At 37.7% G+C, this 144,179-nt stretch overlaps 1 protein-coding gene across 1 annotated transcript; it reads left to right on the forward strand.

Annotated features, from left to right (window-relative positions):
* Window positions 1-32,314: 32,314 nt before the first annotated feature.
* LOC149166579 (E3 ubiquitin-protein ligase At1g63170-like) lies at window positions 32,315-110,653 on the forward strand. The gene is made up of 4 exons (XM_089432683.1): window positions 32,315-34,235; window positions 108,711-108,836; window positions 109,008-109,314; window positions 109,424-110,653. The coding sequence occupies exons 1-4, from the start codon at window positions 33,562-33,564 to the stop codon at window positions 109,631-109,633; spliced, it is 1,317 nt and encodes a 438-aa protein (XP_089288809.1). The 5' UTR covers window positions 32,315-33,561; the 3' UTR covers window positions 109,634-110,653.
* Window positions 110,654-144,179: the final 33,526 nt, after the last annotated feature.

Genomic DNA, 144,179 nt, shown 5'->3' on the forward strand with positions numbered 1-144,179 from the left:
CTCCTTCCCCAGAATGTAATGTTTCTATTGTTGACATGCATGCATGATAAAATACATCTCTTTATCATAGTTTGGGTATTTTGGAATTGTATTGAAAAGTGTCTCATTGTGATAGGCCACCGAATTCCCCTGCTAGGTGAGAACTGCACCAATAGCATAATCAGAGGTGTCTGTATCAATTTCAAATGGTTGTTGCAGGTCTAGCAATGTGATTATTGATGCAGAGTAGAGGTATTACTTCAGCTCAACGAATACCTTTTGTTGGGACTCGAACCAGGAAAACTTTGCTTTTGCTTTGCCCTCGGTAACCTCACTAAAAGACCAAGTGACATGAGAGAATCCCAACATGAACCTCCGATAAAAAATGGCAATGCCCAAAAAGATGTGAAGCTCTATTAGAGTGGTCGGGGCTAGCCAATCCTGAATGACTTGGATCTTATCCAGAACCACATGCACACCTTGCTCATCAATGATGTAGCCCAAATATTGGACCTGGCTCATGCCAAAGGTACATTTCTCCAAGTTGGCACATAGTTTTTGTTGTCGCAGGGTTTGAAGGACCTGCCAAATGTGTTGTAAGTGCTCTTACCAACTCTTGCTGAAGATGAGGATGTTGTCCAGATATACAACCACAAATGAGTTGGTGAAGGGCCATAATATTTCATCCATCAACCTCATAAAGTTGCAGGGGAATTTGTCAACCTGAAAGGCATGACCAACCACTCGAAAAGGCCCTTATTGGATTTGAAGGTTGTCTTCTATACATTTGTGGGTTCTATTGGAACCTGGCGATAGCCAGACTTCAAATCAATCTTATTGAAATACTTCCCCCCCTTTAGATGGTCAAGAAGGTCACTAATCTATGGGATTGGATACATGATCTTGACAGTGATTTTGTTTAGTGCCCGATAATCAATGCAAAGCCTCCAAGTTCCACCATTCTTTTGTACAAGTACAATCAAGCTCCCACAAGGTGAGGAACTTGGTTAGATGTGCCCTTTTTGCATTTTCTAGAATGGAGCGATGATATATCAGCTCATTGGGTAGTGGTGCCTCGAAAGTTAAATCGATCAGATGAATGACCTGACAGTGCAAAGGTACCCCTGTGTGTGAGGAGAAGATGTCCCTATATTCTTCCATGACCTTATCCACCTGATTTTGATGCATGGGGAAGCCCTTCCCAACAACCATTGATGTGGCCACTATCTTCCCCTTATTTTGAGATTGAATAAAAATAAAAATAAATAAATAAATAAAAATAAAAAATAAAAAATAAAATCTCAGTCTCGGAGATGATCATACTACATTGCATAGCAGAAATCAAAGAGATAGCGATAGGTGGGGCTAACTCTAGTATCCTATACAACTTATTTCCCAAAGTAATAATAACAGTGTGATCCTGGACTCATACACAACATGACACTTCCACAAGTATGGTTGGCCTAATAACACATCACAAACTTCAAGAGGAGCAACATCACAAAGCACCTCACTAGTGAAGGGCTTGATGTTGTAGGGAAGGCAACACTACTGGCTGAGGCAGAGATCTCGTTCTTAGTGGAGCCACCTTATCGTGTAGGGCTACAGGTGTGGTGTGGTTGGTAGGCCCATTCGCTTGATGACATATATTGAAATTAGGTTATTTTGGCTCCCACTATCGACAATGAACTACATCGGAGAACCCTTCACCCACATCTATGAGTGGAAGAGACACTCCATCTCCTCTGGATATTTTGGCTCGATATTCTGGATCTTCAGGCTTGGACTTCTAGACCTTAGTGGTGGAAATGGTGGCACTGGGTTCTACATCAATAATTTTCTTCCCCTTATCATTCCCCTCATTGGGTTTTGGCTCAGAATCAGAACATGCATCAGACTCTGAAGCTTTTAGCTCAACCACCAATGACTGCTTGGCATGGCACTCATTTGTGTTATGAGTGGGGCTCCTCCATAAATCACACCACTTTCTTGTGTCCTTCTTCATCTTCATGGTGCCATTCTTTGCTTGTGGATTTGATGGGTTGTCCTGGGCTGCTCCACCTTGGCTTTGTCCTTTGTTCTATGGTTTGGGGGTGCTCTTGCCCTGCTTCTGATTTGCAGATCCAAAGTCACGCTTCTTTTGTTTAATTTTTTTTTTAATCTTGGCAGCATATCAGTATTCTGCACCAAGTGAGGAGATGTCCAGGAACTCCATTTCTTCCTGAATGTATTTGTGCAGATAACCATGGTACTTGAGCACCATATGTTGCTTAGAGTCTTTCATACCCAACTTTGTGCGTAGAGTATGAAAAATATTTGTGAAATCATGCACATCTTCGTCCCTTTGCTACCGTAGTGTGGTACATTGTATGTAGTTGTCCTCATAGATCCCCATAGGGTAATATTGTTCCTTGAAACTCTCTCAAAAAGAGTTCCAAGGGGACACGACTATAAATAGAGAGGGTTCCTCGGCCCTTTTCTCATAGTAAGTTTCCCACCACATCCATAGTTTCTTCGATATGGATGTGGGGCCCGTGTGTCTACATAACAGGTTCCTGAGCGAAGCGACTAAGAGAAGCTCTAATATGTAAGAATTCATTGTGAATTGTATGAGACAATGTGCAGAAGAGATATAGATCGGGCATCATGATGATAAATTTTATGTTTTCATGGCTATGGAAGAAAAAGGAAGAACTCTCCATATATCAAGGTTTTTTATATGGAATGTTTTCTTATGAAAATAATTAAATAAAATTGAAGGTAAATGTAGAATTTTTTCCCATGGCGTTATTTCTTTTCGCAAAAACAAGACACAACAATAATTTTGAAAGGTGGATTAGTCGAAAGCATTGGTAATGACAATTGTCAAAGAAAAAGGTAAATGTGGATCTTCAAAGAAGGATTTTGGTTTGGTCATGTCAGTGAGATACATTGTTATATGTCTGCGAAAAAAGTTGTTATTGTAGTGACATTTAGTCTGGCCAAATATTGACAAATTTGAGTTTTTGTTGGAATTGGACATTCTAGCAATAAACCAATGCTATTTTCAGAAATGATTAAGTACCCGGTGATATGAAGACATTATGAGTTGAAATGAACATTGTACTTGAGTTAAAATATTGTAATTTTGTTGTAGGGGGTGCATGATCAGTGGTACCCTACATTCCTAGTCTTTGGTTGAGGTTTCCCAAGTGTTTTTTAAGATCGAGCAATTCATAAATCCATGTGTGATAAATTAAATTGACGAACCACGTACTTGAAAAGAACTCCTAGAAGATTGACGGTTACAATGACTAGCGACCCGTGTAATTGTTGAATTGTGTAGCTTGGGAGGTATTCCACAAGCTTAGATATGAGGTTTGTGTGAAGTTTTGTCACAAAAGGAATTCGTGGGCAAAGAACCCAAGTGAAGGGGTTTTAGACCCAAATGGGGTTTAAAATTCTAGAAAGAAATTAAGAAGAAAATGAAAAGAAAAAGTAAAACCTAATTTTAAGAGGACTAAAACCGTAAAGTTCTAGTGGGTTCCTAAAAGGCTTAGGAGAAGCTATTTAAAGGAGGCCTAGGAGAGGCTTAAGGAATCAAGTGAGATGGAGATTGTTAGTTCCCTATAATACTAGTGATTCCCCCATTACTATTGTAGTTGTATCCCTTATTAATATTGTTGTGCCCCTATTATCCCCATCTTGTTATTATTGCGCCCCATAGAATCCCTTTATTGTTATTTTTGTGCCTTTATATTATTATTGTTAGGTCGGCTTGGTTATATTGTGACCCCTTAGACTCCTGTATATAGAAAGGAGGTTTTGTCATTTGTATCATCCAAGAATTGTTCATTTGTGTAATGTAAAGGAGGTTTCCCCCTTGAAGAGGCTGAATTGTAAGGCATTCATCTATCTTTTCTATCTTTTTGTGAGCTGGTTTCATAACATTTGGTATCAGAGCTTTGGATTCTAGGGTTTCGCTACTCCAAACAGGTCATCGTGGCATTTGCACTATAACTTTTTTCTGCGACGTTTCAGATGCTAAACAAAAAACCCATTTGGGCTGAAATCATTCTGAACCTCGGGTATGAATTTCAAAACTTTTCACGCTATATTTGCGGAGATATGATCTGAGGAAGTTTGCCTTTTTGCAGACTCCCGAATTACATTCCAAACAGGTGACCTAGGGAAAATCTTCATAACTTTTGTTCTGAGCATCAGATTAAAATTTCGTAAGAAGTTACAAAAAGAGGACGAACTGTAGTTTCTTGTGTATATTTTTTAGATCCGAAGGTCAAAAAAGTGACACGTGGCACTTCATACAATTTTGCTCTTCTGAAAAGGTATATAATCAGGTCATCTTGGGAGATTGTGCATAACTCTTTCTTGGAGAATCTAAATTTGATCAGACTGGTGGCATTGGAAAGAGGACACAGAGGGCTATTGCAGGTCGCAATTTTAGAACTGGATGATCTGAAATTACAGAGATACATCAGATTCAATATCGAGCTCCTACAAAGTGAAAAAAAAACTGTGTAGTTTTTTTTAATTTTTTCATAAGTTGGGTTTGAAAAATTAGTTTGAAGGAATTCAAAGGGCATAGTAAAGAATTATTATCGGTAATTAATGCCCCGAGGAAAGAAAATGCAAACACCTAGTAAGCAACCTGAAAGCTCTAGCATGACTCATGAAGAAGAGGAAGAAATGCAACATGATATATCAAAATTACGAGACCAAGTGCAACAAATGTCACTCGCACAAAAAGTAACAGAATCTAAGATGGATGGTTTAAAGAAAGATGTAGAAGCTAAGATGTATGGCGTGGAAGCTAAGATGAATGACGTGGAAGCTAAGATGGATGATTTGAAGACAGGCATGGAAGATTTGAAGACAGATTTGACAAAGTTTTGACAAGAAATGCTTACTAATGGTGAAAGGGTAGTAAAGGAAACTCATGATGAGAAAAAAATAAATGTTAATCATGATTTCATAGACTCTAACATTGGATCGAAGAACCACCATATTCCAAAAATCGATATGAGGAATTTTGATGGCAAGGATCTCGCAACATGGATACTACAAATGGAGTAGTTTTTCGATCTCCATAACATGCAAAACACACAAAAGGTACGTATTGCAACTTTATATTTGGAACCAAATTAGTTTGTATGGTATCGATGGCTTTGCTCTCGTAAACAAATTGTCATTTGGGCAATTTTTACGGAAGAAATGACAGCACATTATGAGGATACAAAAAGCAACACCTTTTTTAGCCAATTGATAAGTCTCAAACAAAAGGGTTCAATGATGGAGCACATTGAGGACTTCCAAAAATTGAACATAAGAGTAAAAGATATTCTAGAGGAGCATAGGATTGATGTGTTCATAGGGACTTTAAAGGATAATATCCAACATGAGGTTCGCCTTTGGGAACCTGATTCATTGGAGAAGACATTCAGGTTAGCAAGAAAAATGTTATGAAACCAGCTCAAGAAAAGATAGAAAAGATAGATCAACGCCTTAGAATTCAGCCTCTTCGAGGGGGCAACCTCCTTTACATTACATAAATGAACAATTCTTGGATGATACAAATGACAAAACCTCCTTTCTATATATAGGAGTCTAAGGAGTCACAATATAATCCAGCCGACCTAACAATAATAATATAAAGCCACAAAAATAACAATAGAGGGATTCTATGGGGCACAGAAATAACAATATGGGGGTAATAGGGGCACAACAATATAAATAAGGGGTATAACTACAATAGTAATGGGGTAATCACTAGTATTATAGGGACCCAACATGCCCCTCTCCTTCAAAAAAGTGTTGTCCTCAACGCTTGAGTAGTTCTGGATACTTCTGCATAAAATTCTCATCCTCCCATGTGGAATCTTCAGCGGATAAGTTCTTCCACTTGATAAGATACTCTGAAATTGATCGATTTCGTAGCTGTCGAGTTCTTGTTTCTGTGACTGCTTCCGTTCCAATATAATTTTTCCTTCCTCGTCAAGTTCTGGCAATATTGTTTGAATTGGGAGCTTGTCGCCTATAACCTTCTTTAAACATGAAACATGGAAAACTGGGTGCAATCGAGAAGCTGCAGGAAGCTCCAATTTGTATGCCATAGTACCAATCTTTTGCAACACCTTGTACGGACCATAATACTTTGGTGATAATTTATTATCCTTCTTAGCTTGCTTTAGGGACATTTGCTTATATGGTTGTAGCCGTAGGAATACCCAATCACCTACATCAAAACTTCTTTCACTGCGATGTTGATCTGCCTGTTGTTTCATTCTATTTTGTGCCAACACGAGGTTATCCTTTAAGAGTTGGAGGACTTGTTGTTGATGTTCGATGTGATGTTCCACTGCCTGAACCTTAGAATTTTCTCTTAAATATGATGTGATGGATGGTGGTTGATACCCATAAAGTGCCATAAATGGGGTCATTTTTGTTGCTGTATGGAAGGAAGTGTTATACCACCATTCAGCCAGAGGCAACCATTTGACCCATTGTGTCTGTTTATCAGATACAAAGCAACGAAGATATCCTTCCAAACATTTGTTTACTATCTCAGTTTGCCCATCAGATTGAGGATGATAAGATGAGCTATGAGCTAACTGAGTACCAAGACAAGAAAATAATTCTGTCCAAAAATTTCCAGTGAAAATGGGATCTCTGTCACTTACAATAATCTTTGGGTTTCCATGTAGCTTTTGAACTGTTTCCATAAATGCAGTAGAAACTGTACTGGCTTTAAATGGATGTGATAATGCACAAAAGTGTGCATACTTGGTAAGTCTGTCAACTACCACCATGATGACACTCTTTCCCTCAGACTTGGGTAAACCTGTGATAAAATCCATTGAAACCTCCTCCCAACGTTGGCTTGGAATGGATAAAGGTTGTAATAGACCCGGTGTCTTAATTGTTTCAACTTTATTTTGTTGGCAAACCAAACATTCCGCCACAAACTTTTGAATATCTGATTTAAGGCCATCCCAAAAAAATTCCTTCTTAACCCTGTGGTAAGTTTTTAAAAATCCTGAGTGCCCTCCTAAGGGAGAAGTGTGCAATTCCATAAGAATCTTTTGTTTTAGCTGGGAATTCTTACAGAGGTATAAGCGATCTTTGTACCATAACGAATCATTTTGCCAGCTAAATGTATCAGAAGTACTGGAATCTTGTTGTAGCTTTCGAATAAGTGCCCACACTTCTTCGTCATTCTTCCATTCCTCCCTTGCTTCGTTTATCCAATCTGGTTGGATAATAGAAATGGCACACAACAATGCTTCCACATCCTCATCCTTTCTTGAGAGTGCATCTGCCACCACATTTTGCTTCCCTTTTTTGTAGATGATTTCAAAGTCATAACCCAACATCTTTGTGACCCACTTTTGTTGCTCTTCAGAGGATAATCTTTGTTCTAAAAAGTATTTAAGGCTATCATGATCCGTTTTTACCTTGAAGTGTCTTCCCATTAGGTAGGGTCGCCATTTCTTAAGTGCATGGAGTATTGCCAACATTTCCTTCTCATAAATAGCTTTGCTTAAAAACTTTCCCTTGATTGGACGACTTTCAAAAGCAATGGGTCTTTCATCTTGCATTAGAACAACACCAATTCCATTTCCTGAAGCATCACATTCCACAATAAAGGTTTTTGTGAAGTCCGGTGTAGCTAAGACCGGTGCTTGGCACATTGCCTCTTTAAGATGTTCAAAGGCCTTTGTTGCTTCCGGAGTCCATGAAAATGAATCTTTCTTCAATAATGTTGTTAGAGGTGCTGCTATTCTCCCATAATTCTTAACAAACTTGCGATAATACCCTGTCAACCCAAGAAATCCTCGCAGATGCTTTATGGATGTGGGGATTTTCCATTCCTTAATGGCTTTAATTTTGCTAGGGTCTACCTTAACTCCTTCATGAGATACAATATGACCCAAATATTCCACCTCCTGGACTCCAAAGAAACATTTGGATCTTTTTGCATATAATTGTTTCTCCTCCAATAGTTGTAGCACCCTGTCAACATGTTCAACATGATCCTTCCAAGACTTGCTGTAGATTAGTATATCATCAAAAAATACTAACACAAATTTTCTAAGGAATGGTTTGAAAATTGAATTCATCAAACCTTGAAATGTTGAAGGTGCATTGGTAAGGCCAAAAGGCATGACCAAAAATTCATAATGACCCTCATGAGTTCTAAATGCCGTTTTCGGAATGTCTTCAATCTTCATTCTGATTTGATGATATCCCGAACGAAGATCCAACTTGGTGAAGTAAATTGATCCATGCAATTCATCCAGTAATTCATCAATGACAGGAATGGGGAACTTATCTTTAATAGTGAGCTTGTTGAGCTCCCTATAATCTGGACACATGCGCCATGATCCATCCTTCTTGTGCACCAATACTACTGGAGCTGAGAAAGAACTTTGACTCGGTTGAATTATACCAGCCTCTAGCATTTCTGCAACCATACGTTCAATTTCACTTTTTTGGACATAGGGATATCTGTACGGCCTGATGTTTGGAGGAACACTTCCTGGAATCAGATGAATAGCATGATCATGATCACGCATAGGTGGGAGACCTTTGGGAGTCTCAAATACCTTGGAATGATTGTCCAGGACTTTTTGGAGATCTGGAGAAATAGATGATTCCAATGTGGAAACATCTAGCGAACATAATTGTGCAATTACACCTCTTTGCTCCTTTTTTAGAAGCTTTGTCATGCCATTAGAGCTGATTATCTTTCCTGGTTTCCCTGCAATACCCCTTAATTCAACTTCCTTTCCTTCCACAGAAAATTTCATGAAAAGTTCTTGAAAATTAAAAGCTATTGTACCCAAGGATTGTAGCCATTGGACTCCTAGTACAACATCAGCACCTCCCATTGGAATGGAAAGCATTGGGCTAGTCAATACATATTCTCCCATGGATAGCTTGATATTATGGCACTTTCCAGAACAATTTATTGTTCCTCCATTTGCAATCATCACTTGACACTCTGGTGCTGGATATAGGAAGCAATTCAATTCTTTTGCTACCCTACAATGAATAAAATTGTGGGTGCTTCCTGAATCAATCAACACTATTACCTTTTTCTTCTTGATTTGTCCTTCTATCTTGATGGTTTGAGGAGTGGTAATTCCCGCCAATGCATTACAAGATATGGTCGGATTTATTTGTTCTTCATCTAGGCTTTGTTCCTGGAATATATCCTCTTCTTTTGACCTTTCTTGCTCCTTTTCTTCTTCCTCTTCACAATCTATGTAGAATAATTTCTTCTCAGCACACTTATGACCTTTTGTGTATTTGCTATCACAATTGTAACAAAGCCCTTTTGCTCTTTTTTCTTCCAATTGTTGTGGTGTCAACCTTGTAGGTTGTGGAAGACTATGGGCAACAACACTTCCGTCTTTATAGTTGTGAGTGGTATGCTTCCTAGTTGCCATAATTTTGCTTTCCATTTTTCTTGCTAACCTGAATGCCTTCTCTAATGAATCAGGTTCCCAAAGGCGCACATCATGTTGGATATTATCCTTTAAAGACCCTATGAACACATCAATCCTATGCTCCTCTGGAATATCTTTTACCCTTATGTTCAATTTTTGGAACTCCTCAATGTGCTCCATTATTGAACCCTTTTGTTTGAGACTTATCAATTGGCTAAAAAAAGTGTTGCTTTTTGTATCCTCATAATGTGCTATCAATTCTTCCGTAAAAATTGCCCAAGTGATAAATTGTTTACGAGAACAAAGCCATTGATACCATACAAACTGATTTGGTTCCAAATATAAAGTTGCCATACGTACCTTTTGTGTGTTTTGCACATTATTGAGATCGAAGAATTGCTCCATCTGTAATATCCATGTGGCGGGATCCTTGCCATCAAACTTCCTCATATCGATTTTTGGAATATGGTGAGTCTTCGATCCAACATTAGAGTCTATGGAATCATGATTAACATTTCTTTTGTTCTCATCATGAGTTTCCTTTACTACTCTTTCACCTTAGTGACCATTTCTTGTAGCAACTTATTCATATTTATCTTCAATTCTTCCATCTTATCATCCATGCCATCAATTTTAGCATCCATGCCATTCACCTTAGCTTCCATGCCATCCATCTTAGCTTCTACGCCTTTATTTAAACATCCATCTTAGCTTCTACACCTTTCTTTAAACCATCCATCTTAGCTTCTACAACTTTCTTTAAACCATCCATCTTAGATTCTGTTCCTTTTTGTGCAAGGGACATTTGTTGCACTTGTTCTTGTAATTTTGATATATCATGTAGCATTTCTTCCTCTTCTTCATGAGTCATGCTAGAGCTTTCAGGTTCCTTACTAGGTGTTTGCATTTTCTTTCCTCGGGGCATCAGTTACCGATAATAATGCTCTACTATGCCCTTTGAATTCCTTCAAAATAAATTTTCAAACCAAGCTTAAGCAAAAATTTTAAAAAATCTACACACCTTTTTTCACTTTGTAGGAGCTTGATATTGCCTCTGATGTATCTCTGTACTTTCCAATCATCTAGTTCTGAAATTGTGACCTGTAGTAGCTCTCTGTGTCCTCTTTCCAATGCCACTAGTCTGATCCAAATTGGATTCTCCAAGAAAGAGTTATGCAAATCTCCCAAGTGACCTGATTATAGACTTTCAGTAGAGCGAACTTGTATGAAGTGCCACGTGTCACTTTTCGACCTTTGGTTCTGAAAACGATATACAAGAAACTACAGTCCGTCCTCTTTCTGTACCTTCTTACGAAATTTCAATCCGATCCACAGAGAGAAAGTTATGACGATTTTCCCCAGGTCACCTGTTTTGAATGTAATTCAGGAGTCTGCAAAAAGACCAACTTCCTCAGATCATATCTCCGCAAATATCGCGCGAAAAGCTCTGAAATTCGGACCCAAGGTTCAGCGCGATTTCTTCTCAAATGGGTTTTTTTTGCGACTTCTGAAACGTCACAGAAAAAAAGTTATAGCGAAAATGCCACGATGACCTGTTTGGAGCAGCGAAACCCTAGAATCCAAAGCTCTGATACCAAATGTTATGAAACCAGCTCAAGAAAAGATAGAAAAGATAGATCAACGCCTTAGAATTCAGCCTCTTCGAGGGGGCAACCTCCTTTACATTACATAAATGAACAATTCTTGGATGATACAAATGACAAAACCTCCTTTCTATATATAGGAGTCTAAGGAGTCACAATATAATCCAGCCGACCTAACAATAATAATATAAAGCCACAAAAATAACAATAGAGGGATTCTATGGGGCACATAAATAACAATATGGGGGTAATAGGGGCACAACAATATAAATAAGGGGTATAACTACAATAGTAATGGGGTAATCACTAGTATTATAGGGACCGAACAAAAAATGGAAAGCAAAATTATGGCAACCAGGAAGCCTACCACTCACAACTATAAAGATGGAAGTGTTGTTGCCCCTAGCCTTCCACAACCTATAAGGTTGACACCACACAATTGGAAGAAAAAAGAGCAAAAAAGCTTTGTTATAGTTGTGATAGCAAATACACTAAAGGTCATAAGTGTGCTAAGAAGAAATTATTCTACATAGATTGTGAAGAGGAGGAAGAAAAGGAACAAGAAATGTCAAAAAAAGAAGATATACTCCAAGAACAAACCCTGGATAAAGAAGTAATGAATCCAACCATATCTTGTAATGCATTGGCTGGAATTACCACTCCTCAAACTATCAAGATAGAAGGACATATCAAGAAGAAAAAGTAATAGTGTTGATTGATTCAGGAAGTACCCACAATTTTATTCATTGTAAGATAGCAAAAGAATTGAATTGCTTCCTATATCCAACACCAGAGTGTCAAGTGATGGTTGCAAGTGGAGAAACCATAAATTGCTTTGGAAAGTGCCATAATATCAAGCTATCCATGGGAGAATATGTATTGAATAGCCCAATGCTTTCCATTCCAATGGGAGGTGTTGATGTTGTACTAGGAGTCCAATGGCTACAATCCTTAGGTACAATAGCTTTTTATTTTCAAAAACTTTTCATGAAATTTTTTGCGGAAGGAAAGGAAGTTGAATTAAGGGGTATTGCAGGGAAACTGGGAAAGACAATCAGCTCTAATGGTATGACAAAGCTTCTAAAAAAGGAACAATGAGGTGTAATTGCACAAGTATATTCGCTAGATGTTTCCACATCGAAATCATCTATTTCTCCAGATCTCCAAAAAGTCTTGGACAATCATTCCAAGGTATTTGAGACTCCCAAAGGTCTCCCACCTATTTGTGATCATGATCATACTATTCATTTGATTCCAGGAAGTGTTCCTCCAAACATCAGGCCGTACAGATATCCCTATGCCCAAAAGAGTGAAATTGAACGCATGGTTGCAGAAATGCTAGAGGTTGGTATAATTCAACCTAGTCAAAGTTCTTTCTCTGATCTAGTAGTATTGGTGCACAAGAAGGATGGATCATGGCACATGTGTCCGGATTATAGGGAGCTCGACAAGCTCACTATTAAAAATAAGTTTCCCATTCCTGCAATTGATGAATTATTGGATGAATTGCATGGATCAATTTACTTCACCAAGTTGGATCTTCATTCAAGATATCATCAAATCAGAATGAAGACTGAAGACATTCCAAAAACAACATTTAGAACTCATGAGGGTCATTATGAATTTGTGGTCATGCCTTTTGGCCTTACCAATGCACCTTCTACATTTCAAGGTTTGATGAATTCCATTTTCAAACCCTTCCTTAGAAAATTTGTGTTAGTATTTTTTGATGATATACTAATCTACAACAAGTCTTGGAAGGATCATGTTGAACATGTTGACAGGGTGCTATAGCTATTGGAGGAGAAACAATTATATGCAAAAAGATCCAAATGTTTCTTTGAAGTACAAGAGGTGGAATATCTAGGTCATATTGTATCTCATGAAGGAGTTAAGGTAGACCCTAGCAAAATTAAAGCCATTAAGGAATGGAAAATCCCCACAGCCATAAAGCATCTGCAAGAATTTCTCGGGTTGATAGCGTATTATCGCAAGTTTGTTAAGAATTATGGGAGAATAACAACACCTTTAACAACATTGTTGAAGAAAGATGCATTTTCATGGACTCTAGAAGCAACAAAGGCCTTCGAACATCTTAAAGAGGCAATGAGCCAAGCACTGGTCTTAGCTACACCGGACTTCACGAAAACCTTTTTGTGGAATGTGATGCTTCAGGAAATGGAATTGGTGCTGTTTTAATGCAAGATGAAAGACCCATTGCTTTCGAAAGTCGTCCAATCAAGGGAAAGTATTTACACAAAGCTATTTATGAGAAGGAAATGTTGGCAATACTACATGCACTTAAGAAATGGCGACCCTACCTAATGGGAAGAAACTTTAAGGTAAAAACGGATCATGATAGCCTTAAATGCTTTTTAGAACAATGATTATCCTCTGAAGAGCAACAAAAATGGGTCACAAAGATGTTGGGTTATGACTTTGAAATCATCTACAAAAAGGGAAGCAAAATGTTGTGGCAGATGCACTCTCAAGAAAGGATGAGGATGTGGAAGCATTGTTGTGCGCCATTTCTATTATCCAACCAGATTGGATAAACGAAGCAAGGGAGGAATAGAAGAATGATGAAGAAGTGTGGGCACTTATTCAAACGTTACAACAAGATTCCAGTACATCTGACACATTTTGCTGGAAAAATGATTCGTTATGGTACAAAGATCACTTATACCTCTGTAAGAATTCCCAACTCAAACAAAAGATTCTTATGGAATTGCACACTTCTCCCTTAGGAGGGCACTCATGATTTTTAAAAACTTACCACAGGGTTAAGAAGGAATTTTTTTTGGGATGGCCTTAAATCGGATATTGAAAAGTTTGTGGCGGAATGTTTGGTTTGCTAACAAAATAAAGTTGAAACAATTAAGACCCCAGGTCCATTACAACCTTTATCCATTCCAAGCCAACGTTGCGAGGAGGTTTCAATGGATTTTATCACAGGTTTACCCAAGTATGAGGGAAAGACTATCATCATGGTGGTAGTTGACAGACTTACCAAGTATGCACGCTTTTGTGCATTATCACATCCATTTAAAGCCAGTACAGTTTCTACTGCATTTATGGAAACAATTCAAAAGCTACATGGAAACCCAAAGATTATTGTAAGTGACAAAGATCCCATTATCACTGGAAATTTTTGGACAGAATTATTTTCTTGTCTTGGTACTCAGTTAGCTCATAGCTCATCTTATCATCCTCAATTTGATGGGCAAACTGAGATAGTAAACAAATGTGTGGAAGGATATCTTTGTTGCTTTGTATCTGATAAATAGACACAATGGGTCAAATGGTTGCCTCTGGCTGAATGGTGGTATAACACTTCCTTCCATACTGCAACAAAAATGACCCCATATGGGACTTTATGGATATCAGCCACCATCCATCACATCATATTTAAGAGAAAATTCTAAGGTTCAAGCAGTGGAACATCACATCGAGCATCAACAACAAGTTCTCCAACTCTTAAAGGATAACCTTGTGCTAGCGCAGAATAGAATGAAACAACAGGCAGATCAACATCACAGCGAAAGAAGTTTTGATGTAGGTGACTAGGTATTCCTACGACTACAACCATATAAACAAATGTCCCTCAAGCAAACTAAGAAGGATAATAAATTATCACCAAAGTATTATGGTCAGTACAAGGTGTTGCAAAAGATTGGTACTATGGCATACAAATTGGAGCTTCCTACAGCTTCTCGAGTGCACCCAGTTTTCCATGTTTCATGTTTAAAGAAGGTTATAGGCGACAGGCTCCCAGTTTAAACAATATTGCCAGAACTTGACGAGGTAGGAAAAATTATATTGGAACCGGAAGCAGTCACAGAAACAAGAACTCGACAACTACGAAATCGATCAATTTAAGAGTATCTCATCAAGTGGAAGAACTTATCCACTGAAGATTCCACATGGGAGGATGATAATTTTAAACAGAAGCATCCAGAACTACTCAAGCGTTGAGGACAACAATTTTTTGAAGGAGAGGGGCATGTTAGGTCCCTATAATACTAGTGATTCCCCCATTACTATTTTAGTTGTATCCCTTATTAATATTGTTGTGCCCCTACTATCCCCATATTGTTATTACTGTGCCCCATAGAATCCCTCTATTATTATTTTTGTGCCTTTATATTATTATTGTTAGGTCAGATTGGTTATATTGTGACCCCTTAGACTCCTATATATAGAAAGGAGGTTTTGTCATTTGTATCATCCAAGAATTGTTCATTTGTGTAATGTAAAGGAGGTTGCCCCCTCGAAGACGCTGAATTGTAAGGCGTTCATCTATCTTTTCTATCTTTTTGTGAGCTGGTTTCATACCAAAGATTGCTTGATCAAGGAGGAGGTCAATATGTAACCTAGAGGATACCCTAGTTTGATGGTTGAGAAGGCTATAAGGGAGGCCAGATCTGATCCACATGCAACCTCATGTGATAGTATATTTTGGACAACCAACAAGCTGAGGAAGGTAGGGCCAAGACCATGTTCTACAAGAGGAGAAGGGACATAGTTATGTGGAGAGGAAAGATCCTTAGAAGAGGAGGCCATAAGGTCTATTTTTCTCATAGAAAGGATACCCAAGATGCCTCAAGATACAACGCAGGTGGATATGGGATTATTAGGCTGAGTTAAGGGTTGTTTAATCAAGCCTAATATCGACAGTCACAGACCTATAGTTAACGTTGAGTCCTTTGTGTAGGTTACAGTGACAAAAAGCATGACCAAATTTGAGATCAATTTTGTGGCAGGGTTACAAAGAATTTTGATTCCTAGGAGAGTTCTTGCTAGCGTGGAGATGGTTGTCCTCAAGGATAGGAAAATAAATCTAACAAGCCCTAAGTTCTATTCTTGTTGAGAATCAACAGATGGATAAATGGTCAATATAATAAGCCGTAGTAGGGCTACCTTCAATGAAGATTGAGTCCCTTAAAGATAGTACAAGATGTCAAGAAATAACTGCTTAAATCAGTGAGTATGGACAGAGCCCAAACCCTAGAAAGGGAAGTATTTTCTTTCTATTGAACAGACAAAAATAACTTTAGTTCTAGGCATAATTGTGAGGAGGAAGGGCAATGAGAAATAAGGGCTAGCATGAGAAAGGAAGACGAGGTCTATTTTAGGGATGGAACAATAGTAAAGATAGACCCTAAGAACAATGATGAGGAGACAACTTTATCATTGTTAGAGGATAATAGTTTATGCCCTAGATAGGGAAACTATCCATGCACGAGATTACCCTCAGACTTGGTCCCTGAGTTTTGGCATTGTGCTGATGTACAAGTGATACAACAAGATGCAATAACAATAGGAAGATGACATAATGGAGGTTTGACTGTGCTAGGAGGAAAGTACTAGTTTGGAGGATTGTTCATAGGCATGAATAGTAGATCTTAAGAGGCCTAGATAAGGGTAGTTTTGAAACTTAGATATGTGCATTTTGAGGGGTAAACTGTAGTACAAAAGGCAGAATATTAGTGGCCCTAGATTAGTCAAGATGGGATTATAAGTGGGCAGATTTGAAGAGTCCAGATTGGACAGATGTATGGAATCCTAAGTACAGAGTGGAGGACTATTAGAAGGTTGACCATTGTGACATAAGTGCAGGCATTATGAAGTGCCACAAGCCTGCTGAGAGAGGCAGAGAAGTTCAGCTCAGGGACTGTATCCATGAGAGCAAGATTGATAACCCCAAGTTGATTGTTGGAGAAGGAATTTCGACATTCATAGTGGGAAACCTCCATGCCCCAAGTTTGTCTCCATAGGAACATCAAAGGAAAGAAACATAGGGTCCCTAAGTGTTTAGAAGTAACGTTGGGCAGTTTAGGAGTTTTTCACAAACAAAGTTGTGAACAACTCATAGAAGTCCCTATGAGTTGATTAGTTAATGGAATGATGATTAGCTAGAGGCCATATTGATGAGTCATGTTTAGTGACCTAAAGGAGCAAGATTCATTGATAAAGGCAAAGATTGGCGTTGCTACAAATTGGGAGCAGATGGACCAGTAGATGTGTTTAGGACACGTGGAATAAAAGGGTTGTGTGGCCACCATCTGCAAGTAGGTCAAGTATTGTCTTGTTCAACGTAGATTGGTAGTCAAAGTGATTGACTCCAAACCCTAGTTTGTATTCTTGTATCAATGATTGTATGAGGGCCATGATCCTTGGCATGAGATTCCTAGACCATTGTATTATAGATTGTTAATATAATGAAGAAGGGTTGAATTTTAAAAAAAATGTCATTTGCGCTAGTTGATTCACTGATGTGTATTTTTCTGTTGTGCAAAGTAGGATGGTTGAATAATTGAGTGTGTTTGTGTCAGATATTCTATGACCAAACCTAGATTCTCACGTGCCATGGAAAATTAACATGGTATCATAGATACTTTGAAGAGCCAATGGATCAAAGTGTGCATGTGGAAGTGTGTGAGTCAGTGGAAATCATATAGACTCAAAGGGATTTGAGCTTCATAAGGAGTATTCCTATGGAAGGTTGATATTTTTAGGTTCAGATAAGGCAGAGACACTACAAAGACAATGATCTATTCTACAGGGTATGTTACAGTGATGGATGCCAAAAGGGTTAGTGTCGTTGGTGAAGGTTACTTCCAAGAAGTAGAAGTACCTCCCTAGCTAAGAGGGAGTGTTGAATTGTGTAGCTTGAGAGGTATTCCACAAGCCCAAATATGAGGTTTGTGTGAAGTTTGGTCACAAAATGAGTTTTTGGGAAAATAACCCAAGTGAAGGGGTTTTAGACCCAAATGGGGTTTAAAATTCTAAAATGAAATTAAAAATTAAATTAAAACCTAAGTCTAAGAGGAGTAAAACCCTAAAGTTCTAGTGGGTTCCTAAAAGGCTTAGGAGAAGCTATTTAAAGGAGGCCAAACAGAGGCTAAATACATCAAGTGAGAGGGATCTTGCTTGATCAAGGAGGAGGTCAATATGTAGCCGAGAGGATGCTCTAGTTTGAGGCCCGAGAAGGCTACAAGGGATTCGCTAGATATGATCCACAAGCAAACTCAAGTGGAAATTGAGTTTGGACTGTTGAGAAGCTCACGGAGGTAGGGTCGAGACCTCTGTTCTGCAATAGAAGGGACGTAGTTCTATGTAGAGGAATGAGCCTCAAAAGAGGAGACTACAAGGTATATTTTGTTGATGGAAAGGATACCCATGATGCCTCAAGATAAAAATAGGTGATTAGGCCGAGTTAAGGTCTATTTCAAGCCTATTCCGGATAGCCACATACATGTAGCTAAGGTTGAGTCCTTGTTGTAGGTTGCAATGACAAAAACGATGGTGGAAGTTGAGATGAAGTCCGTGGCAGGGTTACCAAGATGTCTGATGCCTAAGAGAGTTGTTGCTAGTGTGGTAAAGGTTGTCCTAAAGGACTTATGACAACAATTCTAACAAGCCCTAAATTTTTTTCTAGTCAGCATCAACATATGGATATAGAGAAATTATAATAAGCCCTAGTAGGGTTACTTTCCTTGCAGATTGAGTCCCTTATAGACAATCCACGGCCACAAGAAACTGACGACCTAAATCAGTGAGTATGGACAGAGCCAAGACCCTAGAAAGAGAAGTATTGTCTCTCTGTTGAAGATACAAAAATACTTTCAATGCTCATAAAAAGGAAGAGGAGGAAGGATAGTGAGAAATAAGGGCTAGCATGAGAAAGGAAGACAAGGTATGTTTCAGGGATGGAAAAACAATAAGGATAGAGCTTAAGAACAATGAAGAAGAGATTAGAGGACAGTAGTTGATGCGCTAGATAGGGAAACTTTCCATGCACGAGATCACCCTCATATTTTGTCCCTAAGGCCTGACATTGTGTTGATGTACAAGCGATACAACGAGACATAATAACAATTAGGAAAATGAAAAAATGGAGGGTTGACTGTGTTAGGAGGAAAGTACTAGTTTGGAGGACTATTCATAGGCATGAAAAATAGTTTTGAAGAGCCCTAGATAAAGGCAAATCTAAAGCTTGGATCTATACAATTTGAGGGACAAATTGTAGTACAAAAGGAAAAATATTAGTGGCCATAGATCATTCTAGATGGGAATGTAAGTGGGAAGATATGAAGAGTCCAAATTTGATAGATGTATGGCAGCTTAAGTATTGAATGGAGGATTGTTAAAAGGTTGACCGCTATGCCCTAAGTGCAGGCCTTGTGAAGGGCCATAAGCTTGCTAGGAGAGGCAAAGAAGTTGAGCTCAGGGACTGCAACCAAGAGAGCCAGACTGACAACCCTAATTTGACTGTTGGAGAAGGACTTTCAATAGTCATAGTGGGAAAAATCCATGCCCTAAGTTTGTCTTCATAGGAGCAACACATGAAGGCAATAGAGGGAATAATTCCCTAAGTGTTGAGGATTAACAGTGGGAAATTTGGAGTTGTTCAAAAAGAGAGTTCTGAACAATTCACATAAATCCCTATGAGTTGATTATTTGATGGACTAATGATCAACTAGAGGGAAGATTGACGAGCCGTGTTTAGTGAACTAAAGGATAAAGATTCATTGATAGATGTGAATTTGTCTTGTTGCATATCGGGAGTAGATGGACCAGTAGACGTGTTTAGGACATGTGGATTGAAAGGGTTGTGTGTGGCCACCATCAACAAGTAGGTCAATTGTTGTCTTGTTCAAGGTAGTTTGGTAGTCAAAGTTATTGAATCCAAGCCCTAGTTTGTATTCTTATATCACTGATTCTATGAGGGCCATGATCCCCGGTATGAGATCCCTAAACAATTGTATTATATCGTTTGTTAATATAATGAAGAAGGGTTGTGAAATTGAAAAGTTGTCATGTGCGTGAGTTGATTCACTAATGTGTATTTTTCCGCTGTGAAAAGTAGGATGGTTGAGGCATTTGAGTGTGTTTGTGTCATAGATTCTAATACCAAACCCAGATTCTGAGGTGCAATGGAAAATCAACATGGTATCACAGGTACTTTGAAGTTCCAGTGGATCAGAGTGTGCACATGGAAGTGTGTGAGCCAGTGGAGATCGTATAGACTCAGAGGGAGTCTAGCTTTAAAGGGAGTAACCCTATGGAAAGTTGAGATCTTCAGGTTTAGATAAGGTAGAGACACTACATAGACAATGGCCTATTCTACAAGGTATGCTACAGTGATGGATGCCAAAAGGGCTAGTGTCATTAGGGAAGGTTACTAACAAGTAGTGGAAGTACCTCCCTCGCTAAGAGGGAGTGTTGAATTTTGTAGCTTAGGAGGTATTCCACAAGCCTAGATATGACGTTTGTGTGAAGTTTGGTAACAAAAGAATTTTTTGGGAAAATAACCCAAGTGAAAGTGTTTTAGAAGATGGGGTTTAAAATTCTAAAAGGAAGTTAAAAGTAAAATTAAAATTAAAATTAAATCCTAAGTCAAAGAGGACTAAAACCCTAAATTTCTAGTGGGTTCCTAAAAGGCTTAGGAGAAGCCACTTAAAGGAGGCCTAGGAGAGGCTAAATGCATAAAGTGAGAGGGAGAATTATTGATCAAGGAAGAGGTCAATATGTAGCATAGGGGATGACCTAGTTTGAGGGCTGAGAAGGATATAAGGGAGGACAGATATGATCCACAAGAAACCTCAAGTGGCAGCCGATTTTGGACAATAGAGAAGCTCAAGAAGGTAGGGTAGAGACCCCTTTTCTACAAGAGGAGAAGAGACATAGCTCTATGGAGAGAACCGAACCTCAGAAGAGGAGGCCATAAGGTCTATTTTTCTCATGGAAAGGATACCCAAGATGCCTCAAATTACAACACAGGTGGAGATGGGATGATTGGGCTGAGATAAGGGATGTTTCAAGCCTAATATGGATAGTCGTAGACCTGTAGCTAAGGCCTAGTCTTTGGTGTAGGTTACAGTGACAGAAAGGATGATCGAAGTTGAGATCAAGTCAGTGAAAGGGTTACAAAGAAGTCCAATGCCTAGGAAAGTTGTTGCTAACCTGGAGAAGGTTGTCCCAAAGGACATAATATAAAAGATCTAACAAGCCTTAAGCTCTGTTATGGTTGAGCATCAACAAATGGATAGAAGGTAGATATAATAACCCTAATAAGGATACTTTCCGTGCAGATTGAGTCGCTTAAAGACAGTCCAAGACCTCAAGAAAATGATGACCTAAATCAGTGAGTATGGATAGAGTCGAGACCCTAGAAAAGGGAAGTATTTTTTCTATGTTGAAGAGACAAAAATAACTTCAGTTCTAGGCATAATTATGACGAGGAAGGACAATGAGAAATAAGGGCTAGCATGAGAAAGGAAGACGAGGTATGTTTCAGGGATGGAACAATGGCAAGGATAATGGCCTAAGAATAGTGATGAGGAGGCAACTTTATCACTGTTAGAGGAAAATAGTTGATGCTATATATTGGGCAGCTTTCCGTGCACGAGATTACCCTAAGATATGGTCCTATTGTAGTTGCTACAAGCACCCTCCAAATTGTTGGACACCTAATCCTCTAAGGGTTGGTGTGAAAGTTGAATAGTCAAAGGGAGTTCAAGAGATCACTTGGAATATGAAACCAAGGGTCACTCCAATGTATTATAAATATGTATCATTGCGAATGATATATGCAATTCAATGCTTATCCTTCACACTCTTGTCTTCACCATGGTTATGTTTAACATGGTATTAGAGCTGGATGGTCAGACCTAGCCCTTTGCCACTTATATTTTCCATTCTAAAACCTTTGTCAGCTATATTTGAGTTGGGTTCTCTCCTTACAACCTGCCATCTCTGCCCATTCTCCCGAAATAACAAAAAAATGGGCGTTCTCCCTCATATTCAGATCTGTCACCTATCTCTGCACCTCATTATAACCTGTTAGTGAGCAGAGCAATGGTTATTTCTCAGATTCTGAGTCGCATCACCTGAACACTCTGCTAGAATTGTGAATTCTTTTGTGAAGTCATTAAGGTATGCCTGTTCATGTGGAGCCCGAATATCAAAAGAATGCTTCTATATGAGGATTTATGGACCTTGCCATCAAGTTGTGCCACATGAAAAGATAGAATTTTTGCCCTTATGCCTATTGAGGTACCATTCACTTCTGAATTTTAGTATGTGTTATGATTATTCAAGAATCCTTTTTTATGGGTGTGGAATTTAGTCGAAACTGTTGAGATAGTTTGTGAATTCAATCGAAACTGCTAAGATAGTCTGAGATAGGTGTGGAATTCAGTTAAGAATCCTCGATTGCGCTCCTCACATCGATTTCTCCTTCCGACTGTGCTCTGGTACCTCCCCTCATAGGCGACTCCTCACCGCACTCCCAAAACACCGTTCGAGTCGCTTCATCAGACTCCCACAACATCGTTCGAGTCACTTCACTGCACTCCCACAACACCGTTCGAGTCACTACTGTGAGCCATACCACCGTCGGTTGGCCTCCCGCAGCGAGTCATATAACGCTGCTCTTGAACATTGTATCGTTATCCTCCCTACCACTGGTTCACAATGTACTCCTTCTAAACGTTGTATCCATATCCGCGTTGATCCAACTACACAACACACTCCTCCCTACCATCAGTTCACATCTCCCACCAACACCTCCCACCGCTTACCATGCTGCGCAACACTCCACTTGCGCAGGGAATGTTTTCGGAGCAACACTGTTTTTGTCACTTGCGATTACATTCTATTACGTGGTAAGAAGGAGTTCTACATAGGAGTTCTTAGGCATCCCATATGTGGCAACCCTCTTAAACTAGCTTTTGTACTGTTGGTATGACCTGCCCTTCATAACATATGATAATATTCTGGTCATTGTTTCTAATGGATCGAGAGTCATTCTAGAGATAATATATGTGTGCCTCTACTTGGCATATTCTCCTCCAAAGTACAGGTCGAAGGTTCACGTCCGTGGAAGGTTCATGCCTTTTATATTATTCTTGATAATTGACAGGTTCTCTCCAACGTGGGGTTATCAATCTCCAATTAATGGTTATGATCCATATGCTCAACCTGGTGCAGAAGATGAAGGTGTTGAACAGTCAGAAAGTGGATGGAAAGGAATTTTTAGCATTGCAACTTACAAGCCTTATTTCAACATAGATACACTTGATGTCATAGACAAAAGTATGTAGACATTATATCCCCACCGTGGAATTGTATTTCGCTCGGGATTGTCGTAGCCACAGACATGAACAAGCCAGGTGAGGTTCAAGTGTTCCAATCTCATGGTGAGGCTGAATAAAGAGACAAAACAGGTCATAAGGATAACTTTAAACAATAATTGAAGGGTATTGCGGTTTCAAGGTGAGATAATGTGGACCCTTGGTTTAAAGATTCAAGCAAGAGACTTTGGAAGTCTCAAACAAGGCATCGAACACCGAATCCATCTATTAGAGAACTTGATGAGTGTAGCTCACCCATCATCCAGGAATGTAGAAAGTTTCAAAGGAAAAGTGGAGATTACAGTTCTTCTCAAGGAAGCCATTTAAGCGAAAAGCAAGAAGGTTTGCAGTTGGAAAGTCGGTAGTGACCATAGCTTGAGTGCAGGGATGATTCATAGATACAATTGTCATAAACTACTACCATCCTTTGGAGTTAAAAGATAATCAAACAACTTGAAGTCTTCAGTATTAGAAACGGTGAATTCACTATTGGTTGCCACTTCAATTTGTCTAAGTTTAGTAAAACACAACACTTTATCAGCGCCATGCATGTAAGATGTGATTGTATTGGTCTAATTTGAAGCACTGGTTGTAAGTTCATGGTCTTTTCCAGGTGTTAATATGTCCCTCTCACATCTTTTTTGAATGGAATTATACAACTAAAACTGTTTACTGGTGTCATTTCCTATCTTTGAGGCCATAAATTTTTACTTGCATTTATTCTTTGAGTTTGATAAAATGGCCACAACTACTAAATTATTAGAATGGCTAAATACTTTAATACACTCCACTATTCATGATACAATCAAAATTGGGGAGGGCACTCCCTTTGACATTTAGACCTGTCTACATAATGCAGAAGAAAAGATAGAATTTTTGCAGGTTGAATCACACCTATAACAAGTGGATTTACAATAGAAAAGGCATCATTCTGAACTTGTTTTTGTTCAAAACAATCCTTTGTTTGAGATTGGGACAAATTCCCATCAACAACAATAAATTGCAGATGCAATAACCATTTCAGAAGCAGATGTGTAGAAAGATGCAAAAATTTAGCATACACTTCCCAAGCCCATCATCAGACCTTGGGAAGAGCTTGTCAGTGACAAGCACAAAACAAGTCTTGGATATGATAAGGAGGTGTCCTTTCATATTCCAGATTACTCAAAGCCCATCCAATTTCAGAGTGTTGGGTTTCTTCATGGCAGTTCACCTTCACTTGTTCTAGATTCTACTCCTGCACATTTGCAACCAAAAGTTGTTAAATGGAAACACTGTGACTGAGTTGGCCATATGAAATTTCGTTGTTTGGATCTTCATCCATGCAAGCATTGTGGTCAACATACTCATTATTCACACAAATGCTTCAAAAACAAGCCTCCTGCAAGAACAAAGATTCACCTTGGATGGATCACTTCTTGGTAATGGGCTTCAACAACCAAGAAGATATTTAACTCATACAACAAGATTCGTTCTTGAATATTGAAAAGCCTTGCGGTTGACTTTTTGTCATCTTCTCGCCTTTTACCTGACAGGGGGGGAAATGATGGTCGTCTATGGTGGACGTTTCAAAGCCACAACTTGCCATACCAGATTCAGAGTTGTAGCCCGAGACAAAGATGCCCCTGAGCATGTCTTTAGTTGGTGGTCAACCTTAAACCATCTATGTAAGGTTGAGACCTCCCTTTTTAGGTTCAACTTCTCCGTATTCAAAGAATTGGCGACACTTCCTCTAGCAGAAGACTTCAACTTATTTCCAGTTCTAGAAGAGTTCCAAGAATTGCATTAAGCATTCCAGAGTTGGTGGTCATCCTTAAACCACCGCAGGTTGAGACCTCCCTTTTCAGTTTGAGGTTCTCCCTTTTTATGTGGGGTGAGACCTCCCTTTCCAGGTTGAAGGTCTCCCTCTTCAAAACATTAGGAGCACTTCCTCTAGTAGAATACTCAACTTCATGCTAGATTTGGAAGAGTTATGTGAATTGCACTAAGCATTGCAGTGTTGATGGTCATTCTTAAACCATCACCTTATGCCAACACTTAAGAGAGCACATTCAACCTAGTGCTTCCATGCATTTTTGCACATTTTGTGTTACAGCTCTCTTCTCAGACTCACACATACGCCTTCGGATTTGGGGGGGAATGTTGGACACCTAATCCTCTAAGGGTTGGTGTGGAAGCTGAATAGTCAAAGGGAGTCCAAGAGACCACTTGGAATATGAAACCAAGGGTCACTCCAATGTATTATACATATGTATCATTGTGAATAATATATGCAATTCAATGCTTATCCTTCACACTCTTGTCTTTGCCATGGTTATGTTTAACACAAATTTTTTCCCATGCTTTGATTTTCGAGTCTCCCTTTTGTCCACAAGAGCTTATCATTCATTGTCGTCAAGCATTCATGCTATGTTAAAGACTTATCATTCCATGCAATGGTTGTAATGTTTTGTTTTGATCGTGATTTGATACTTTTAGACAAAAGCTATCTCTTGCCTTGACTTTGCGACTTTGCCAGTATTCCCTTCAGAAATTACGCAACCTTGGAAGGAAGGCTAGCCTTGAGGATACGAATTGCGCGATACAGAGAAGCAAGTCAACCTTGAGTTCATAAACTGAGGAATCCTCAGAGGCAGGCTAACCTTGAGCTTATAAATTGCACAAAAGCTTCCCTTGCCCTCAGAAACTATGAAATTCACTGAGTCAAGGAGTTTTCGAGTCCCTTGTGGTTGGGAATTGTGCAATCCTTCTTAGTAGTGTGAATGTTTGGTTTCCCAAAAAAGAAAATATCAAAAAGTGAAAAAGCAATCCCTAGAAAATAGGGAGTGGATAATTAGTTTCCCGAAGAGTGGCACAAGTTACTATTTTTTACTTTCCGCCAAGTGTCACTTTTTCCTTGATTTTAGGTATGCACGTCATAAACCCTAACCAACCTAGATCTATATAATAGATGCCCCTAGATCTCATTTTCACATTCGATCTTGGATCTATAACCTTCCCAAGGAGATCAAGTAGCTTTCAATGGAGTTTGTGGTGCTTTTTCGGGTGAGTTTTGCTTTTGTCGTATTTTGTCACTTTTTGTCATTTCACTTATGTGAGTGTTGTTTTGCTTATTTCTTCTCATAGCTGCTAGAGTTTTAACTTATATTATTTGTACAAGTGTTGGTTCGGCTCGTCATTCGCTTTTTACAAGTGTCGCATCAAATTCTTGTTTTTATCCATTAGTGGTCATCATTTGGGTTACTCCCCGTACATGTTTGTTTTTCCTCTTGCATGTTGATCTTTTGCACTTGAGTCTCATTGATCTTGATGTGATTATAGCCGAAAATCTGTATTAAAAATCTTAGTATGGAACACAAAAGCCTTAATTCCATAATATAAATAAATGGTAATTTTTTTTTGGTAAAAAACAAATTAACACAGAATCAAAACAACACTGAATACGTAATACCATACATGTAGCGAGTATAATAAGATGTTTAACAAAATCAAAATTAAAATCTTCCTCTACCCGTTCGAGGGCACGCTAGTTATTCTAACTATTTCCAAAGTCAACGTTGATCACGTGCATTGTAATATTCTTCCTTGAAACAGGATATACTTCCGTAATGTAAAAACAAGTTAATTTCTATCTTTATATATTACGTATCATTTACAAATAATCTGGTTCCGATAATGGTGGTGGGGTAACCGTTTTCTTCTTGCCATCAGCGATTGAACAGTTTAAAGTATAGTGTTTAAACGAGATAAAAAAGCATATTTGCCTTTTTGAAAAACGTAAGTTATTATTAAAAAAATGTATATATTCCAAAAAGACGACAGAAGCCATACAAAACTTCGTTATATAGAACTTAACTTTTACAATTTAATTAGTGATTAAGATTATAATTTAACTAATTATTTTAACCTACTTTATTGAAAATTAAAGTTACATTTGTTACATGTATTTTACTCTTTTAAAATTCCTTATCCCAAACGTTCATTTGATGTATTCTCCGGCGAACTTATCGTGTTTTCATCGAAAGGAGGTTCATTATTATATTAATATAATTACATAAATGGTAATAATTTATAAATGTAGGATTATTATTTTATTTTATTTTGTATTTGGAGAAAAAAAATATAACTATGTTTTCTTAATAAATAAGAAAACAATTTTCCATATAATATTTTCAAACCACATGATTAAAATATCTCGAATCAAAATGGTTACAAATATCCTTTAATTAGATGAAGGCCTTTGATTGTTTAAAGATGTTTTAATTAACAATGTAAAGAAAGTAGCTATTTAATGATTTGGGGTTATTCTCAATGGGGTTATTTAGGGTTGTGAATGTCTTTGATATTCGTAGTTTTCAATGATATTTGGGATTTTTTTATGAGTTTTTGTGGGAGCGGCAGATGTAATCAAGAATTGAATTATTATTCATGTTTTTTTTATGTAACTAAAAATTTAGTGAAAAGTTATTTATTTTGATTGATATTTTTCTTTACGTAAGAAAAATTTATATCGAAAAATTCAATGAAAAGTTATTAATTAGATAAAGTGTTTATTTTTTTACAATTTAAATTAGTCTAATTTAAAATATTTAATTAGCATAATTATAAAATATAGTTTAAATTTCATGATAAGTTTTTTTGAACAAAAATAGTTACCCTATATCTACTAAAAATAAATTCCTATTATTCTATCTTATAGTTATTTTATATTATTCAATATATTGTAGTGATTTTTACACTTTAATCATTAAAATAATTTTATTTTTATATTTATATAGAAGTAGTTTAATTTATAAATGAAATGTTATTTTTTTTAAGATAATTGAATTTAAGTTTTATATATAGAATATTCAATAGTTATTTCACTTAGAGGTGCTCTCCAAACCTAGTATAGTAGAGATGTTGTAATGTAATGTTTAATATTTTGATTAAGCCAAGCTATATAAAAATAAATAAAAAATAAAATTAACTAAAAAGATTAGATTATCTAATATAATGTAAGAAGGATCAAATCTCTTTATATGCAAATCTCTTTTAGAATAAAAAAAGATTTGATCCCTCTAAACCCTAGGTAAATTAAGAATTAAGAGAAATATATACTAATATTATCTTCTTTAATATGAAATTATAAATAATTTAAAAACTTATTTAACTTATATTTTTTTACAATGTTTTTCGCTATTCTTTACTATGTCTTCCGTTATTTAATAGAAGATTATAAACAATTTAAAAAATTATTTAACTTATATTTTCCTTTACAATATTTTTAGTTATTCTTTATTACGATTTCTAGTTATTGAAAGTATATAATTCAATATATTAAAAAGATTTAAGTAAGTTTTCAATAATTTTTGAAAGTGTATTATAGGTTATATCTTTTTTTTAATATATTTTTAATAATCAAAATTATTGGGTTGAGAGCACTTTTTAGCCTATTACACTAGAAATGTTGTAGTATAATGCATTGTTCAAAATAAAAATAAAATATAATAAAATAAAAATTAAATTAAATAAAAAGATTAATGTAATGTAAATGGTTTAATTTCCAAATAAAATAAAGTAAAATAACTCTATAAAATAATAATAAAAATAAAAATGATCTATTGAGAACTTATGGTATTCATGTGAAATATAGGCTGTTTAAAAAAGGAAATTAAACTAGCCTAAATCCATCTTAACTGGATCTACCAAGTGCCATGGATCAAATATCTTATAATTTTATGAAAAAAATCTCTCTTTCTCTATATATATGATATTTTTAATAATCAAAATTGTGGAGTTTATAAAATATTAATAATATATCAAACGTTAAAATAAATTTTGGTGTGGAGAGGTGCTCTCTAGCCCATTATGGTAGAGATGTTGTAACATAACATAATGTAAACATTTTAACTGAGTGAAAATAGAATATAAATAACAAATAAAAGTAACAATATAAAAATAAAACCAACATAGCTCCATCTTAACTCCAGATCTACCAAGCCCAAGAGGAATCAAATCTCTTTATATGCAAATCTCTTCCCTCCCACCTTAAATACGTTGCAATCCACATGAATACCATGGGTCAATACCATGGACCATTTTTTTTTAGGGTTATTTTTATTTTTATTTGGTCAATACCATGGGTTCTCAATAGCATGAGACATTTTTATTTTTATAGAGTTTTTTTTTTTTAATGTTTACATTATATTACATTATTATTATTATGTAATTTGACTTAGTCAAAATATTAAACATTACATTACAACATCTTTACCATACTCTATTGGAAAGGGCCTCTCAATAAAAATAAAATTAAAAATGACTCATGGTAGTGAGAACCCATGGTATTCATGTGAAATATAGCCTATTTAAAGGGGGAAATTAAACTAGTCCAGATCCATCTTAGCTAACTCCGGATCTACAAGAGGAATCAAATTTCTTGACATGCAAACTTCTTTTAGAGTGGAAAAATGTTTGATACCTCTTGAAGATTGGTAGATACTAACTTAAAATGATGTATACAAATATTTTAAAATTATGTTATTTTTATTTTAATAATATATGTGTGTTTTGATGCATATATAATAACACTCCATTCATGAATGAAAAATTCATACATTGATGACGTTAAACATTGCATCATAGCTTTGTGCTTTGAAATTTTTGCAAAAGTAAAAGCTATCACATGTTAAGATGAAAATCGATTTAAATTACATATGTTAATAATTATTTTCATTATATTATTAAAAATATTTCAATTTATTTTAGTTATAATAAAATTTAATGGAGGGTAGACTTATTTAGAAATTTGTCTTCCAAATCAATCACATGAATCATTTAAATAACTTATGTGATCAATTTAGAAAGAGACAAATCTCTTTATAATAAAATTATTTTGAAAAGATAAAATTTATTTATAAATTACTTTTCCATATATTTAAAGAAAAAACATTTTTATCTTTTTATTAATCTAAATTCCTTCAAATTTATATAATATATATAAATTTGATATCTTTATAAAAAAATTATCCATACATATTGTAAAATGATTATAAATTTTAATTAAAAAATAAAGTTAAATGAAAAATAAAATAATAAATAGATAACTAAGTTTCTCACACATATACTATACTAAGTTATACTCTACTTTTTACAAAAACCATTCAAATCATACTCCAAATATATTATATATTGAATTTTTTTCTCTGCAAAAAATTAATAATCTAAATTTAAAATCCACAATATAGATAAGATAAGATAAGATAATTATATTTATGTTCAACCAATGACCACAAAGTAGGTTAAAGGGACTGTTGAGTACATTAATGTATATACAAAGCGGGAGAACCAAACGGTCTCCTATAAAAGATACAATGCATGAAGTAAATCAACATCTGGCCCTAGCGGAGAAGATCCAAAAGCTAATAGGTCTGAGGATCAAACCCATCTCTCCTAACATCTGAGGCTGAATGAATAACACTGAAGAAAATCAACAAAGTCTGTTGGCCCGATGAAGAGCCGATGACAAGTGCAAATTGTCCACTAAATCGTTTCCTAGGGGGTTCACACGTTGCTGAACGATGGAGGACCTAGTCCATCTCCTAGGAACGACTTTGAGACGGAATTGCTGCTGAGATCTCGTGTGGCAGGGTGAGGTCCCACAGATCCTCACTAATCTGGAGTCTAGATACGTACTGGTATCAATCGATCTCTTGGTGCCCTTGTTTGAAGGTAGTACCCTGAAAAATGTTGTGATCCTTTGTGTGGGGTCTGGTCTGATGGGAGGCTGAAGAATATGCGAATCTAAGAGCCTCCTCCATATATAGGGCCAAACATCTCTGATCGGGGTACCTGAAAAAACCGGCGAGGGTCCAAGAATATCTGAACAAGCAATGAAACCTTCCTCTGATCTTGTAGTAGACAGGGTATCAAAGGATGAAATGCACCTCGGCCTCCACTTCCTGTAAATGACATACCTAGCAGAGTCTATCTAGTCTATCCCGCTGGTGGTCTGTCTCTACCCGAAGTCTATGAGAACCTACTTTGAACTGGCCTAGAGGAATGCGAAGAGCATGCATCTAGTGGTGAAACGTATACTGGGGTCGAACAATGAGCCTGTCTCTCAACTCCATGAAGTGCTCAGCGTAGAAGGCCATCTTTAGGCGCAACCCTCTTGGAGGATTGACCCAAGTGACCTAGACAAACTGCTTGTAGATGTCCTCCATGATGATCTTGTTTAACTCCTGTCTAGTAGGTAAAAGGTGACCATGAGCATTTAAGGAATATGGGAAAGGAGGGAGACGATCCAACTGAATTCCACTAACTCTAGGAGGCTTGAAACTCCTGTAAACCAACATGTAGTTCGACCCGAGGGAGTAGAATGCACAATATGTCAAGTAAGGATATTGGTCCCTACTCTTTATCGAGCCTACCAAACCCTGGACATGATGCAAGAATGAAACCAATCTGAGTCTCAAGCCAAAAAGACTGAGCTCCAAACTTTGCAAGAATGATGTGCTACAACGCTTTCAATTTACACCACACAATTTTCAATCAACAATAATAGAAAAAATCAATAATTTTCAAATCTTATAATAATAATTTTAAATTAATAAAATTTCAATTATTAAAACACCACACAATTTAGTTGTAATAGAACTATACTGCATTTTTTATATTATAAACACCAACCCATCGTTATTATATTTTAAATTCACATTTAATTTTTTTTAAGTAATGAAATTGAAATTCTATATTTTATTTTAAAATAAAATTTCCAAAATTTAATAAAAACTTAAATTCCCTATATCATGGCAAGAAATATTTTTACCTTATATTTTTAATGTTTTACTGTTTGGATCTTAATACATTGTTAAAAAATAATGGCATCACAGATCCCTGCTCATGTAACTTGTGAAATAGTGATATTCAAACCCCAAATTAACGGCCAAGATAAAACTTAAATGTCGGTATGCCATTAAAAAAAAAAACAAAACTACTGCTCATGTAACTTGTGAAATAGTGATATTCAAACCCCAAATTAACGGGCAAGATAAAACTTAAATGTCGGTACGGGGGACTGCTGTCATCACTGACAGCTGTCGGATCTAAAATGATTCGGCTGTTTAGGCAGGTTTACCGGAGGCCTTTGATTTTGTATTTTTATTTTGGGTTGAATTCATTGTTTTGATTTTATTTTTTCCCTCAGTCCGCCTTTAACCCTGCGAGGACGATGAACGGCAAAAACGGAAAGCAGAAGTGGCTGTCGTGGAATGCTTGAAACCCTGGAAAATCTTGTTCGTGACCGTCTTCATTCGGAGGCCGTATACGCGACTTTCGGAGCCAATTCCTCAATAATAAGGTATGCTGTAACATCCGCATCCTTTTTTACGGCGAAAAGTGTCGGATATTGAGCTATATTTTGCTGGTAGTGTCCCGAGATTGTGAATTCCCGAGTATGTTAAAGTCTAGGTATATGGAATTTGAGCTATATTTGGTCGGAGGGGCGAAGCAGATTCGGACTTGGTACGGTTGCTTTGAAATATGGCCAGAATTAGTGTAGTTCAAGTATTATTTTTCGCTTTTCTGCGGCCACAAGCGGTGCATTTGACGGGAATTAGGGTAAAAACCCAGTGAAAATTGTCTCGTTTTGCCTTTCAAGGATGCGACAACGTTTAGCAGGCCGCAGCAGCCTTTGTGCGCCGTATTCTTCTGTATTCGGAGGTGCTGTGTGGTGAATAATCTCTGGATTTTGAGTTCCATGCGTTCAGAGTTAAAAAGACTCTGTTCGGAATTATTCTCGAACGGGAATTCTATTGAAATTTCAGAGTTGACGCTGCGAAAATTGGTAAATTATGAGCTATCTTCCTTTCACAACTACAATAGGAATGAAATTTGCAGTTTCATTGCCTCTTGATCTGATATCCTCAGCTTTTAGCAGTCTGCACGTTTGATTTGGTCGGCATCTTCACTGCTTTGTGCTTTGTACAGTTACAATCGACGACTTAACCGCTATTTTCTGCTTAGCAAGTCTTAAAAAAGGGTCTTTTCCATTGGGATATGATCCAGATTCGAAAATTCGCAAGGGATGCCAATAGGAGGGTTTGACTTGTATGCAAGATGAACACGTGGTGATTTTGGGCCGAGATTTTGTTATTTTCATAAAGGTTTTCTTTGTGAGGAATCCGTGAGAAAAATTTCCTGCATAGGAAAGTTCACCATTCGCGGATGTTGTTGCCTCGGTCTAGGGAATGCTTGCGACGACAAGACACAGTAATTGAATTTGTTGCTTGCTTAGAAGTCAACACATTTGAAAAATACTTCAAATAAAGCATAGAAGCTTTGAGAAGCGGAGCACATCCGCTATTTCTGGCTTCTGTATGTCTTTAAAGGCATCGAACAACTTCCATGGCTGCTGGTCCCACAGACGGAGATTCTGAAAGCTTTAGTGACAGGCGTCCTTTACTCATGGAGCATATGTCTAGTTTATCAGGTCAAGAGCATGTTGTTATAGATGTAAATTCAGGTAGCTCCGCGGTTTCAGTGACTCCTCAAGGTGAAGTGGCAACTGCCGTGGATGCACAGGAAGGGGTACCATCGACAAGCAGACAAGCAACATCTCGACTGCCTCCTTCATCTTCGTCATTGAGAAGCAGCTCCTTTTCCAGACCTGCTGACTTACGAAACTATGGCCGCCAGCAACGAGCGAGCCCATTGAATTCAGGACTTTGGATTTCAATTGAACTTACCATAACAGTTAGTCAGATAGTGGCTTCCATTATTGTTTTATCACTCTCAAGAAATGAGAATCCTCGGGCCCCATTATTTGTTTGGGTCGTGGGTTATGCTACAGGGTGTCTTGCCACACTTCCTCTTTTGTATTGGCGATACACACACCGATATATTCATGTGCCGGAGCAAGATCCTGTATCTTCATCCATTGCTTCCCATTCTAGTCCTCCTCCTCCTCAAACTACCTCTTACACTGCAATGTCAGTTCCTCAAGATTCACGAGAGGAAGAAGGCCCAAGTACATCTCAGGCTTCAAGGAGCCGTCAGCATACGGCAGGAAGGAATCCCAGGTAATGAAAAGTTTTATTTTCTGCAAGTAAAATTTTGTAGAAGGTAATTCTACTCCTTAGGCTACAAAAATGTTGAACGTTAGGTTGAAACTCCTGATTTTTTACATAAAATTTACGTCCTTGCATCATTCGGGGACTTAATTAATGTTCATTAGCAGCCCTATGAATATCACTAGTACAATGAATATGTCTAGTTATATGTTTTCATGTTAAATGGTTGACATGTCATATCGCAGAGAGTTATAGATATGTGGGGTTTTGATGTGTTGTTTGAACACACACACACATATATATATATTTTGATCGAAATACTTCCAACATTAAACTAGTGAGCGACAACCATTCATTGTGAGAAGTATCATGAGGTAGAAGCATATCCCATGTGCTGTGGAGCATCCCTTTGCTCTTAGCCTAGGAGGCTGTGACTGGTGGATATCTATTTTGCCAGTCTCCCAAGACTTGTCCATGGCCTAATGTGTCTTCTGCAGGCACTGGTGCAGACACAGCAGAAGTAGGAATGTGTCGTCGGAGACATTGGAACACTGGTGGTGGTGACAATGGTGTCCCACTTTAAGTGGCCCGGCAAACTACCATTGACAGAGGATTATATATTTGAGATGCCTACAGTATGTTAAAATTGTTATGGCTCTCCAAACTTTGCCAAATGACATTGGAATGGATAGGCCTATTGAATATGTAGTGTTGGAGAATACATGATTGGGTAGTTTCTAATTTCTCTATTGTTGTATGTTTTTTGAGTGTTTTCTTATTGTTTTGTTATGCATTAAGCACTCATGATTCTTCCTTTAAATTTTATTCCCAAAGGAAAAGTTCATAACTTCATGTTAATGAGGTGAAAACAAAGTCACATTCTGTATTTGTGTAAGCAGTAGCACTAGAAACTAAAATTGTAGATCAGAACTATTTTAAACAGTCTTTGTAGTCTGTCTTTTAAATCCAATCTCTCTCTGATATTGTTCATAATACAAGGAAACATATTATTGCATAATGCCTTACATCATTTTTCTAAAATATTATCCTTGGAAACTGAAAAACATCAAGGGTATCTCAAAATTGAAACAGCTTCTATCTAATCTGATTTGAAATAGAAACTTTGAATGAGTTAAAATCAAAAAATTGATAAACTGTTGATTCTGAGGGTTATCATCTTCATGAAATGTGGAGGGATTGAACCCTTGCTTTGGACTTGTTCACCTGCAAGAGACCTAGTTGATCTGAGATTGGTTCTCTGGACAATTAATCAGCTTCATAATTGTGTTGTTGTTAACATGATTCAAGCTTATTACCTCAAAGTGCTGTGCTTAATTGAGGATTTGATTGAGTAGAAGCATGAGAGTAGGGTTTTGGAGTCTGAAAGTCTCATGGACCCATTCAGTGATCAACTTGGAATCACCCATGACTTGAAGAATCTTTATATTTTTGCCATAAGAAGTTTTAGCAGGTTGAAGATTGCTTGCATCTTGGTTCAATTATTGGTTCCATGCTCTAGTGATAAGTTGAAAGAAAAATTGGAGGCATTTGATAAGCATACGATGCCTCCAGTACCACATGGACCTGGCTTATACCTTGGCTGGCACCACGGATAAGACCTAAGTTTTTAAAAGTGGTCCGAGTCAGCTTGGATTTGGTCGACTCAGCCACCTGCTTGGTTTGGAGGGCTGGTTTGATACAGAAGCAGCGGTGCCCCAGCATGACTCGGCCAAGTCCATACCTACTTGGCCAAATAGGCACTGGACCCCACTGTAGTGCTCTCAGCCTGCAAAATTCAAATTTTTTATTAAAAAAGTTCAAAAGCCTAACTTCTAAACCCCACGAAAATGCTATAAAGTGACCCTCCACCAACTTAAATTTGCTTCACACCTCTCTCATTGAGCATTTGGAGTTTTGGAGCAGCGCTGAAGATTAGTGATATGAATACTGTCCCAACCAGGTATAACGATTGCTAACAGTTAAATGATAAATATACCCCTACGTTTCCCTCTCATTAAATTGCAGATTTGTCTTCAAATATTTTAGTTCAGCTTTCTACTAGCTTGAAGTTTGAAGTTTGAAGTATGAACTTTGCATATTAAGAACTAGATAGGGTTTGCTGCTTGCAATGTTGCATATTTTAGTTTGCAAATTTTAATTTTACCATGGTTGCTGCCCCAGCAGTTAAAGACCCCGCATGGATATTGTTGATGAGCAGATTTATTGCGTGTATTGCATGAAATGGATTTTCTTTGGTGGGGGGGGGGGTTGGAATCACAAGTTGAAAGATCACTTGGATGGTATAAGAGGGCAAGTTGCCCCTTACATAGCCATATTAGGTTGGAATTGCAAAATTAGCTTGCAAAATTTGAAGAAGACAAGGCTAGGCAAAAGGAGATGTTTGTAACATGTTTTTCAGTCTCTAAACCATAGAGTTCATTTAAAGCTTCATTGATTATGTATTTTGTTGCTAATATTCATTGCACTTGGTGCCATTTTGAAAAAACATGATATATTCACCCTTACATGGTATATGCATGAACAAAATTTGCATATTTTGACTTTAATGGGTGTCTTTATTACAATTTAAATATTTTAGATATTTATGCTGATAGGCATGTCTATTTCAGAATAGGCCTTCTAGAATTTTAATTTAATTATCGGTAATTATTAAGTGGATGGTAGAGATTTAACCTTCATAGAATATGTTGGAATATTCATAATAGCATTCAAAGATCAAGGGTTAATATTAATTTCCAAGTTAGTTAAGCTTTTCTAATGAATTTATTTCAAATTAATTAATTTAAGAAAATGTCATACTGACATGTGCCATATTGGGCACGTGGTATTGATAAGTGTTAATTTTAGATAACAATGGTATGTTCTATGCTTGAGGGCAATTTACTTCAATTTTTCTTATTAGCCCAATATAAATTTCCAGATTAGCAATCACATTAACATGACAGTAAATGCAGATGGAACATAAAGAAAAAGCAGAAGACAAGCCAAGACAAGAAGACACAATATTTGGCAAATGCCAGGGAAAGCCCCACCCTTTGATAATTTCTTCTTATTATTCTTCAAAAGTTCAGCAGAGAGAGAGAGTACAATATACAAAATTCACTTGCCCAAACACAGTGAAATCTGTCTAGTCAAATAGGATGCCCTAACCAGAAAGTCAATGCTGGTCAAATCAGCAGAAATCCTCCTCCATATCAGCGCGGTCAAACCCAGTGAAACCTGCGGCGAAACTTGCTATGGTCAATGCTTGTCAAACAACACAAAAATTCTTAGTTTCTGTGCCAAAGAATGCGGTCCAAGTCAAACAAGGTCAAACAAGGTCAAACACTAGTCAAACTTGCTACAACTTGGGCAACGCAGAAATCAGAAAACCATAGTCAAAGTTTCGCACGTGTGGAGGAGAATAAGGCTGCCTTGCGATCCATACAACCCAATTAGATGAGGAGAGAGAGAGATATGTGTGAGATGATGAGTGTCCAAATGACGTAGATGCTCCTTCTATTTATATGCAACGTTGAGGGTGAAGAGACATGTCTTTTGGGCTTCTAAGCCTACATTATATTGCTGTCCGACCTTGACAATTTGTCCATAGAAGAAATAAATCCATAATTCCATTTATACTTGTCAGAATGAGATGATCTTTAGATCAATCCTACACCTCTCGGAAAAAGGAATCCAACAAAAATATCATCTCCATCATATGAGCTGTCCAAGGTGGAGTTTGGCCCTAGTTGCCACATTTAACACTCCCTTTCAACTAGGAAGAACACCTGCCAAACCATCTGATAATCTGTCCATCCCTGTCATCCTTGCTCTGTTGAACTATGAAGAAATAATGAAGAAGAAGTGATCTCAGATCAATATCAACATCCTAGCATAGGGAGTACGGTAGTACACGATGCGTCCATCGGTAGTACTATGGTTTGTATCCTCATTTCCCTACTCATTGGCCAGATGAGAGGTACTTCCCATGAGTCTTGGACTACATGGGTAGGATGTATCGGTAGGAGAAGGTGAACTACTCATCCTGCTCATATGCCATAGGAGAAGGTGAACCACTCATCCTATGCATATATCAACCATCATGGGGTATCACAGGGGAAGGTGAACCACTCACCCTGTACACAACACACCACTAGGGGAAGGTGAACCACTCACCCTATGGTCGCTCATAGCTCCAAGAAGTACCCCAATCCCCCGGAGCTCCCAGAGCTCAATATCCAACTCAAACGGGACCCTCATAAGAGGGTCTCTCCACGACTCCAAGTCGTTCACAAAAGGTTAAGAATTTGACCTTCCCTAGGGGCTTCGTAAGAATATCTGCGACCTGATCATCAGTTCCAATGTGATGGAGCCTTATTGCTCCCCGTTGTACCATATCCCAGATAATGTGGTACCTGATATCAATATGCTTTGAGCGGTCATGAAACACAAGATTCTCATAAAGACGAATCCCACTTTGGTTGTCATAGAAGATCATGGTGGTATCCAACACATGTCCAAGCTTCCTCAACCAAACAACTTCACAGGAGGCCATACTAGCAACAATATATTCGGCCTTGACGGTGCTCAAAGCAATTGATTTCTGCTTCCTGCTCATCCAGGATATCAAATCACAACCTAGAGAGAAGCTACATCCCGATGTGCTCTTACAATCCACCACACTGCCAACCCAGTCAACATCAAAATAACCATGGAGCCTCACATTCCTGACAGTGTATCTCAGTCCATAGGTGATTGTGCCCGAAGATATCTCAAGAGATTCTTGGCAGCAGTCCAATGTATGTGATGAGGCTTGACCATAAACCGACTCAATGTATTCACTGCAAAGCATATGTCTGGACGGGAGTTCACTAAGAACATCGGGGCCCCCACGAGTTGACGATACTTAGAAGGATTTCCCAAATCGAGCCCAACAACACTTCCACATAACTTCTTGAAGTTAAGTTTCCATCGGAGTAGTCACGGACTTACAATCCACCATCCCAAATCTTTCAAGTAGCTTCACCCGATTTTTGCCAAAATTCCAACCTTAGGAAATAATGCATCAGTCCTAGGTCCTTCATCTCAAATTCGGAAGCCAACTCCCTCTTTCATTGATGAATGAGAGGGTCTGCACCTGTCAGAAAGAGATCGTCCACATAAAGTAAAGGTTCAGATCAACTTCACTACTTGTAAATCCTAGCTTCATCAGATAGCTGCCAATTCCCTCTCATACCAAGCCTGGGGAGCTTGCTTCAACCCATAGAGGGCTTTCTTCAACTTGCATACATGTGTTTTTCGATCTTGGACTTCGAACCCCTTGGGTTGTTCTACATATACTTCCTCCTTAATTGAACCATGCAATAAGGCGGTTTTGACATCCATCTGGTGTAGGTTTCATCCTTGTGAGGCAACAAGGGCTATAATCGAATGGATGGTGGTATATCAGGCAACTGGTGCAAATATCTCATCATAGTCCACACCTTCCTTTTAAGAGAAGCCTCAAGCAACAAACTTGGCCTTGAACTTTTCAACACTCCCATCAACTCCATGCTTGATCTTGTAGAGCCATTTCGAGGTGACAACGAATTTGTCCTTGGGTCTAGGGACCACATCCCAGACATCATTCTTTGATTGAACAATGGTGCTCATGGTAGCTAAGTACCCTTGATACCTATTCGGCTTCTTGCTTTCACGAAAAGTTCCCTTTGGAGCAATATGATTCTTGGCATCTTTGAGAGTTTCCTTGAGCCATGAGGGTCTCCTTTTTGAGGAGGAGGGCTCATGAGGAGGTGGATCAATTGGATCCATTGATCCTTAAACATCGGGCATCGGCTCATCCTGCGGTTCTCCATGGTTTCCTATATCTACTTCTTTGACCTTCCTTGGAATAGGAAGGTTCCTAATCTTCCCAAGGGCAACATCATGACTTATCTCCACTTCCCTTTGATCAGGGACATATATTCTATATGCCTTAGAAGTTTCACTATAGCCCACAAATGTTCATTTCTTCCTATATGCATCTAATTTTCTTCTCTTTTCTTTTGGCACATGAAAATACATGGAGCTACCAACAATTATAAAGTGAGAAACATCAGGTTTCTTACCAGTGAAAACTTTTTCGGGAGTTTTGGAGTCCAAGGCTTGATGAGGGTATCTATTTTGAACATACACAACAATGTTGCCAGCTTCTCCACATAGGAACTTCGAAAGGCTTTGATCATGAAGCATGGCACGAGTGGCTTCTATAATGGAACGATTCTTCCTTTTGGCAACACCATTTTGCTCAGGAGTATATGCGGTAGTAGTCTCCCTCTTAATGCCAGCTTCTCTACAATAGTCATTGAACTCATTTGATTCATATTTGGTTCCATTATCAGTCCTCAATATTTTGATCTTCTTCCCTGTTTGATTTTTGACCAAGGCTTTGAAAGAACGAAACCATGTGAACACTTCGTCCTTCTTCTTCAAGAAATAAATCCAAGTCTTGAATAACATAATATAAATATCCTCCCAAAGATGTCACGGGCAACATACCAGATAGATCAGAATGAACCAATTGCAAAATGTCGGTAGTCTTGCTATCACTTGAGGGGAATGGTCCCCTTGTATGTTTTCCTTCGGCACATCCTTGACAAACACCTTCATGTTCTACTTTAAATTCGGGCATACCTGTCACCATCTTCCTTACATCGGGTAGAGCCTTATAATGTAGATGAGCAAACCTCCAGTGCCATAATTCGGATTGAAGAGATGTATCGCAAGACATAGCTCCCAATGGGCTTCTTCCAACTTGATATAGGCTATCAACCCTGAATCCAAGAGTAAATACTTCTTTGAAATTTCTTTTCCAAACACGTACCTTTCCATCGATGAATGTAAATTGAGTCATTAAAATTTGGTTTGAGTCAATCCAAGTTTGAGTTCAAGTTGACTCTCGATCGATACTTTGTTCCAATTTGCATTTAAAAACATTGGAGAAACCTATTGCTATGGAAGACTTCTAATGGTGTGATGTATTAACCCATAAGTATGAATTTCAAGTTATCCATATTGGCCATGCCACAACACAAGGAAGGGCTTTATGTTTTGCCAATGTTGAATCATTCCGCTATTTCCATAAGATTTCATCCAAAGTGTTCTTAGAATACTGATCCATTTCTCTAGTTAAATTAAATACATTTTCCCATCGTTCTTTTGAAAATGGACAAGTCGTGAGAATATGTTGAATGGCCTCTTCATTCCCTTGACATAGATAGCATAAACTTGGACCATGCCAAGAGCTCTTTTGGAAATTATCCGAAGTTAAAACATTGTTTCTCATAGCTAGCCATAGGAAAAGCCTCGATTTTAATGGGGCTTTCTTTTTCCATGATTATTTCTACCAGCAACATTTACTTATTTCTTTAACACATAACATGGATTTATAGCCCATACTAGTAGTGTATTCACTTGTTGGGTCCCAAGACCAAACTAGTGTTCCTATCAAAGTGTTTCGTTGGTCAGTCTACTCACCTTCCATTCCCTTATCTTTAGCTTCCTATTATCCATGTTGCCATATAGTGCATCTGTCCATATCTATAACATTTGCAAGATGGGTGATACCTTGTTGGCTCTACTTTCTTTAATACCTTAGAAAGAATTTGTTAGTTTCATACCCTATTTAAGGGTTCGTTGAAAATTTGTCGATGTGGTTAGTATTTTCATTGTCAAATTCAATGGAGAAATGATTTGTTTTCTAACTATCCAAGTCGGCCTCAACTGGACAAGATGGCCCCACCACTTGAAGGGGTTTGACCCTAAGGTCAAAACCCACCTCTTGACACTCATAGTTGCATTCGTTGGACCTCATTTGGCATCACTTCAACTCATCCATTTGACCTACGATAAGGAGTTCTGTTCAGACGTACGAAGGAGGAAGAAGACAAAAGTTTCCAGCAAAGTTCGACCTCTCTTATCTCTGCTTTGACTAGCATTGACTTGGATATTCTTGATGTTATTTGACCATTTTTTTTTGGTATCCTAGAGGAACCTAACATCCTGCCTAACACGTAACTACTAGTAAGCCTTTGGGGGTTTACGCCCTGTCCTCCTCTCCATAAATCGGGTCACAATTGGCGCGATTTGAACCTTGGATCTCTCAGTTTTTATAGATTTCACGTTACTTTGATCACCAATTGCGCTGGCCCCCTAGGATTGTTTAACCGAATTATTGACTGGACTTGCAGGCCGAATATTCTTTATTCGTTGATTGAGATTCTATTCTTGTTTTTGGGCGTTGATCGCAGGTCAAACCTTGCAGTTTGACCGAAGTTTGACTGAGGAATTACATGACCAAATTTCAGCCCTTTGATCGAGCTATTGCAAGCTGAAATTTGGCCCTTTTGACTAGACATTGACTTGTATCAAATTTCTCTCTCCTTTGACTTTGAAATTAATGTGGTCAATGGTTGACCTTTGACAAGAATATTTTGATGTAAAATTGATGAATTGAACTCTCTCTGTCTCTCATAAGGAAAGATTATCAGGTTTTCCCCCTTGTGGGTTTTGTCCCAAGAAATTTTGGTGTCTCTTGTTTCATTGTTTTTACTGTGATCTCTATTGCTCTACTAAAGTTAATGGTTGAAATTTTCAAGTGTAACTGCTTAATGATTGGAATGCTCTAAAGAAGTCAAAATTGTATCATTGGAAGTAGTTATTAGTTTGAAAATTGTTCTAGTCTTGTCTGCTACTAGAAAATCAACATGGTATTAGAGCTTTGGTGAAGGAGAAGAGCATTGAGATCACTTTGAAGAGACCCTATCGTACATATTTTGTCTTGTTTATCATCTTCATCATGAATTCATTCATGAAGACAAAAAACAAACTTAGGGCAGCTACAAACTTTAGACCATGGAAGACTAGAATTGACCTTGTTCTTGCAAGGAATAAGGTCTTGGATATTGTGAAAGGAAAAGTTGATCAAGCAAGAAAAAACAAGTCAAGGAAGATGACATCTTGGCCATGAGCATCATTGTGGAATCTATTAGAGATCATCTAATTCCTTATATTGTTGATCATGAATCTTCCAAGCAAATGTATGATGCTTTCACTGGATTATATACCATCAACAACATTAGTCAATCCATAAGTCTAAGAAATTAGCTTCATGATGTTAAGATGACAAAGAATGATATTTTGGCATCATACTTCGTAAGAATATCTCAATTAAGAGATCAACTCAAAGCTATTGATGAAGTTGTACCCGATAAAGAATTAGTAGTTGTAGACTCAATGGTTTGCCTAATTCTTGGGATTTTTTTGCATCAAGTATTAGTGGCAGAGAAAATGCACCTTTGAAAATCTATGGATTGCTAGCGTTTTAGGCCAGAGATGAGGGTAGTGAAGGGATGAAGGCCTAACAGGCCTACGCTAGGGCAAAATAAGGCCTTAGAGGCCACGACAACCCTCCTGGAGGCTGCGACCAAGGGAAAGAGGGTTGCCAAGCCCCATGAAAAGCCTTAGAAAGGCTTCCAAGGCTCACAACAGGGATCACAAAGAGGGCTGAGGGCAAGAAAGCCTTGAGGTTGCTTTATGTACACCTCCTCCTCAATCACACCGTTGAGGAAAACAATCGTCACATCCATCCGATGCAATTTCCATCCCAACGAAGTAACAAGAGAAATGATGGATCTAATAAAGGTGTACCTGACAACTAGAGTAAAGGTCTCATCATCAATTAGAGCAAAGGTCTCATCATCGTCTTCTCCCTCTTTTTGGGAGAATCCTCTAGCCACGAACCATGCCTTGTATTTGTCAATACTACCATTTGCAACATGCTTGGTTTTGTATATCCACTTGGAAGTCACTACTCACTTCCCTTCAGGCCTTGTCACAATCTCCCAAACATCATTCTTCGTGATCGATTGATACTCTTCATTCATTGCTTCCTTCCATACTTGCTGACTAGCTGCTTCTTCGTATGTGGAAGGTTCCGCGTCAATGAGTTTTGTCATGAGAGTTGCATAGCTAGAAAACCTCTTGGGTTTCTTAACTACTCTAGATGTGCCATTAGGCGATGCATGTCCTTCTGCCTCTTCCAATGTAGATCGAAGCCATGCTAGTCTCTTACTGATCTTTGGAACTATGACTGGTTCTACTGGATCTTAAGGTTCTTTTGTCCTTCTGGTACATTTTGTAGAACTCGAATGCTCCTACCTTGAGGCCTCCTGCTTCACTTCATCCAAGGAATCTATGGAGACTTCCTTAGACTTCCAACATGCCACTTTTTCATTAAAGGTGACGTCTCGGCTGACCTCAGTTCGTCGCTGTTCTGCAATATATATTCTGTAGGCCTTAGATGATTTGTTGTAACCAACAAACTTGAAGGCTCAAGCTTGTTCCTTTTATCCTTAGGAACATGGATATATACAGGACAACCAAAGATTCTCATATGTCCAACCTTTGGTTTCCTTTTAGAGAATGCTTCTTTAGGAGTCATACCTTCCAGAACTTTATGAGGACTTCTATTTTGAATGTACACAACTGTCTGTGATGCCTCCCCCCATAAGAACAATGGCAAGTCCAAATCATGCATCATGGCCTTGACAAATTCTTCAATGGTCCTATTCTTTGATTCAACTACCCCATTCTGTTGTGGATTATAGGGGATAATTCGCTCCCCCTTAATCCCAACCTGCTTGTAGAAAGCAACAAGCTCCTTTGAGATGTATTCTCCTGCATTGTCAGATCTCAATATCTTGATCTTTTTGCCTGTCAAGTTTTCCTCTTCAACTTTGAATTCCTGGAACTTGTCGAATACCTCATCCTCAGACATCAAGAGATATATCCAAGTCTTACGGGAGAAGTCATCAATAAATGTCACATAGTACAACGAGCCACCAAGCGATTTTACAAGCATTAGACCACACACATCAGAATGAATCAAGTTCAAAGCTTCCTTATATCATCACTGTTTGGAAATGGTTTCCTCATGTTCTTCCCAAGAGCACAACCATTGCATACACCATCGTTCTTTATCTGCATTTCAAGAACCCTTAACACTATTTGACTCAACTCAAGCAATTCTTTGAAATGAAGATGTCCCTACCCTCTGTGCGATAGCTCACTTGGATTTATGTTAGCATCTACTAGTGCTCGATCTGGTTGACTCACAAGTCTATACAACCTTCCATCATGAATCCCAATAACCCTAGCATCATCTATACTAGAGCCCTTGGACCAAACAAGTACTTTGCCATTCACAAAAGCTACTCTATCTCAATTATCTTCCAAACAAGAAACAACGACAATATTCTTTTTCAAACCTGGTACATAAAGAACATTGTTGAGATGTACATTGTTACCAGATTCCAACTCTATGGATGCCTTTCCAACTCCTTTGATTGCATAGCTGTTATTGTCTCCTAGTTCAACCCTTTGAGACAACTTCTTTTCTGTCATGCTTGAAATATTCCCATGCTCTCCTATCATCTGTCTTTATGCTCCACTATCTACCAGCCGCATGTCTTCATCATCTGCAAAGGAACCTATCAAAGCAGAGAAGTAAAAGAAATCCTTATCACCTTTGGTCTTCTTTGGTTTTTCATCTTCAACATCTGCTGAGGAAGCATATTGTTTACCTTTTCTCTTCTTATTATTAGCCATATTAGGACAATCTCACTTGAAATGTCCATATTCTTGACAACCATAACATTGGATCTTTGATAAGTCTTTCTTCTTCTAGAGGAAGAAGACCCATTTCTCGATTTCTTGTGTTGAGGTCCAAACTTCTTCTTTCCCTTGTTCTTGAAGCGAGCTGCAAGGGCTTGAACCACTTCATCTTGATGATCTCTAGTCATCAATCTTGATTCTTCTTGAGCACAAGATGTCCATAGTTGTTCAAATGTTGGGGGTTACTTCCAGCTAGTTATACCTGTTGCAAACACATCCCATGATCTAGGAAGACCATTGAGTGTTGTAATCACGAGTTCTTGATCAAGGATGAATTCACCAATTGCTTGTATCTGATCTCTTATTTGTGAAATCCTTACGAAGTAAGAAGCCATGGTGTCACCATTAGTCATATTTGTATTATAAAGTTCATTCTTCAAGCTCATTGATTGACCAACATTCTTGATAGTGTAGAGATTCATTAGGGCATCATACATCTTCGTTGAAGTATCAAGTTTTGAAATGCAAGAGGTCAAATGATCCCTAATGGAGTCCACTATAAGACTCATTGTAGTGATGTCATCTTCCTTGAACTTTTCTTTTCCTGTATCATCTATTGGTTCAACAATATTTCCTTTCACAATGTCCAAAACCTTGTTCTTGGCAAGAAGAATATCTATTCTAACTTTCCAAGATTTGAAGTTTGATGCTTCCTCTAGCTTGTTTTCAGATTTCATAGAAGAAGCCATAGAAATCAATTTGTAAGGACATGAATAAAATGCTCTCTTGGGTTTTGTCAAGGTGATCTCAATGTTCTTTTCTTCCTTTACTGAATCTCAATAGTTGATTTTCTTTGTGCAATTAGGGTTAACACAATATTTATGAAATTTTGATAATTACTTTTGATGTAGATCTTTTTTTAACTTATTCCAATATATCACTCAACAATTATACTTCAGAAATTCAACCTTAAAGAATAGTAGAACAATAGAGATCACAATACACAAAAAAAGATAAGATTTGCCCTGGGAAAACTCACCAAGGGGAAAAACCAATCAACCTTTTTCAATAGAGAAATTTTTCTTGTTCAATGAGAGACACACCTAGACCTATGGTCAAACGTGGCCTTCTCCTCCGAGTCAAGTCACCCAATTTGGTCAAGCAATTCGCTCTACCTGTTGATCCAAATTTCAGGGTTCAGCCCTCTTGCAATTGTCAGTTTCCCCATAAATTTCTTCCCTGCAATAGTTGCTCTAGTTACCTAGAAAATTTCATCCTTACAATAGTTGCCCTAGAAGAACTGTGAATCACAAAGAGTGAGAGAGAGACTAGTCCACACGTGCGAGTTGCAAGAGAGAGAAGAGAGAGAGAATTTGTCCTATTCATCTTTTTTGTCCTTCGCTTGCTTGCCCAAACATTGTTTGTGTGAGAGAAATCGAATGCCCAAGTGGAGGAGGAGGTGCTGCCTTTATATAGTGATCTGTCTAGGTCGAATGGGTGTCTTTTGGAGCTAGGACCGACTTTACTTGGAGGGAAGCCCACTTGTCACTTTTGGAGCCAAAAATTACATTTCAAAAGTTGAAATTTTCATCTTTAAAAAGTCGCAATGGGACTTTGACTCAAAATAAATTTTCCTTTGACTCTATTATTTATAAATATGCTTTACAATGATAAATACAAATACATCAAGTGAACAAATGTATATTATGAAGACCGACTATAGTTACAAATTCAACACCTTGTATGCTCGAGCTGTCTCACTGTATCCCACGAAAAGTTCCCTTTCAACTATGGACACATATCTTTGGACACATGACAATAAACATTTGTGCCGAAGATACAAAAGTGTGAAACATTAGGCTTCTTGTTTGTGAAAGCTTCCTTCGGTATAACTCGTCCAAGCACCCTGTGTGGACTCTTGTTCTGCAGAAATACTACAGTGTTGCATGCTTCTGCTCACAAGAACATAGGCAACACCTGATCATGCAACATGGCCTTGGCTGCTCCAACAATGCTGTGCTTCTTCCTCTCAGCCACCCCATTTTGCTAAGGGTTATGTGGTGCTATAAACTCTGCCCTTGAAGGCATTAGAGACATATTCTCCGCCATTATCACTCCTCAATGCCTTGATCTTCTTCCCGGTCTAGTTCTCTACCAAGACCTGATACTCCATGAACTTGGAGAAGACCTCATTCTCCTTTTTCATAAAGAATATCCAAGTTTTACGAGAATAATCATCTTAGAAAGTGACATAATACCTATGTCTCATAAGAGATAGAGAAGAGAAGGGCCCACATACGTCTGAATGCACCAGCTCCAAAATACCTTTGGCTCTACTGTCTTGGCCTTTAAAAGAAGTCTTGGCACACTTGCCAAGTGTGCACCACTTGCACACAACATGCTGATCAAAACTGCATGCTGGTAATCCTGTGGCTACTTGCTGAAGAATCTTCAATGCCCATGATGCAAATGTCCCATGTGCTTGTGCCAGAGTTCTCCAACATCTCTACTCTGCTCACCACTGCCTTGTTGCTCAAGGCTGCACATGTCTCTACTTGCAACCTGTAAAGCTTCTTCATCCTAGCACCTATCTGTTGCACTGATCTAGAAGCCAAGTGCTTGAGGTAAGCCTTACCTCTGTCGAAGATGACATCATATCCCTTGTCCTCAAGGGTAGCTACTAAAACAAGGTTCTTCTTCAAGCCTGGAACATAGAGAACATCATTGAGATGGAGAGAGCTCCCAGATTCCCTCTCAAAGCTGGCAGTACCAACTCCCCTAGATGCGTACTTTCCATCATCTCCTAGCTCAACCTGAAACTGCATGTCCTTCTCCTTCAACTGGTTGAAATACTCCTTGTTCTTGATCATATGGAAGGATGCTCCAAACTCAATATACCTTGTGCTCCTGCCTACTAAGCTTGCCATGCAAGCTATCATTGAGAATTCTTTCTCAAACTGAAAAGCAAACACATCTACCTCAGCTGATGTAGCCACATGATCCTTGCTAGATCTCTTCTTCCGATTAGGACACTTAGTAGCATAGTGCCCAAACTCGTGGCAATGGAAGCACTTGATCTTGCTCAGATCCTTCTTCTTTTTCTTGTCCTTTTGACTAGACACGACCTTTTCTTTGCCTTTCTCGCCCTTAGCTTTTACTGCTAGGGCAAACTTCTCCTCGTCCTGTGTCTTTGCTGATCTACCATCTCTAGTCTCTCTGTAGATTTCTTCCTGAACTCAGTCACCCCTTAGCCTTTCCCAACTAGGAAAATTTTCTCTTCCACTTACTGCATCCTAGAAGCTATACCAAGACTTATGAAGTTATAGTAGCGCAAGACTCACAAGGTCACTGTTTGGTACAGTCACACTCGCACCACCTAGTTCATCTCAAACCTGAGTGAACTTTGAAAGATATGTGATGATGGACTCTCCTTTGCTCATCCAAATACTTTTTAGCTTCTCCTTGAGAGCAAGCTTCCTGGCATCACTGGACCCCTGATACAGATCTAGGATAGCTTTGAACATCTCAAATGCTGATTTCTTCTCGTGGAGATGATGAATTATATGATCTTGATCTTTGACCCCCTCTAGAATAGTGCTCTTTGCCTTGTTGTCATTCTTAGTATGCTGGGCCAACTGTTTGGGATCTTGAGGTGGTGCTATAGCCTGCTTGATAAACTCTCCCACCCCATTATCTTCCAACACTATTGTGATCCTCTCCTTCCAGGAGCAGAAGTCAGAGGCTCCCTCTAAACAGTGGTATGCTCTTAGTCCTTGGAACACCATCCTCCTTGTCCAAAGAACTGCTCTTCAATAACTCATAAACTGATCTCTGTTCTTCACAAACTGATCTCTGTGTGCTAGTCTTTATGCGGATCTCTGCTTTGATACCATGTTAATTTTCCACGAAAATTTTGCAATTGCTTAGATGAATGATCTGATTTTTTTTCTTTTACCAAGGCACATGATTTTTTAACACTTATAAGCAGTGGAATAAACAAAAGATAAAAACACAATCATCCAATTTACACAATAATTTTTCTTGGGAAACTCAACTGGGAAAACCCTCTTCTTTGCTGGAGAATTTATTGATAGAGTTTAAGCAATTAGATCTCTTACAAGGCAATCAATTTCACTTTGAGAACACACTTGTTCTCACTGTTAACATAGCTTGAAACACCCTACATACACTTGATCCAACTCCTACTTGCTTGCGGCCTGCTTGGCCCTATTTCCTTGCATTGATCTCCTCCTATTTCCTAGCGCAATGTGGCCCCTATTCTTTAGGACGAACCTCCTCAATCCTAGCGCAAAAATTGCCACAAGAAAGGCTCTCTACAATCTGCGTTTTGGCTCCTCCAAGGTTCGTTCTCACAACAAAGCTCTCTCACACACAAACTTGTGCATACAATAACAAATTACAATTGTGCCTTTCGTCCTACCTTTATAGATTCCATGCTAAACTTGGCAAATACAAATTTAGAACTTGAGTTGTGAATGACTTAGTTAACCGAGTCTAAATGGTTCTTTAACTCATCCTTTGATTGAAGCTCCCAACTTGTCCTCCTCTAAACTCAAACTGCCACTTAATCCTGTAGTTTACTGAGGAAGGCTCCACGTGATTGAAGCTCCATCACTACGCATGAACTTGCCATCTCCATGAATCGCTCCATGGTCAAAGGAAGACAAATTGTGGTCTTTCTGGCTAAGACACGAGCCAAAGAAGACCTTCCTTTGCTACCATTTTCAATAGATATGGAACTCTATTCTCACCTCTATGAAACCCCATCTACATCGCTAACTAGACATCTTACTTGCAATTAATAGTCTTCAGATGATATCATCTAGGCCACAACGAATGGTATGTCCTTCTAGGAAGTAACACAATACTTACGCTAGCTTATTGCCTGATTTTTCTTTTGGACATACGTCTATTTTTAGTTTGTCCATTTGGCCTCAAATGTTAGGAGAGATGGCTCTTGTGGACTAGGATTGTATCTTATTGTTGGTGCCATAGACTAAAGTGCCACTTGTATTGTACATCTTTCTCCTAGATTGCCTCTCCATTCTTTGGACTTGGCCTTCTAGGTTTTTAGATTAGACTTCTATTCTACTTCCTGCTTCTTGCTTTTATGTAGGCGCCACTTTAGCGCTCTTGCTTTGTGTAGATATTATTGTACCTAACATAGTCCCATTGATCTACTTGAGTGGCCAACTTTTGAACATTCTTTTTTTTATTATCTTATCTTATCTGCCTTATTCATTCTTCTAATGACAAAGGGCTCATGCATTTGATTTTGATAACTTGCTATCATTGACCATCAAACTTAATCAATCTTCATAGTCTCGTTGTTGCCAATGCTTGTCCAAACTCAAAGCGGTGGATATTTTCTAAGCCCTAGCTTCTTAGGGCTTTTGGCTTTGCAATTCTTATCTATTTTACCAAGGGAACTCCTATTCCTTGCTTCCATTCCATAACAAAGTTAAACATTTCCTTTTGATTTTCTCTAGTATGCCAATTAGAATATATGCAAGAGAGTGCCAATACATGGGGTAGCCTCTAATATTGATTTCATAGGAGTTAACGAAACCCCCTAGATAATCATTGCAAACATCATCTAGAGACACTTCTCTTTATTTTTCTCATACAACTCAGTCCAATCACTTGAGCCATATCTATTGGCTTTTAGAGTGAAGCCCAAATATTTGATCCCTTGGCTAAAATCTGATACTTGAAAAGGTAAAATTTTAACTGTTGTGCTTTTTTGCCTATCATTCAATATAACTATCTATGGCTTGAGAATAACAAAAAAGGGTTTGTTTGATATACCTTGCCCTCCAAAACGAATACCAATAAAAATGGCTAGCGGTTAGGTGGACACCCTTGTTTGAGACCTTTGTAGGATTTGAAAAACTTTGAAGTAGATTTATTCACTAGAATAACAAGAGAGGAAGAGCTTGAACAAGAGAGTGAATTTCCTTGTTACATAAAAATCTGAATTGTTCCATAGAAATTGAATTTGAGAGGATTGCCTTGAGTCTTTCAGCATTCTTTTTAACAAGATCGATTACTGAGTACAGTGATGTGTGGTTTGACGGTAAGTCACATGGGCGAAGCCCGGGCAGACTGAAGTTCAAATCTCATTGAGTACAATGACCTGCTGTGGTGGCAGCTAGAGGGGCGGATTCCCCTTTCCCGTGAGTCTGCTCTTGCTAAAATCATAGGAACTTAGTATACCCGACTTGCAGGTGGTTGGTTATGCTCTTGGTGTTATAGTGGCAGCTATGAGGTTTGATCCTTGGTCTCCCATAGATTAGGCCTGGCAGTTACCGATTCACCATGTGGTTAAAAAAAAAAGATTGTTTACTGAGATTTCTATTCCAGAAAGAGCAACAAGGAGCTTGCTCCCGTAGCCTTCTGTAGGCAAGCATGCAAAAAGAGAAACAAGAGGGAGCACAGTCCCTGGATTCCATGCCTCACCTCCAAAGTTTCCTGGATTGCCTAATACATTCTTCTTATATATCTGAACAAACTGATTTAGCAATTTACATTTACAATACATATAAAACTTATGTAAACTATGGCATATGATTGTTGGGAGGAGTCTTCTAATACTGGTTAACTGATGGCTCCTGCTAGGATCGAATTCTGCTACCTTGGTAGTTGGAATTTTCTCCTGTCTGATTGATGATTAGTCCCTTGAGGTAATTGACAGATTCCTCCATGTGCTTGCATTTGTCTTTGAGGGATGCCATTTCTGTGTTCTGATCATTCAATTGCTTCTTCAGAAAAGAATTCTCGGACTTTGAATGTATCCTGTAATCCTTGATTGTCTCTTTGAGCTGATCAATCATAAATTTATTGGCCCTGCAAACTACACATTTGTCATTCTGTGATGCTTTGTCTAGCGGATTCATGTCCATGGCAGCTCTATGAACAGAGCAGTCCCTCCAGAGAGAATAAGATTTCAACCAGCTGCAAGAGAATATATGAGGGGAGACCAACAGAAGGGGAACAAGACGGGTAAGGTGAGGTGACAGGGGGACAGGGAGAATGGAAGGAGAGCGCACAAGGAGCAGCGAACAGGAGTCCCCTGTCGATGAAGGTCACATAGATTTTCGACCTAGACTTGAATACACAGTGATAAAGAAAATGCAGAAGGATAGGCCAACAATGAAGATATGCAAGCCTATATCTACTCAACGATAGAGGCCGGAAAACAGAGGGAGGAGGGGACTCGGTGCAACCATAGGTAAGGAAGCTGCAACATGGGATGAGGATAAGTTGTGAGGGAGCTCGATTTAATAGAGAGGCGGATAAGAGAGTTGAGTGGGAATCCTTTAGAGGATCACGGGAGTCATATGCTGGCACAAGACTCTTGGGAAACAAGAAATGACAGAGGGAGGTCAAAAAAGATTTTACTGAGATATGAAATCAGAGAATAATGCAGAATTATAATTTTAGTCAACCATCGATCCCAAAGCTGAGGTGAGCTTGGCTGTATTTGAAAGCAGGGACACTTAGGGAATTGGAATTTGTGCTTGCTCATTCGAGATTCGAGACCCACCAGGAGAATGAGAAATTGCTAAGTTGGCTCGACTGTCTGCTGTTCTATTGTTCTCTCTCAGTATATGTTTAAAAGAGACCTTTCCCATATTCATCAAATTTTGCCTTATCCTTTTAATGATTTGACTCAAAGCCTTATTCGAAGGAGTACTTCTCTCAACCATTGCTTGGATAATGATGGCCGAGTCACCCAGAATTACTGGGTTCTGCATGTTCCTTTGTTTTAGTATCACTGATCCTAATAATAGTCCATAAGCTTCTGCTCTATTATTTGAAATTTCCCCTAGACCCCATTCATAAGTAGTTGGATTAATTCCACCTGGGTCAAAGAGGATGCCTCCAGCTCCAGCTTTTCACTGTCTGCCTTGGATGCACCATCAAATAGGAGGCATGGTCTATTTAGATTTTTCATCCACATGATGAATTAATCACTTTTTAATCTTATTTTCCATTTCTGTATATTGGGATTTGGATTGATGACGCTTGAATCCAAGTTCTCTCCTCTTGTTGGATCTGGTTGGTATCTATTGATTTTACTCCTTTTGATGATAAGAATTCTATTGTCAGACTCCATGTCCTTGACAATACATTGCTGATGCTTGGAGGTCGATCGTTGAAAATTTGTTGATTTCTTGCCAGCCAGAGTTGCCAGCACAAAAAGGAGGGAAGGCTATTCCAATACCTTTTTATTGTTTCCTTTTTTTTAGAGAGTATGGATAATTCCTTTTCCAGGTAGAGAAGAATTCATTGAAAGGCTGTGATAGTTGCATGTTGGCCTCCAGAGGACTTACTAGAAGGTGCCAACATTCTTGTGCGAAGGCACAGTCAAGGAAAAGATGCTGAATGCTTTCTTCACTTGAAAGACACATTGGACATCTAGTTGGGCCTGCAAATCCCTTTTTTTAAGGTTGTCAGCAGTTAAGACTTTACCTTTTAGGAGAGTCCAGATGAATATTTTGACTTTTGGTAAACTTTCAGATTTCCACACATTTCTCCAATAAGCCCAATCTTGATTATCATGTTGAGCTTGGATGGTCATATAACCAGACTTCACTGTGTACTCTCCACCATTCGGGTCCCATCTGAATGTATCTTGGGAATCAAGGCATAGAGGGGCAACTCCCTTTAGAAAGATTACTAAAGAATTCCATTGTGTTTTAAGGTTTCGAGGAAGATTATTGATCCTCCAATCTGCCCAATTCCCATCTTGCCATTGAGAGATATCTTTTAAGGTGTTGATTCCATTTGCTCTCATCCAACCTCTTAAATTTTGAAGGTTTTCTTGATTGGCTAGGGGAGGGTTTCCCATAATGCTATCATCCCAAATTTTGATGCTCATGCCATTCTTGGGGATCTTAGAAGAGTTCTCCTTGATGAGGGGAAGAGATTTTTTGACTAAGCTCCAAACTTGAGAGCAAGGCCTTATTGGGAAGCCTTCTTCTAGAAGAAGAGTTCTATCATGATTCATATATTTAGCTTCCAAAACTTTCTTCCACCAACAATCCTCTCTTGTGATGAACCTCCAAGTAATTTTTGCTCCAAGTGCCAAGTTCAGGAGGCCTTGGAGTCTTATAGACAAGCCTCCTTTCTCATAAGGCAGTGTTGCCTGATCCCATTTGACTAAGATGAACTTTTTTGAGTAAGATTTCCCTCATTGCCAGAGAAATCCCCTTATTACTAGTTCTATTTGCTTATGGATACTTGCTGGGGCTAAGATAGATGCAAACTAATATATTGGAAGAGTTGAAAGCATGGTCTTGATTAAAATCACTCTGCTTGCTAGGTTGAGCTAGTTCATGCCCCAATTTTGGACCATTTTTTTCATTTTCTCTATATGTTTATTCCACAACTCTGCCTTCAAGTTTTCTTTGGAGATAGGAAGGCCAAGATAGTGGAAATGGCTCCATCTTCTTGAAAGGGGATGTCCAAAATCTGAGATAGTCTTTGTAGAGTGCGAGGAGAGGAATTCCACCATATATTCTGCATTTTTGTTGTTTAGTAGACCTCCTGAGGCTTCCAGAAAGTTATTGAGCACTTTTTTTATTCTTCTAGCTACTATACAAGAGGCACCTCCCATCACTAGAGTGTCATCAACAAATAATGAATGTTTGATGTTTTTTACTCTAGTGGAGATTGTGAGACCTATTAGTAAACGATCTCGCCTGCACTTTTCTAAATTTCTGCTTAAAGAATCAGCCATGATAATATATAGAAAGGGTGAAAGAGGACAACCTTGTCTTAGACCCCGTGAGCTTTGAAAGAACTCACTTGGCCTTCCATTGATCAGTGGAGCGATCCATGGGCCTACAGTGCATGCTTTGATTATGTCAATTATCCCTAAAGAGAATCCAAATTTCTTAAGAACATCAAAAAGGAAGGTGAGATTAACCCTGTCGAATGCATTTGCCATATCTAGCTTTAGTATCATACCTTGTTCTTTCCTCAATAAACTAGTGTGCAGGGCTTCTTGCACTATCATAATGTTGTCAAGAATTTGCCTGCTGGGAACAAATCCTCCTTGATTTTCAGAGATTAGATCTGGGAGGATAGACTTTATTCTATTTGCTATAATCTTTGTGATGATTTTATAGGAAGAATTGCACAAGGAGATCGGTCTGAATCTGTTGAATGAAGATGCCCTTGCCTCTTTTGGTACCAGAGCTAGATAGGAAGAGTTTGTAAATCCTCCTACGTTGTTTTTCCTAAATACATTTCTTATCATTCTGATCATATCTTTTTTGATTATATTCCAATTATTTCGATAGAAAGCAATGGTAAATCCATCTGGACCTAGAGCCTTGTCCGGATGGAGATCCCACACAGCTGAATAAATCTCCTTTTCTTCCACTTCTTTGGTGAGTTCTTTGTTTGTTTCTTCACTGATTTTTTTTGGGATATGTTGTATGAAAGCTTCATAATCAGGATTTACTGCTGTAGCTGATAAAAGATTTTTAAAATAACTGTGTGCTTCCTTCTTTATCTCATCTTGTCCTCTGATTTCTTTGCCATCATTGTCCTTTATGCTATCAATCTGATTGTTTATTCTCCTCATCCTTGTAGTATTATGAAAGAAAGCTATATTTTTGTCACCAGCGTTCAGCTAAAGACTACGGGATTTTAGTCTCCACTCTTCTTGTTCAACTCTATTTTCTCTATACATTTCCCAATAGATATACTTTTCTTGTTGTTGGCTTTCCTTTGTTTCTTCTTGCTGTTCTTTTGCCTCTTGTACTATCTCCATTTTTTTAATTAGCTCTTCCTTCCTTTTTTGAGTTTCTTTTTGATTGTTCTTTGCCCAGTTTTTCAATCCCTTTCTCAATGCTTTTAATTTGGTTTCCCATACATAGCTTGGTGAACCTATAGTCCAAAAGATTGAAGGAGTCCATAATGAGTTCTATAGTTTCCCTTGAAGGATCAACATGAAAAGATCCTCCAAACTTCTCCACTGCATTCAGAACTAAATTGAAGTCACTTCCAATTATAATGCTGCTATTTTGTACCTGTGAGAGTTTTTTAAAGAATTCCAACATACTTCCTTGAAGGGAGGAAAGTCCAAAAGATTGAAGGAGTCCATAATGAGTTCTATAGTTTCCCTTGAAGGATCAGCCCATTGCATTTAGAACTAAATTGAAGTCACCTCCAATTATAATGCTGCTATTTTGTACCTGTGAGAGATAGTTTTTTAAAGAATTCCAACATACTTCCTTGTCTCTGTAATGATTTGGAGTGTAGACATTTATAATGCAGTACTGTGCTTTTGTGTTTTTTTATCCAGTGCTGCTCTTTTAGTTGTTGGACTAACTCCCATTTCCCTGTTTTCCATGGAGTGCATATTCCTCCCGATGCACCTACAACTTGAAGTGTTGTGCCTTCGTAACTCCTTATTTTTTGGATCATTTTCACTTATTTTTGTCTCCTAGACCATGAGAATATCTGGTTTTTCCATTGCTATTAAGTCTTTAATAGCATTGTGTTTCAGAGCACTTCCCATTCCTCTACAATTTCAAGAGACTAGATTCATTATAAATTTTGGTTGGGAGCAGAGGGACCTTTCCCTCTTGAAGGATGGGGGGTTTTCTCTTTGTTCTTTTCTAAAAAGGTATCCATAGGTTGTTGAGTACCCATAGCCATCTCCTTGGCAACAACTTCGACTCTAATTTCTCTGTTAGATTTTCTTCCAGGTCTTTTAGGATGGTCGAGGGAGGAGAGAGAGTCTTTGGATTGATTCTTGGTGATGATTCGATCAAAAGAGGGAGGGGAAGGGGGAGGGGGCTGTGAGATACAAGGGGAGAGGAAGGGGTGGGGAAAGAGGGGGGAGGAGAGGAGGGGTGATTAGGATCCTCAAGAGGATCGGAGGGGTTTATAACTAGGAGAGATGAGGAGGGGGGATAGTCACAGACCGAGGGGAAGAAGGGGAAGACAGAGGAGTAGATAGAGGAGGAACTGATAGTGGGGAGAATAGAGGGATTTTGAGAGGGAATGTGAGAAGGGATTTGAGTGAAAGAAGAGGGTTTATTTGCTGTCTTTTTCTTCTTGTTCCCATTTTGGGTCTTGAGTTTCTGTTTCTTCATTTTCTTGTTTTTTCGAGCATCTATTAGCAAAATGACCGTATTCATGGCATACCTTGCATTTGAATGATATTTGTTCGTAGTCAAGCTGCTGAATGTGCACCCAACTGTCGACTTCGACTGCTTTCGGGAGCCCTTTTCCTAAGTCAACTTCAACACAAATTCTTGCGCATGCATGCATATTCTCCTTTGGCTTGCTTTTGTCAATATATTTGCCCACTGCATTTCCTATTGCTTTAATCGATTCGTCTCCCCAGCAATGGAGTGGAAGGTGAGGAATCCTAACCCATACTAGCACTGCATTTAGGACGTCCATCTCAGGATCAAAATCCGAAGTCCACCTGTTTAGATAGAGGCCCCTAGTGTCCATGAAATATGGGCCATTCTTGAAGATCAAATCTCTGTCTTCTTTTGTTTCAAAGTGAAAGGTATAATATCCTCTTCCACAAAACCTAATAGAGATTTTCCCACTGATGGAGGAGGACTAGTTTCGTTCTACCCACTTCTGAACAGAGCAGGGAGAAGGCCATAGACTTGTGAATTGACCAACCAGGCCGCACTTAGAGAGATAGACCAGTGTGACGAGGAAGGGAAGGAGGTAAAATGATTTTAGGAATGTCATCTATCTTCCTTACAAGCTTGGATATTGATGGTCTGGAACGAGGGGACCAATGGAAGAGAGTAGGGAGGCAAATGCAACAACATTTCGATCGTGCTGAGCTGAATGAGCAACTGAAACGGTGTCACCATTCAGACGAGGCTTTGGAGGGACCATCGATAGCACAAGACCAGGGTTGAGGCCACCTGGAGCAGAAGGCCCTGAGAGCCAGAGGGGAGAGCATGCACAATCCTGTTCAAAACGCAATAGCGGGAAAAATAAATAAATTATTTGAGTCTTTGAGCTATTACTATTTGATTATCCTATATATTGAATTACAAAAAGAATTGGACTGGAAGTAATCAAAGGACCTAGGATTGTTCTTTTCGGGAATAGGGGATATAAAAGTTGTATTGGAGGGTCGTAATAAATTAACTGATTCTGTTTATTCCTTTCACTGCCCATATAGACCTTGAAAGAAGTCCATTGACTAGCCATTTGTTCTTGGACTTTTATCTTTTTAAAAAGAAAATACCATTGCTTTTAATTCCTCTTTTGACACTAGTCATCATCTACTTCTTGATCTACCATTCTTGGAAAGAACTCAACAATATGAATAGTTTTCGTTATATTTTCCCTATTTAGCGCCGAGAATAACTATAAGAATTGCGTTACATCAAAATCTACAACTTTAAAAGTTGAAGCCTTATTGCCATTGGGCTTAGGTATTTCTTAAACTATATTTTTATGCTACCTCGTTTATGCAAAATTTGATTTTTTTTTTTTTTTGTATTTACATCTTGTGCCAACTACAAGGCCCTACTCTTCAACCTTGTTAAAATTGGCAACCAGGGCAAAAATTCATGTGGGTCATCTTATTCATGGCTGATAATATTTTTATTAGATTCCTCTCGTCGAGAGGTGTAGGATTGATAGAAAGATCATCCGACTCCGATAAGTATTCATGGAGATATGAATTTATTTTGATTATGGAATTATTATCAAGCCGACCTACAACTCATGTAGGCTCAGAAGCCCAACAGTCGCATCTATTCACCCACCAACGTTGTGTATAAATATAAGAGGATTTTTCCTCATTTGGACTCACTCATCTCATCACATCTCTCTCTCTCTCTACTGCGCAGAAATGAGTCTCTTCTCTACTGCGCTGAAATGGGTCTCTCTCTCACACATGTGAAGCCGGAAACTGCTGAAATTGAAGCTGTAACTGCAGAAGTAAAGATTGACTTGCGTGGCCTAGAATATCTCCTCATCTGAACTGCGCTGTAGGTTCATCTGAACCTCCTCTAAAAGCCGCAACTTTTGGTGGTGGAATGAAGTCAATCCGACGAACGGTTTGCAAGATATCGACTGCCCTAGTTTGAAGCCGGAAACTGCTGAAACTGAAGCTGCAACTGCAGAAGTAAAGATTGACTTGCGTGGCCTAGAAGATCTCCTCATTTGAACTGCGCTGTAGGTTCATCTGAACCTCCTCTGGAAGCCAAACTTTTGGTGGTGGAATGAAGTCAATCCGACGGTTGGTTTGTGAGATATGGTCTGCCCTAGTTTGATAATGAAGCCGCTAATGCTGATGCTGCTGATCTAGGGTTTGCTACTGCTGATATGAATCAGATTTATTGTACTATTTCTCTCTGCTGAATTATTGAAGATAAAAGAAGATTTGATCAAAGGGTTTCCACACATTGTGGGGTTTGTCCCTAGCTAGCCGCCACATCTTGTGTCTCTTGTCTTGGCTTGTTTTTTGTCGATCGTTTAATGTTCTATCTGCACTTTACTTTATGTACATGTGATTGCTAATCGGTGGAATATAATAAGAAAAAGAAGTAAACTGTTATAAGCATAGAACATACCATAACTTAACATGGTATCAGAGCTGAGGTGAAGACAAAGCCCGAGCAAGAGCAAGAGCAATCATCGAAGAGAATATTGGCAAGGCTATCCTAAAAGAACTATGGGGTCCTCAACACTCTTTCCTGCTGAAGACAAGCTCCGTGAGAAAGCTGACTATCACGGATGGAAGATGTCTATCGATCTAACCCTTGAGAATCAAGGAGTGTTGGATCATGTGAGAGGCAATATTGTTGAGCCTCCATCAAATGCATCCGCTGCTGCCTGGAACAAATGAAAAAATGGAGAAGTCAAAACAATAGAAGATCATCCGGGACTCTATCGACAAGCACTTTGTGGCCTACATCTCTGAACTGGACACCTCCAAGGAAATCTACGATAGACTGGTGAGTTTATTTAAAGTTAATGATGCAAATCAAGTTTTGTTTCTTAGAAATAAGCTGAGGGAAATCAAGAAGGGTAAAGATGAAAGTATGCAAGCATACTTCTTAAGAATCACTGAGATCAAGAACGATCTCCTATCTATTGGGGAAACTATTACTGACAGAGAAATGGCACTCACAACTCTTGGAGGATTACCATCTGAATGGTATGTGTTCAGGACTACTCTTTTGAACTATAATGTAATTCCTGGTTTCGAGGAATTAATGGCTAGATGCATTCAAGAAGAAACAAGGGAAGAAGTGCAAGAAATGCCCATGCCTAAAGGTCCTCCTGCTGCCTTTTCTTCTCATGCAAAGAAAAGAAATAATTCCGGGACTAAATCAAAAGGAAAGGCTGGACCTAAGGCTAGAAGAAAATGACAATGTTACATTTGCGATAAAGCAAGTCACTATGTATGAGATCATGAGCATCATGATGAATGAGATCATGGACATAAAGGGCAACATGAGATCATGGACATATAGGATTGCATGATGATGATGCACACTAGTTTGAGCAGCATTATGATGGATAAAATCATGGACATGGGCAGCATGATGATAATCATGATTAGAGAAGCATGGTACAGTATGCAGTGGTGCAACTCGAAATCCCTCTGATGGCAATCAAAGGAATGACAAATTCAACAGCAAAGGTAAGAGGAGAGCTGGGAATCAAGGAAGAGGACAAGCATTCAAGAAGGCTAGAAATTCTAGGATGTATTAAATGCACCTGACCTCAAAAGGAACCTAGTGTCCATCTTGGCAATGGAAGACAGAGGCTACAAGGTAACCTTCAGAAATGGCAAGGTATGTATATGGAAAAATAATGTTAAAGATGCCTTTACTCTTGGGTTTAGTGTAGATTCATTATATCAGGTCGATGGAAGTTCGCTAGGTGTCATGTCTTGTGACACAACTCTTTAGTCCGAACTTTAGCATCGGAGGTTTGCCCACCTTCATTACAAAGCTCTACCCGATGTAAACAGGGATGCCCGAATTCCAAGTAGAGAAAGAAGGTGTATGTCGGGATGTGCCAAAGGAAAGCTCAAAAGGGGACCATTCCCCTCAAGCCAAAGCAAGACCTCCGATATATTACAATTGGTTTACTCAGGCATACCTGAGGTTGGCATTAAGAGGGAGACTACTACACCACATACTCCTGAGCAGAATGGTGTGGTGGGAAGGAAGAACCACACGATGATGGAAGCTGTCCGGGCCATGCTACATGATCAAAGACTTCCAAAGTTTCTATGGGCTGAAACTACAATCACCGTCGTATATGTACAAAATCGATGCCCTCATCAAGCATTGGGTTCCTAAACTCCTGAAGAAATGTTCACCACCGGTCAAAGGGAAGTCGTGATTAGTCATGATGTCACCTTTGACAAAGATATGGCTCTCAGCAAGGTGGACAATCTGCTGACTTTGAGTAGCTCTCAAGAAGCCGACACCAGGGAACCGAAAGAAAAGGATGATGAATCAATGCCTGATGTAGAAGAACCCATGGATCCGATTGATCCTCATCCACATGAGCCTTCCTCTTCTAGGAAGAGGCCTTCATGGCTTAGGGGGATACTTGATGATGCTGAAGGACATGCTGCACCTTGAGGAACCTTCCATCAAAGTAAGAAACTTAACAGGTATCAGGGATACCTGACCATCATGAGCACGATCATACAAAATGAACCTTCATCATTCTCAGATGTCATCAAGCATTAACTATGAAAGGATGCTATGACCATAGAATATGAGTCTATTATGGAGAATGATGTCTGGGAAGTAGTTCCCAGACCCTGGACAAGACAATTGTTACTTCAAAATGGCTTTACAAGATAAAGCATGCAGCAAATGGAAGTATGGAAAAGTATAAGGTTCATTTTGTTGCTCGTGGTTTATCCCAGAAGGGAGGTATAGACTATGATATTTGCACCTGTTGCCAGATATACGACCATCTGCTTGATCATAGCCCTTGTGGCTTCACAAGGATGGAACCTACATCAGATGGATGTTAAGACCGCGTTCTTGCATGGTTCTATCAAAGAAGAGGTCTATGTGGAGCAACCTGAAGGATTTGAGATTTATGATTGAAAATCTCATGTATGAAGGTTGAAGAAGGCTCTCTATGGGGCAAGCACCCCGAGCATGGTATGAGAGGATCGATAGCTACTTGATGAAGCTGGGATTCACTAGGAGTGAAGCTGATCCTAACCTTTACTTTAAGGTTGAAGATGACAAGCCTCTCATACTGGTGTTGTATGTGGATGACCTCTTTCTAACAGGTGCAAACCCTCTCATTCACAAATGTAAGAGGGAGATGGCTTTTGAATTTGAAATGAAGGACCAAGGACTTGAAGTGTGGCAGAAGCCAAGGGAAATTTTCCTATCTCAAGGAAAATATGTGGTAAATATATTGGAAAGATTCGGTATGATGGACTGCAAGCCTGTGACTACCTCGAGGATCTTAACTTTTAGAAGTTATATGGTAGTGATGTCGGACCAGACTTGGGAAATGCCTCTGAGTTTCAAAAACTCATTCGCATTGATGTTCTTGGTGAACCTCCGTCCGAACATATGTTTTGCAGTTAGCATTGTGAGCTCATATTTGGTTGAGCCTCACTGGATTGATGCCAGGAATCTTCTGAGATGTCTTCAGGACACAATCTCTCATGGATTAAGATACACTGCCGGAGATGTGAGACTACTTGGATATACTGATGTTGATTGGGCAGGCAGTGTGGTGGACCGTAAGAGCACTTCCGGGTACTGTTTCACCTTGGGATCTGCTTCGATATCCTGGATGAGCAGGAAGCAGAAGTTGGTGGCTTTGAGCACCGCCGAAGCAGGATATATTGTTGCTAGCATAACCTCGTGTGAGGCAGTCTGGTTGTGAAAGCTCTTCAGTGAGCTGTTTGGATTTACATTGGATACCACTGTGATTCTCTGTAACAACCAGAGGTGGGATTCGATTATTGAGGAATCCCGTATTCGTCAATTGCTCCAGCAGATAGACATCATCTGGGATATGGTAAGTCGATGAGCAAGGAAGCTCCATCACATTAAGATGATGTACAGGTTGATACACCTTGTCAAAGCCCCGAGGAAAGATCTAATCTGTGATTTTCCCAAACGACTTGGAGTCGGCAAGAAACCCTTGTACAAGGGTCCTGCATGTTGCATACATTGAGCTCTGGGAGCTCTGAGGGCTTGCGGTTCCTACTGGAGCAACATATGACCACAGGGTGACTCACCCTCCCCTGGTGGTGCACACTGGAACAAGATGATTCGCTCTCTTGTGGGACAAGATGATTCGCTCTCTTGTGGAACAGGATGATTCGCTCTCCTGTGTAGCAGGATGATTAGTTCTCCTGTGAGGCCTGGATTGATGTGTTCTCCATGGCAGCCTGGATTGATGTGTTCTCCACGGCGATTGTAGCAGGATTGATGTGTTCTTCTGTGAGGACATGATTGATTAGTTCTCTTGTCGAGGCATCCTACCCATGCAGTCTGGGACTCATGGGAAGTATCTCTCATCTGATCAATGAGCAGGGAAATGAAGTTAGGGACCATAGTAGTACCGATGGACGCATCGTTGTATCTACCGTACTCCCTACGCTAGGATGACCTCCATTGATTTGGGATCAATGATACTGGTTTGGGACTAGTGGTAGGAGTTGTACCATACTATGACGCTGACTTCGGGTCGGTTGAGACTGTTCTGGGACCAGTGGTACATACTCCGAGACTGACTTCGTGTCAGTGCAGTACTGGTCTGGGACCAGTGAGAGTGGTACATACTATTACGCTGACTTCGGGTCGGTTGAGACTGGTCTGGGACCAGTGGTACACTCTCTGAGACTGCGATACTGGTCTGGGACCAGTGGTAGGAGTGGTACTTACTATGAAGCTGACTTCGGGTCGACTGAGACTGGTTTGGGACCAGTGGTACATACTCCGAGACTGACTTCGTGTCAGTGCAGTACTGGTCTGGGACCAGTGAGAGTGGTACATACTATGACGCTGACTTCGGGTCGGTTGAGAATTGTCTGGGACCAGTGGTACACTCTCTGAGACTGCGATACTGGTCTGGGACCAGTGGTAGGAGTGGTACTTACTATGACGCTGACTTCGGGTCGGCTGAGACTGGTATGGGACCAGTGGTACGCACTCTGACACTGACTTTGAGTCTGTGGAGGATGATACTGGTCTAGGACCAGTGGAGTTGTACTCACTATGACGCTGACTTCGGGTTGGTTGAGACTGGTCTGGGACCAGTGGTACATACTCTGAGACTGACTTTGAGTCAGTGTGATACATCATCGATCATTTCTTCTTCTTCATAATTCGGACAAAAGCAGAGCAGAACAGAACAATGCAAGAGCAGAGCAGAACAGAGCAAAACAATACAGATCAGTGCAGGGCAGAACAAGACAAAGAAGAACAGGCAGAATAGAGATGAGCAGGGCAGAACAAGACAAAGAAGAACAGGCAGAATAGAGCAGAGCAGGGCAAGGGTCAGGCTGTACAGGGCAATGCATTTGATGGATGAATAGTAACGACTGATAGACAGATCGTAGATGAAGTTCTCCATGGTTGAGAGGGAGTGTTAAAATTGGCAACCAGGGCAAAACTTCATGTGGGTCATCTTATTCATGGCTGATAATATTTTTATTAGATTCCTCTCGTCGAGAGGTGTAGGATTGATATAAAGATCATCCGATTCCGATAAGTATTCATGGAGATATGAATTTATTTTGATTATGGAATTATTATCAAGCCGACCTACAACTCATGTAGGCTCAGAAGCCCAACAGTCGCATCTATTCACCCACCAACGTTGTGTATAAATATAAGAGGACTTTTCCTCATTTGGACTCACTCATCTCATCACATCTCTCTCTCTCTACTGCGCAGAAATGAGTCTCTTCTCTACTGCGCTGAAATGGGTCTCTCTCTCACACATGTGAAGCCGGAAACTGCTGAAATTGAAGTTGTAACTGTAGAAGTAAAGATTGACTTGCGTGGCCTAGAAGATCTCCTCATCTGAACTGCGCTGTAGGTTCATCTGAACCTCCTCTAAAAGCCGCAACTTTTGGTGGTGGAATGAAGTCAATCCGACGAACGGTTTGCAAGATATCGACTGCCCTAGTTTGAAGCCGGAAACTGCTGAAACTGAAGCTGCAACTGCAGAAGTAAAGATTGACTTGCGTGGCCTAGAAGATCTCCTCATTTGAACTGCGCTGTAGGTTCATCTGAACCTCCTCTGGAAGCCGAAACTTTTGGTGGTGGAATGAAGTCAATTCGACGGTCGGTTTGTGAGATATGGTCTACCCTAGTTTGATAATGAAGCCGCTAATGCTGATGCTGCTGATCTAGGGTTTGCTATTGCTGATATGAATCAGATTTATTGTACTATTTCTCTCTGCTGAATTATTGAAGATAAAAGAAGATTTGATCAAAGGGTTTCCCCACACATTGTGGGGTTTGTCCCTGGCTAGCCGCCACATCTTGTGTCTCTTGTCTTGGCTTGTTTTTTTTCGATCGTTTAATGTTCTATCTGCACTTTACTTTATGTACATGTGATTGCTAATCGGTGGAATATAATAAGAAAAAGAAGTAAACTGTTATAAGCATAGAACATACCATAACTTAACAAACCTCCGTTTAGCATCTTGCCATTTTAATAAATTTTATGACTTCCAAATATTTTGGAGCTTCTTTTTCTTGATTTGAAAAGATATTACTATTGTCCTCAATAGATAAATTTGAAGTCCTTCCCTTAATCTTAGTGTTAAAGAAGACAAGCCAAGACAAGAGGACACTAGATTTGGCGGATGCCAGGGAAAAACCCCATTGTGGGGAAAACCCTGTGAAAATTTGACATGCCAAATCACAGTGAAACAACCCTATCAAATCTACAGCCAACTGTAGTCAAATTTAGCCCTAACCAGAAAGTCAATGATGGTCAAATCAGCAGCAAAATGTCTCCTTTGAAGCTCAATCAAACACAGTCAAACTCATCTTGAATAAGAGGACAAAATCAGGGCAAAACAGGCACACAGTCAATGGTCAAACTTCTGCCCTGAAGTTTGTGGTCAACCTGCAATTTTCTGTTGTAGTCAAAGTGCCCAAAATACTTCAGTTCCTGTGCCAAAGTGTATGACCTGTCCAAATAGAAATCTGCCTAGAAAATTGGGGTCAAAACCTGCCTGGAAAGTCAAAGTCAACGTTGGTCAAACTACAAGAAAGTATGAAATTTTCGGCCTTGTAATTATGTCTAAAATTCGTCCTCCTTTGCCACACGTGTGAGAGAAAGAGAATGCCCAATCGCTGTACTGACCAATGAGAGGAGAGAGAAGAATGTGTGAGTGATGATGATGCCAAATGAGGTGAGAGGTCATTTGTATCAAGTCGTTGAGGGTGAAGTGACACGTCCATTGGGCTTCATGAGCCCTACATGATGATGTGTTCGACCTGAACAATTTGCACATGTGGGCATAATTTCAAAAACACACTTTTTCTTGTCCAAATTAGATGATCTTTATATCAATTTTGGTCCTCTTGAAAAGAGGAATTTAATGCAATTATCATCTCCATCAAATGAGTTGTCTAAAGTGGAATTTGGCCCTAGTTGCCAATTTTAACACTCCCTCTCAACTAGAGAGAATTCCACTTGCCAATCCATCCATCATCATCAATCATCATGCCATCCCGTTGTCATGTACTATCTTTGTATCTCAGCTCATCTTTGCTCTGCTGAACATTGATATGAATAATGAAGAAGAATTGATCGAGAGTGAGTCACAAGACCTTACCACTCTCCACTAACAAAAGTCAGTCCAAAGGTAGAACCTCAATCAGACTTGATCCCAGATCAAGTTGTTGAACACCATGCATCCTAGACATAAGGAGTAGTGCTATGGTCCCTATCCACTTTTCCCAATTTATTTGCCAGATGAGAGGTATTTTCCATGAGTCCTGGACTACATGGGTATGATATGCTGGGGTATTAGCAGGAGAAGGTGAACCACTCATCTTGCTCATATGCCATAGGAGAAGGTGAACCACTTATCCTATGCATATGTCAATCCTAGGGGAAGGTGAATCACTCACCTTACACACGTCAATCATCATGGGGTATCATAGGGGAAGGTGAACCACTCACATTGTATACAACGCACCAATAGGGGAAGGTGAACCAATCATCCTATGTTCGCTCATAGCTCCAAGAAGTACCCCAAGTCCACAGGAGCTTGTAGAGCTCAATGTCCAACTCAAATGGGACCCTCATGGGAGGGTCATTCCACGACTCCAAGTCTCTCTTGGAAGGCTAAGAATTTGACCTTCCCTAAGGGCTTCACGAGGATGTCTGCGACCTGCTCATCAATCCTAATGTGTTGGACCCTTATTGTTCCTGGTTGTACCATATCTTGGATAAAGTGGTACTTGATATCAGTGTACTTGGAGTGGTTGTGGAACACTGGATTCTTTGAAAGGAAAATCCCACTCCGGTTGTTGCAGAAGATTACAGTGGTATCCAGCACGTGCTCAAATACAAAGAAAATTTTAAGAATAGAAATTTATTTTAAAGTCTATAAATTTTGGCAAATCTCACTAGCGTCTAATATGAATACTATAAAGTGTGTGCTGATATTTCTACAAAAATATCCAATTTTCTAATTATTTTATAGGTAGAGTCCATATAATTTTGGTATTTTTAGGGTAAAATAATTTTATACCGCAAAATTTGGGCGAATCATTTTTAGAAGAAATGGAAATTGCGAATCTTTTTTTTTGGAAAAATCATGGAAAATTAGCCCACTTGCGAATATTAGCCCTTAAATTTTTCCATTCTCAAATAGCTCACTAAAGAGCTTCCTCAACCAAATAGCCTCACAACAAGCTATACTCGCGGCAATATATTCGACCTCGGTAGTGCTTAGAGCAATCGATTTCTGCTTCCGGTTCATCTAAGAAATTGAAGCAGACCCCAATGAGAGGCAACATCCAGACGTGCTTTTATGATCCACCACACTACCAACCCAGTCAACATCAGTATATCCATGTAGCCTCAAATTCCCGACAATGCATCTTAAACCATAGTTGATTGTGCCATGGAGATATCTCAAGGGATTCTTAGCAACAATCCAATGTATGTGATGAAGCTCGACCACAAATTGACTCAACGTATCTACAACGAAGCATATGTCTAGTTGGGAGTTTACCAAGAACATTAGGGCCCCCACAAGTTGTCTATATTCAGAAGGGTTTTCCAATTCGGGCCCAACAAAACTTCCACATAGCTTCTTGAATTTGAGTTCCATCGGAGTAGACACACTTGCAATCCACCATCCCACATCTCTCGAGCAGTTTCACAATGTATTTTCCTTGAGAAAGGAAAATCTCACTTGGCTTTTGCCAGACCTCCAGGCCTAGGAAGTAATGCATCAGACCTAGGTCCTTCATCTCGAACTCAGAAGCCAACTCCCTCTTGCATTGATAAATGAGAGGGTATGCACTTGTTAGAAAGAGATCATCTACATAAATGACCAAAATGAGAGGCATGTCCTTTTCAAACTTGAAGTATAGGTTAGGATCAACATCGTTCCTTGTAAATCCCAACTTCATAAGATAGCTATCAATCTTCTCATACCAAGCCCTAGAGGCTTGCTTCAACACATAAAGGGCTTTCTTCAACCTGTATATGTGTGTCATTCGATCTTGTACTTTGAACCCCTAAGGTTGTTCCAAGTAGACTTCCTCCTTAAGCGAGCCATGCAAGAAAGTAGTCTTAACGTCCATTTGATGTAGGCTCCATTCTTGAGAGGTAGCGAGAGCAATAATCGATCTGATAGTGGTATATCAGGCAACCAATGCAAATATCTCGTCATAGCCCACTCCTTCCTTTTGAGAGAAGTCTCGAGCAACAAACCTCGCCTTATATTTTTCAGCGAGGTGACTACAAACTCATCCTTCGGTCTAGGCACCACATCCCGGACATCATTTTTCACGATTGATTCATATTCCTCATTCATCACATCCTTCCAGACTTGATGCTTTACAACTTTTTCGAACGTACATGGCTCAGTTTGAACAATAATACTCATAACAACTAAGTACCCTTGATACCTGTTCGACTTCTTACTTTCACAAAATGTCCCTCTTGGAGAAATGTCTTTCAATATCTTGGAGAGTATCTTTGAGCCACAAAGGTCTTTTTGTTGAGGTAGAGGGATCACCGAGAGGTGGATCAATGGGATCCAGATGCCTTCAACCTCGGGCATAGGCTCATCTGTCGGAGGTTCATCTTGCTTTTCTCCAGCATCATCATTATCCTTGCTTGGAATGGGGAGATCTCTGGCCTTCCCAAGGGCAGTGTCTTCTTCGAGATTCCACATCTCTTTGTCCCGACACCTAGATTTTATATGCCTTTGAATTTTCACTATAGCCCAAAAATATACCTTTCTTCCTAGATGCTTCTAACTTGTTTCTTTTCTCTTTAGGCACATGAAAATACACAGGACAACCAAATATTCTAAAATGAGAAACAAGAGGTTTCTTACTAGTGAAAACTTCTTCGGGTGTCTTCAAATCCAATGCTTGATGCGGGCTCCTATTTTGAACATACATGGCAGTGTTGGCAGCTTCTCCCCATAAAAACTTCAGTAGACCTTGATCATGGAACATGGCGTGAGTGGCTTCCATGATTGTTTGATTCTTTCTTTCAACAACTCCATTTTTCTCAGGAGTGTATGGAACGATTGTCTCCCTCTTAATGCTAGCCTCTCTGCAAAAGTCATTGAATTCGTTTGATTCATATTCGGTTCCATTGTCGGTCCTCAATATTTTGATCTTCTTCCCCGTTTGATTTTCCACCAAGGCTTTGAAAGAACCAAACCATTTGAACACTTCATCCTTCTTCAAGAAATAGATCCATGTTTTGCGAAAGAAGCCATCCACAAAAAATGCATAGTATAAGTATCCTCCCAATGATGTTACGAGAACATATCAAATAGGTCAGAATGGACCAGTTGAAGAATATCGGTAGTTTTGCTTTCACTTGAAGGGAATGGTCCCCTTGTAAGTTTCCCAACTTCACAACCTTGACAAACTCCTTCATGATTCATGTTGAACTCGAGCATACCTGTGACCATCTTCCTTACCCTAGGTAAGGCTTTGTAATGAAGGTGAGCAAATCTCCGGTGCCATAATTCAGATTGAAGAGAAGTATCGCAAGTCAAGGCTCCCAAAGGACTTCCTCCAACTTGATAGAGACCTTCAACCCTAAATCCAAGTGTAAATGCATCTTTAGGGTTTCTTTGCCAAATACGTACCTTTCCATCAATGAATGCTACCTTGAAGCCTTTATCTTCCATCACAGAAATAAACACCAGGTTCTTCTTCAAATCGGGTACATACGATACTTCTTGTAGATGAATGGCTTGACCTTGATTTAAGTGAAGAGTGATAGTAGCTATCCCTTTCATGAGATAGGTGGCATTAACTCCAAGTATGATCTCTAATTAGTCTTCTTTTCAACCAAATTTGAGAGGGCCTCCTTGTACCTAGTGAAGTGCCTTGAGGCTCCACTATCAATCAATCAATGATCAAACGTATCTGAAGGAGAGGCAATAGATAGAGGAGAAATAAGAAGATAAATTTCATTTTGTTTCTCTACAACAATACTTTCCTCATACCTGGAATTTCTTGTCCTTTTGGGAGGTCTACCAATTTCCATATCGAGCAACAAGAGCATTCCTCTTTCCTTTATTGTTGAACTTGTTGTTTCTTTGATTGCCATTGCCTTTGTAATTGTGGCTTTTGTTGTCATCATCCCTTGGAGTATCCTTCTTTTGAGGACACTCTCTAGCATAGTGGCCAAACTTGTTACAATTGTAGCACCTTCCTTTCCTTCCTTCTTTGAATCCTACTTGAACCCTGGACCCTCTCTCCTTGGACCAACATTATTCTTCCTCTTAGTATGAGTGGAGAAAGCAGTGGGTTCATTTCCATTTAAGGGCTTGTCTCTCTCCATCATCCTCGTCTCTTCTTGAGTGCTTCCAACCAATAATTCATCAAAACTAGGAATCTTGTCATTGTTGAGAATGGTAGTGTTAAACACTTCCCATGCTCTTGAAAGGCCTCCAAGTGCGATGAGAGTGAGCTCCTTGTTAGCAATAACTTCTCCAATGGATAGTAGGTCATTCTTGATTTGTGTTATTCTCATAAAGTAGTATTGGATAGACTCCCCTTTATCCATGTTGATGTCCTTCAACTTGTTCTTGAGAAAGAGGATTTGATTTGCATTGTTTACTTTGGACATCCCAATCAGTTGATCATACATCTCCTTAGATGTTCCCAAATCAGAAATATAGGCAACCAAATGCTTTTGCATGGAGTCCATGATAATTCTTTTAGCTTTGACCTCACCTTTCTTGAACTTCGCCTTTGTAGCAACAAGTGCACATAGTCCATGGCATCATGCTCTTCCAAAGTCAAATCCAAAGTTATCCTCCATGCGTGATAGTCAGATTTGTCCTTGAAGTAAGATGTAGTAGCCATTGAAGCTAGTCCAATAATCTTGTCTAACAACTCTCTCTTAGTGATTGCTTTTCTCTTTGTTGCTTGGGCCTTTGTCTTCACTTGTGGTTTGATACCATGTTAAAGAAGACAAGCCAAGACGAGGACACCATATTTGGCAGATGCCGTGGAAAAACCCCAATGTGGGGAAAACCCTTTGATCAATTCTTCTTATTATTATATCAAATGTTCAACAGAGAGAGAGTAAAAATTGAAAATTTGACTTGTCAAATCACAGCCAAAACAACCTTGTCAAATTTGCAGTCAATCGCTGTCAAAGTCAACCTTAACCAGAAAGTCAACGGTGGTTAAATCATCAACAAAATGTCTCCTTTGAAGCTCTGTCAAACCCAGTCAAACTCGGCTTGAACAGGAGGACAAATCAACCCAAAACAGTGGCAGTCGACGAGCGAACTTGGTCAAACTTTTGCCCTGAACTTTGTGGTAACCTACAATTTTTTGCTGCAGTCCAAGTGCCCAGAATACATCGGTTCCTGTGCCAAAGTGTACGGCTTGCCCAAACAAAAATGTACCCCAGAAAATTGAAGTCAAAATCTCCCTGGAAAGTCAAAGTCAATGCTAGTCAAACTGCAGGAAAGTCTGAAATTTTCGGCCCTGTAATTTTGTCTGAAATTTGTCCTCCTTTGCCACACGTGTGAGAGAAAGAGAATGCCCAATAGTTGTACGAATGAATGAGAGAAGGATAGAGAAGAATGTGTGAGTGATGATGATGCCAAATGAGGTGAGAGGTCACTTGTATTTATACAAGTTGTTGAGGGTGAAGCGACATGTCCATTGGGCTTCATGAGTCTACATGATGATGTGGTCGACCTTAACACTTTGCACATCTGTGGGCATAAATTCAAAAACACACTTTTGCTTGTCCAAATTAGATGATATTTATATCAATTTTGGTTCTCTCGAAAAGAGGAATTTAATGCAATTATTATCTCCATCAAATGACTGTCTAAAGTGGAATTTGGCCCTAGTTGCCAATTTTAACACTTACAAATGTCTCTCCAAGAGTTACTATATTTCCATTTGGCCCACTCCTTGGCCTTTTTCAACCTTTGAGTATTAGAGCCAAATTAGAACATTGTTGAACCTTACTCCACAAGATCAATTTTCCTTCACTCATATTTAATCACTGAAATGAATTTTGCATCTTGTAGCCATTAAAATTTGAATTTAAATGGGCATGGGGGTTTTTGTTCTTCTTTTTCAATCTAATAGAAATCAGGACATGGTCTGAGGACCCCCTAAATTGATCCTTGATCTAAGTCTATATGTTCTTTCTGATAGGGTTTAAGACACCAAAAGTTGGTCCATTCTTTTTGAAACCCCCCCTTGCATGAAAGAAATTTGGTTCGTGTTAGGCTCTCTTAATAGGGGATCTAGATCATAGAGATTGGTTGCTTCTATTCTATCATGTAGAAAATGTGCGAACAGGTCCATATGTGAGGTCTCACCCCAAGTTTCCCCTTCACATAGCACAAAGTTGAAATCTCCTCCCCGAATCATATAACCTTTCCTTAGTTTTTGATGGTTAAATAAATTCTTCTAGAAATGTTGTTTATTAGTGTAAGGGCCATAAACGTTAACACATTGGGAAGACCATTCCTAATTTTTTTAACCCCAGTGCCATCCAGATTTGATGGTGAGGATGCTTGATTTTTGTAAAGAAAAAACTCAAGTTCAAATAGGCCTTCAAACTTCTGTTGGGAGTTGTTATATTCTTTGCTTCGTTACTTCCATTTGTTGCATTGCGTTAGGGGGCTCAGCTAGGCGAAGCCCTATAATTTTTTTTGTTTTCGCTATTTTTGGTTTTTTTTTTGGTGTTTTTCGTTTAATGGTACTTTGACCCACTGTAATCTAATTCCAGTTAAGGAATTAGGGTTGCAATCTAATTTGGGTAAAAATGGATTAGGGTTTTGGATGCTATAAAATGTTGTATATTGTAACAGGGAAACTAATATAATGAGTTAGAGGTGCGACTCTAGACATTTGTTTGTTTTCCTAGTTAATAGTTTCTAGGGTGATTTTTTGCATACTTTGTGTGAATGTTATAGTTTACTTTTCTGTTTTGTAAAGAATCTGTGTGTGCATTGCTTTACTATAAAGTTTTAAAACTTACATTTGGTATTAGAGCGAGTTTATTGGCTTCATGGGGGATGCCTTTGTGGCTAAGGGTTTGGCTCATTTTTAATAGAGCAAGTTTATCTTGGGTTTGTGATAATTGTGGTTATAATGGGAACTCTGCGATGGTAATTCTTGTGTTGGAAGAGAGTGGTGAGCAATTCTAAAATCAAGATTGAGAAATTTAATGGGTGAAGCTTTTAGATATGGAAACTCAAAATGGAGGGTCTTCTAGGTGACAAAGAACATTGGTTTTCTATGTTTCTTGGTTCTGCACCTATAGAGTATGTCAATGAAATATCGAAAGAAGTTGGATAGAATGGCAAAGCATACAATCTAGTCATGTCTTTGAGATTCAATGTTACTGAATGTCTTGGAAGAAGCTACAATAAAGGTGATGTGGGATAAGTTAGGGACTTTCTATCAATCTAAGACCTTGGTAAACAAACTTTTCCTTCAAATGAAGCTGTACCTCCTAAGTATGGATATGCAAGTTTCTATATTTATGGTGTGACTAGGAACATAGGGCTTATTTAAACTAAATTACGATGTATACTTTAGTGACGCAACATCTAAATGGCTTGATAAATGACAAGCCAAGCTAGCACTATTAGCTTATAAGATTATTATATAGTTAAGATATTATGTAGTCGCCTCATTCAATGCTCCTCTAGGTCCTTCGATACTTATTGAGTGTGAAGAATCAAGAAAAGAGTACGTCTATATTGCAAAACTGAATACAAATGATGGGATCATACTGCAACAATAGTTTACCAAAGCTCCATCCTAATCTCTCCAAAAGGGCCTCAACATGCAAATATTCATCGTAAATAACTTGTACTTTGGGACGAGGGCACACAACTTCTTGATCAATAAACAACGAGAAGAAAAGAAGTTCATGCTCTTGAGCAAGAGTTCACCACTTCTTCGAGTCATGTGCACCTGGATCCAATAGATCACGCCAGAAAAATATTCCCTTCCAGCTGAGTCTGTGTGCTTGAATGCAGGGATTCTCTATAGTGCACATACCTTGCTTCTATTGACTTCAAATCAAATCCGTAAGCTAAGTTCCACCCTACCAGTCAACACTCCTAATGCCATCAGATCAACTCTACTACAACTTTATAAGTGGATTGGATCCTCTTGAAGATTAGTGAGCCTAAAAATTGAAAGAGGGTAGTGGAAATAATGTTATGCATATTAAAATACCCTCAAATGATATCAATGTCATATTGATCTCACCCAATGCCAAAAAAGAACTTGCCAAGGTGCTAAAACCACCAAACATCGCGCCACCCAATTAGTTGCCAAGACAATATCCTAAGAGTGGACATCAATCAAGTCTAAACCACCTTCGACATTGGGCATTAGTGTAGACATCCCAAGGAACTAGAGATATGCCACACTCTCCACACTAATTCAACCATAAATATGTCTTCAAAAGTTGCTCGAGTTGTTGAAATTGGGTGTTGTTTGGTTACCAACAAGAGACATAATAAATATGCAAGTTTTGAATAATGTGACCAACAACAATCAACTTCCCTTCAAAGGATATGTCTTTATAATGTCAAATATGTAATTTACTCTACAACCATTGTAGGCACCAATCCCACTTAACAATTGGAGACAACCCAATCCTAAAGGGGATACCTAGATATCTGGCCATAAATTTTTGACAAATATGGGACTAGGTCACAAGAATCCGTGCAAGAGGGGAATCCAGTCCAAGAATCTGATAATTAATTTTGTGAGCATCAACCATGACAACCATGACCCCTAAATCAACACAAAAGGTATCTAAGAAAGAAAGAGGCCTATTAATAAACTCCCGGTCAACATGAACAATAAACAGTGAATCATTTGCAAAATGGTTATTTCCAATCTCTGAGCCATCTTGGAGAAAAATCCCTCTAGCCTGTCATGCTATATGCGTTGCCTCCAACAAATACCTCGAGGCATCTAGAGTTAACACATATAAATAAGGAGCCAAAGGGTATCCATGATGAATAGATCGATGAAGAGCACTGAAGCCATGGTGCACATTGGAAATGAAAACTTAAGCAAGACAACATCTTTGAGATAAAGGACCAATCAACCATGTTATAAACCTTGTCAAAGTTAATCTTCAACATAAGGCACTATTGACTAGTCTCTAGGCCCACTTCATACCCTCCCAAGCTAAAACCACAGTGTCTAGAATGAACCTTCCTTGAACAAAGCTTGTCATTTTTGGTCAAACCACATAGCAAGCAATTGATCCTTTTTGGGACATTGTTAGGGGAGTGGAGGGGTGTTGATTGCTCATTCCTTGTCCTTGTAGATTTGTGATTGCTTTTGGGTCTTGAGGATTGGTGTGTCTTTTGATTGAGGATTGGGTTTTTGTGTGACATATTCCCATTCTTCTTACTTAGACATTCTCAATATGTTATCATTTCCTTTCATTACATTAATGTCAAAGATGCTTTAGCACTCTCATTGTTCCCTTTATCTTACATATGTACTTTTTATAGTTCCATTGGCCAGGTTTGCTCACTTGTGGATCTTGATATTTTAAATTAAGTTAAAGTAAAGCATAGGCAAGAAGTGGGTTCATATTGGGTTTATTGAATTAATCACATACTAGACTAGAGAGAGAGCACATTTTATTTTTCATTCTTTTTTCGTTAATCTTCTAGGTTTGATTAAATTGATCACAAATTAGCAATATGGCTTCTTTATATACTTTGTCTCATATTTTCTGTCCCAATTCTACTAGTCTTTGTTTTTTGTTTGTTTGTAAAAATCCTTCATATATTATTCCAAGAAAATAAAACAATATGCACACATGTAGCATTTTATACAAAATTGGATGACAAATTACCAAGGACATTTGCCATGTCTCAAAAAGGTGGTAAATGATAACTATTGAGTACCAAAGTGTAATAATAAAAAAATGTTATGATATTAAAAATACAATATGTCAATTAATTATTAAGCAACATAAAACATAAAAATTAAAGGCATTAAGCCTTGAATTTTGTGTAAAATAAAGTTATGTCATTAAAGCATATATCCTTGAATTTTGTGAAAAATAAAATATTATTAAACAAATCCTTGTATGATGTAGGGAAAGCGGTACTCCTTAGGTACATGCAACAACAACATCAAGCTTTGGGTCATCCATAAGTAAGGGGCTCCAACTATCTGCCTCCCTCTTGTATGCAAGCCCCCTCAAAAATGGGTAGAGGCATACATGGTGCCTTCTCAGCAATAAAAGGATGAAGGTTCATTTATTGTGGCCACTTGGTCAACTTTATTGGTCTCTCCTCTCACATACCTATTGCATAGCTTGATGATAGGTTCTAAGTTGGCTCGTTGATTGTTTGGATCATTGAGAAGGCATTAGTGAATAAAATAAAGATTGGCTTGGTAAGATTTGATGCGTAGTGCATGAGACCTCATCAATACTCCAACAATTAAAAAAGATGCTCAATGCCTAATGAATATTTCTCCATTTGTGCTTGGATTTGCAATGACAAATTTTCCATCATGGAAATTTAAACAAATCATATAAATGAGATATTAGATTCCACATTCTCAAACACAACTTGATTCTGTCTTTGAAGTGTTGGAAAAGAACAACCCCCGGGGGGTAGCTCAATTGGCAAAGGTCATGAAAATGAAGTGTTATGTATCAAGGGATTCGAGGTTCAAATCCCCTGACCTACGAGTGTCTGCGGAAGGGGCATATGTAGCCACCTACGGGGTTATAGTGGTAGCGGTCAGAATTGACCTTGTGGCACACGAGTACGAAATCTGCGCAGTTGCTGATTCCTCTAGTCACAAAATAATAATAATAATAATGTTAATGTTGGAAAATAACTTTAATTTCATGCATATGTCAACCTTTCTCAAAATCTACTCTTTAAGTTCTTGTCCCATGTTAATTTTTTCTCATACTAGAGTTGATTTATTTTACTTAAACAATTTATTAAAACCCTTGAAAATATTTATCTCAAATATTTCTGAATTTGCCGAAAAATAAATTCACTAGAACCATGCAATGGAATGGAAAGAAAATGTAGAGATCAATCACACCACAATAACAAATTTACACCCAACACAATCTACCTTCATTAACTTTCTTGAGAAAATTATGGGTTAGAACCATAGAGAATACATAGAAAAACAAAGTTGCTGGCCACTTGAAAACTTTGCCCCATTGGCAAATACGGTTGAAAAGAATTCGACCCCTAAAAATTGGACCACCTAAAGCAAATTGGCCCCTGGAGAATTAACTTGTCTCACCAACAAATTAGTCTCTCTCTCTGTCTCGTATGGCCCCTGCACACTGAAGAAATTGGCCTCCTCCACATTTCAACCCTCTTCTTCAACAATTCGGCCTCCCTCTCCTTGAACTCAACCTCGAATTTATCTTAGAATTCCTTGTTGCACTTCTCACTTCTCTTTAGTCTAGTTGAGCCTGTTGCTCTAGAGAAAATTGCCTCCTCCGCAACTGTGTATCTTCACCTCTCCCTCAGGGTCATTAAGCCAAAATCCCATAACCCCAATCTTCTAAGGGATCAATAGCTAGGATTAAATCCTAAGCTTCACTGGAGATCAATGGTTGAGAACTTTGATTATATCTAAGTCACATGAATAATTTTATTATCTATCCTTAGAACTTTGGCCTAATAGTCCACAATAATTAATTAAATTAATTATTGTACTTTTCCTAAGTTAACCTTATGAAAGAAATAATAATATCACTTGCCCCACCAAGCAAGCACATAAAGATGCAATCAAACATATTCTACATGCTAAGACACCAAGCCAATGTAGAAGACCTTTTAAGGCTACAAAATCAACACTCCCTTTTAGCAAGGAATGAATTCTCCGCCATCCCCAACTTATCTTCGTAAAATACAAACTTCCCTTTCACTAGAGGTTTAGTGAGAATATTTGCCACTCGCTCCTTTATGGAGATGTACAACATTCTCACAACACCTCTTTGGACCCTATCTCGATGAAGTGGTGTATGATCTCTCTATGCTTGGACCTATCATGAAACACTGGATTCTCAGAGACTTTAATGCAATTATGATTGTCCCACTGAATCATAGTGGGCCCCATCTCAAGACCAAATAACCCTATGAGCATCTTACGAAGCCATATGGCCTCACAACTTGCCAGACTTGTTTCCATGTATGTACTCTACTGTTGTTGAGCTAAGTGCCACTAATTTCCTGTCCATTGCACTATTTGCCCAATTTGAATCTATGTAGCCCTATAACTCCACTCCACCAACACTGACATATCTCAGTGCAAAGTCTACTGTACCTTGAAGGCATCTCAAGACATGTTTCGATGCCACCTAAGGAACTCTCCTCGGCTCCACCATAAACTGGTTGAGTGTGTTCACAACAAAACAAATATTCAACCTAGTTTTGAATAGAGACATCAAGGCTTGATCAACTGCTTGTAAAAGTTGGGATCTGCCAACTCACTCTCATAAGCATTTAGCTTCCTCATGTTGGTGATCATAGGTGTAGACATCGACTTGCAATCCTCCATTCTGAATCTCCTCAGAATCTCAACTGCATACTTGCCTTTCCCAAGGAAAATCTCTCCTGGTTGCAACCACACCTCCAATTCGAAGAAGTAGTGCATGAGCCCAATGTTCTTCATCTCGAACTCCAAAGCAAGGTCCTCATTGCACATCTCTATGAGCTTCTCTAATCTTGTAAAGAAGAGATCATCAACATAGAGTACCAAGATGAGTGGCTCACCCGTATTAGTTTGAGTCCGCCTCACTCTTGGTGAGGCCCAATCTAAGAAGGCACCCATTAATCTTGGAGTACCATGCATGAGGTGCCTGCTTAAGTCCATAGAGGGCCTTCAATCTACATACATGGGACTCCCTCGCATGCACGTCAAAGCCTTGAGGCTTCTCAATATACATCTCTTCCTCAATTACTTCATTGGGGAAGGTAGTCTTCACATCCATCTTATATATTCTCCACCCCATCTTTGAAGTAATAGATATGTCATATGATTGCCTTGATAGCTGCATATCTGGTGATAGGTGCAAATGTCTCCTCGTAGTCCACTCCATCCTTCCGGGAGAACTCTCTCACCACGAACCTTGCCTTATACTTCTCGACACTGCCATTAGTTGCATGCTTATCTTATAGATCCATTGAGAAGTTATTGCTAACTTCCCTTCCGGCCTTGATGCTATGCCCCAATCGTCATTCCTCGTAGTGGAACTATACTCTTCCACCATGGCATCCCTCCATACTTGCTTATTTGCTACCTCCTCAAAGGTAGAAGGCTCAGACTCACTGATGTTGCTCGTCAAGGCCAAATAATTGGAAAATTTGGCTGGTGGTCTACTCTCCCTGATAGTGCTACTAGGTGCCTCCACATGCTCTTCAACATCTCTCAATGTTTGCTCAGCCATCTCGACCTCCTCCTGAGAGAGCTCGAAGGAACATCTTGCTCCAATTCCTAATTTGAAGACCGTGTCTCTGCTGTTGGTGGTGCTACTGGTCCCTCCTTAGTCTTTGGAGGCTCTCGTTCTCGATCCTTTGCTGCTGTTGGATTTGCCCCATGCAACCTCCTAAAGGTCCTACCCTCCTTAAATCTGGCATCCCTCTTTACCACTATCTTCGTTTGTCCTGGAATGTAGACCCCTAGGCCTTTGAAGTCCTCACTATATATCCAACAAAAATGCCCCTCTAATCAACATTCTCTAAAGGAATGTGGACATACAATGGACTACCTAAGATGCATAGTAGATGACTCACCTCCGATTTCACTCCTGTAAAAGCTTCCCCAGGAGTCATGTCCCCCACTGCCTTGTGAGGACTCTTGTTCTGCATGTAAACAATTGTATTGGAGGCCTTCGCCCACAAGAATATAGGCAAGTACTGATCATGGATCGTAGTCTTGGATGCTCTGACTATACTCATGTTTTCCTCTCTTCCATTCCATTCTGTTGCGAATTGTAGGGTATTGTTAGGTCATCCTTGATTCCTACTTCCCTACAAAAATCCTTAAACTTGTTGGAGGTATACTCGCCCCCATTGTGTGATCTCACGACCTTGATCTTCTTCTTAGCTTGGTTCTTGACAAGAGCTTTAAACTCTTGAAATCGACTTAAGACCTCATCCTTGGTCTTTAGGATGTAAATCCATGTCCTCCTACAATAGTCATCTATGAATATCACAAAATAACTGCTCCTCGAGATAGACTCCTTTGGCATAGGACCACAAATGTCGGAATGCGCCAAATCCAACACATCTTTGTACCTAATCTCACTACTAGGAAATACTGCTTTGGCATGTTTTCTAAGTGCACATCCCTTACACACACCATCATTCTCTATGTTGGACTCTGAAAAATTAGTGACTATCTCCTGTAATAGTGGTATAGTCATGTAGTGTAGATGTCCCATCCTCATGTGCCAAATCTCATTTTGGTTGTCACTGCTATGTACTAGGGATTTCACTGGTTGTCCTCTCATTAGATACAAATTATTCTCCTTGCTACCTATGACTTGCCTCATGCTAGGATCAACCCCTTTCGACCTGATAACTACCTCACCTTGCATGAAGCTGACTCAAGTCATATGTCCTCCATGGCCGAAATTGAGAGTAAATATTTCTCCAACCAAGGTACATACATTAGCTCCAACTCGACAAGACTCCCCGAGTCTAGTTGGAACTGTATGTTGCCAATGCCCTCTATTGCATACCTGGTGTTGTCACCAAGCTCCACATGTAGATCTCTATTCTCCTTGGTCATACTCGTGAAGATATCATGAGATCCTCTCATGTGATGAGATGCACCATTGTCCACAAACGAAACCCCTCTTGTAATGGTGCTAGAAAGATAGGATACTAGAGCAAACTCCTTGAATTTGTTATAGCTAACTCATTGGTTTGTGCATATGTGACTGTTGCTATCTTCTCCTTGCCTGTCTTCTTGTTTGGACATTGTCCGATATAATGACTAAACATGTGACATGCAAAGCACTTGACATTGCTCATGTCTTTCTTTGCTTGTAAAGATGCTCCTTCGCTCTTGTTTTGCTTGGCTTTACCCTTGCCCTTCTTTGCTTGCCCAACAAGAGCAAGGTTCTCCTCATCTCCACCTTTGTGTTGTCCACCAATTATAGATTCCTCCCAAATCTCCTTTTGGGTGAAATCATCCCATAATTTGGCCCAATCAAGAAGTTTATCTCTAGCTAGGATACCTATCATAAATGTAGCCCATTGCTTGGTACACCCTTTCAGTGCTACTTTGACAAGATCCACCTCAGCCACCTCTTGCCCAACAACTGAAAGTTCATCACGAACCTGTTGAATCCTTGTGGAGTATGAGACCATAGTCTTAGGTCTGTTCATCTTGATGCTATTCAACTTCTTCCTTAGCACCATCTTTCTGTTATGGTTGTTACTTGGTATAGCTTAGTCAAGTTCGATCACATCTGATAGGGTGAATCTTTCTTCGTAATGTGAAGGATTATGTGATCCTTCACACCATCCAAAATGATGCTTTTGGCTCTTATATCTTTCAACTTATGTTTAACCATTTGGGTAACATCCCGAGGAACCTAAATTGCTTGGTTTGCAATTTCTCACAAACCATTTGCCATTAAGATGAGGGAGATTCACTCCTTCTATGGACTAAATTTTACAACCCCCTTCAACTTGTCTTCATATCTTAGACTTGATGATGCCATAGTAACACATCAACTTCAACCACAAAACCATCGCTGCAAAATAAATTTCTCCTATCATAAAATAATTCATTGTTGTAAAACCCTTGTGATACCTAATCTCTCCCAAAGAGTTTCTAAAGCTCTGTTACAATGTTAATTTTTTCCTATACAAGATCTGATTCATTTTACTTAAACAATTTATTAAAACCCTAGAAGGTATTTATCTCAAATATTTTTGAGTTTGTTGAAAGATAAATACACTGGTATATTAACTTAAAAATGCAACAAAAATAAAATTAAGAGAACAATCACACCACAAAACAAATTTACACCCAACACAATCTTCCTTCATTAAATTTCTTGGTAAAATTCTGGTTTAGACCCACAAAGAATACATAGAAAAATACAGTTGCTGGGCACTTGGAAATTCAACCTAAAAAAATTTGCCTTTGGAAATCGAACCACCTGAAGCAAATTGGCCCTGAAGAATTAACCTTTTCCACCAGCAAATCAACCTTGCTTTCTCCCTGTCTCATACAACCCTTGTGCACTAGGGAAACATGCCTCCTTGGACAATTTGGCTCTCTTCTTCAACTCGACCTCCCTCTTTCTTGAACTCGGCCTCCTTGAATTTCTCCCAAAATTTGCTACTTCACTTGTCACTTCTTTTCAATCTAGTTGAGCCTCTTGCTCTAGAGAAAATTACATCCTTCGCAACTGTGTTTTCACCTCTCCCTTGGGATTATTTTATAATTTCATTAAGCCAAAATCCCTAACCCTAATCTCCTAAGTGATCAATGGCTAGGATTATATCCTAAGCCTCACTTTAGATCAATAGTTGAGATTATATCTAAGTCACTTAAGTAATTTTATTATTTGTCCTTATAAATTTGGCCTTAATAGTCCACTATAATTAATTAAATTAATTATTGTACATTTCCTAAGTTAACATGAGGAAAGAAATCATAATGTTACTTACTCCATCAAACAAGCACCTAAAGAGGCAATTAAATATCTTCTACATGCTAAGACACCAAGCCAATGTAGAAGACCATCTGAGGCTACAAAATCAACATCCCCCAAAAGAACCGGATTCCATGATAAGTGGGAACTTGAGATGTCCTTACACAAGTTGTTAGCCTAGTTCGAGGTTTGTTGAGTCTTTTGGAAAAAACTTAGTAAGTGCTCAAGGGAATTAACTTTGTTGCAAAAGGCACAAACCATTTGAGCAAGGCCAAAGTGTCAAAGCCCTTTCCCCTACCATGCACCTATGATCAAACAAACATAGCCTTTCTCAATTCTAAGGGCACTTTCTAGATTCCCTCAAGTTGATAAAGTCATGTGTTCACCTTGGAATGACACCTATAAATGTTGTGGAGCTTGAAATCAATTCAAGATACCGAGCTTAACCATTTATACTTCAGGAAAGGGTGTATTGCAACCTCAAGTCTAGTGTTTCCACTAGTTCTTTGAGTGTATAACATTGAGCTTAAACAATATGTTGAGAATTATAGCTTAGACAAGAACTTCCACATGGGTTCTGTTTGAACATGCAAGAAGTAGTTCGAGATATTTTTGAAAAGTAATTATATTTTGTAATTCACTTTGTATTTGAAAAAAGTGAATGTCTTATATTTAGGGAGTCTAAAATTGTATCGCATGCATGACTTCGATTAGGAGTAATCTTAAAAATAGATTCTCCATTAAAAGCATAAAGACAAGGCAAGGTAGAGGCTTTCAACATGCTTAAGCAGTGGAGCAGGTTGAGTGATAGAGGGGGAGAGAGTAGGAATCTAGCGAAGAGACATTGCCAACAGCACAAAGTCTTGTACAATCGTACAAACATCAAAATATAGATCTATATAGTGGGATAGACAATTTACAAGCATTTGTATGGTCCGTATGAATAGGCTGTACATCCGTATAGTAGTTGCTTTGCTTATCTCAAAGTGTTTTTGTTATCCATGCAATGCTGTTTTCTCGGCTTGGAGGTTTCCTTGTAAGTTTTTTGAAGGAGAAGCTGATTTGGAGGAGTAATTGCCTTTGTATGTGTGAAATTAATATTTATGCTTCAACTATTTAATTTATAGCTATTGTGTGATTAATGCTATGGTCTGAAATTTAATTTCAACTTTAATTAAATTCAGCAATATACTTGTTTGATTGAGATGAAAAGGGCTTTAGTCACCTAGGGCTTGAAATTTTAGCACAATAGACATCTAGAAAACAAAGTTTGAATGCCAATTATAAATTTAATTGAGTTATTAAGTGGAGCGGCTTATTTAGGATGGAGCTCATGAGATCCAATTTCTACTTCTCGAGGAAAATGTCTGAAAGGTATTATTACCTTTGTTGAAATGCTGAAGGGTGGAGAACCAAGGGTTTGGATCTTGGGCATTGCCCTTGGAAAGGATATTAGGGGACCAACATAGGTTCCAAATTTGAAATTTCTTCCTTCTAGTGAAGAAAAGGTTTAATAACATCTTGTGCCTTCTAATTATTTTTGCAATGAATGTGCTCGCAATCTTGATCAAGGTATGATCGAGGAGAGGATTTGTATGTTGAACCCTCTCCACCCTCTTTTACCATAATGTGGACCATAATAAATGCAATTGTGCTCCAAGTCATTTCAATACTTTGTTCTCTTCTAGGGGACACATGATACATTTGGCACAAGTACATGACTTTTCATCACATTATTGATCCTTGGACCCCCTTAACTTGTTGGGGTATAACATACATTCGACACAACTCTATGGAGGCCTTGTTTCTCTTCCTAGTTAGTTGAGAGAAAAGATTGAAGGATATTTTTGATTTTGGCGTACATTAATATCAAGGGGGCTTAACAAGTCAAATTATAAATGTGTGGGACAATAAGGACCTTGGTGCTAATTTGGTAATGAGTAACTAAATAAAGATGCTAGGTAAGCTACTTTGTATCCTTATTCTCAATCTTGTCAACCATTGGTTCCCATAGATCCTTGAGAGAGGCTTGAGAGTTGAAGGGAATCTCGAGGAATTGAAAATATGCCCTAGTTTCCAAACCCACCTAGTGTTAGCGAGCTGGTTTGGGAGTGTCTCCACGTTGTGATGATAAGACAAGTTTTGCACCCTTGAATACTAGAGTCAAAAGTTAGACAGAGGGTGTCAAGGCATTTGATTGGCTTATCATTAACTAAGTGGCCATTTAGAAACTGTAAGTTCTCATTCCCAAACAAAGTAATACCTCCAAGTTTATTTAGGCTTGCACTTTGCTACAATATATGCCAAATGCTTCAAGCCTTTCAACTCTCATCACATAGAGAGTTGATGCTAGAGGTCAACCTTGGCTAATTGACTTGTCTAATTGCTTGAGGTTTAACTCCAATGTTGGAAAGGCATGCCAATGCATTTTGCCAAAAAAAGATTCAATGACCTGCGAGGAGTCAAAGTCTCAAGGCTTGAAGCATGGCTAGAATAAAATGCCATTCTACTCTCTTGCAATACTTCTCAAAATCAATTTTCAAGACTAAAATGTTGTCGTTGCCCAATCAAGCACACTCCATCTTTTCCCATACATCCATATTGTTATTTAAAATATATCGACCTTTTGTCAAATTAGTCATCTTCAGTTGGATAATAATTAGGAGGTGTTGACTTTGAGGGTGAGGGTGAGGACCTTGGCTAAATCTTATACATCATATTCAACAAGATTATGGATTATCAATAGGTGATAAGCTTAGGGTTACACATCTTTGAAATGAATTATTTGTTCCTTGTATTGTTAACTGATAGTTTTGGTCTTGATAACTTCTCAATAGACTCGCAAGAAATTAGTCCCCTTATATCCCATGTGGATTTATAAAAATTCATAGGGAATTTCGTGGGGGCTCGAAGATTTATTAGCCATCGCATCAAAGGGCATGCAACGCTCATGAAGAGTTAGAGGTTGGCAGCTAATGATCATACCTAATAGCCTATGACTTGGATAACCTACGAGTTTGCATGTCATGAGCCTCACAGGTATGCGTGACCACCTTAGATTCCTTTGTTATGCTTTGCAACTAAAAAAAATGTTTTATAATTATCAATGAACTCATGTTTAGTGTCAATGAGGTGATAAAGTATATTGCCATTGATATTAAGCACAACAATGCACTCATTAGATTCTTTGGTGGTTAGGGCTTGAAAAAAATTTTGTGGGCTTGTCCCCTATTCTTATCCAATGTGTCAAGCTTGAATTTGAGCCCCTTCAACTTTTTCGGCCATGGAAACTTTCAAGGTATGTCTTAATTTGGTTGCCCAATCTTCAAACTCCTTAATATATGGAGATTGATGCAATGTTTTACTGGCCAAAACAAACCCGCCATTGCAACTCTTTCTCATTGCCATTTAATGGCAATGATTTCTCTCCCCAAACCCCTAAGGAATGAAATGATTCTAGCAATGGCCATCATGTTGTTGAAAAATGTAACTAGGTTCGGTCTTCATAATTTATATCATTTTATGTAAAAAGAAAGAAGAAGAAAAAGAAAATAAATTCTTATTTTATTAGTTAAGCATGTTCTTCATGCTTTTAGGATTTGTTGAGTCAAAGAGTCAAGGTCTTATTTGGACCTATTGTAAAGAGAAAGGAAAAATAATTTTTGAATATGTAATTTGGGTCAAAAGTCCCTCTAGATGCCAACTCGACCTTGCTTGTCAAGTCGGCCCTGCTCCAAAGAACATGTTTATTCGAACCCCTCTGGGCAGTGTAAATAGAGGGTGAGTTGAGCTCATTTGGACACAATTTCGTATGGGTTGCTCTGAAATATTGCAGAGAGGAATGGTGAAGAAGAAGAGGGCCGAAGTTTGAAAATGAAGAAGGGTTTCTCTTGAAGTCTGATTTGTGGAAGTTTTGCCTTATCACATCTCTTGTTGAAAATTTGTTGTTGGTCTCTTGCTAATGGATTTGTTGTGCAAAAGGAGGGTTTGGCTTGGCATCTAGGGGGTTTATCATAGGTCTTGGATATCTCACTTTGATCTGATTCTATAAGAAGAAAATTTTCTAGGTTTTCCCCTTGGAGGGGTTTTTCCCTGTCTTGGAGCCTATATCTTGTGTGATTTATGCTCTTGTGATCTTCATGTTTCATACGTTTGATAATTGTTTGATGAAGAATAATATAATTAAATCTAATAAGAAGCCAACAAATTTCACAAACAGTTATCAAAGAAAGAGAAATCTAATCTAATTTGCATACCTCTCGATTTCTCAACACATTCCACCATGGGACCACCCAAAGTCTCCATGAGGCCTAAGGGGTCAGGTTCCAAATAATTTTAACACTATGAAGGCAACTAGGGTTAGCTAGGTGTGAAATATCTAAGATGTAGTGGGATATATGCATGCGTGATTTTTGAGTTCCCCAAATAATATCAAAGAAAATGTGTTGATGATGAAATAAAGTGGCTTGACCATGACTTGGATAGGTTTGAAGCCTTGATTATTGCAAAATAAGAAGTTCTATTGCATGAGCATAGCTCTATCTAGCCACTTGAGAATTCTGTGTACCCTCCCTTGGATGTTGAACTAGGTGAAGCAAAGATTTGACGAGTTATGTTCTTGTAAATGTTAGTATCATAGAGCTTGATATTTGATGATGTGAGAATAGAGATCCACTTTCCTTTTGACTCGAATGATGGGGAAGCAAGCCTTCCTTATCTTACTAACTTCCATCATTTTGAAATTGCAACACATTAAGCAATTGAATCCAAGCAATTCTTCAACCATTCTTCTCCATAGAGTTGGTCATTTGAGGTCATCATTGGAAGCATAATTTTTAGCCATACTAAGCCTATGACCATCAAGGTTCCCTTGTGGAATGAAGCAAAACCTCCTAACCTTCTTGAGCTTCCATTATGTCGAAGTTGCTGTAAATCACTTAATTGATTTCAACCAATCTTTCAACCATTCATCCCCATAGGGTTGGCAATTCTAGGGCATCATTGGAAGCATAATTATTTGCCACACCATGATTGTGAACATCAAGGTTTGAAATGTGACCCAAAAGAGTCTGAGTTAGGTGGGTCATCTCGCCAATTCGTGACATAGCTAGTAAGTGTCGCAGATAGTGTAAATGCAACCCCTTGCTATCTTCGTGGTTAGACACATATGTAGGCATACTTGGCCACATAAAATTTAGGGTTGTTTTGAGCATAAATACAATAGTCTTAAGTTCTTGCAAACAATAGTTCTATATATTTAAATGAAAGACAATGCCTTCTAATTGTGGTTATATTTTTGGGGGTCAAATAGACCCTGTATGATCAATGAGAAAACTTGGGGAGAGGGAGAATGTTGTATCCATTATTGACTTGATTGCCAATCTCCATTCCATTTTGTTGTTCTAAAAGCTCGAAAGGCTTTTGAGACTTTAGTAAGAACAAGAGGGAAAAACTATTCTAGGGTTCTAAGTTTTTTGTGGATGGCTCTCACCCTCTTGTGTTTGATATTTGTCACTCACATTCCATAGAGGTGCGGTGATTGCACATGTCTAACAACTATTAACACCACCTCAGGGTTGAGAATTTTGAGGAGAGGTTAGTGCTTTTAGGCACATTAGTTGCTAGTTGAGATGGGCTTTTAGGGCTTGAGATAGCCACTGTACATTTGAGGTTGCTTCCCACATCACCTTCCTTCTTGTCATTGGAGCCTGGAAACCATGGTTGGCAGTGGACACTAAAGAAGTTAGATTGGCCCAAGGGGCTTGGGAGGCTGAACAACTATTAACACCACCTCAGGGTTGAGAATTTCGAGGAGAGGTTAGTGCTTTTAGGCACATTAGTTGCTAGTTGAGATGGGCTTTTAGGGCTTCAGATAGACACTGTACATTTGAGGTTGCTTCCCACATCACCTTCCTTCTTGTCATTGGAGCCTGGAAACCATGGTTGGCAGTGGACACTAAAGAAGTTAGATTGGCCCAAGGGGCTCGGGAGGCTGAAGTATCCGTAGATCTCTTGAACATCAAGGTACAATGCTTGATTCAATGATCTGGGTATTGACACCTACAATGTGTACTCGATAGGTTGATATACTTCACTCTTTGTTGAATGATATTGCCAATTAATTCCTTAAGTTCGTCTTGGACACTGATCCTCTTATGTCTATAGTCATTTTGAAACTTGTTTTAAGTTGTTAATTAAGTTGGTGTGGCAACGAATGTTGAAATGGATGAGCAATTGAATTTTTTTTTTGCTTCTTGTATGCATTGCATCCCTTTTATAAATTGTCTATATTTCTCCTATTCTCATTTTCTTTTTTAGAAATACATCATATATTACTCCATGGAACAAATAGTGACATCATGGAATAGTTATATCAATTGAAAATGTCTCAAATTGCCCTAAAATCTGTATCATATACTCAATTCTTTCTAAACTCATTTATTTAAGTAGCTAATGTTTAAGGTCTTTTGCGAATGACATTATCAACCATTCACAACAAACATTTTGTACAATTCAAGTTCATGTCTTTGCACTTGTGGAGCTCTTAGTTGTTAGATCATAGATGTAAAATATTTTATTGTGGTGGAATGCCAAAGAGCAAAATGGAAAAATATGCTAACATGCAATGATTAGAAAATCTTGTTGTTGGTGATGAATGCAATTTATGCACCTGGGAATATACTGATCCTTATTTTGCCAATCTTGCAACTCCAAAAGGAGTTCAAGTGGTTTTCATTCATACCTTATTTGATGTTGAGAATAGGCAACAAGTTGTTTTGTGATTTTGGATTTATTTGACAATCACAAGAACTGCTCAATAAGGTCCATGCATTGATATGTTGAAAACAAACTATTTACAATTATATAGTTCCAAGAGGTCCAAGGTTCTAAGATATGTGCAACTATTTATCCATTTTGAAATTTGGTTTACCAGTTGTTGGTGAAATGGCCAAGGGGAAAAATGTTATAGAATCATGGATGCTTGGCATATTGATCAAAGAACCCATTTGAATTGCAATATTAATTCATGTTGAAAATGCAATGAGTAAAGGTCTTATGGCTTGTGTCTTAGCCAGTGAAGACCTCGAGTTGTGTTTCGCTCAGTATGAGTGCGAGCTCATGAGTTAGACTTCAGTTAGGATGAGTTTATTTCCAGTTTACTGGAATAAACATCAAGTTTGTAAGCGTAAAGTTGGAGCTTTAGTTAAGTGGAGTCTTCATTAGTTTGACTATAGAACGAGGAGGCAGTTACAAGTTCAGTTAGAGCGAGTTAGTCTTTAGTCTTGATTGAAGGGAGAGCGAGTTAAGAAGTCTAGTGTTGATTGGAGAGAGAACCAGTTGGACTCTTAGTTAACTCGTCAACCAAGAACTCGAGCTTCTAAATTTGAGCTAGGTCTCCTTGCATGCTCGAATTGGGTTTATAAAGAGGACGAAGACACATGAAATCATAAGTTTTGTTCACAAGGTTTGTGAGATAAGACAGTTCACAAGGTTTGTGAGATCATCTTCGATTGTGGAGAGCGCAGAGAGCTTGTGTCTTAAGGAATAGGAGATCACAACTACACAAGTATTTAAGAGATTATGCATAGAGCTTGTGTCCTAAGGAGTAGGAAGTCACAAGTGCACAAGAGAATAGGAGGAATTGCGCTACAAGATAGGAGCCAAATCTACGTAAGGAAATAGGGGCAAATTTGCACTAGGATTTAGGGGCCTCATGTGCATTAGGAAATAGGGACCTAGTGTGCAAGGATTTAGGAGGCTTCTAGTGTGCAAAGATCAAGGAGAAGAGAGCAGGGTTTTCAGAGCAAGTCAAGGAGGCAACAAAGGAACAATTGCCTGCTAGAGGGTAGAGACCAATTATATCAACTGAGATTTGTTAGAAGAAGCAAAATGCTTTCTGAGAGACAGATTGCTTTGTAATAGATCCAATTGCTCAAGAACAATCACTAAAATACCACAACCAAGGTAGCGGGTTTTCCCTGTTGGGTTTCTTGAGTAAACAAGCGTCCCAATTTGTGTGATGCGTTTTTTTATCTTTGGTGTTTTTATTCTGCTGCTTACGAATTATTAAGAAACTCTGTATCTTGGTGAAAATAAACTAGGTTTCAATTTTCAGTTATTCATCTAAGTAGTTGCAGAGTTTCATGGAAATTTATGGTATCAGAGTAGAGATCAATATAAAGACCAACACCAGATTAACTAGTTAGTGGACAACATAGATCAAGTAGAAGGCTTGCACTGGAGTTTGAAGAGCAGAGCATAACAGTTTGGCGTTCTAAGGACTAAGGTTAGATCACAATTTAGAGGGATCGAGCTTCTGCGCATATGGAAGGAGTGGATATCAGTGGTGTTGGAAGATAATGGGGTGCTCGAGTTTGTGAAGTAGCCAATAGTGCCACCTCAATATGCCCAATAATTGATCGAACATAACAAGAACGACACCAAGGCGAGGAGGATCATTCTTGAGGGGATCAAAGACCATATTATCCCTCATCCCCATGAAAAGAAGACATCATATGAGATGTTTAAAGCCATCTTAGATCTGTATCAGGGTTCCAGTGATGCCAGGAAGCTAAGTTGCAGGAAACGTGGCCCTAGGGGTCGTTTCCCCAGGGGAAACGAAACGAAACGCGTTTCCCCGTACTGTACGGCCTGGAAACGCGTTTCTGGCCGTACGGACACGTTTCCCGAAACGGAAACGTGGCTGTACGGTCGGAAACACATTTCCAGGCCGTACGGGCCACGTTTCCCCAAAAAAAAGTTGTTTTTTTTTTCAATTTTTTTTTTTTAGGGTTTCCAGGATGTTCTAGAAACCTATTCTAAAGTTATAAAAGAGCAGTTTGTCTCATTCTCTCATCACACTATTCAGCAAGGATGTTCTAGAAACCTATTCTAAAGTTATAAAAGAGCAGTTTGTCTCATTCTCTCATCACACTATTCAGCAAGTCGTTTCTCTTGGAGGGGGTCCAGAATACAACAGTGGTCCTTCTAAAGAATGGGATGTGGATGCATAAAATCCTGATTTGGATCTCTCTCTTGCTGCCCTGAATATTGAGGACGATTCTGGAAGTGGAATTGGTGCATCATCTTCTTCAGCACCACCATCCACTGTTGAGCATTCTGCTGCTTCTATTTTTGATGAGGATTGTTATGATGAGGATTAGTCTTTTGTGACTTGTCTCTATAGTTCTTGCAGCCTTATAGTCTTTATTGTACTTGCAGCCTCATATACTAATATAAATAAAGGCTGATTTTGGATTTTCCAGTTCCTATATTTTTATTTTCATTATGTGATTATTCATGACTCATGAGTAAATGTGATGTAAATTTAATCTTAATGTTTAAATGTAATAAACTATAATCATATAATGTAAATGTATCATTAATGCTTTATGATTGCACATATATATATTAATAATTTTTAAATATTTTTAATATATATATATTTATATATATATATATATATATATATATATATATATATATATATATATATATATTCGCGTTTCCCCGTTTCCAAAATTTGGGGAGGTCGCGTTTCGTATCGCTTCCCGTTTCGGAAACTCGTTTCCGTTTCCCCGTTTCGTGCAACTTAGCCAGGAAGCTTGCTTTCAAGGAGAAGCTAAGAAGTATCTGGATGAGCAAAGGAGAGCCCATCATCACGTATTTTTCAAAGTTCACTTAGGTTCGGGATGAGCTAGGTGGAGTGGGTGTGACTATAGTAGATAATGACATTGTGAGTCTTGCGCTTCTGAGACTTCATAAGTCTTGGGAGAATTTCTAGGATGCAATAAGTGGTAGAGAGAATATTCCCAATTGGGAAATGCTATGGAGTGACTGTGTCCAAGAAGAAATCCAAAGAGGGACAAGAGTTGGGAGATCAGCGCCAGCAGAGGACGAGGAGAACTTTGCCCTGGCAGGCAAAGGTAACAAAGCCAAGGGCAAGAAGGGCCAAGGAGAGGCCGAGTCCAGTCAGAAGGGCGAGAAGAAGAAGAAGGATCTGAGCAAGATCAAGTGCTTCCATTGCCATGAGTTCAGACACTATGCCACTAAGTGTCCTAATTGGAAGGAGGAGTCCATTAAGGATCATGTAGCTGCATCAACTGAGGTAGATGTGTTTTCTTCTTAGTTCGAGAAATATTTCTCATTGATAGCTTGCATGGAAAGTTCAACATACAACAATGTATGGTTTATTTATTCAAGAGCAACCTTCCACATGACCCAGAACAAGGAGTGTTTCAACCACCTAAAGGAGAACGACATGCAGTTTTAGATTGAGCTACGAGATGATGGCAAGTACGCGACCAGGGGAGTTGGTGCTATCATTTTTCAGAGGGATTTAGGTAGCTCTATCCATCTTAGAGATGTCCTCTATGTTCCATACCCGAAGAAGAACCTTGTTTCAGTAGCTACCCTTGAGGAAAAGTGTTATGATGTCATATTCAATAGAGGTAAGGCTTACCTCAAGCACTTAGCTTCTGGATGTAAGAAGCAGATAGGTGTGAGGATGAAAAATCTGTACCTGCTACAGGTTGAGACAAGCACAACCTTGAGCAACGAGGTAGGAAGTGCGCAAAGTAGAGACATGAAGGTTGAGGAGAGAAGAGCTTCGAGGGAGTCCTTAAAGCGAGATCAGGTTAGAGCTCCCAATAAGAGCCTCAACCAACATCACAGTGTGAGTCTCAACTAGTTGGCAAGTGGGCTAACCAATAGGATGATGAGGAGAAGAGACCAGGACGAATGGAGGCAACCACTCAGTTGACAACTCCCAGCATAGGGAGGAGGAGGGCCAAGTGGGCCGATCAGGAGGCCCATGAGCGATTTGAAACTCGTAGCTCTGTGTTCAGGGAGAGTAAGCAACCATTCACAACAAACATTTTGTACAATTCAAGTTCATGTCTTTGCACTTGTGGAGCTCTTAGTTGTTAGATCATAGATGTAAAATATTTTATTGTGGTGGAATGCCAAAGAGCAAAATGGAAAAATATGCTAACATGCAATGATTAGAAAATCTTGTTGTTGGTGATGAATGCAATTTATGCACCTGGGAATATACTGATCCTTATTTTGCCAATCTTGCAACTCCAAAAGGAGTTCAAGTGGTTTTCATTCATACCTTATTTGATGTTGAGAATAGGCAACAAGTTGTTTTGTGATTTTGGATTTATTTGACAATCACAAGAACTGCTCAATAAGGTCCATGCATTGATATGTTGAAAACAAACTATTTACAATTATATAGTTCCAAGAGGTCCAAGGTTCTAAGATATGTGCAACTATTTATCCATTTTGAAATTTGGTTTACCAGTTGTTGGTGAAATGGCCAAGGGGAAAAATGTTATAGAATCATGGATGCTTGGCATATTGATCAAAGAACCCATTTGAATTGCAATATTAATTCATGTTGAAAATGCAATGAGTAAAGGTCCTATGGCAATGAGTAAAGGTGTTATGATGTCATATTCAATAGAGGTAAGGCTTACCTCAAGCACTTAGCTTCTGGATGTAAGAAGCAGATAGGTGTGAGGATGAAAAATCTGTACCTGCTACAGGTTGAGACAAGCACAACCTTGAGCAACGAGGTAGGAAGTGCGCAAAGTAGAGACATGAAGGTTGAGGAGAGAAGAGCTTCGAGGGAGTCCTATAAAGAGGAGGACGAAGGCACAAGAAATCATAAGTTTTATTCACAAGATTTGTGAGACAAGATAGTTCACAAGGTTTGTGAGATCATCTTTGATTGTGGAGAGTGCAAGGAGCTTGTGTCCTAAGGAATAGGAGATCACAAGTGTGCAAGTATTTAGGAGATTGTGTGCAAAGCTGGTGTCCTAAGGAGTAGGAAGTCACTAGTGTGCAAGATAATAGGAGCCAAATCTGCGTAAGGAAATAGGGGCAGATATGTGCTAGGATTTAGGGGCCTCATGTGCGCCAGGAAATAGAGACCTAGTGCACAAGGATTTAGGAGGCTTCTAGTGCACAAAGATCAAGGAGAAGAGAGCAGGGTTTGCAAAGCAAGTCAAGGAGGCAATAGGGGTACAATTTTGTGCTAGAGGGCTGAGATCAAGCAGTGATTAAGGCAAGCCGAGATCAGTTGTTCCAAATGAGATTTGTGAGAAGAAGCAGAACACTTTTTCAGAGACAGAGTGCTTTGTAATAGATCCAATTGCTCAAGAACAATCAATAAAGTACCACAACCAAGGAAGTAGGGTTTCCCTGTTAGGTTTCCCGAGTAAAGCGTGTCAATTTGTGTGATGAGTTTTTTTTTATCTCTGGTGTTTTTATTCCGTTGCTTATGAATTGTTAAGAAACTCTCTATCTTGGTGAAAGTAAACTAGGTTTTAGTTTTCAGTTATTCATCTAAGTAGTTGCAGAGTTTCATGGAAATTTAGCAATTCATCCAGTGTTGGTTCAATTACTCTAGTGAGATTTAATAGCAAAGTAACCCTCTTTCATCATATCTGCTTCCACATGTAAATTAAATGAAAACTTCATTATGAATCGCCATGGGAAGTGTTGGTTTATTTGTTTGTCTTCTAGAAACAATAAAACATGTTACTAATGCAAGTCCTGAAATAAGTTCAAGGGTGGAACTAAGAGTGGAGAGAGTTATAGTTACACAATAAAATTGGTAGGCTTGGGTAGAATCTTAAAGAATAGATGAGGATTTTTGGAACTCGGGAACAAAACAATATAATTTTAGAACATGCCTGTACTTCAGTGAATTGTTTACAATTAATTATAGGTCTAAGAGGCCCAAGGCTCTAAGAGATGTGAGACTATTTCCCCATTTTGAAATTTGGATTACCTGTCTTTGATGAAATGGCCAACGGGAAAGATGCTCTAGAATCATGGATGCTTGGCGTATTGATCGAACAACCCATTTGAATTGCGAGCTTAAGTCATCCAGTGTTGGTTCAATTACTCTATTGAGATTTAATAGTAAAGGAAACCTCTTTCATGATATCTTATTCAACACATGAATTAAATGAAAACTTCACCATGAATGGCCATTGGAAGTGTTGGTTTACAGAAGGTTGTTTGTCTTCTAGAAACAATAAAATATGTTATGAATGCAAATCCTGAAATAAACTCGTGGGTGGAACTAAGAGTGGACAGAGTTATAGTTACACAACCAAATTCGTAGGCTCGAGTGGAATCTTAAAGAATTGATGAGGATTGTTGGAACTTAGGGACCAGAACAATATAATTGTAGAACATGCCTGTACTCCAGTGATAGCTCATAGACATGCAATGGAATTTGAGAATGTGTGTGTTGGATTACTAGCAAGCTAGGATGAGCACATGAAATTACCACAAAATTGAAAATGGGAATGAAGAGAGGTTGTAGGCTTAAGTAATTTGTGGTAACAAGTATAGCGAGCCATCCCCAATGTTGAGGCATCAATAGCAAAAACTGAAAGAGAGTTCAAATCGTTTGAGGTAAGATGCCTTAATAGACAGGTTAACCTTCTTGGAGTCATTTATATTTTTTCTAAGTTCTAGGTACTAGGGATGTGGTGATGAGTTTTAGGGAGTGGTGGAGACCCCTAAACCAAATTAAAAAAAACAGGGGAAAGGGGACACACCAAATATATAAAGATAAATAATAATATAATCAGATAGATAATATAATGGTAATCATGAATATAGATGGTGTAACTGCATAGGTAATGTTAACTGTAGATGTAAGTAACTATGCACTAAATCTTGCTCCTCTACCCTTTTAGAGGAAAGTTTGTTTCTCTTGATTGTTATTGGTGAACCATCAATCTAGGATAGCAAACTAATTAGTTGTTGAATCTATGGACCTCCATCCCCATGCATGTCCACCATCCCATCTAGCTTTCTTTGCCTAAGGTTAGTTAATTTTCAATTGTTTTCAATGTCATGAAGGGGTCGTTGAGTTCTTTAAATCATAGGGTCTGTCACTGAAGTACCTTGTCATTATCAATATTTATAAAGTTCTTGCATTGTTATTACGTTATTGACTATACCAGCGCTTTTAGTGTCAAGCCTACATGGGTAAACCTTATCAACATTTGCCTTACATTTTATTGTTGCTATAGTACACCAAAATCAATGCAAAACCTTTAGTAAGTGAAAAAGAGTTGCGATCCAGATGATTAGTTTTGATGCGTAACAAGTGAGACACTGTTTAGAGATGGCCCATTTGAAGATATATTATGAGATGTCCCTTAGATGTTATGAGATGGACGTGCTGAGAATATTTTGCATAGGATCTTCAACTTGCTGATAGCTATATACCCTCACCTTAAAGTTAAGAAACATAAGTAATAAATCGATTTGAATATTTTTGTTAGTTAGTGGGTATATGTTAATACTTTCATGAATTCTATTGTTTTGATTCATTTAGTTTGTTTTTGAAATTAAATTGAAAGCTATTCATTTAGAGATTCTTAATATTGGAGTTATGCTTGTAGCTAGATTTTTCAATGTTGAAATATTGTTTCTTATTATTAACCAAAAAAGTAAAAAGTACAATCCAGTTCACATCTTATCTAGATGATAGTAAAAATTTCCTTAGAATAGATTGAGCTCGAGGCTCACAAATCTTAGCATCTATCCTAACAGGATAGCCCGTAGTTGTAAATTGGTTCTTTAAGTTCAGCGTACAACAACACATGAAAAGATTCCAAGTTGTGAATCATTAAAAAATGCATTGTATCTTATCCTTTAAATAGAAAACAAACACAAACAATTCTGATGCAATACCATACACTTCAGAAGTGAGGTGGGAAACAACATAAAGTCCCTTAATAGAGTATTACCCATCATATTGCATATTAGGGCCTAGGTTAGTCCTATGTGAGTTTATTGGACATTTAAGAATTTTGTAGGATGCCATCATGAGGAATTGGCTTATTTGGAGAAGATGCTATCATTCGGTTGCATGATTGCCTTGGTTGGAGGTGACTCATTTCCCCTTTCTGATGGGTTCCTAATTTCCCATGTTTCCTCTATTGGTTCCCTTTTCTTATTTACATTTCTTTGGTTGATGAATCAGCATGTTAGTGGGTGGTTAATGATGGCACTTAGTACTTCATATGACTTATATTAGCATCACGGTATTACTCGTTACACACATGTATGATGGTTCTGCCACCTTAAGGGGTTGGATGATGATGATGTGGGATGTTATGGCTCTTATTGATGGATATGTTCATCATGATGGTATGGCATGTTTTCAGTGGTGGAGTCTTTCGAGCAAGTTTAGAGTTTAGACTATGGACTAGCAATTTGTATTGGAGCCATTGGATGAATGAATAAAGTGCCTTGCGGATGGGGATATCTTCTAAATTTTAAGTTGTCTCTTGTCCCTGGAATTGTCTTGGCATATGTTTGTGGAGCATTGAATTGGGAAACATCACTCCTTGTTCTTTTGTGTTTATCATTGGGATGTTATCTATGGATGCAAATATCTTTTTTGTTTTAGTTGGATGCACATATATCTCATTCATGGTATTCACAATCTTCATAAATGTTGGAGTTCGTCTACTCTTGGGATCTTTTTGGTTAAATTTTTGCAATTTGGGACAACAAGAATGGGTCTCTTGTAGCTTGTACGTTTTAGTCTCACTTGCCCTCTTTTTCTGATTAGGGTAGCCTTCCATGAGCCTTATTTGACTCCATATGGTCAATATAGTTTCTAGGCATTAGTTTTTCTTTCCACCACCTTTTAAATTTCAAAATCCAACTTTTATTTATGCTTTGTGTTGACCACCACGTGTCAACTACCTGTAGCAGTACACCCCCCTTTTTCGCAAAGGGGATATCGCTTGATCAACGTGTTCGTGCCATTCGACTATCATCATCAGCCTATTCATGTTATTTTGTAAACCCAGTCTGCATGTGTAAATTGTAAATAATCTTAGCAGATCTGTGTCATGTATGTAATTGCCTAGGTAAACCTAATCTTCTAGTGATGATCTACGTTTTGGAAGGTTTTTTGTCTCATCGATGCATGGTCGGCAGAGTTTTCCTTCAGCCTAACCCCAAAGCCGGAATGGATTTTGTCATTAGAATCTTAGGGGAGTTTTAATGTGCTAGGTCGAATCTATGTAAAAGTGATTTGGGAATAATCCTAACTATTTGGTTAGGTTATTTTATTACAAATTGCTTGATCTGCTAGATCATGTTTGTGTCGCAGAATTGGGTAGTTTGTGAGGGTCTATATCAAATGGGTTTTCCCCCTTAAGATGTAAAAATGTAAAAATCATGATGTAAAGTGTCTTGAGGGTTAGAAAAATGTTTTATCCCCTCACAAGTCCTAGGTCCCAGGTATTTTTAAATTTTCCAAAGGCTAAATTCGAGGGTCCTTTAAAAAATTAAATTTTAAGAGGTCTAGGGACTAAGATTAAATGATTATTTTGCTAAATTTTAGGCGCTTGGTCCCTTGGGTTAAGTCAAAGTCAAAATTTTGAGGAAATTAATTCAAAAATTAAATTTTTGAATTAATTAAAATGCATTTAAATGGTAATTTCGAATTTCCTCATTATTTTAATTTCGACGGATGAGATTAAAAGATTTTTTGATCCTCATCAACGATCGAGATCGCTTTGACAAGGATCACTCGAACTAGCCGTTGGGATTTTTTTCTTTAAATAGGAGGTCAGTTGTCCATTGAGATCATTCGACCTGGGAGTCGTGTGCTGAGTGAAAGCTCTCTTGTAATCGTTTTTCATGTGCAAATAAAGAAAGACTTTGGGGTTAATCTCTGCTGGTGTTACTCTTCGGAGAAATGTTGTAAGATGTTTTATTTTCTTGCATAAGATTTATTTTCAGCCATTGATGTTAGCTTATTGAAGATTGATTTAAACACATGTATCTTGTCTGATCAATAGGGTTTGAATGATAGTTTAATTTCTGAATATAATGGTAGGTATCTCCATTAGATCTGAAATTCACTATTTTTTTTCTCTCTATGTTAATGGTTGAATTAAGCTGTGCAAGGAATCCTTGATTTTGAGTTTTCCGGCGTTCGGGGAAGTTTTCGGCTGAACCAGCCAACTCCCGGATTGCATTTTCTGAAGAGCCCAGTTGGTTTTGATCTCGGGTTTATCATTAGAATTCCTGTTGCGGATGCATGAAGGGTTTTCTGAAGCACCTCATATTGAACTTAAAATTTTGAAAATATTTCTGTGGCATACTGACAAATTTGGCTATTTAGAGCCTTTAAATTGTGAATATTGTAATTATTTAGCTGGTTTTAGGGTTTTTAGTTTTGTTTCTTGCATATTTTGTTTCTGGGTGTTTGTTTTCGTCATTACAGGTTGCAGATCTGAAGGTGTAGTCTTGTTCCGAAGCTAGATCTAGGCCCTGGAGGGTAAGATCTGGCCTCAGAACCAGTGTTTTGCAGGTATACAATTCTATTGATGCTTGGGGTTTCATTGTTGTTACAAGAAAATTTTCGAAATTTTTTTAGCAGGCTGTGGGATTGCTGCCAATCCTCCATGCAGTGTTCTCCCACTGGCTAGTCTCTGCTTACCTGCATTTTTCAAACTCTTGCTGTCTCAGTAATTATCAGTATTTTCTTGCTGCCTGACGCTGCATATCTCACCATCTACTGCGTCATTCTCAAGATCTTCAAACGCCCTGCCAGCCCTGCTTTTCATCCTCATTTGCTGTCCATAGCCACTCAACCCTCAGCAACTCCCCTATCCACTTGATGCCTCCTGCGTGAGCTTATCCCTCCCCCATCCACAGTCTTAAACTAACCCGTGGCCTCCTCTCCATGCTACCGTCGAGCTTCTCTTCTCATCCGCATACCTGCGACATCCATTTTCTCTTTCATCGCTGCCTCATCTCCTTTCCGTCCACCTGCAGCAGTATTCCCTTCCCTTCCTCGTAGTTGCACCTACGCTCCTCAATTGAAACCCTCACGTTGCACACGCTGTCTTCATCTTTTCCCTAGCCGTCGTTTTCCTTGTCCATCCCTTAATCCTTGTGGCTTCCCGTCAGCTTACCTCGCCACACCCATACTCCTCCACGATATCTCCTCTTCCTCACGCATCACTGCCTCATTGCGTCAATCCAGCTCCCTCACGCAGCGTCCATACCTTCATCTACACGCCTTACCAACGAATCATTCAAACGCTGCTCAACCTGCATCTCAGCTTCTCCACGCTGCTCTCTCTCCGCCGTCAAGTCCAAACCTCTATCGACCTGCATATGCATAGAAAAACTTATTCATTTTAGCATTTCGATTTGTTTCATTTTATTTGGCTTTTATGTTTTAGTTGGCTAGGGTTAATCGTATGCACATTTTTGTTTAGTCTCTTTTGATTTTAGCTTAGGGTTAGCTCTTGTTTTTCTTTTCATTTAAATTTTTTAATTAGATTTAGATTTGATTTTATATAGTTTAGAATTTAATTATTTTTGTTAATATTCCGATTTCATTTAGATTTTAATAAATTTTCTTTTAGTTTTAAATTTCATTTCATTTGTATATATTTAGTGTTTGTTTTAAATTTCATTTTCATTTAGTTTAGATTTAGATACTTTTGTTTATTTTGATAAAAAAATCATATATATATATATATATATATATATATATATATATATAAGGGCATAATTTTCTTTATGGAGTTTTTGTTCAAATTTGTTTTCATTTAGATTTAAATTTTTGTTTATTTTGATTTAAAAAAAAAAAATTTAATTGTGTCGAAACATTTTTGTCACATTTAGTCTTGGCATATTCACTTAAGGATTTGTCACATTTACAATTTTGGGTGTATCTTTTTCGCTAAGGCTAAAAGATTTTAAATGTGGGATTAATGTTTGTCATTTTTATATAGTCAAATGCGCTTAAATTTTATCTAAAGATTAGCTATATGAAAGTGGTGAATCATTTTATGAAATTAGTGAGCATTTTAAATTTCGTGATTGCTTCAAATATTTAAATCTTTTGAAATTTATTTGCTAAAATATTGTGCATCTTGCATCTGGTGAAATTAATCATTGCTTGGATTATTTAATGTTCTTTACATCTTAGATATTTTGCAATTTTTTCAAGCAATCGTCAATTATTTCATAAGCAGCAGCAACTAACTGGTAGTAAATCATTTAAAATTTTAACTGAGCCTTAATCAAGTAGTCGATTGCCTCGCTGTGTCTCCTGAACCGGCTGATTCCCAGCTGGTTCTCCTTTATCCCATAGGGTCTACCCCCATTAGCCTGCTTCAGGGAGATAGTTTAAACGGAGAGATCGGGGATCAGGGTGACAGCCCCCGGTCTGAGCGTTGTTGTGCTGCCTAGACACTCTGCGCGACAACACTTTGGAAATCTGAAAATTATGCATAGAGTATCATTTTTCAGAATTTGCTTAAAAGTGTAAAGAACCTATCACTCTTTGCATCTGTAGGTTGACTTAAAATTCTACAATACAAATCTGCAACATAAAACTTTGAATATTTCCTAGAACAGATTTGTACCAATTTCCTAACCCTCTACTTCTCTTAATACTTATTTGGATTTAGTAAGCTTAGGGAATCCCCCCTTCTGTTGGTTACAAACCAACCTTAGGTAAGAATCAACCTCAAGTGAGGGAAGGTGTTGCTAAGGTGATAGTGGCAACCTTTTTTTGTTCCTCTTGAGGTTTCATTTGGTGGAGACTTTACATCATAGGTGACGTTTCGAGTGGTAACATTTTGGTATCTATTTGGGGGTTATTAACACTTGGATGGCTTTATTATGACATCCAAGGGAGAAAAGGCACCATCATTAGGGAGAATGTCCATTCCCTGGATTGAGTAGATTTGCTGCATTGATGTTATGAATACTTGTGTTGAAGATCTCTTGGTCATATGGTGACTCTGTTGAAGGAACAAAGCCCTTCTTCCTTGAAGAGCTTTTTACCTTTGTGATTCTACTTCTTGGTATGTGGTATGATGATCATGTGTGTTTCAGATTTGAAGTAAAAAAGGCGTGGTCCAATCTTGTAAGGAGTTGGAAGGCAAACCAGTTCAAGTGTGAATCCATTAGCTTGCCAAAGGAGCTACAATGATGAAGATAATGACCTTTGGAAACCATTGTACTTACCCATAACTGATCCTTGGGCCAAGTCGACCTTGCACCAAGCTTCTAGGATGCCAAAGTACTGTTAGGGAAGAGGGGCGATCCTTTTGGGGCCGTTGACTTCGCGAGGGTTGATCAAGACCTAACTGGGTTGATATCCACATGAGTTCCCTTATGAATTACGGAAGAAGCATGCTCCAAGATTATATTGAAATTGTAATGATTCTATCTTTTGTTGCATCTTTCATGGTTTTTATTGAAAATTTTAATTTTGTCCTTGAATATGTGATTATGAAAATGTTTGCACTTTCCATGAAAAGGGGCATAAGAGAATTCCATGATTAATTTTCAGCCATGTTTTCCTATGGATAATCAGAAAACTTTTAGATTAGAGAGCATGTTGTTGATGATAAAAGTTCAGAAGTTTCTCTGGATAGTTTGCAGCCATGTTTGATGAAGGATGATGCTGGTTTTAATATCAGCCTATGGGGCATGTGTGTGACAAGCAAATTGAACAACTTTCACAACCACATGGTCTCATAAATGGGGAAGGTTTTTGAAGCATAAAGAGTATGATTTTATTGGTGAAAATGAAGAATTTTTTTAGCCATCCTTTTTTTCTCAGATTTTGACACAAATATGTTTATAATTCCATGATTAATTTTCAGCCATGTTTTCCTATGGATAATCAGAAAATTTTTAGATTAGAAAGAATGTTGTTGATGATGAAAGTTCAGAAGTTTCTCTGGATAGTTTACAGTCATGTTTGATGAAGGATGATGCTGGTTTTATATCAGCCTATGGGGCATGTGTGTGACAAGCAAATTGAAAACTTTCACAATCACATGGTCTCATAAATGGGGAAGGTTTTTTGAAGCATAAAGAGTATGATTTTATTGGTGAAAATGAAGAAATTTTTTAGCCATCTTTTTTTTTTCTCGGATTTTGACACAAATACGTGTATAAAATCAATATTTATTTTTTTATTTATCTTTTTTTGTGGCTGGAACTTGCATAAGGTATGAAGGTATTATATAATCACTTCTTTTTCATTTTTATTTTCCTCAATTTGTGTGAATATCCAGTTGGGAAATGTGTTTTGAAGGCTGAATTTGTATGGGAAAAGTTTAGTTTATGGTTTGTTATCTACAATAAATGACAGCTGATAGCAATAGCTAACTTTATTTGATCACAGAAACATGACCCACCTAACTTGGCCTGGACATGCCACTGTATAGGAAGTTATACACTCTTGGATGTCTTAACAAAAGCACAATTGATGAACACTAGGCAATTTAAATTAAAGTTCTGACCTGCTTATGTGGATGAGATAGGGTGACTGATTTCGTTTGAATTCTGTGGAGTTGTATGTAGAAGCAATACTTATGGGGCAGAAATATTGAGTTGTGTTGTAGACTTAATTAATACGAGTCCATCAAGGATGGAAGGAGCTTTACTGTAAATTGACAGAAGAATACGAGTGTAATAGATATAATCAATTTTACACAAGCCAAGAGAGTTTATTCCTTGTGGGAAAAGGAAGTTTGATAAGACATGCATGGACTTTTAGTACCATTGTTGTCATGTGAATGTTTCATTGTTGTAAAAGACAAATTTATTCCATGGCATACAGCTTTAATACTTTATTATATGTATACCAATAGATTGTTCTTTACTGTCAATTCAAATATCAAGTCTTACAACCTGTAGAGTAGGTAGATTATTTAGTCCTGTAGATGGATCAAGATGTTCTATCCAGGAACATTCGACATAGAATACATTTTACCATGTATAAGACCTAAGAAGAGACAGTATTGTAAATGAGTATAGCTGGACTCATGATTTGGGTCATAAGATCTAATAAAAAGCCTGGAAGTAAGTAAATTTATTAATGTCCAACTGATGACCACAAAAGTAGGTCAATGGGACTGAAGAAGAGTACAGTCAGTATGAGTGCAAGCTTATCTCCTAAAAAAACACTAAAAATTAAATAATATATAGAGAGAAAGAGACCAGTGGTAGTGCTGCTGCGACAAGTATATAAGAGACACTGGTATAATACAAAATACTCAATAGTCTGTGCCTGCAGCATGATGCAAAATAATAATGGCATGGTAAAAAGAAATGAGTGAGCGAGATGGTAAGGCCTGTTAATGGAGCTAGAGATGTCAGGGGCTCCTGAGTCTAATGACCGATGGCGAGGGAGGTGAACTGGGTACATGTTCGGTGTTGGAAGTCCCCTGGGGCCAGCAGTGGATCTGGCTGTATTATCCTGGGGGGATTTATGAGTGAGGATACTCCTAGCATCCAAGGTCAAACAGAAGAAATTCTGAATAGGTCTGTGGCCACTCCTATGGGACTGGGAGGTAGTCGGATGGAATATTTTCGATAAGAATGTCATAGAGATGCAATCAGCAATGGATAATAGCAGATAGCTTCAAAGAGGCGAAGGAGTGTAGTGAAGGATAAGTAAAGTGGCTTCAGATATATGATGATGGATCATGGAGATCATCATTCCCAAAGAGGAGGGGAGGTCCGATCCATATTCAATTTAATGATTAATTGTAAAGGATAAATTCTTTTGTCTGTGGCACTTTGGATTCTGTATGTCATGAAACGTTCAAATAAATCTCTTTTTAATATATATACTGCAACCACATGTGAAAGATAGAGTGGCAGGGGGAAGAGTATGAAAAACAAGGGGTGGTGCTAGCAAATCTCATGTTATTCATAACTTCTGCACAAGTTTTCCTCCAATATCTCTGTCACTACCTTTAATTCTTCTATTGATCTTTGGCTTTTGCTTGACTGAGTTTCATGTGTCTCTATGTCAAATTGCAAGTGTTTCAGTGTAAGAATTGCATCCTGATTCCCGTCGTCAGGTTCTTGATCAAGCCAATCAAAGGTGAATCTGAAGATGCAAAGAAAAGTTTCCAGTAATGCCACCCTTGTAGCCTTGGATCGGCAATGCAGCAAGCTTTCCTGAAATTGTGTCCAGCTTTAGGAAAAATATCAGTCATTTCTTGGATTTATTAGAAGCAAATTAATATGTAGTATGCTAGGAACTGCCCTAGTAAATCAATGCACATATAGTTTGTGCTAGATTCTGGAACCCCCATGGTTTGATGACAGGATTCTTGGGAGGTACGGTGAATGTTTTGACCTGAAATGGGAGGGTAATTGGTACAGAAGGTAGTGATAGGCTTCTTGCTTAGACGGTAAAGTGAGACTATGTTGGTAGAAGCACCATTATGTTAATTTGTGTTGAAGGCCTGTTATATTCTGGGCCTGGGAAAATTCAAGTGTAGATGCTACATGGGATTGTTGTTCCCTCACCGTTACCTTGTATATGTATTTTGCATTTATAGTTCTTATTTTTATAACATCTTCATTATAATTTATTAATTCCCTAGTTTAGACTGTGTAGAGTTTCGTCTTTATTTTGGTAGATATGCCTTCGAGCTCAATTTAAATTGCTGTTTATACATGTTTTTTTTATGAATGGTGATGATTTTTTTTTCTTTGCTAGTTTGTCCATGACCTGTGGGACTAGTCCGTGGCTAAGAAGCTGCAACCCAGGGGCATCTAAGTTGTCAAAACCCCAGGGATCACACCTGGCCTGGCCACATCAACCCTTAACATTGTTGGATTTGTGCCCATGGGGTTTTGAACCTGGGACCTTAACACAAGGAGTGCCTTAACAGTGCACCCTGTCACCATTTTTTCTACCCCCCATCAGGGTTGAACAGTGATTGTTGTCCACTGTAGTTGTATTTAAATTTGCAGCACCGGTCTAGTTTATTTTATTTTGGTGATTGGTATGTTTCTTCCTTCTTTTCCACGGAGAGTGCAATATCTAGCATGATATTTAAATTCCTTGTAGCAGACACACCTGACAATTGATGATTTGGGTGTTCATCATTTTGGGGTTCTGTGGCTCTTATGTTTCCATTACAATTTTCGTTGTAAATGTTTTATTATGTATAAATCTGGCTGGAGCCATAGACTGCTCATCTTTAGTTTGACTTTGTTTGTTTGTTGTGATCCCCAAGGAGAGTTAATCATTTTGCAGTTGACAAAATGGGAATTTATTAAGCAGCTGGAAGCTATATGTTGTTGCTAGTTGTTTTTTTAACTCTTTGCCATTTGGTTTATGGATAGACTTGTCTATAAAATGATTGAATTTTGAAATGTTAACAAAACAGGCATGAAGATTATGGACCATTTTTGCAAAGACACGATGTACTAATTGTCTCATTAGTCTGTTGCCATCTTTAGAGGACCTTGTCTTTTGCTGGTGCAGATGTATGTGAAAATTTAGAATCATCTGTTAGTATTCATAAGTATAATCAGATGATATTTCTCTGATATTCCAGCATCACTTTGCAGGCTTAATGTATATGTAGAACGGTTCAAATTGGCTTTAGACTGCTTCTTTGCTGTTTGGTTTGTTGTTGGGAACGTGTGGATATTTGGTGGTCACTCATCCTCAAGTGATGCTCCAAATCTTTACAGGTTAGTATAGAATCTAGATTTCCTATTGGGTTTCTGTGCTTGTTGAGCACGCTACATGCATTTGTTTCTTCCTTACTATAACCAAGTATATGATCGTATGTTTTAGTTAGTATACAATATCTAAACGCTGCTTGCAATCTTCTTACAGTTTGGTCTCTGCCTTGTTTGCAGGTTGTGTATTGTGTTTCTCACATTTAGTTGTATAGGTTATGCCATGCCATTCATTTTGTGTGCGACAGTATGTTGCTGCCTACCCTGTATAATACATATTCTTGGATTTCGAGAGGACCAGAGTCAGACAAGAGGAGCTTCACCTGAAGTGATTAATACTTTGCCAACTTACAAGTTCAAAGCAAAAAGAACAACCGAAAGTAATGGAAATAAAGACGACAGTGAAGTTGACTCAGAAAGCGCAGGTGAGGGTGGCTTTATAGCAGCTGGAACTGATAAAGAGAGACTTATTTCAGGCGAAGATGCGGTATGTGCTATTTCATGTGTTGTATGAGATCTAAATAGACATTAATTAATACCGGAGAAAAGCTGGCAACCAAGTAACGATATCTATATTTGTATTATGTCTGATGCAGATTTGTTCCATTTGCTTGGGCAAATACAAGGACAATGATGAGCTAAGGGAGTTATCATGCACACACTGCTTCCATGTAGAATGTGTTGATAAATGGTTGAAAATAAATGCATCTTGTCCTCTTTGCAAACATGAAATTGGGGAATCCAGTGAAGTAGCACCAGAATCTTCTGCACAAGCAGGACAGCGAAGAGATGGACAATTGGTGTGATGAGCCAGTACGAATCAGGCATGAGTTGGTGCTGCACTTCATAGATGAACCATAGTGAGGAAAGGAGCAGCATAACCCTCAATATTGCTGTTTCCTAGTTGTAGACAATACATCTCTTGCCATAAAAGAGAGCAACCTGATGGTGCATGACCGTTACAGCTAGGGAAGACTTTAAAAGTTTGTAAAACTAAGCATAGCTCTTAAACACTGAAGTTAAAAGACATGATTGGAATGTGCAAGTGGTTCAGTATCCAAATATTGAAGGTTGCAGAATATGGAGCTACTGTGCAAACGAGTAACTTTATCTATATTTTCACAAGATCATACAATGGGAAACGTTGAGATAACAACTGCATCGGTGAACCAGAATAGTTATAAAAGTTCTTGCAACTAAAGGGATGAATAATTGCATGGTGTGAATTAAGAATGACCATGTAGAGCTGCTATACAGACTTCTCCAAGGTTTTATATTTGAGGAGTGCGCGCTATTGATGTTGTGCAAAAATTTCAGAAATTAAGTTCTGCGGCATTTATCAAGGTTGTTTGAGCCATTTAAATAGCAAGTTTTTGTTTCTCTTGGGTCACAAGTACTTTCAGGAAAGCAGGTTAGACGATAAAATGCATCTTTCCCAATTTACTATATTTCTTGTTTCATAAGATTCTCTCAATGTCCTTAGCACGTGGCTTTCATTATTGGAACCAGTGTATGATGTGTAGCAGAGGCAATGACTCTATGGAATCTCTCACCAAACACTGTTTTGGCTTGTAGATAGCTCTAGTTATAATGCTGCAGTGACAAACACATCTAGTTGGGGCAGTGAATGACGCTTTTGTCATTCTCTTTTGGTTTCAGGCACGGTCATTAAGTCTCTTTGGATTCATAAACTTTCCAATTGTGATTCATTAGGTTTCTTTTGTTTATATCTGGGACTCACGTTGGATCGATTCCATATTGTATTCGATTCTGAAATATATCAACAGATGCTTCATAATGAGTTAATATGCATTTAATTTTCTTTCTCAAGGTGTAGTAGCACCGCTGAGTCATATATTCACATTTATAAAGTTTTATTATGAATCTGTCTGCATGTATTGATGACTTTGACTATTGCATGATATAAAGAAACTAACAACTGCAAAATACCTAAGCAGGTCAAGTACTTGATGAAAACCGGGTTACATCTGAACTTCATTTGAAATAAAACACGTTTTGCAGACTTCATAGATGGGGCAACTTTCTAGTAGTTTGCATGCTTTAGTAGAGATGTCGGGAGTTGAGAAAGTTATTTCTTTAGTGCTTTCTCTTCGTGGATGTCACTGTAGTAATGACTGCAATTTTAATATTACATTCATTCTTATCCTTGGAGGCAAGGGACAAAAATTCAGATGAAAATTTCGTCATAACTTCATAGAAATGTGAAACCAACAGAAATGACCTTCCAGCCAAAACAAAAAGACAAGCCGAGCGCTCACGGGTGTGGTCTGTAGCCCTGAGAGAGTGTGGGAGAGGCCAGGTGCAAGTCCTAGGAAGTGCTCCTCCTCGCAGTGTAGCTGCTTAGTCAGAGACAGCTTTAAGAAGTATTTCATTAAAAATAATTTAATAAAGAACTCTGAGCAATATTAGCAGCTTGCCATATAGACTACTATAAAGGACCTTACAAAGACGAAGTCCCACTGGAAATTCCTGCTTCTCAGAGAAATGATACAAAATGACAAAATGGCATGAAAGCCACAAACATATATAGTGTAGCAGTGGAATTGCGCATTCAAATACATCGAAGTATAACATCAAAGAGATATCTAGTGTTTAAGAGGTGGGGTATTTCATTGGACGTGCAAAAGGTAGCTTGTGTCAATTGTAATTATTGAAATGAAATGAAATGATATTTTAAGGTCCACGAGACTCAAAATAGTCTATGAGACCATTAGTTCCTTGTTTTTCGCTTTTTGCAATTCAGTCATTTTCCGATTCAAATTGATGATGAGCTGACTCAACCTTCCAACAATCCCCTCGCTAAAAAGACAATGCCAAGACACTGATGCTAACATGTTCTCATAACTTCCAAAATGAAATGTTTTTCCAATTCCACAGCCCTAGACGTGCAAAACGTATACACCCGTGCTTTCGAAGCTTCTTTAAGCCTTTTCCACCGTCCTGTTTCACACCGAAGTTGATGTGAGTTAGTCTTTAATTGAGCAATAAGAACCTTTGCCCTCCACGAAATGCCAGCTCAATGAACTCTTTTTGTTGTAAATCACATGTAAGGTTGAATTCCTCAATGTAATATTTCTTCTTTCTACCCAACTCTTTTCCCCATACCTTTTTACGAAACTTGTCCATAACAAAATCTTTTAGCTCCTTGCTATTTGTGGGATAGACATTGAGGTAGATATTCCATTTTTGCATCCAGGTGTAGTTTTGTTTCATCCATGTTTTCTTTCTTTCATAGATGCCTTCATTGAAGATAACATTAGACCATCTACCTACTTTTATTTGTTCAATGCTTTTTAGGTATTTTATGAGCCACACCATAGCAATTACTTCAATGGAAGTTGATTCTGTTTCACTCAACATTATCTCATAAGGTACCGAACTTTTTATTTTGAACTTGGTCATGATCAAGCGTTTTTGGAATTTCTCAATTTGTTTCCATTTTGAGATGGGAATGTTGCTAGTCCACAATTCACACCCATATAGCGTCACTGGACAAACTAGGGGTCCAAAAAGCACTTTAATCGTTTTCTAATCCCATAACTCTGTCTCTCTACATCTGTTTTGAAGAGCATATAATGCTTTCCACCCTCCTAAAATTCTCTTCTTTCTGCAGTCCTCCCAATTGAGTTTGTTGTTGAAATCAATCCTAAGGTACTCATTTACTTCTTCAAGAATGTTGTTTTCAAAGAAGAATGCATGTTGGCTCTGCTTCTTTTTATTAGAAAAAATCATTATTTTGGTCTTGTTAGTATTGACTTGCATCCCCACTGCTCTACAAAAATACTCAAGGGCATATAAGTGCATTTGCAATCTCTGGGCTGATTTAGAAATCAATACAATATCATTAGCATATAAAAGAAGCTTTATCACAAACTCCCTCAACCGAACACCATCTCCACCTTGTAGATTTAGCCACCCTTCCAATTTATCAATATATAGACCAAAAAGAGTGGGGATAGAGGGCAACTTTGCTGGACTCAAATGTCACTTCTAAAGCTTTCTGAAATACTTGCTAAGGTTCTAATTTTGAATTTCACTTCTTCATAAAGTCTATGAAATACTTGCTGAGGTTTTAATTTTGAATTTCACTTCTTCATAAAGTCTATGGACAACGGCTCTATAATGCATAGGAATTTCAAGTTCTTCCATTCTACACCACAACTCATCCCCAGGGACTGTGTCAAATGCTTTTTTGAAGTCAACAAAGCAACAAAATACTTCTTTTTTGTCCTCCCAAACCTTTTCAACAATATGTCTCAACCTGATGCCATGATCCATTGTAGAATGTTTCGGCCTAAAACCTGCTTGTCCTTTTGCCCTCTTTTCTTTTACTTATGCCCACTTGCTAATTTTGTCTTCTACCATGCTATCGAAAAGCTTTGCAAACAAAGGATTGATCATAATTGTTCTATAGCTGGGTGGATTATTAATGTCTCCACTTTTAAAAAGGGGTATTGCTAGGCTAGTTGTCCAATCTCTTGGGAATTCTTGCTGAATGAGGTTGTTGAATATTTTCATGATGTGCGGTGCAAGAGCGTTCGTTCTCCATTTTAGATATTCTACTTGAAGTTCAACCAAGTCCATTGCCTTTCCTGTTTTCAGCTTCTTAATTCCATTCTCCAACTCCTGTAATGTGAAGAACTTTGAATTTGTGTTGATCCTAGTGGGGACTCCGCCTCAGATTTTTTATCATAGAGTTGCCTTGCATATTCAAACCAGTGACTGGCTGTAATATTATTTTCAATTTGCTTCTTCTTGGTTGATGATATTTACTAACTTGCAAAACACCTCAATGAGCCTCGTGACTTCTCCTTTATCACGGGATAATCGATTTATGCAGGGCGCATGAGAATTTAACTTTTATGTTTGTGGGGAGATCTCCATTGTTGATTGCTCCTATCAATCGGGATAATCGATTTATGCAGGGGGCATGCTACATGTACCTTTGTCAGTGCACCAAAGAATTTAACTTTTATGTTTGTGGGGAGATCTCCATCGTCGATTGCTCCTATCAATGGTGCATTTAAATCTCGAGCCTCAGAGACCCCTTTGCTAAGTCCCACACATCTATCATCGAGAATCCTTCCCCATCGTATGTCTAAATATGATTGACAACTCACATCAATGTGAAGGGGTCATATGTCTTCCTTCCACGTCACTATAAGGGCTAAGTTGATGATCATGGGTTCTATTTTATATTATTGGTCTTACCTTCCATGTCACTATAAGGGCTAAGTTGATGATCACGGGTTCTATTTTAAATCATTGGTCTTACCTTATCAATGGCCCATATTGGCCTTCACCTCAGTCCATATAATATCAAGACTTACCTCCATTAGGCCACATGGATAATTCCAATGTTGCATGGGGTCACGTCCCCCCACCTGGGGTCGAGTTTCCTAGCTTTCTTGCACTCTGGGGACTTGGGGACCACTGGGAGTCGTTTCCCCACGCTCCCAAAAAGCAGGGTACGCAAGGAAACTCGGAAGGGGTTGTTTCCCCTAATTTCGGGGTCGAATCCTCAAAAGGGGGTCGTTTGGCGCTGTAAGGGGTTATCTGGGGTCATTTCTTTAGACAAAATTCGAAATTTTTTAATGAAACATTTTTTTTTTAAAGACACCTGAGTATTTGAAGGGACCAACAACACGATGGGATGTTGATCCAGAGAATGATGCACAAATAGATATGGAGGAGATCCTTGATGAGACATAGATGGGGTTGGTTGGTGTACCACTTAGCATGTTTAAAAATGCAAGTGATTTTGATTCAGATGGTGACATGGTTGACCCTGATTTATTCATGCAACAACTAGATGCAAAGACTAGCGTGGCATTACCTTGAGAAATTATGCTCATTTATCTTTTGATATGTTCTTATGTTATTAACTTATTTGCTTTTTGTTTCAGACTTCAGTTTATTTTGAATCTTGATATATGAATCATGATATATTAGACTTGAGCCTTGACTCTATAAAATTGACTCTTGATGTATCAGACTTGACTTTTATAATTTTATTTCAATATTCAGTATTCAATGTTCATAATTGGAACATCAATATGGTTTAAACTTTAAAACTTTAAACATTTATAATTTTATTTTCATTGTACATTGTTAGTAACTTAGTAGTTACACTGTACAATTACAAACTTACATGTATGATGTATGATTATATGATATCATGCTTTTCGTTTTAAATTTGTTTCAGTTATATGATTCATCGATTTATCATTTATCCTTCATGATGTAAGTGTTATATTATATATATTATATAATGATAAAGACAATTACATTATAAATATTAAAATTTCAATGATATATATTTTATATTTATAAGTTTTGAAGACTCCGACGTGCCCCCACGTTTCTTAAAAATTGGTGGGGAGCTTTTGCATAAGCCGCTCTTGCGTATTCCCGCTCCCTCACCTCCTCGTCCCAGAAACATGGTGGAACATTGGATAATTCTTCATTGCTGATCTCCAATTATTGCTTATACCAATGGTAGCTTGCTAGGGATTTCTATGTCATGGCTCTCCGCTATGTTAATTGACCCACTACCCCAAATGGGGTTAAACTTTAATTGTCATTGTAGGAATTGATCGATGATATTTGAGAGCATTGCACATAGATAAGGCCCTTATCTCCTTTTAACAGTGGGTTACCTTCGAGCTACGTGGAATGTCAAAGGCTTTAATTTTGATATTTATTTTGTTGCATTATGTCTTGAAACTTAATTTGGCATATTCATGTTACAATGTACCTATGCATATGCATTGCATTATAGGCATGTATGGCAGCATGTTGTAATTCCTGGAATAAAAATGGAAATTTTCAGGTTACAAGTTGCTAGGGGAGGCTAAAATAAGTCGGCAGTGAGCCGAGGCATGTTACAGGTGGTATTGCTGGGAGAGTGCACTGCACCAATAGGGCATTGCCACTTGTCCCAAGAGTCAATATTTATTTAAAATATAATAATTTGGTCATGGTCACTCGATGGCAATCCTTTTCTAATGATTTCCACTTTGTCCTAGCATCATAACAAGGAACTCTGAGCATCATATATTGTGGAGCCCTTGCATCATATTATATTTAGCCATGGGCCATGTTTATGATACACAACCTCCACTCTTTGAGATTTATAATTTCAAATAACTCATAACTTTGTGATTATAGAAACCATCAAGGAATTACCATATATAAGTGTGCTTGGAATAACATGTTCCATGGTGCCAAGTGCATATATGAATAAATTCATAGGGAATCATGCAAATACATGACAATTCCTTAATACATCACAACATTTTCAATTCCTTAATACATCACAACATTTTCATTCATTTGCATATTCATAAACAATTTGAGATGACTTATTTTTTAAAGAATGTGGCTTCATGACTTATTTTCCAAGAACGTTTATGAAACCACCCCAATAAGTGTTTATTGTAAATGCTTATTTTTCAAAGAACATGGTTTATGAAACCACCCCCTAGGTGTTTATTGCAAATGCAACGCCATGTTAGGCTATGAGGCCATTAGGTCGAAGGTACAAGTTTGAGGGTTTCTCTTTCTCTCACCTCCATCTTGGGTTACAAGGACACTAGGGTGAAGAGTTCTCTCTCACTCACCCAATCTATTGCATTCATCCTCATCCAAAATCACTTTTAACTTAATACTCGAAGTAACTATTTTAAGTCTCATAACAATAGGGAATAATATACCTTTCCTTAGCTAAATAATCCCTCAAGAATTCTCATCAATCATAGTGCTCTTAGGGTGTCCTTGTCTTTCCTATTGGGATGCCACTTGGCTTCTTAGCCTCTATAGGGTAGAATTGTAAGACACCCAATCCCCTCTAGGCCTTTATGAGGGTATGGGATGTACATGCCCAACCTCCAAGGTCACTCATGGAGGTGGGGTTTCTAAAATTTCTCTTTTTCAACCATCTCAAGTCTCTTTTCTTTGGCCTTTATTACCTTCTACTTGTAGAGAGTATTTTAAGGATATCAATTTCACCTCATTACGAGCTTTGGGCATAAAGTTATGGCCCTTAGGAGATTAATTGTTTATGCCATGTTAGCATGTCATATAATTGACACATGGCTAACACATGGCAACTTTTTGTTCACGTGCCTCCCCATATGGTAGCATGTCATCTAACACTGCGTTGACACATGGTGGTTATGTCTGTGTCACTACCACATAGCGTCATGTTTGCAAGTTAGACACATTGGCTTGCTATGTCATATCTGGTTTCAAGTTTCCATATTTGCTCTGTTACAACCATTCTCATTTCTACTCCAATCAACGGGTCAACATTTATATATTTGGGTTTGAGTGAGGCACTTTAGTCAATAGGTTAAACATTTGGATATCTGGATCCATATATTTCTAAAAATCCCCTTTTTCTAAAAAGTTGGATTTTTGGTTCCCTAGATCATTTTCCTTTTGGATATTCCTCATCATCTTCCATGGTACTACCCACTTTCTATGTCAACACTAACACTCCTTTATGGCCACATCATCATCTTCATAAGTGTGGGTCAATATCTGTTTCTGTATATTCAGATATTCAACAATCAGAAAACCCTAAAAATGATCATTCTCCAAAATTTTGGATTTTCAAAACCTTGGCCCCATGTCATAAGCCATGACATATGCCACATCAGTGGCCACATTGATTTCTTTGCACCATCGTGCCATGTTAGCATGCCATGTCATCTTGATATTGACTAGATTGCCACATCAACAATGACATGTCATCTTACCATGTTTCCCCATTTATAATATTACGAGGGAAATATTATTATGAGGGCGAGGTTGGGGGAAACTTATGTCATCCTACCTGCGGTTAAGGTGCGGGTGAGGGGTGAAGTGAACAATCCAAAATTTTTTCCACCACCAATGAAAAGCTTAATCCATCCCCAAGGATAATATTACCTGATAACCAAACTTTGTTGTGTAGAGCCCCTTTCTATGATTTTTGGTCTACAGTAAGGTGTTCTCTCTCAAGAAACCTAGCTTGAAGACAACAATTAAGAAAATCATCCCACTCAACAATTTCCATGTTCATTAGGCCAAATCCTTTCAATATAATCAACCTCCTCCCTAAAAACAAACACCCTCACCTCTATTCATATAAACTAAAGAAAACTTGTTCAACCCATGAAGAGTATAATGGAACTTGTTCAACCCATGAAGAGTATCATGAAGATCCATGGATAGCCTACATGAAATTCCCCTTGCAATTAATGGATCCTCCATTAAACAAATACTTATGCAAGCACTGCCTTTCCAAGTGAGGCATGTTCTACTAGAAAAGCATGGACCAATTCTTTCCATATGATATATGCATTTACACATGATTTCATGGATTACAAATCTCCTCCATAATCATAAGTGTATTTTGAAAACATTTCACCAAAAACCCTCCCTAGAAATGACTTTCCTTGAGTTTTTAATGGCAAGGGCCTTTGAAAAGAAGTAAATGTTATTTAGGCCCTAACATCCTTCCTTTCTGGGCTTGGCTAATCTCCCTCCCTAGAAATGACTTTCCATGAGCTTTTAGTAGCAAGGGTCTTTGAAAAGAAGTAAATGTTATTTAGGCCCCAACATCCTTCCTTTTTGGGCTTCGCTAATCTCGCTCACCTTACCAAAGCCATCTTTTTTTTTTTTCAGGCTTGCTAGTCAATAGAAATATTTTCTTTTTCATGCTTACTAGTCAACAGAAATCTGGACATTCTCTTTCCTAACCTTATGCCGAATACATTTAAGAATGTAAGCTAGAGATTGCTAATAAACAAAAAATTCCAACACAACTTTAACTAGGTTAGGTTTGCCATATAATGATATTTATCTTATGTACTAGGATGCCATTCTACTTTTAGTTCTATCATACAACCATAACCATTCCTTGATTCTATTTATATTGAAACCAACAATATTTAAAACCTTCTTGAAAATCCTCCACTTTAGATGGCCTTTTTATGACCTAGAACGATATTTTGAAACAAAATGCAAGATTTCAACTGATTCCCTCTATTCCAATATAATCAAAATAAAGATTGAGGTCAATGAAAGGATTTTACAGATTTTACATCCCTAAAGAATTCATTCCTAAACAACAACACATGATCCACAAATAAAAGGTGAGTGATAGAGATAGGTCTCCAAATTTGATATCCTTCAATCTACCTGCCTCTCTGTTTAGCAATGAGATATTTGCTCGAAACTTTTGAAACGATCAGAAAAAGTAAAGGAGATAATGGGCATACTTTTCTAGTGCTCTAGTAGGTTGGAAAAATGATTAAGAAAAACCATTAATCAATAATGAGAATGATACATAAGAAAAAAACCTTCCACTTGGTTTATATACTTATAAAAGAGACCAACATGGAACATCATCACCTAATACAATTGAACTAATCTCATCATATTCTATGGATAAGTCTAATTTGATTATAAGGATAAATTCCGCTTTACCCTTTTTCGAACGAAGTCCTCCTTGTGCAATACATATAGGTTTATGAATTTGGTGCCCATTTAAAAACCCAAAATTTTTACACAAGGTGGGGGAAGACTTAACTTTTTTGAATCTTTTAGCAAAATCTTGTAATGATCTTGTATGCTACATTACAAAGATAAATCCTTATAAAGTCTTAACTTAATAAATCTTTCTTAAGAGTCGTGGCAAAGAAAGTAGGGTTAAATGACGTCAGTACTTTGCTTAAGTCATTGGATTTTTCCACAACTAGGAGCAAGGCCTTTCAAATCAACTCAAATAATACATCATAAAGCTACGTTAAATACCCTCAACACTTTGCTTAAGCCCTTGGATTCTTTCACAACTAGAAGCAAGGCCTTTCCAATCAACTCAAATAATCCATCATAAAGATCAATGGAGAAATCGTCAAAACCTTGGATTTTATATTTTTAGAGGGATTTAAGGACCAATTGAAACTCTTTTAATTAGACCTCTTTAATTAGCTCTCTATTTTGATCGTGTATCATAAGTTAGGAAAAAAATAGCCACTTTTATAACCTTAAACTATGTCTTCTCTTGGAAGCTCCTTTAAAATTATGCTTAAATGATTTGTTCCTACTTAAAATATATCCTTGAAACGATGAACTTAGGACTTCTTCCATGTTATGAAACCAACTCACAAAAATATAGAAAATATAGATCAACGCCTTAGAAATAATTCTATTCGAGGAGGCAACCTCCTTTACATTTCACAAATGAACAATTCTTAGATGATACATATGACAAGACCTCCTTTTTATATATAGGGGTCTAAAGGGTCATAATATAATTAGAGCCGACATAACAATAATAATGTAAGGGCACAATAATAACAATAGTGGGCTTCTATGGGGCATAATAATAACAATATGGGGACTACATGGGCACAAAAATATAATAAGGGGGTTGTACTAATAACAATATGGGGTTACACTAGTAGTTAGGGACCTAACATGCCCCTCCTTCAAAAAGTGTTGTCCTCAACGCTTGAGTATTTCTTAATGCTTCAATATAAAATTCTTGTCCTGCCATGTGGAATCTTCAGCGGGTAAGTTCTTCCACTTGATGAGATACTCTGAAATTGATCGATTTTTTAGCTGTCGGGTTCTTGTTTCTATGACTGCTCCAGGTTCCAATATGATCTGTCCTTCCTCGTCAAGTTCTATTGAACTGGGATCTTCTGCAACTTTTGAATGAGTGGCCACACTTCTTCGTCCTTCCATTCATCCCTTGCTTCGTTTATCCAATCTGGTTGGATAATAGAATTAGCACAAAACAATATTTCCACATCCTCATCCTTTCTTGAGAGTGCATTTGCAGTAACATTTTGCTTCCCTTTTTTGTAGATGATTTCAAAGTCTTTTATAAGTAGGACTTCGGCGTAAATCACATAAAGAGAGACATTTGTCGACGTGTTTCGAACCAACCAGTGTGGCTCATCGTCAGGACAAGCTGAAGAAACAGATCCAGCCTTTGCATGCTAAATAGTCTGAGCAGAGCCTCCAACGGCTATCTTGATCAACGACTAATGAGCCACACTGGTTGGTTCGAAACGCGTCAACAAATGTCTCTCTTTATGTGATTTTCGTCGAAGTCCTACTTATAAATATTATGGATCACAGAAGCCTCAATTCAATGATTTCAAAGTCATAACCCAACATATTTGTGACCCATTTTTTATGTTCCTCTAAAGATAATATTTGTTCTAAAAAGTATTTAAGACTAGCATGATCTATTTTTACCTTGAATTGTCTTCCCATTAGGTAAGGTTGCCATTTCTTAAGTGCATATAGTATTGCCAACATTTCTTTCTCATAAATATCTTTCTTGAGATGTAGCCGTAAAAATACCCAATCGCCTACATCAAAACTTCTTTCACTGTGATGTTGATCTGCATGTTGTTTCATTTGATTCTGCACCAAAGTGGCGTTATCCTTTAAAAGTTAGAGAACTTGTTATTGATGCTCGATGTGATCTTTCACTGCTTGAATACTTTTCTTCTTGATATGTCTTTCTATCTTGAGAGTTTGAGGAGTGGTAATTTCTTGCAATGCATTACAAGATATGGTCAGATTCATTTCTTGATGTTCGATGTGATCTTTCGCATTTTGAACATTTTTCTTCTTGATATGTCCTTCTATCTTGAGAGTTCGAGGAATGGTAATTTCTGCCAATGCATTGCAAGATATGGTCAGATTCATTTCTTGATGATCGATGTGATCTTTCACTTCTTAATCATTTTTCTTCTTGATATGTCCTTCTATATTGAGAGTTTGAGGAATGGTAATTCTTGCCAATGCTTTACAAGATATGGTCGAATTCATTCCTTCTTTCTCTGGGGTTGGTTCATGGTGTATATCACAATTGTAACAAAGCCTTTTTGCTCTTTTTTCTTCCAATTATTGTGGTGTCAACCTTGTAGGTTGTGGAAGGCTAGGAGAAACAACACTTCCATCTTTATAGTTGTGAGGGGTATGATTATTTGTTTCCATAATTTCGCTTTCAATTTTTCTTGCTTACCTGAATGCCTTCTCCAATGAATTAGGTTCCCAAAGACGAACCTCATGTTGAATGTTATCCTTTAAAGTCCCTATGAAGACATCAATCTTTTGCTTCTCTGGAACATCATTTACCCTTATATTCAATTTTTGAAAGTCCTCAATGTGCTTTGCCATTGAACCCTTTTGTTTGAGATTTATCAATTGGCTAAAGAAGGTGTTTCTCTTTGTATCCTCATAATGTTCTATCATTTCCTCCGTGAAAATTGACCACGTAACAAGTGGTTTACGAGAAAAAAATCCTTTTATACCATAATAATTGATTCAATTCTAAATATGAAGATTTAATACGCACCTTTTGTAATAGTTGCACCTCATGTAGATCAAAATATTGCTCTATCTGTAGTATCCAATTTACCGCATCCTTGCCATCAAACTTTCTCATATTGCCTTTTCTTGATTTTAGGAGCTCGATTTTGCACTAACTTTGTAATTAAAGTTTTTAAATTTCATCCTGCATTAGCCCTCTGAGTGCTCTTCCTAACCCCGCAAGTATGATCAAGATTGGATTCAACAAGGAAGAGTTTTGTCAAATCTTCCACGATGACCTGATTATAGACTAGTTCAGTAGAGCAAACTTGTACGAAGTGCCATGTGTTGCTGTTTCAACCTTAGGACCTGAAACCGATACACAAAAAACTATAATCCGTCCTCTTTCTGTAACTTCTTACGAAATTTCAATCTGATGCTCAGAGAGAAAGTTATGACAATTTTCCCAAGGTCACCTGTTTAGGATGTAATTTAGGAGTCTGCAAAAACCATAACTTCCTCAGATCATATATCCGAAAATATAGCGAGCCAAGATCTGAAGTTTTGACCCGAGGTTCAGACCACTTTCTTCTCAAATGGTTTTTTTTGTTAGCTTCTAAAACTTCGTATTGAAAACGTTATAGAGAAAATTCCACGATGACCCGTTTTAGATGAAATTCTGGAGCTTGCAAAAACCCTAACTTCCTCAGATCATATCTCCGAAAATATAGCGCGCTAAGATCTGAAATTTGGACCCGCGGTTCAAACCGATTTATTCTAAAATGGTTTTTTTTTAGCTTCTAAATCTTCGTAGCGAAAAAGTTATAGCGAAAATTCCATGATGACTTGTTTAGAGCAACGAAACTCTAGAATCCAAAGCTCTGATACCAAATGTTATGAAACCAGCTCACAAAAGATAGAAAAGATAGATTAACGCCTTAGAAATAAGCCTCTTCGGGGAGGCAACCTCCTTTACATTACACAAATGAACAATTCTTAGATGATACAAATGACAAGACCTCCTTTCTATATATGGGAGTCTAAGGGGTCATAATATAATCCGAGCTGACATAACAATAATAATGTAAGGGCAAAATAATAACAATAGTGGGCTTCTATGGGGCACAATAATAACAATATGTGGACTACATGGGCACAACAATATAATAAGGGGGTTGTACTTATAACAATAAGGGATTACACTAGTAGTATAGGGACCTAACATTCCATCTTTAATGTTCTAATAAGTGTTGATGTTTTTCCTTAGTTTGTCATAGTTATCAAAAGATCATGTATTTTCATCCCCTTAAGAATCCAAGTAGCTCTACTTTTTTGGTCTCAATTTTTGTCTTCCTTGTCCATGCAATTTCTTTTGGCTACCTTTTGTACCTTCAAAATTTTCAATTCTACCTTACTAAAAATATAATTAGAAGCTGATTTTAAAATGCTTGCAAAATCTTCCTCCATATGTACCCTTGAGAATCAATATACTTTGCTTTTTTCCATGCCACATTTTCCTTTTTTACTCTTGATATTATAATCGCTAAACCAGAATATGGTCAAGTTTTCCATTATACTATCATAATGTTTCCCTTCACTATAACCCATTTCCCTAAATTCAAGGCTAGTTCTCAAAAAGTGAGTTTGAATTTGAAACGGCTAGGGGGCTTTGGGATTTGTTACCCAAATTACAAGATGATAGGAACATGATCAAGAGGACCTCTTTCACTAATATAAGATCCGAGAGTCCCCACATTCTCAATCAATTAATCTACCACTAGAAATCTATCCATTCATTTAGAAATCACACCTCTTCTAGTCCTATTATTTCTCATTGTTGGACACAAATATGATGGATCAATATCATACAACCCTACAACATCACTTCTTTTGAAAAGGAAATCAACTAGTGGGTCCATTCCAACAAATTTCCCCAAACTTAGATATCTCTCATAATAAATTTTGTGTCACCAACCATAATGACATTTTATACAATTCTATTTGAGTTGCAAATAAGTAATCCCAAAAGCTTTCATGGTCCACAAATGGACCATAAACATCAATACTATTTATAACATAATCTAGATCTAAAGAGAAAAGTTCAACCCTGATGACATTCTACGAAGAAAAAGCCTATCTAAGATGGAGTGACTAGGAATATATATTTGGTATTTTCATCGCCATTGGATAACCACAAGGCTCTACTTTTTATTCTCCATTGGGTTTCTCTTTCCTCCAATATTTTCTTCTTATATCACTCCAAGGTTTATAACCAAGTTCTAAATGGCATCAAAATCTCCTTTAGATTCCTTAGCATAAATATTAGTTTTCCATTGATGCTAAGCATTATTATTCTTTTCTTATCTTGATATAAGCCCAATTAGACATTATTTTTTTTACCCTTTTCATATTTTCTGAAACTATAGGCTTATTGATTCCTTTGAGGGTGCATTAAGCCTTACACCTTTTTCTTTTACCAATTTTAGGAAACCATCCTCTTCTAGCCATTATGGATTGAACTTAAATGGGTTAGGGGATTTGTTATCTATCCTCTCAATTTTACACATCATTGGTTATCATAATCACCTCTCAACATTGCCCAAGGTCTAACCCACTCTAAATCCCTCATTACTGCTTCAAAGATGAGGAATCTATCAAACTTCTTAAATATCCTCTTTTATCTTAATATTTTATTTATCTAGGTTGAAGATATTTAATATGCTCTGCATCAATCAACAAAGCCTCCTAATATTTTGAAAGAAAAAACTAGCAAGGAATCCTCCCTAATAGTTCTCCTCTAAATATTTTCTCTATTGTTGCTAAGTTGAAATCTCAACTATTAAATGATCAATACACCATTGAGTAAAATTTAGCATCAATCCTTGAAGGCAAGAAAAAGAAATTAATTACCCTCATATATTGTTTCCTCTAACTTATTAACATCCCCTCTAAATGCCCTTCAACAACCACAACAATGGATCCCTACTTATTTAATGATTTCAATATGTTCCCTTGAATTCTCTACCATCTCCTATAAATTCTTGAATTGATATGATATATGGTTTAAGCATGACAACTAGTCTTGATATGGTATATGGTTTAAGCATTACAATTAATCTTTATAATGCAAGCTTCTTGGAGGGCATACCCAACCTTGAATTTTAAGGGACAAAATGATCATAGGATAACATTTTCCATGGCTTTCCCTACTTTAAAAGCCTCTTTAAGTGTTTTCCCTAGCTTCTCTCACCTCCATTAAAGCTTTGTTACGGACTAATTAAGGGTGAGATTTCTTCCCCTTGTTTAGATGAAGACCATATTTCATATAGACCCTTCCCAACCCATATTATTCCTTCATAATCCACTTATTTTGTCCCTTTCAATGGTTTAAGAAGATATCTGCGAGCATCTAAAGATCTTGGGTGCTCATAATTTCCCAAAGACCCTTCTCTTTTAGAGTCATCCCCAAACTCTAGCTTGGGTCAAACACCCTTTCCATGAAAGAATTATTCCTCGAACTAGACTATCAATTGCAAGATTTATCCTTCCTTCTGTGGATTTCTTCCCCTTTCTCTCCCTTTTGGTCAAGTTTAATTTATCCCTAATTATCTCATGCCTTGCATCAAAGTCTAAAATCCCTCTTGGGCTTCAAATAAAAACTTGGGATTCAATCCACTTACTTAGGGATGGAAGAAGTCAAATCCATGTTGGCTTCCTTACTAAAGGACTTGTTGATTGTTGGGATTGGTCAAATCTCAAGACAACATTTGAGTGAATATTCCCCCCACGATTTTTAAAAAGGTGGTGCTCCTTTTTATTGTACAAAAATGAATTTAAAAAAATAGAGAAAGAAGCTTGCGAGAAGACCATGCCTAAAAAAATCATAGAAGGAAAACACATATGAAAAATAAAGAAAGAAGCTTGAGATAGGACCATGCTTCAGAAACTCTTAAATTATAATACATATAAACAAAAGCATTTGACATATAGACATCGCATTCATAATTCATGTTTTACAAATATTCCATTGAATAAAACTATAAATAAGAATATCAATCATTTGGGGTAGAGAAACCATGACACACATTTTTAGAGAACTTTAAAATATATTTCAATTAAAATCATAGAGATGAACAAATATACACCCAAGAAATCTTAGACTTTAAAGCTCAAAGTTCAAAGATCACACCAAAGATGTACTCACAAGTAGTTCTTTGTGGAACCTTAACATTAGATATTTTATAAAGTCTATGCTATCTGATCAAAGTAAATGTATTCATTTATATAAAGGCGATGATTGAGATCCCACAAACCATATAACACAAGTGAAGACTTGGAGGAGAAAATAAGCAAGAATACAAGTAGTTCTTTGTGGAACCTTAACATTAGATATTTTATAAAGTCTATGCTATCTGATCAAAGTAAATGTATTCATTTATATAAAGGCGATGATTGAGATCCCACAAACCATATAACACAAGTGAAGATTTGGAGGAGAAAATAAGCAAGAATTATAAATTGGCCTTAATTCTTAGAAAAATCCACAATCAAAATGCTTGATCATTTATAAATGAGAAGAAGGATATGAAGACCAAAGATGAGACAATATACTTACAGTGTTGGAAAAATCTCTCTATTATTTTAAAATTTTCTCCTTTATAACATAGGGTGCATCAAGAAGTTTAATTATGAGAACTCTTAAATAGTTGTTTCAAAGTAGTTAGCTTCTCTAAGCTTTCTTTGATCCATTGCTCAACGAAATCTTACAACACCACCACAGTAGCTTCCTAATTCACATGTATCTCAAATAACACATGTTCATTGTCTTTTAATTCAAAGCCAACTTGGTGCACTACATCCGATTGGTATTCATTTTCAGTGATGGATATAGTTGACCATTTATCAATTTGATCTTTGGGGAAACAAACAAGTTGATTAAAGTCATTTATTCATATGGCTCGTAGTGCATCGATAAGTTATTTCATTTTCTCCCTATTGCATCACATCTATAATTTGACTAGGTCCCTCTAATTATTTTTCCTCTTCAGTTAATTTAAAGAAAAAGTTCGTACACATTGTCCTTAAGCTATTACACTTTGCAATTAGTTTGTAGAGTGTCCTTTTTCTTTCCTTCGAATAGGATTTTAATTGCTTGATCCTACCAGGTGAGGGAAGATCTTGTTCTTTTCTTTTTGCTTCATTTAATATTCAATACCCTCATAATGAATGTAGTTGATATTTCTCTATAAAAAATCTCACCGATCTTCAAGTATTTTTGCAAATATTCAATAAGTGAATTAATTCTCACAGATTTGTTGGTTGATGCCGTAACTACTTCCCATACTCCTAAAATCTTACAATCCTTTTATTAATATTTTTGACAATGTATTGCCATATTTCGATGAGTAAATTTGACGTTGGCTTGATCCTATAACTATTCTCTGGTACATCCTCTAAAGTTGAGCTTGGTTTGACTGTAGAGACGGGTTCAACAAACAATGGCTTAGACAATAGGGCCATTTCCAACTCGTTTATCCTTTCTCTAAGAGCTATATTTTAAAATTATTGCTCCAAGATTGAATAAGCTAAGGCATCTCCAGTAGTGTGATGAAATTCATATAATTTCAAAGCCTTTATTTCTTTAATATCAATTTTAGAATTCACTTTTGAAATCACTTGATCATCTTAACATGACGCTGAGTAATAGACTCAATTTCAAAATCCACTGGTTCTTGTTGAGCTTGCTCTTCAATAATGCATTGACTCCATGAGACTTTCTTCTCGGCCTAGTCTAGTTCTTCCAACGTTTCCTCAATGTCATCTATCTCCATAATTTGAATGTTAGTGTCTTCGGGTGTTCTAGGGTGTGAATCCCCTTTATCTTTGAACATACTCCAATGCTACGAGGAATCTTAAGGGTAAACATGGATTGGTTCCCATCACCACCATCTCTAGTAGCATTACTATCTTTCTTTTTAAGCTTCCTTCATTGGGGTTGACCCTTTGAGGTAGAAGTGCTCTTCGGCACATGTCGATGAGTGGAACTAGTGCTTGCAACTAAGTGTCCATGCTATTTCTTTGACATATTAGTGTTGAGTAAGGAACTCACATACGCATGAAAGGGTTCCAGAGTATCAAACTTAATTTGATTATCTCCAACACCTTTGGTTTCACATGAAACACAATAACATAGTCAATGGAATTAAGATGAAGAGAAAATACGAATTGAGGGTTGGAACCATTCATTTCTTCTAGCTCATTTAACTTAAATACTTCAAGGCCGGTGGGTCACATATTCATCAATTCTAAAAATGTTTTTAACTTGGAGATTTCCCAGCATGATATGCATTGGTATGAACTACTTTTTCCTCTTTTCATTAAAGAAGTGAGCGCTTGACATATGCTTTCAAGAAAATCCTAATAAGAATGATTTGTCACAAACATATATCAGGAGAATTAAGGGTTTTTATTCAAGCCAAATAGTCTAAGAAAATAAAACCGTTCTTCTATTTAAAAAATCTCCTCTACTTCAAGTAAGGGAAAGGCCTCTCGAGAACATCTTTTAGCAGAAGGACCAACAAATATCAGTATACACTTTGAAAAGAATGAATTTTGTACAAGATAAAAATGAATGGAGCTTTATGTCTCGAAAGAGATGGGTACCAGAATTGAATAGGGTCACTATCAAAATTGGAGTGCCACATCCTTGGAATACCTTCAGAGACTTTATATAAGATGTCACATAAACCAGGTACAAATTCATGAAAAATCATTTTGATTGTTTGAAATTTCCTAATTGATAAGACATTTCTATAGAAATAACATGAGTCCAATCGAATACAACTCCTTCATATAATGTAAGACCCAAAAGCTAGGCAAACAACATATACTTTCTCTATATGGGCTAGTGAGTGCGCATACCTCAATTTTGCTGGAGTTTGCTAGCTCTCTAGTAGGGTTATTTAGAAACTGCTTCAACATGGTCTTTCCTGGACCACTGGAATTTACCAAGAAACATCAACTTCAACTACCTTTTATTGGATTCAGAAAGTCTTAATATTTTCTTAAAAATGCTTGGGGTAAAAGGAACTAGGGTACTTGAAGAATCAACAAGCAATATGTTCCCTTTTCTCTAATCAAATCTCTCTTAACTCTAGGAAACTAGCTTTGAGAAGTCAAATACCTTGGGCATGCATCAAGCATGTACAAGTCTTGAAGTCCAGGATTTTTTGTTATTTTTCTTTTTGGACTGAGGTTCGAAGACCACCTATAAGTTGTCGATCACTAAAAGTCTCGGTCTTGTCGTTCCTGAGTGTTAAGGGTATGTTCACAAAAAGGTTCTATTGTTCTACTGTTCATATTTGTTTTGTACTTATCAACACTTGTTAGATGTGCGAACGAGTTGTTTAGTCTAAAATGCAGATGCAAATTAGAGTTTCATTTACTATCAATCCGGGTAAGTATACTTCGAGGATTATTCAATATATATGGACTTAGAGACTAAATTAAGCGAGGTGAAGAAATGCCAAAGCTCCCTTACAGGAGGTCTTTCATTGGGATCTACAACACCTATTTAGTCATTTAATCAAAATGAAATCTAAAGACATTGTGACAAGTGTAAGAAATATTAAAGCTCCCTTACAGGAGACTACTCATTAATATTTCTAATCATCTTAATCAACAAACTATTTAAACTAATGAAATTAAACATTAAATAACAAATCAAATTCATTGAAAGAAACATTAATACTTTCTTAAGAAAGGTCATTCGTTAATATTTCAAACATATGAACCTAATGAAATTTACAAACAAACATAAAATGAAAGCTTACCAAAGCAAAAGTGTACTTGCTAGACAATGGGGGCCCTTCCAAAGATTCACAAGCACATCAAAAGAGAAGTCAAAAGTAGAAGATCAAAGAAACTCCATTTTATTTATCTTCAATTGCAATTTTCAATTACAAGTTCTACATTCCAAGAGGTTCTAAAATCTCCATTACAATGATTCCAAATTCTAACTTCTCAAAGCTAAAGTCTAAATTCCAAAGTTACAAATGAAGGATATAACACTCCTATTTATACAAAAGTTATGATAACAAACTCATAAATGTGGATCCACTATTCCCTCTTCAAATCCACATATCTCTCAACCAATGGTGACACATAACCCTATCCTCCATGATCTTCTCCATGAGGTCCATGATCTTATCCATGAGGTTCATGATCTTCTCAAATTTGAATTTGAACATAGAGTGTCACATAAGGGTGCCTTAGAAGCTTCCTTTGTACCTACACATGTCAACAAACTCATTCTAATTGTTAGGTATAAGTATATGGATATTATTTTCTAAAATTTAACCACAAATTCTCTTAAAAATACTACAAATTAATAATGTTTTGGAAAACACTATGAGAACCCATTTAGTGATGAAAGTGAAGCTGATGTGGTGACATGGTGGTGGAATAGAGGTGAGAAAATGTGCGAATGGAGTGAAAGTGGATGTATTTTAAGGATAATTCTTAGGCCCAACATACCCCCAAACTGAAGGTATTGCATGTCCTCATGCAATCTATTACACTACTTTTTGATACTTGAGCTTTGGCTTAAACTCTGTGTGATATCATTTACTTAATTTTTGCAAAGTGTTTTTGATGATGTTAGAGTCGGTCTAGTAGCCCTCCATCAACGATCAAAGCTCTTTGCATTTGCATAAGTAGGTGTCTCATCAGTGTCTTGCATTCCATTAGGCATGCCATAACCCTGATGGAGGAGCTGGTATTTTATTCCCCTCTTGGCATTGCTGGATCAGGTTGTTTTAGTCATTAAACTTTTTCAAAGTTGTTTGTCTTGTCTTGAGGTCAAAGTCTTAGGTCTAGGGTTTAGGTCAAGTTTGTCTTCAAGCTCATGTCTCTGAAGGTCAATAAGTACCCAACAAGCCAGAGGGATGATTTTTAAAGTGTTTTTTCAAAAGATTCTATCTTGTACAGTTAATTTTCACCTTGGATTTAAAAACCCTGTTTTTAAAGCCAAAGTCATTTCTCAAAAATTTTGTGAAAATTGTAAAAAATTCAAAATGATTCAAAGGACAACATATAACCCTGGCTCCCTTGCCAAGATCCCTCAGAGCCTATCCCTGCAAAAATTATCAAAGAAAAGCATCAAATCAATCAGTTTCAGGACAAAAGGAAACCAAAAAGTCAAGTTTATAAAGTGTCATGGAAAAAACATTATAAAGTGGGTTATGATATGAAATTAATTCAAACAAGGCTATAAAAGCCCTAATCTCCCTCTATCAAGCCTCATTATGCATCCAAGTGATAGGGCAACTGATTGCAAGAGAGTTTGAGTGAAGTTTGTGAGTTTGGAAGGCGCGCGACCCGTCAGGCACCCTCCGCCAGTGTTAATTTACAACGCGCGCGACCCGTTGGGTGAGGCGCGCGACCCATCAACGCTCTCTCTGCAAAACCGCCAGCAAATTTGCCAAGGAGCCACAAATCGCTAAATTGTGCAAGGTAGGCCCTCCATCATAAAAAATTATTGCTTGTTACAGTTCAAGAAGGTCATGCTTATATTTATAAAGGTCTCCATTTGCAAGTAGAAGTCTCTATTATGCTTTGGCTTGAAGTTGTAAAAATTGCTAGGGTTTATTATGCTGTTTTGAGGTATCCCATTGTTCTCATTTTTTCCACCTCCCATTACATTTTCCTTATCATTTTATGTAAATTTCCCTTCCAAATTTGTTAAAGATCCCTAAACCCTACCCTTCTTCCCAAGAAATCAAAAGAAAAATTAAACCCTAGCCCTTCCTCCCATATCATTATTGTAAATAAATTTGGAAAATAATGTATATGCAATAATTCTTTCCCTAAACTCCCTGTTTCATTATTATTCCCAGTTTCCCTTTAAAATATCCCTTCCCTAACATTTCCCTTGTGCTCCTTGTCCCCTTGAAACAACATTTTAATCAGCAGTTTGCAAAGCAGAAACAACAGTACATTTCAGCCACTTTGCTCCTAAAACAATGTCAGAAACCGAAACCAATTATGAGCAAAGTGATGACCATGCATCAGCTTCAGAGTTTGAGGAACAGAGGAGGCCTCACAAGGGTGGAAAGGGCGGTCATCATAGGAGAGAGGAGCCCACCTCTTTGACCGATTTGCAGGCTTGTCCAATGGCAGTATCATGTTTCCGTTATATGTCTTGTTATGAGTTTTGCGAGAGGATCTCTCGGATTCAGCATCACAGGGAGTTGGCTCGCTTATTTGTTTTGCATTTGCATGATGGACATGTGAACCTTGCTGGGGTGGATTTTACATTGACACCCGAGATGATTGCTCAAGCCACAGGGATACCGAATGTCGGAGAGGTGTGGAACAAGCGCAGGATGTTGGACAGTGTTCAGTTTGAGCCTTTCATTAGACCTGCATTCATGAGACACTTGACGGGTGTATTTCCCTTCAGATTTTTGAGGAGTGAGTATGCTCCCATGATGAGGCTTATCATGCTCTTTTTCACCTGTGAGGGCAGATTTTCACAGATATATTCGTACCATATTCGCCTGATGATGCATTTCACACGGGTACGGATGATGAACATCCCTGTTTTCATGTGCTAGAACATTGAGAGGATGGTGCCCTTGATGCAGAGGAAGAGCCCAGCACAGCAGTATAGGAGCCTCTATCATTACGGTTTGATTCAGCTTGTGGTCAGACATCAGTTGGCTCAGCAGGGCATCACATGGGAGGAGTTCATCTCTCGTGAGTTCTTTACAGCACCACCACCACATCCGGAGATTGTTCATGAGGAGGGAGGACCATCACAGCAGCATGATATCCCTGGGACTATCCATGTCAGCTCTTCTCCATTGGTCACTTATCAGAGAGGCCACAGGGCCTTATTTGCAGCAGCTAGGCGAGTATTTTCTCCACACCAGGTGGAAGGGGTCTCGCCTTCTTCATCAGCACCACGAGTGTTATCTCCACACCAGGTGGAAGGGGCCTCGTCTCCGACAGTAGCACAGGTATCAGAGAGGGGCAAACAACCCAGGATTGATGAGGGGCCATCAGGTGTTCCAGATATAGAGCTTGTTGATCTTGATGTCAGTTCTCCTAGCCTAGAGTCAAAGGAGATCATTCAACACCTTAGAGCTGAAAATGATGCATTGCAGAAGAGATTAGAAGGGGCATAATGGACAATCTCATATCTAGAACAGCGCAACAAGCAGTTGGAGGATGAGCAAACTCTTGATGAGTTGTGGAGGATTCGTAGTGACCGCAACTTGAATCGAAGAAGACCCAGTGATTTAGTGCCAGTTGAGCGAGAGGCTATGCTTATCCGGCTCAATGCTCATTTAGAGAGGCTGTTGGCTAAGGCCAACCAAGATAAGGAATTGCTGAGAAACATGAAGAATCATTATTGGGCACAGATGCACGTGTGCAAGGCAAAGATGAAGGTGCTCCAAAGGCGGTTGGTCAAAGCACAAAAACAGAGAAAAAGGCCCGATCCCCTCCACATCTTGGCCGAGGCTTCCTTGAAGGAGCATGGCACTAAATAGCTCAGCCCCAGCACAAATTCCAAGAAATTTTGAGCATTTTGGGTGATTTTTGGTTTTTAAGGCAAAAAACAGGTTTTCCGCTTGACGGGTCTCACCCCCCGCGCGACCCTTTCACTTGGCAACTCTATTTTCAAAAAACTCAGCATTTCTGGATTTGGCATGAAAAGTTACACATGCTCACCCATTTCCAAGAGATTTTATGAAGTTTTGGGCCTCCTGAAAGTCAAAAAACAAGCAAAAAATGACTTTCTGCCACATTTTTGACACACAGAAAGCAGTCTTGGGAGATTGCAATTTTGGAGGGGCAAATGACAACCAAATTCAGAAATTCCAGTTGGGTTGGAAAGTAGACTCACAGACCTTTCCAACAAGCCTACTCTTGCCTCATTTGGACACCTGAAAGTGCCCCAAAAGTGCTCTCAAAGGCGCGCGACCCGTCAGGCAAATTGCTCAGGATTTCAGCCTACAGCTCAGCAAAACGCAGTTTTGACTGTGTTTGACTTTTTGGAGTTGATTTTTATCCTTCTTGTTGTAAATGATGTAAATTTATGACACTTTTACACTTATGTATCTCTTCTGGAAGATTCATTCATGAGATAGGTGAAAATTAAATGAATGAATTGGTTTCCTAGTTTATAGAGGCAAGTTGTTTTGACTGCCTAGTTTTCAGTGCTTAGTTTAGAATTGGTTGAAACAGATCCTAGGATAGTGAGCTCGACCCCTAGAGGCAGGGAAAGATGTTAGATGATCTATATTATGTACTCTCTTGCTCATTTTCATGGTGGGACTCTTGAGGGAGAAGCTCTTATTGTATTATTCACTGTATCTCTGCAATTTTTGGCAAAGGAAGACCAGGGTTTTGCAGTCCTTTTTGGTATTCTTGTGGTCACATGTATTGATGATGTGTTTCTCTTTGTATTTGTAAGTGTGTTATGTGAATAATTTCCTTACTTTTCCTTCTGCAAATTAGGCAAATGAAGTGTTAAAGTAGAATTCATGACTGTCATGCTCTGCTTTTAAGTTTGCTTAATATCAATGTTTTAAACTGTTTAAGGGGAATTCAAGGTTATTGCTTGCTCTCCTTAACTCCTCACCAGTCATTCTCATCCATCCATCTCTATCAAAATCATCAATACTATTTCCTACCTCGCCCCAAAGAACTCCCTGCGAAAACTGTGTCCAATCCCCGCACCCGAAATTGCCATTTCCCCAATTTTCCACCAAAAACCCTAAAAATCCCAAATCAACCATTTTGATAAGTTTACTAGCCTAAAATCAGTGTTACCCTATTGGTTATCTCTCCCATTGAAGATCTTTATTGAGATAGACTAGAGAGAGCCCTCTCCTGCCCCGTAGGGCTAGCTACGAGGCTAAGTGGTTTGATGTTGCCTTGAGGTTTACCTTTCTCAGCCTGAGGTGAAATTTCAAGCGCTAACAGATGAATTGCAGCTTGGTTGGTTCTTGTGTTTCAACCATATTTTGTTTGTTGCATTCAATTTTAATGTATGATATTTGCATATTGAAAATGTGATTTTTATTGCAGAGTATTTTTGTTGGAATGCATCATGGTTGGTTCTTGTGTAACAACGATGATTGTGTTGGCATCCAATTAGCTTTTAAATACTTTCTACAAAGCCATTTATATGCTCATGATGATGTAATAGTAAATATATTTGGAAAGTATGTGGGTTTTATAATGTGATATATCAATATGGAAAAATATGAATGTGACAAAGCATGAATGTAAATGTATCCCCCCCAAACTGATGGTTTTGACAATTTTGTGAAATGAGGAAAGGAAGTTTTTTTTTTTCAAAAAATTATCATTCTAGTTTTTCAAGGAATTAAATGGTTAAAAGTTAGAAAATATCATACCTCAATTTACCCTTTCAAAAATGGGTGAGAGTTGTGCATGTGTGGTTGCAAAATTCTGATCATAGTCTTCTTTACTTGGTTGTGAAGATGGTGGATGAAGTCGAAAAAGTGAATTTTTTTATTGTTGCTACATCTGCTGCTAAATTTTTTGCTGGATCTTTTGTTGAATGTTCGGAATTTGCTGCTGAATGCGACTGAAAATGTATAAGGCTTGGAAGGTATACAAAATTTAGAATTTACACTTTCCCCCTAGCCTTATTTATTGACTTGTCCTCAAGTCATTTACATTAAAAACTGAAAAGTAATGAATGTAATTCTGCTTCCTCTGCTACAAAATGATTGGTCTTCAAATCTTCAACGCTCTTTGGCACAATTCTTGTCATGTGATTAAATGTTTCGATGTCGAACATAACAAGAAATTATTAACCTAGTGGCCATTAGTGAGCATAGTTGTTAATTTGATTTGTTATTTAATGTTTAATTTAATTAGTTTAAATAGTTTGTTGATTAAAATGATTAGAAATATTAATGAGTAGTCTCCTGTAAGGGAGCTTTAATATTTCTTACACTTGTCACAATGTATTTAGATTTCATTTTGATTAAATGGCTAAATAGGTGTTGGAGATCCCAATGAAAGACCTCCTGTAAGGGAGCTTTGGCATTTCTTCACCTAGCTTAGTTTAGTTTTGTCTGTGAAGCAAATCATTTCCTTACCGTCCTCTCATGCCAGCTTTTTCTCCTCGTGTAAATGTTTTTCTATGATTATTCTACACGAAGTTGATAATAGTGCAAGGTTTCTATTCAATAGATCATATGTCAGTGATCAATGTTAGATCATACCTGATTCGATGATATTTTTTCACAATCGGTGGCAAATTACCATTGACATGCCAAGTTCTTGGCACGATCCATGTAACAACGCATGAAAATTGGTAACATTGACCATATTTGGTGGAGTTTTACGACAAAACTGCCAGCAAATCTTCTTCACTACCAGCAAAACCCATAATTGTCTGTGCATTAATTTTAAACACTGCATTTTCTTCACGCAGTCCCCAAAAACGAGGTCCAGAAAAACCACGATTTCTTCTCAAACTGCTAGGAATTCAAGCAAACGATTTCTGGGTTATGTAATTCATTTTGTTCCGGAGAAAACCCATGTCTTCTTTTTTACAGATTTGTTTTGGTTTGATCACAAAACATGTTTCAAAACGACGTGTCAAAACTACTATCTTCTGTTCGAGTCTCTAGTAAGAAAGGATGTCGAAATCATACCTAGCTCAAGGGCCAAGTTGCTACTCATTCTCTGCCAAGTTTGACTACTGTACAGGGTCAAAATACCAAGGAAATAAGCTTGAATTTCTCTGTTGCGTTTTTGTTGGAGTCTGGGCTAGTGTCTTTTGCTGGTGCGAGTTGGACACGACCAAGATTTGTTGCTTGCTTGGCTGTACATGTTGCTTGAGGGAGTATCTCCTATGCAGAGGCTTTTTGCTACCCACAAAGGCCACGAACCTTGTCATTTCTGGGCTATTACATGAGGGTAAATGTTGCTGGTCCTGTATATTAGCTTTTAAACATTTTTGGGCAGCTTGACAGTTAAATGCACGTAATACATATCAGCTAGAGACTTGTTGGACTGAATGTGTAGCCACACCTTGGAATTCTGGACTGTTACTTTGATACCTGGGTAGCGTATTTATCAATCAAAGTGCAAAGGAAATCACTATCTACCTTCTGCGACATAATTTCCACAGATCCAAGGAAACTCTTGAGCAAAAGTATGCTATCGTTTTGAGAGCTACAGTGTTGAGGACAACCTAAATTGCTCTTTAATTAACAGTGCTCTTTAATAAAAAGGGCTCTTTATTTTCTCTCTTTTTACAGATATACATTCTTGCACCTTGATTTTTAACACATGTAGAGAAGTTTTAACATATGCAGAGAAGTTTTATGCAGTGAAGTTTTAACATATGCAGAGAAGTTTTATGCAGTGAAGTTTTAACATAATTATCAAATCACTAAAATTTGAAATCGAAAATAAATGAATTTTTTTAAAAATGATTTCGATTTCTTATAATGTTGTAGTTTTAATGATTTGTGCAATTTCCGAGCAAGAGATTTTTATATTATTTTTGAAAATAAATCAATAGATTTTCTGATCTTCCTGATCGCTCGAAGCGCAGGAAGAGAGCATACTAATCTATTGATTTGTTTTATTTTTTATTTTTGCAGGTTAGCGTGGATGATGTGGCTCTTACCTAAATTTATTTATGAGAAATGTTGATGTTTTTTTAATTATTTTTATCTTTTGAAAACAAGACTAAATGAAAACTCTATGAGATCTCATTATTATTTTATTTATTTATTTTTTTTAACCTTTAATTTGAATTTTTTATTTCCTAGGTAAAAGAATGTTTCCAATGAAGCCATCTATGGACTAAAAATTAAAAAATGCTCACATCTAGATTTAAAATTTTTACCTTACGCTTTGTGAACATGTGAGTCACCTGTCTTTTTGTTGGAGTTGGCACAAGGTTTTTTTGAAACCAATCTTCAATATTGTTCTTGCTCTCCAAGAAGTACCTGTTTGACATCTTCAAATTTATCATCCGTAGATGAATTAGTAAGAAATGGGGGGTTTGATAAAAAACTGAATTTAAAATCAAACTAAGTATGAAAAATCAAAAAGCTCAAACTTGAATTCTGTTATGAAGATCCTGTTGTTACCAGGTTTCACAAGTTAGTCCATAAAAAGAAATTGCAATAAAAGTAATTTTCTAAGTCTTTCTCTAAATGATCTTTCCCGGCAACGACGCCAAAATTTTTGGTCTAAAATGCGGATGCAAATTAGAGTTTCAGTTACTATCAATCCGGGTAAGTATACTTCGAGGATCATCCAATATATATGGACTTAGAGACAAACTAAACTAAGCTAGGTGAAGAAATGCCAAAGCTCCTTTACATGAGGTCTTTCATTGGGATCTCCAACACCTATTTAGTCATTTAATCAAAATGAAATCTAAAGTCATTATGACAAGTGTAAGAAATATTAAAGCTCCTTTACATGAGACTACTCATTAATATTTCTAATCATCTTAATCAACAAACTATTTAAACTAATGAAATTAAGCATTAAATAACAAATCAAATTCATTGAAAGAAATATTAATACTTTCTTATGAAAGATCATTCATTAATATTTCAAACATATGAACCTAATGAAATTTACAAACAAACCCAAAATGAAAGCGTACCAAAACAAAAGTGTACTTGCTAGACAATGGGGGCCCTTCCAAGGATTCACAAGCACATCAAAAGAGAAGTCAAATGTAAAAGATCAAAGAAGCTCCATTTTATTTATCTTCAATTGCAATACAAACAAACCCAAAATGAAAGCTTACCAAAACAAAAGTGTACTTGCTAGACAATGGGGGCCCTTCCAAGGATTCACAAGCACATCAAAAGAGAAGTCAAATGTAAAAGATCAAAGAAGCTCCATTTTATTTATCTTCAATTGCAATTTTCAATTACAAGTTCTACATTCCAAGAGGTTCTAAAATCTCCATTACAATGATTCCAAATTCTAACTTCTCATTACAAACTTATAAGATTCTAAGGTACTAAATTCTAACTTCTCAATGCTAAATTCTAAATTCCAAATTACAAATGAAGGATATAACACCCCTATTTATACAAAAGTTATGATAACAAACTCATAAATGTGGATCCACTATTCCCTCTTCAAATCCACATATCTCTCATGGACCAATGGTGACACATAACCCTATCCTCCATGATCTTCTCCATGAGGTCCATGATCTCATCCACGAGGTTCATGATCTTCTCAAATTCGAATTTGAAGATAGAATACCACATAAGGGTGCCTTAGAAGCTTCCTTTGTACCTACACATGTCAACAAACTCATTCTAATTGTAAGGTATAAGTATATGGATGTTATTTTCTAAAGTTTAACCACAAATTCTCTTCAAAATACTAAGAATTAATAATGTTTTGGAAAACACTATGATAACCCATTTAATGATGAAAGTGAAGCTGATGTGGTGACATGGTGGTGGAATAGAAGTGAGAAAATGTGTGAATGGAGTGAAAGTGGATATATTTTAAGGACAATTCTTAGGCCCAACACGAGTCACAAGTGACATATTTGAATTATATATATATATATATATATTGGTTTTGTCTGAATAGATTCGTGCGAAGAGATAGATGATAAACAATGTCAAATGGTTCGGGTTCCAATTTAATTTCGACAACAATAAAGTTCGATTTTAATTTAAATCTTTTGATAAAATTTATATATATATATATATATATATATATATATATATAATTTATTACTTATTTATAATTATATATAATTTATTAACCTTTATTAATAATTTATAACTATAAAAATTAAAAATATATAATTTTTTGTTAATTTATTAATATATATTCTAATATATAGAAAAATATAATTAACAACCGATTTATCTCACCGCACAATTAAATACAACCACTCGATGAATACAATCCACGTTAATGTGGATCATGGTTGTGATAATGTGACCAAAATAAATGGAAAAATGTGTCAACAATTCCAACTTTCAGTTAAATATCACCACTCGATGAATACAATGCACTTTTATGCGGATCATGGATGTGATAATGTGACCAAAAACCCGGTGACTTAGTTTATAAATAATATAATAAGTATTGTTGTGATTTAGAAAAATAGCATAGTGATTTTTATGTGATTTGTTCGGAAGATTTTTATTTAAATTATGCATGACAGAAATTTCAATCTACAAAATAACATATTGTTAATGACAAAAAAAATTCATTTAATACCTAAAATATCTGATCATGTGAATGATGTTCTGGAAATTGCAATGAATACTTCTTAAAAATATAAGAGTCTGATGAATTGGTGTGCAATATGCAAAACCTAAGAATGAGAATTTGGTGAAAAGGAACCCTTGCATGTGCAATAAATGTTATGTTAAGTGGTTAAATATAAGACCTTGCGAGATTGAGTGATGCAGGGGAGGGAAAGGATTACACAAGAAATGCTTAACCATGAAAAGGTTAAGAGCACTATGCATGATGACTAATGAGGAGTGAAAAGTGAAACAAACCATGAAAAGGTTAAGAGCATGATGACTCAAGAGGAGTGAAAAGTGAAACAAAGTAATTTGGGAACCCAGATGCACAATAAAATTGACTAAGTTTAGGAAATGTGCGGTTTGTGGGGAAAATTATTTTAGGAAATGTGTGATTTATGTGCTACAAAAAGTTTGTGGGAAAATTATAAAATGTATAATGTAAGTGTTTAATGATTTATGGAAATTATGGAAATAAAAGTAGTTGTAACTTTTATATAAAGAATAATAAAGAGAAAGATTATAATAGGATAATTAAAAATTATTATGAGAATTTTGAGATCTAAAATAGAAAAATATTAAGAAAAATTTTGAATTCTTTAAAAAAGAAAAGAAATTATCTTTTTTTTTTTTTTTATAATATTTTTGACTTATCTCCGTATAGGTTTACTCAAATGTCAATGGCAGACACTCATTTTATGTGGAATTAAAATCCACATCCAGCGAGTACCCACTTTGCATACTTCTGAGTAGACCCACCTCGAAAAAAATAAAAAATACATGGAAAAATATGTTGAACATGTTTTTCAATGTATTTTCATTTTTTTTTTTTAATGTGGATCTACTCGGAAGTATGCAGAGTGAGTACTTGTTGGATGTGGAATTTAATTCTGCATCCAACAAATGTTTACACTGACATATGAGTAAACCTATAAGGAAATTAACTAAAAATAAAATTAAAAAATGGTTTTCTTCTTTTCCCTCCAAAATATTCACCCCTAGGAATGATATCATCATCTTGAATCCTATTGGTTCTTTTAAAGTTAGTTTTGTTAGTGAGGCTCATTTTTGACCTCGAAATTCCCCCTAATGAAAGAAGAGATACTTGATTATCCACAATCATAAAAATGGTTTAGGAAAAGAGAGGAGGTTCAAAGTTAAAAAACAAGCATGGTGTTTTACAATGTGGTTGATCAACATTAATCTTCAACCCTGAGACAATGACCCCTGTAGATTTCTTAGAATATACTGGGTTTGATCCATTGAGCACATGAAGTGATAAAGAGGAAAATAATTTACAAGTTCTCTCATTGGTGTGGAATAATCTAAAAGAATGTATAAAAAGGGATGATGATTAAAGAAAAAATGTTTAACTAGAGAACATCATTCATATATTTAGGAAGGTAGGATTTCAATCCACATACTTTCTCTATTTGGTATGGTCCAAGCCAAAGAACTTCGAACTTTGCATGCATGAATGGTTTTTCTTTAGTCTCGTTCCATAATAATACAAATTGATCCTTTCAAAGTTTTTTAGGGTGCTACTCAGATCAAAATATTTCTTGAATCTTTGTTGTCTCTTGTGTATGTTTGTCATTACTTGATTGTGTTGTTCTTTAAGATGGAGCTAATAATTTTTCATCTGAAGTGAATTGACGTCTTCTTCATCATCAACTTTTGTAGTAATAGGTAAAGCATTTAACTCTAAATGTATGGGGAGTCCAAACATATTTTCCATATACCAACATATAAGGTAATTTCGCTATGCTTTTATTCGAGCTAATTCTATTTTCCCATAGCTCATCCAAGAGCTTCTTATGCACGCCAATTTTTCTGACTTAAAAAATTTGTTTTCTTCAAAATTTAGATTAATTATTTATTAATAGATTTGACTATACCATTTTCTTCCAAATAATAGTATTATGATTGTTCTATCAATATTCCATATTCTTGATGGAATTATTAAAACTTAGATCCAAAAAATATGGATCCATTGTCTGTTATAAAATTTTCGAGGATATCAAATCATGAAAAAACATTTTCCTCTAAAATTTATCAATTATTTAGAGTCAACAATTTTTAGTGCCACAACCTCTAGCCATTTAGTTAAATAATCAATAGTAGTTAACATATATGAATGCCTCTTGTTGCATTTTGGATGTATTAATCAAATAACATCTAGACTCCACCGTCAGAATGGTTTTTTAGATGTAATTGGCTCCAATGGAATGACTCGCCTTTTCATTTTACTCGAGAGTTTCTTATTATTACAAAAACATCTTTAAAAAATGTTGACTAATAATAACTAGCTTTGATTACTTTATTTGCAGTTACTAGCCCGAATGAAGTGTCCACCACAAATTCCCTCGTGGAGTTCATGAAGTCATTCTGATTGGGAATTGTCTAGATTTCAAATAGAAAATAATATCGAGAGTTTCTTATTATTACAAAAGCATCTTTAAATAATGTCGACTAATAATAACTAGCTTTGATTACTTTATTTGCAGTAACTAGCCTGAATGAAGTGTCCACCACAAATTCCCTCGTGGAGTTTATGAAGTCATTCTGATTGGGAATTGTCTAGATTTCAAATATAAAATAATATCTTTATTAAGGTGAGGCTTATTCTACAATCAATATAATGTGTAAACCTGTCCATCTGTCATCACAATTTTATTTTTTTGTTCATATTGAACAAAATAAAAAAAATAAAATAAAAAATAAAAAATTAAATCCTTCTCAACTCATATTAGATCGGTATTTAAAATAAATTTATATTGATACTAATCACATCTTGAAATAACAAAATAATCTTCATCATGAACGGAATGATATTCACAACTTGTTATTAACTTACACAATCCTTGTCCTTTTATTACCTTTAAAGATTTAACATTGATATCATATTCCAGTAATTTTGCAAGCCAATTCAACCATTTTCCTTCCTTGAATTGCTGGTTGAGCATAGTCTTAACATGAGGGTTTGGTATATAAGAAATAACATGAGACGAAATGATGTAAGTTCTGAAATGGGAGACTGCTTTAACTAAAGTGACAGTTTATTTTTCCAAGTCCGAATATATTATTTCATAAGATTCATGTAAAGTTTTTCTCATGAATGAAATAGAAAGGCCTTCTTCTAGTATTTTTTTGAGTAAGGATGGAAACAATAATTTTATTAGAAGTAAAAAGGATAAAGTACAAATTGACTTATTAAAATTGTCCTATTGTATTTGCTTATTCAATATTCGTGAAACTATTTACATTTCTGGTGTCTACTCAAATATTTGATTTATTTTCAACAACTTGTTGATTGGGTTTATTATTGAAGTGCAATCTGGTATAAATCTTTATAAGAAATCAATCTTTCCAAATAATGATTGCACTGGTTGCAAGTGGTTGCAAGTGATTTATGGCCTTTATTTTCTCTAAGTATATATATATATCTATATATCTAAACATTTTCTCTTTAAAGCTACAAATGCATTTTCTTTTTAAAGCTACATATATATTTGTTGAGATTGAGAAATATACCATATAATCTACAATACTGAATGCTGGTCTAAAATATTTAATATATAGGTTTTTTAATTAACAATGTATATTTTTCTTTATTTACCATATGAACCAAACATTTTCCCTTTAAAGCTACAAATAGACATTTGTGGAGATTGAGAAATATACCATATAATCT

Source organism: Pinus tabuliformis, chromosome 5_1 (genome assembly GCF_031772625.1).
Source record: "Pinus tabuliformis cultivar Carrire ecotype Pingquan chromosome 5_1, CPIR1, whole genome shotgun sequence".
Taxonomy (NCBI): Eukaryota; Viridiplantae; Streptophyta; class Pinopsida; order Pinales; family Pinaceae; genus Pinus; species Pinus tabuliformis.

What these genes read in the sequence shown, in the direction of transcription:
- LOC149166579 (XM_089432683.1), top strand. Translation starts at nt 33,562, where the DNA reads ATGGCTGCTGGTCCCACAGACGGAGATTCTGAAAGCTTTAGTGACAGG. An exon ending in ACGGCAGGAAGGAATCCCAG is followed by an intron (nt 34,236 to 108,710) that starts GTAATGAAAAGT and finishes ATCACTTTGCAG; the next exon opens with GCTTAATGTATATGTAGAAC. An exon ending in TTATTTCAGGCGAAGATGCG is followed by an intron (nt 109,315 to 109,423) that starts GTATGTGCTATT and finishes TGTCTGATGCAG; the next exon opens with ATTTGTTCCATTTGCTTGGG.